Here is a 129,328-nt window from a genome sequence, read left to right on the forward strand (position 1 = left end):
GGAGTGCACGGGATCCGACCTGGGCCTCCGGGCAGGGACTTGGCAAACTCAGCCCGGCCTCAGGTCCCGTAGGGACTGGCAGGGAGGCTGAAACTGGGTCGGTGCCGCAGGGCTGTGGTTTGGCAGGACGCGGTGCGCCTCGCAAGCGGGACTCGGTGCCTGCGTGCTCAGAACGGGCGGCAGCTCTGCCAGCGCTCTCTGCGTTTATGATACGGGTAAGATCATTCTTTGCCGCCCCAAAGCCATGCGAGCAGGGAACGGCGTCGTAGCCACAAAGGCATTTCTGTGGGAGGACGGGAACCAACCTCCCCCCCCTCGCCGCCCGTCAGGACCCCCGTGCCAGCACATCGCCGTGTCCCGGCACCGCTCCCAGCTCCGCACCGTGACCTGGCGATGCGCAACGAGCCCCGGCTCGGCGCTGCCCCACGACGCGCAGCGGCAACAAAGGGGCGGCGGCGGTGCAGGTGCCGGGAAGGCGGGGCGGTACCGGGGGGGTGTCAGGGCGGTACCGGGAGGGTGTCAGGGCGGTACCGGGAGGGTGTGGCGGTACCGGGGGGGTGTGTCGGTACCGGGGGTTGCAGTATCACCGCCGGGAGCGCGGCCCCGCAGTGCCCGCCGCCCCGGGTGCGTGCTTGCAGCGCGGGGAGGAGCGGCCCCGCCTCCGTGAGCCCCCGCCGTACCGAGCCGAGAGCGGCACCGTAAGTGCTGCGGAGCGGGGTCGGTGCGATGGACGGAGGCGGGAGGGACCGCGGGGGAGGGAAGCGTGCGATGTGTTCTCGGTGATGCTGCTCGCTGCTGTGCTATGGGGGAGGCGGAGCGGGACAAAGAAGTGCCGCTTTCGGTGGTAGCTCCGTAAGTTTGCTGCGGCCGGCTCTGACCGTTGGAGCCCGGAACGGACGGGTCCCGGAGCGGTGGCGGTGCCCGGAGGTGTCCGGCCGTGGTAGCGGGCTGTGCCGGGTGTTTAGGGTGGAACGCGCGGCCATCTCCTCCACCTGGTTGTTCCCCGTGCTGGCGAGTGTGTCTGTGAGGCTCCGATAACTCGTTGCAGATTTGTGGGTTCGGAGGTGTGTCGTCGTTGGCCGAGGGCAAATATTTCTGCGGTCGGAATAGGAAAGTGTGTGAGTGTTGGTTTGTGGCGGCTGCTGGCAGTGCTGTACTGCAGGGGCTGGAAACGAATGGGAGGACGAGTCCCAGAATGTGGCTGCCGAGGGTGCAGTGATGAATGGCAGAGGGGATCCAGCTGGTGATGCTCCATAGCTTTGGCTGCGTCCTTAACGGTGAGGGCGCAGAGCAGTGTGAGCCGGAGCCCAACGGGAGCTGCCCGCCCTGCTCCGCGGTGCTCGAGGGGTTTCACTCTGCTCTCATGAGCTGCCGACCCGGCGCAGCGGCAGCTGTGTCAAGGAAGGATGGTGCAGCAGGGTCACGGTCCTCCTTCCTCCCTTACGGAAGGGCTGAGCAGCACGTGCAGCCCCGGGGGTAAATGTCATTTCTCTGTTCTCAGCCCGGCATTTGTAAAGATGACAGTGAAAGATCTGACAGTATCACTTTGATGATGTTCTGTGACATGTGTTGGCCTCTTCAGTAGCCCTTGGCTTTACTGAAAGTATGTAAATCGCAGTTCTGCAAAGGATTAGCAATCAAAATTATGTCTGTCCTAACACAGCCCTCACAGTTGCTCACCTCCATCCCGCTTCTCGAGCTCTGGAAGGATGAAGTTCCTCCCCCAGCAAGGGGAAGAACTGCACCAGAGATTGCTCTGTGTTCAGAGAACATTAGAGGTTAATTCCTCACTGCTTCAGGTGTGCCTGGAGTTGGTGCTGCTCGGTGATGCGCCTGGGGTGTGTGAGCTGCAGATGGTGCCTTTGAATGTTCCTTTAGTTATAATTGTGCTGATTAAAGATCTGGAACATGAAAGGAGGTGCTTTCAGGATGAAGTGCTCTTAGATACGTAGCCAACGGGAGTCACTGTTATCAGATGTGCTCATTGTGTAATTAAAAACCTTGGAAAAACTTACTTAGGGCGTTCGTTTATAGGTAAAATGCAGGTTCCTTGCCTTTCTTAGCTACACTCAACCTCCAGTGAGGTGTGAATCATAGAATTATGCCCTGGGTTGGATGGGTCCATCGAGTCCAAAATGGTTCTGCATCACTTCTTGCTTTAAGGCAACACTTGAGTTGTTATCTTTTATGGTGATGTCAGCTCTGTAGTTTAAAGAACTACCAGTAACAAGGAGAGGTGTTTCTGTGGGCTTCCCAGTAGGCTGCACGTGCTCCTCCAGTTGTGTTTATGGATGCTAGCTTTAGGAAAGCTCCTTTGGAGAGCACACATGAAATCACAGAATGTCCCAAGTTGGAAGCGACCCATAAGGCTCATAGAGTTCAACACATACTGATGTCTTCATCTGCAGACATCAGGGTATCATGTAGTCTGGCTCCTAGGAGCTCATGTGTAGGAATGCAGCAGGGCTGCATGGCTGAGCATCTCCAACCTGCGGAAGCTCTGCTCTCTGGGGCTTTGTCCCTGCAGGTCCTGGGCGGTGCACCCGCTGGGTTCAGGTCTGCCCATCCCTTGGCACTGCTTGGCAGGTTCCTGCTGTGTTTCTTCCTCGTGTTGGGCATCTGAAGGCACAGCCCTGCCAACATGCAGTCAGATGATGCTTAATAGTTGCTCATGATCTGCTGCTCACGAGTTATCAGAACCTCTTTTCTCAAAAAAGAGAAAAAGAAAGTTGCACAGATAGCTGCAGTGTGTTTTGTTCATTCCTGTGTCCTTGTGAAAAAGGGCTTTTTGTGAGATATTCATTTAAAATAGAAGCACTGCACAGACTAATCCCCCCCATGCCAGCAGGATGCTGAAGGGCAGGGAGCCTCTGCTTTGTCCCTTTTGCTCCTGTGCCCTGGGTGCCCTTGCCTGGAGCGGTGCCTCTGAGCGGGACCTGGCAGCTGCTGGGATGCTGAGCTGAGCAATGCTGCCTTGGTTTTGCTGGCTATGCAAATGCACAGCACAACTTCTGAGCGCATGTTCAGGCACTGAGCAGGGACAGCATCTTCAAGGTGATCTCTACCTGATGCCTGCTGGCTTGGTGGGATGGGGCAGACATTCTGTAACACTCGGTCTCTCTCCTGGGGTACAAAGTGTCTGGGTTATGTGGAGCTCTTTGGTAAGGCCTAGATTGTACCCAGCCTGCCACGTGCACCTTGCATGCAGATGTGCTCTTAGCAGCTCCCTGGTACTGGTGTACGTGCGTGTCCCACAGCCCTGGGTGTGGCTGAGGCTCCTGACCCTCGGAGAAGCTGGAAACAGCCTCCTGCCATAAACTGTACATCTGTTCCTGCTTATGGTGAGTGGAGCAGTTTGCGTCTTCAGCTGTAAAACTTTGCAGAACAAATGGATAGAGAGATACACGTTCTGTGTTCTGGCCTGTCTTCTGTACCATTGTAACGCTGCATCTGCTGGTTAGCAAATCAGAGGGGATCAGGTCAGTTCAGATTTTCTGCAGGTACCTTGTGTGCACTGACAGAGTTCATGGCCTATAGCAAGTGTGCTGACAATGCAAAGGGACATAAAGGACAATAGAAATTGTCCTGGTGATCTTGCAGCGATGACAGCTGGCACTGAGACGGCTCTCCTGGGGACTGGAATTGGTCCACGGTCATAGATTTCCCCCTGGAGATGACAGCTCTTGGGGGGCTGCATTAATCTTGAGACACCATTTAACTGGCAGTGCTGGAGCAAAAAAAGGTTTTGTGTTTTCTGGATTCGTTTGCAGGATAGAGCTGTCAGGAGGCACTGCTGGCTGAAGGGCGGTGCAGAACACCCTGTGCCTGCTGAACTGAGCGGCTTGGGCACAGAGCAGCCCACTAACAATTACTTTGTAAAAATAAACCACAGAATAAATAAATCACGAGGTTTCCAGGGGTCCTCCGGATCCTTCACAGACTTGAACCCTATTTGAAATGCACTTTGATTGATTAGAGAAGGTATCTTCATGCTGTGACTTGTGCTGACAATCAAGATTGAAACTTCAGGCACGTTCCTGTGATAACTAATCTGGGATGTCCTGCTTCTTGGTTGTTTCTTCTGTTTCTTCCCCCCTTATTTTTCTTCCTTTGCTACAGTTCTGTGTAACTCCAAGATTTTACTTTGGTCCCAGAGGGGACAATCAGTGCGTTATTTGTTGTCTGTCCTTATGACCCAAGCTGTAATCCTGTAACACGTTGTGCTAGCAGGAAGCCCTAAGGAAACCAGAGATCTGAATGCGCAGGATTATAGTTGCTAGACTCAAACTATGCTTGCCTTTTTATTAGGTTACATTTCAATATATGTGTACATTAGTACCCAGCCCAGCTTTCCTTCCCCCAGCAGGGACTCAGCATGAAGAACTGCTGGGTGCTGGGCCCTCTACCAGCACTAACAAAAGCCCTGGCTGAGGCTCCTATGGGTTGATGGTCTGGGTGAGCTTGGCTGAAATACTGCAAATGTTTTAGAAGGGTCTGGAAGGTTCTTACTGTCTTCCAGGACAGATATTGTGTCTGTGAATTTAAAGCTTGTTTCCTGTTAACTTCTTTTCTTGCAGCCTTTCAGCATCACTAAGGTAATGTTTACAGAGGTGTGAGCAGCATTTGGAAGAGGGAGCTGAGTTGTAGATCTGGTATTGACCAGTGCAGAGGTGGTAACTTAACTGACAGTGGGCAAATTTGCTATGGATTTAGTGTGTCAGTGGAAGAAAACAGAGCTTTTCCTCCTTCCTGATGGTGCTCTTGGCACCTGTTGTGCTGGGGGAGCAGCAGTCTTAGCAGAGAACCAGAAAAACACCAACTCAAGGAAATAAGAGAACAAAAAGGATCAGGTATGTCAGAGTCAGTGGTGGGTACTAGGGAGGCACAGGGTGGTGGGGAAGAAGAAGAGGAAGGGAAGGAATAAGGGCAACAAAGATGGGGCTCGGGTTGGAGGAACCAGGAGCAATAGTAACGGGGTTCTTTAAGACTGAGGAGGGATTGAAATTCATTACTTGTGCCTGTAATACAAAGGGATGATTTGAGATGTGTGTGCCGAGCTGGATAAGCCAAAATAACATTACTGGAAGAACACTTTAATTGAAGAATGACTCGCTTGATGTGTTAGTCAGACCGTCTGCTCGTGAGATAAATTGGGGACGAAGGGATCGTTGGAGTTTCCTGGCTCAGCCGTCTTGAAGTCTGGCCAAATGGGTAGTTCACCTATGGGCTGAGGAGTCTGGAAACATGACCAAAGCTTGGCTTTGAGCAATGGCCCCACGTGCTGTATGGACATCTGTGGTGTGGGCTGTGCTGAGCCCTCGTCCATGCATGGGCTTATGGGTCATGAGTCTTTGGGGGAAGAGGTGTGGGAGACGTGCACGGAAGGAATCTCATTTTCTGTGGGTTTATGTGCTACTTGTTATAGCTGTCACTATTTGCTCTGTTACAAGTGTGTGTTTTGGCTGGGAATGTTTTAGGTGCTGTGGCTCAGCAATTTCATATGTGGTTAGCAGTGGGTTCTGGAAAGTCAGTGGGAATTCCTTCAAGTCTGCACCTGAGGAAAAATCAAGTTCATTGCCACGTGTGGTGTTGCTGCCTTCCCTCCCTCTCTTACTGGAACCCCATCATTCTCCATTTGCCCTGGTTGGTAAGGGGGGTACAGCAGCTTTTGCTGTGGTTTTGATCCTGGGAGAAATCCTGCAGTAGTTCTCTCCAGGAATCTGTGGGCGAGTATATTGGTTCACATGCATAACCAGTGTGTTAGGAATTCAGCAGCCTCTGGTTTTTGGCTGAACTGCTGGTAAGGAGTTCATCTTGTGCTCCATCATCACCTCTGTGCGATGCAGTGGGCTCCTTCAGAGGGAAAGCACTGCTGCGATGCAGTGCAATGCATGCCTCAGGGTTGAGGAGCTTTCCCTGTTGTTATGGTTGTGCAGTCAGATGAATATTTTATTAGATATTTGTGGGTTGTTTAATTAGATGGATAAATAATCGTATCCTTTAGTCTAGGGAGAAAAATTCAAAGAATGTGAATTTTAGAGCTAATCCTTAATTAAAATTTGATGTCAGAAATGGTGTTAAGTTTCATGGTGAACACTCTTCAACTGAACTCTGTTTAGTTCACCCTGGAAGTGAATGAAAATGAATGAAACTAGAGCTTACCTGAGCTAAAAATGAGGGGCCGTACGAGGTCATTGCTGCATATTAACTCATACTTTTAAAATATATGGTTGCCATTCATTTGGTTTGGTTCTTCCCATCTGTCTCCATGCAGACAACACTCCAGAAGCATGACTTGTTTTGAGGTACTGGAGAGATGCCTTTTTCCTTTCCCTTTCCCCTGTTTTAAAGACTTGTGATGGCATTTGGGGATGTAACAGCATGAAGTAACAACAATAAACAAACAGGATTTCTTTTACCAGAATGCAGTGGAGTGTTTTCCTCTGTCAGAGCAGCCCTGGGGCACTCGTTGAAGCTGAGGAAGGGTGGAGGAGACATAATTTATGACCCGTGGAAAGAAGAGTAGAAGAACTAATGATAAATCATTAAGGTTGGAAAAAGCTTCTAAGATCATCTAGTCCAGCATCTAACTACCACCAGTATCACCCGCTGACCATATCCCTTGGCACAAAGGCAACTTCCCATCCAGCAACTGCAGGTAATCCTAGCAGTGCTGGAGCTGGTGCTGTAGGTAGTTATAGGCACATTTGGAGAATATAAGTTGTGAGCCCTGCGAGCACTTGGGATCTCAGCTGGAAGCTGGGCTGCTGGCTGTGTGGGTCAGACCATGCCAGGCCATGTGCGTGCACTGGGAACTTGCCTGGGGCAGCGTAATTATGGGAGGCTGTGTTTTTTTGGGTGGATTGTGTGCACTGACTTGCTAAATAGTCTTGTGATTAGTGTCTTATTTAAGAGGATTTTGGGACACGTGCTGTAGTGGCACCGTGTTTCTGCTAGATGTAGGGGAGAGGTTAGAAAAGCGAGCTCTGTAAAGGCTGTGCTTCTGGCCAGGCCTGTGGGGTATGTGCTGTACATCACTGCTCCACCACGCTTTGGCTATGGGTGGTGCAGGAGTCAGGGAGCCCTCATTTGCATGGGGCTTTATAGTGGCTGTTTCTGAGACTTGCTTAGGAGCCCATAATTCCACCCTATGGGTGGTTTCTTCTGCCCACACCATTGCAATAGGAGCTCTAACCTCCTGGCTGTTTTGCAGCCCACAGTTCATGACCAGCAGATTTGGTCCTCAGTAAAGTTTCACCAATTGCTGTTCGGACTCTGTGTGGTTTTACTTGAGCACAGCTCATGTTTAAAGTCACTGCTTTTACCACCCTGTTCCAGTAGTCCAACAGTTTCTGATTAGCCTGTCTGGCTGATGTGACTGTCTCATGTGGTCTCCTTAATTTCTTTCCCAGGCCAGGAAGCTCAATTAGAGGTGAGATGAGGGCATGAAGAGCTGCTTGCATGGCACAGATGTGGCAGTGGCTCATCTGGACGTCACCTGGCCACCCCCTTGTGAATGGAAGAGTTTGACAGGAGCTGCTGAGGACAGCGAAGGATCCTGGAGATGAAGGTGATGAAGTTTCTTCCCTTCCCTTCCCCTCTTCTTGCTTGCACAGGCTTGGCAGTGAGAGCATGGCTGCTGTCAGTGCAGTAAGGTCACATGTATTCAAAGCCCCTGTTTGCACTGGGATTGCCTCATGTTGCATGCAGAGTTGGGATGGGGGTGAGAACTGGGAGGGCTTTCTGCTCTTTCTGTTGCAGCCATCCTATACTTCTTGTAAAGCAAAAGAAAACACAAAAGAAAACACTGATTCTGCTTTTTTCCTGTGTGCTTTTGTGGATATTGATACATACTAGCTAAGCCTCAGAGGTAAATGTCTAAGTTCCAGCTGGTTATTCTGACTTGCACAAAACTCCTGTGTGTGCAGAGGTTCCTGCTGGTTGGGATTTCCCCAGCAATCCTTGGGGATGCTGCTTGTGTTGCTGGGTCAGAGAGTTTGAGCTGGCTGAGTTCATGGCTGACCTCAGCTGGCTGTGCCTGGACGTCTCTGTGCTTTCACTGCTGCTACCCCTACACTTTTCCCCTCTCCTTCTCTTTCCTATTGACAACCCACCCTTATCACACCCCTGCAAGCATTCATTAACTGTTTCCCTGAATAATTAGCTAGTCCAAAACGTCTGTACCACATAAGGAATATTTCTAGAGCTCTGTGCTTTAATGTGGGGCCTCATTAGTTCCATAATTGTGTGAATGGGCTACCCTTTGGTATACAATTAGTGTACACTGTTTAGCTTCCTGGTTGCACTCAGCAAGGCTTTGGGTATCCTGACCAGGAAGATTCTGGTGCCAGGAGCCCCCAGGGGGAGTGTTTGGTTGAGCTCTTTATTTGACACCACATTCTCCTGTACAAAGGGAAAACAAAGGAAAGCAAACTTGGTAAGGGGATTTTCAGAGGTGGCTGTAGCTATAGGTGTTGGATTTGTGCCTGTTCTCATGCACAGAGAGACTCTGAGAGGATTTCATTGTCCAGCTGCTTTTTTCAATCCTTAACTTCCTGGTGTAAGGAATGCCAGATGAGGGGGGCTCTGCCCCCTCCCTGCTTCCTCTGTCACTGGAAACATGCTAATCTTCCCTCCTCTGCATAAAACCTGCATTTTTAACATGGAAAATACACCCCCTCTTTCTTTCCTTCTGGCCAAGAACGCTTGTGCCTCTCAGTGTTGTGTTACCTTTAGCATTGCAAACCCAAGAGCTGCAGTGCTGGGAGCTGTGGGGTGGCTGTGTGTGGGACAGGCAGCACCTTGCTCCTACCAGGGTTATGGGGACCTGGAGCAGGATACCCAGCAGCTGAGGGAATGCAGTGCTGGAGATAGATGAGTGGGAAAGAGGAAGGGCACAGTGTGCTGCCTTGGGCATCTTTGGCAGCTGTTGTGTTTGTGGGGCAAGAAGGAAATGGAGCTGGAGATGGCTTTTGCTGTGGATAAAGGGAGCAAATAAAGCAGGTCAGCCGCAGAGCATTTCCTCTCTAAAACACTGGTTTTAGAAACGAGGGTTTTCGTTTGGGTTTGGTTTGTTTCCGTGTTCCTCTATGAGAACCCTCAGCTCATGGGACAAATAATTGTCTTGGGGCGTGGCCTTGGGCTTGCTGGGGAGCAAGTGAGATCTAAGGGCTGCAGTGTGTGGGAGTGGGACTGGGCCTCCATGGGGAGGTCTGGCAGCTCAAGGTGGCTCTGCCTGCTCCTGTGAAGCCTAAGTTTGCACCAGTGAGTGTTATTGTGGCCTTGGTTGGATGCCAGCCTTTAGGATAGCAGAAATCTAAGGCCAAGCTGACCTCTAAAGCTCAGCTTTTGCTTTGATTGCAGAGGTGTTCATTCTCTGAACCGGTTGAGTGCACTGGGGACTTTCCTTCCATTTGTGCCAGGACAAAACCTTCATTTCCTTTAGGAATGCTGAGAAGTCCTTCTGTTGGACAGCCAAACCTAGTCCCCTTTTACTAAATATGGCTTTGGATGAGGCAGCCTGGTTAGGGCTGGCTTATAATTTGCAAAGGCTGCTGGGGGAGTTAAGTATTTGAAAGTCAGGGGTACGTTTGGTCTGCAGTATCTTTACCTCTCAATCTGCACAAGCCCCTTGTCAGCAGTGACTCTGTGTTTAGCCTGTCAGTGTCTGAAATGGAAAAGGGCAGTTTCTCTTTCCTGCTCATTTGAAATGGGGAAGCATGAGCTAAAGCTCACCCCAACCCGTGGCTCCCTGCAGTGGCTGGGGAGAAGCAGAGCCCTACCCACTGCAATGGGAGCAATGCCCTGCACTACCTGCAGCCACGAGGAGCACAGCAACATGTGAGGACGATCCAAGGCTCAGTGTGCTGCATTCACTTCAGCATGGTTCTGTGGGGTGGATGTCTGGACCAGCTGAGCACAGCAAGTAATAGCTTGGACCCAGAGCTGCAGTACTGTTCCCTCTAAAGGGTGATGCATGCATAACAGTATTGTGTAAGATAACAGAGAGGCTCAGTATGTGTAAGGTAATGGAGTAATTAAGTTTTGCATAAGGTAACGGAGCAATTAATGTTGCGTGCTTGATTCTGCCAGCTCATCTGGGCTGTTTGGCTTCAGGATGGCTCCGCCAGTGCTATCAGTTTTGGGCAGCCTTCTGGATCTGGAGCTGGCTGTTTGTGTACGCAGCTTAAGGTCTCCTGGTATCAGCCTGCTTCTGCTTGATTGAGGTTTTTGCTGTCTCATATTCATGAGGTCTGTGCCAAAGTCCAGGGCTTATTCACTTCTGCATATGTTATTCTGAAGTTGTGGTGGTGTTAGTTAACACTATGCAATACCAGGGTTTAAAGTGTATGTGCTTATGTGTAAACATGTTTCAATGTGTTTATATTTGGTTTTACAAATATGCATGCATGTTTATTATATTTAGAGATATAATATGGCAGTGCTCTTGGTGTGGGTTAGAGCTGTGCTCTGCTCTGGTCACTGCATAGCAGGTGGCTTGCTTGACTTCTTTTCAGGTTTCCAGATGCAGTTGCTATAGCTACTTGCCAGCAGCTGGGGATAAAAGTGACCACCTCAGGCATTACTTCTGACTTGAAGCATCCTATGGGACTTGTATGTCAGCTCTGAAATGCACACCATCTCAGTGAGCCAGGAGCACAGAACAGGCACTGCATGCTGAGGGTCTGGGGGAGATGGGAGAAAAGCTGACCAAAAAAAAGCAGGTGAGAAAAGGACTTCCAAAAGTGGGATGTTCATTGAGGGAAGGAGGAGGTCTGGAGGTGGATGCAAGGATCTCACTGAGGCAGGAGGGTAACTGCCCACCACGTCAGCCTGAGTAAGAGCTCCAGAAGTTTAAGCATTCCCTTGTACAAAGCCAATGCTGGAAGGAGAGAGTGAAGGGGCTTGGAGGACCAGGAAGGAGAATGCTGGAGGTGCAGGCATGTTAAGAAGGTCGCACTTAAAGCTGGCAGAAGCAGCTGTATGGTGGGAGCTGTATGGCAGCACTGCACTGACTCAGGGAGGGCCCCCCAGCTGCTGGTGGGAGCAACTCTGGAGGGTGTTGTACATCCTCAGCCTCTTAAAAATAGCTCATTTAAGAACAGCTGCAGTCAGAAAAGTGGTTTCATTAAGCGCTAACCACTGGTGCCTCTGTGCTGGTTGCTGGAGCACGTTTGGTTAGATAGTGCTGAACGCTGTGCTTTCATCTCTGGGAGACAGCAGAGCCCTGACAGACTCAAAAGGGTGCAGGGGACCCAGTGCCTGAAGGTAAGCACATGGGAAACTTCCTTCCAGCTTCCTTCTCTCATACACCTCTGAGCTGCCAGATCTGCTGGCTGTGCCCTGCAGAGATCTCATGTCTTCTCTGTGGGCAAACTGGCCGGGAGTAGGTAAGAAAACCTGGAGGTGTCTGCAGTCTGAAAAAGGCCAATGATTTTGTTTAACTGGCTATTTCTATATTTAATGCTTCAGAAAGAGGAAAAAGAAGTTGGAGAAGATGACTTGTAGTAGTCATTTCCCTTGATGACATACCATTGTGGTCCCTATGCATGTTGGTCAGCTATTTAAAAAGTCTTTATCCCAGTTGCATCCATTTCTTTTTGTATCCTGAATGCACTCTTTTCTACTTCAGTAATCAGTGGGGATATAAGAAGATAAGTACGTAAGTGTATGTATTTGTAATATATCCTATACAGGGATATACACACATTTCAGTGTAAGCAGAAGAAACTTAGCTGAATTGATCTGAATCTTGGAGGTGGGGAAAAACAAAAGGTCACAGAAATGCAAATGAATGATCTTAGTATAGTTGTAGAGGACGCTGTTTGGCTTTTCAATAGCTTTTGTCAGCTCTTCGGTTGCAATGGTTCAGCTTCCTCTAAAAGAGAGGAGGCAGTGAGGGTCTTAGGGTGTGATTGGCCAAGGATGGGAAGAAAGGCTGTGGGATGGTAGAGATGAGGTCAGGTAAATGGCAGAAGAGTGCACCTGTATGCTCAACTCGCTTGTGCTCATACCCAAACTGCAGCAGTCTGTTTAGAGTTGACTTTTGGTTCTCTTGGAAGTCAGTCCTATGCCAGAGATTTGCCAGGAGGACCCCATGCTGACCACTGCTGTGTGCCTTCAGATCTCCTGGGTTCAGCTGACTATGGTGGCATTCCCAAATAATTCAGATTTTATTTCCCACACAGTCACTTGCTAGAAAGCAAGTGAGCACTTGGGCTGCTTCCTTCAGCCCACTCAGTGCCCCTTAGCCTGGGAGGCAGCACAGGTATGGGTGGTTGCGTTATGCTCTCTAGCTGCGGGCTTGAACTCCTGCTCTTTCCATACCTTCTGGCTTCCTGTCCTCTGCTGGGAAATGGGGATAGGGGCTGCCCCTTAAAACTGAGTAAAAGGAGGCAGGTTTGTTTAAATAAAATAAATGAGTAACTTTAACCTAAAGCTCAGTCTGAGCTAGATCAAAGTCAGCCTTGTTTGAAGTTGGGTGAACTTTAAGCCCAATGCTTTCCACTTTTGAGCTGAGCTCAAATGTTAAGCAACGGGGAGAATCTGCCTTGCTTCAGATCGGTTGGACGGAGGCTGGAGGTGTCATGAGATCTGCCTTGCAGGCTCAAGAACCGTGTGGGAAGTTGCTGGGTGTGAGATGACAGCTATGTGAAAACAGCAGCTCTTGCCTGAAAGCAGCCAGGCACTGTGTCAGACCCTGCAGACTTCCTGTGAGTCGTAGCAGCTGTGGTAGCCTGTCGTGCAAGAGTTCGATTGGATTTTGCTTGCAGGTGAAGATAATCCGTGCTTCTCATCTTCAGATAAGCGTAGATGTCTGCTTCTGAGATGGTTTTAGCATGTTTATTTATCTGTGCGACCTATTAAGGTGTTTTGTTGAAAGAGATAACTGTAGATAGTGTTTGCTGCCCAGTCTGAGAGGTGAGCTTTGCAGTGTTCTGCACCTTCTCTGTGATTTGTGAAAGTCTGGTTTGTCTGAATGTTGAGTGTTTGATGCTGAATTTCAGTTTCCTTTCTTAGGGATGGGGGTAGCCTCAGTGAAGTGCTTTGGCCTCTGTTTGGGTCATGGATATACTACTTTAGGTAACTGTGGATTCTGAGGCTTGGGTTCCTATACTTGCTGGGGAGCAGTTTCAAATCAGACAGGTTCAAGATGATTAGAAAGCAAGGAGAAGCTCTCCAGGATGGCCTCATGTCCTGCAGTGCTCCAACGACTTGGCTGACTGCAGTTCATGGCATGGGATGCCAACAGGAGTGTAAGGAAGAGCCGCTCCCTGTGCTGCATGTCTGTTTTTGTGTGCTTGCTTCCCTTTAGGATTCACTCAGTGAAGAAGATGCAGTCAGTCCTGGCAGTGCAGTGAGATGGCTGACCTAAGGACAAAAGCAGTGGTAGGGCAAGAGATTAACACTGTGTTTAAACAGAACTGATCTGTGATGTTAGTAGAAATTGCTATAGAGATCAACATGGGTTTCTTTCGGGGCACAAACTGCACATAAATGCTGCTGTGTGTGCACTCACCTCAGGGTAACAGCAGCTGTTCCCCCAGCTGTTACTAGCAGGGGAGGTGCTGTGTTGTTGCTCAGAAAGCAAGGTGGGGGTGAGGAGCGAAGTGAGTGTCGCAACTGGTAGCAATGAACATCCTGCTCACAAAAGATGCCTGACTTCTATCTTTGGGGGAGTTTCCACACAGAAAGAAGAAGTCTGGCTTCTTCATGGCCAGGTGGCACCAAGGGGAAGGAAGGGTGCTGTGTGTTTGTGCAGCCTGCTCTTGGGAGCTGCATTCTCATCTGGCTGTGAAGGAGTCAGGCTTTGGCTAATGCTCCCCTTGATGCCCCATCCATCCTCCTGGCTCTCCTGGGTGTGGGTGGCTGCCTTCCCTGTCTCTGGAAGCTCTGGGTCACATGAGAGCTGTCAGCCTGCAACAACACTCTGTGCTGAACCCAGTGCTGAGCCAGCGCTGCGCAGAGGGATGCAGGAATGTCTGGGCCTCCTTTGTTGCTTCAGGGAGCAACTCGTGTTTCTGTTGGATTGATCTGTCTAAAGCTCTTCCTCCACTCCTGGAAGTCGCTACCTGGCTTTGATAAAAACCACATTTGTGCTGAGGTTGGCTGTCGTGGTGCTCTCTGTGCTCAAATCCAGGAAAAAAGGAGGCTAAAACCTGCAGTGTTCTTTGTTGCCTTTTAACTTCAGCTTCACAAGCACAGTGTTTTCTTCTCTCCAGCAACTGCATCTTCCTTCCTTAACTACTTGGTTGCACTTCAGATCACTTTGTGTCGTGCCCCATAACCTCCACAATCCTTCACTGGGCTGCTGCCATGGTTTGTGAAGAGAGAAGCAGCAAAGGGAAATGTTTGCTAGGTGGGTTTCTGTGCAGTGCGTGGCACGGCAGCTGCTCTCAGCAGGGGTTCAGCCATCAGTTCTGGATGGGCAGCACTCTAATGTCTTTGCTTTCCCTCATGCTTGTGGGGATGCTGAGAAAACAGCAAGATGGTTTCAGGTGATGCCTTCTTCAGGAAACTTTCAGTAGTGTTTTCTGATTTTATAAATACATATGTGAAACTCTGGGTGCAGGGGGGGAGGAGTGTTTAAGCTCTTGAAGTGTCTTTAAGTAGATGCTTAGATTTGTGCTAAGTGTTTCTGTTCATTATAACGCTATCAGCCCACATTTCGTCTTATGTTGGTGTGGGGTTAAATTCAAGCTAGAGCTGTGCTTGCTGGTGTTCACATCCAAAGGCAGATACACCACGAGCTTGCTGCGTGAGGACGTGACTCGCCAACTTGCCTTGGCACAGCGCGTGTTTGACATCTGTTACTGTAAATATTTTGGCTTCCGAGAACCTGGCTGCTGCTTTGACAGTGGACAACATTTGGTATGTTTTGCTACATGGATTCCTGCCTGTCTGTTACAGCAGCTCCTCCCTGACACGTAACCTGGACGCAGGTTTCCCTAATAGCTTGTGTTCACTGTTAACAGCTTCCTGGGGAAATTTCTTTTCCTATGTTCAGATTCCTTGCACTGAAAGGAAACATTTTGACTTATTTATTTATTTTTGGCCTGAGAAGTAATAGAAATTCATGTACTATAACTTCTTTTTGCTTGTCCTTTGAAAATGACATGTTCTGGTAGGCTGTGCTGGGTGTCATCAGGGGGGAGCCGTGGTGAGGAGCACTGCCCTTGTGTGACGAGCTCTGCATGGGAAGCAAAGAACTAAATCTGAGCTGTGCCGCTGGGCCAGGCCCAGAAACACTAGATGTGCATTTCTACACGCTCCTTCCAATCCCTTTGTTTGAATTGAATTAGGTTCTGCTTTGAGCAAGTTGTAAAGAGTGACTGCATGGTCCTGGAAGAGATGGAGAGATATCACACCCACCTGCAAGAGGCTGGCGTCATGGAAGCTATACCCTGAGGGGCTGCTGAGCAGCTCCTGGCACAAAGCATGTTTATTGTCCTGGGGCTGTGGAATGCTGGGTTAGGTGTCTTGGTGCGTGGGGATATTTGCAGAGGCAGTAAGTGTTGGCCTGCCATATGCTGCTAATTTAAAATAAACAAGTGCTGCCCTCTCATTTTGAAAGATGAACGCCCTAGAGGTGGAGAAAACGAGCAAGTGTTGCTGTTTAATTTGAAGGCGTAATGTAAAGTAAATAGTCCTAAATGAGCGCTCAAACCCTTGTCTTTGTAGCTCAGAGGGATGTTCAGTGTGGGAAGGGTTATGGTAAAGCCGACTGATGATGGAAGCCTCGCTGAACCAGTGGTTACTGCACAGTGTTACCCACTTTCTTTCTCTTGAATTTGATCATGAAACATGCAGTTCTGGGAGTTGGAAAGGTTTGTTACCAGCAGTGTTTTCCACATCTCATACTGCGGTCAGGCCTTACTGTTGGGAAAGTCATCAGTGGCAGCACTGCTCACAGCACACTCCCATGGGTGCGTGCCTGCTGTGAGCTGACTTCTGCTCTACGCTGAGCTCTGAAAGCTTCTCCCAGCCCAGAGTGAGCAACAGGACGTACCTGGAAGCGATATCCCAGGAGAAGGCATCTTGAGTGGGGACATGCAGTCAGAGCCCTGCTTTACACACAGGCACCGAGGCCAGAACAGTTCCCTTCCTTGCAGCTTACTGTGAGTGAGGGATATCAGGCGGGCAGCCGTATCCAGTATAGGATGCAGTGCTGTGGTGCAGCAATGCTGGTCCCAACAGCCAAGGACTTGTCCCAGTGCCTGTGCTCATGGAGGCACTGTGTGTCCTGCTGCACCAAGCAAGGTGTGTGCCTAGCTGAGATACACACAGTATTCCCAGTCTATTCCCAGACTTGTGTTGGCTCCTTCATGTGTCATCTGAAATTTAACCACGTTCCTCACTTAAAACACTTCTTCTGCTCATTCTTCACTTTTCTTTTTCATCTTTTTGTTGTGTTTGTTGACTTTGGCAGCGCTGACTTCAGCGTATGGCTCAACAGCTGTTGTATTTTCACAGTGCAGCGATGCTTGGAGAAGAAGCAAGGAATTGCTGGAAGTGAGTCTACTCTGTTTATCTAATTACAAAAAGGAAATACATGCAGCTGAATTAACAGGCCGGGTTGGACTGAGTGTCAGAGAGAACTTCTGAAACAGCTCTGGAGGAACAGAGTGTTCACTTTAATTAATGTATTATCAGCTTTCGCCTGATGTGTTGAGTCTATGAAAAATACAGGTTCTTCCATTATAAGATGACTCCATCACAGCTTATTTACAGCTATACTCTTAATAATCTCTTTCCCCAGGACAGGAACAGGAGATGTTAAGAACAGATGAGAATTTGAGATAACTTAAATCCTTTATCCACCTTTTCAGTTTCCTTGGGAGTATCACTTTGTTTCTAGTGGAGGCATTCCTGCTCTGCACCTCCGTCTCATCCTCTGTTTGTAGAAGAGGATCACATTTCAGATCCTTTTGCCTTTTTTCTTGTTTTAAGATGTTAGCGAGCCCATTGAGAAGGAAGCAGCCTGCTTGAGTTTTCAAGTGCTTGGTGAAAGCCTTGGGAAAACCCTGAGCTGTCATGGGGTAAGAAAGTTCCTGTGCTGGAATAGAAACTGCCTGGCAGGTAGGAAGGAAGGCGGTCAGATTCCACATCACCGCAGTGCTCCCACAAGCTAATATCACTCCCACGTACCTGTTGTTCTACTGCAGTAACTGATCTGAGGAGGAGAGGAATGGCAAAGCATGTATTCTGAGGGCTGCTGGGATCAGAGGGAAAACTGGAAAACCACAGAGAGCCAGCAGTCCCGGGCAGCTGGGTAGCACAACAGCCAGGGATATCCGCATTAGCAGAGGTGGCATAAAGTTCTGTGGTTTTGGTTTATTACCACGGGACAGCTTTGAGTCAGCCCCATTTGCAACATGGCCTGAAGTCACTGCGGGCAGCACAAAGCTCGGGTCTTGGAGTGTGGCCCCAAAAGATGTAGGTGAATGGGTTTGGGAGGAGAACAAAGCAGGGTTGCATGGCCGGAACGTGCATGCTGGGGCATCCCCATGGGCCGTTCTCTAAACCTTTTACTGATCACCGTAGAAAGCAGATAAGAGCTTGCCAGGCTATTTAGTCTAACACAGTGGGGCTGCTGTGGTAAGCATTTCTAGGGTAAATCTGCTGTGGGTCATGGAAATGCAGATTGCCAGTTATCCTCCTCTACCCGGCTGGGGCAGCTGTTTTGTACTACTCAGCAGGCACCAGCACACTGAGCTGGGCTTCTGTGCCAGGCCAGGCTGCAGCTCCCTGCAGGGATGAAAGACTCCGGGATGCCAGAGCAGGCAGTTAAGCCTGGAGAACAAGCTGCCTTTCCCCTCAGCAAAAAAACATCCTGCCTTTTTGCTTACAAGTCAAAGCAAAATCACTGTTCCCGCTGCAGCGGTGTGCGCAGTTATCAGGGTGGGGATTGCATTCTGTGAAGCGTGGAATGTAAATTTTTAGGCTCCCCTGGGTGCTCCTCACTGTGGGGAACATGAGCTGGCAGTGCTGAGACGTGCTGCTATTGCCTACATCTGGAAGACTGAAGGTTCCTGGAAGTCAGCCCCTCACCTTGTGTCAAGAAGCATAGGGTGAATGAAGTCTGGCTAGGAATCTGCCCAGTGTGCAGGAAGGGAAGCAGGAGGAGTGTGGGAGCTTTGCTCTGAGCTGGTTGGTGCTGCGTGGCTCCATTTGGGGGGTTCTGTTTCTCTGTGTGTACAGATTCTGAAAGCACTGCTGTATGCAGGGGGGGGTAGAAGAGATGCTCTCTAACTGCGGGCTGCTCTGTGAGAAATCACAGTTTCTCACAGTTTCTTAACAGGGTTAAAATTTGAGTAGTCAGCATTAGGGTACATAGAATCTAATGCTACGTACTGTAGCATTTGTAATTTAGCTTACATGGCATTGTCCTGACTCAGTGTTCTGCAGAAGCAAGCTACTTCTTGAAGCATATCACCCTGTGAGATCTCGCCTTCTCTTGCTGCGTTTCCTTGGTTAGAATGAAACTGTGAGGTCAAAAAAAAAAAGCTTTGTCTAGACAGTATTTTGTGAGGGCCTGTGCATAAGGTAACATGTTGTAAAGGGATTTTTTTCATCCTACTTTCTCTTCCTTGCTCCAGGAAGGCCAGGAATTGTCTGCCGTTGTGTTTGAGGAGGAGCATCCCAATTGCTGGAGATCAATTAGCAAGATGTTTTCTTGGGAGGTTTTTCATCTCCTTTCCTCTTAGCAATGCTTGCTGTACACATTAACCATCAGCATTGGGGTTTTTACTTCATTGAGTGCATGGACACATAAGCTTTTACAAAGCTGATGTGTTATTAATGTTTCTGCTGCTGATATTTTGTGCTGGGATAACAGCTTTTACGGGGCACCTGCACTTACCTGAGGAAATACACATTCATCCCCAGACCACAAGGTTTTTCCATGATCGTTTTATTTCTCCTTATTTATCTGTTATTTATTTTTTGCAGGTGTTTCTTGAACTCTCATGCAGCTGTTGTGTTTTGGGATATCCTGCCTTAAATCCTGGACAAAAATCTGCCCACAGCCAAAAATGACTTGAGTGGAAGAGCCACTGCTTTGTCCAACAGGTAAGACGGTGGTAGTTGGTGGCTTCTGATATGTCCCAGCTCAGCACATGTTGCTGTCAGAGAGCTGTATGCAGAGGGAGTTGTTGATAGGGGTGATAATGATCTCCCGAGGTGCACTGGGAGGTGGTTCATATAAAACTGTTTAATTAGGGAATGCGGCTTTGTAGAAAAGACATGAAGACAAAGTCATCTGAAGGCCATCTGCCGTTGGAGCGCTCCCTTTTATAGCACAGCCGGTGGGAGCTGGAGGTGACTGCTCACACAAGGCGCTGCTTAAGGGGATGGGCAGTGCTGTACAACAGGATCTGGCTTTACTACCTGTAAGGATAGCATACCTTGAATAACATTTATCAAAGAGCATTTTTGAACACAGCCATGCTGTGGCTTAATTGGCTCCCAGCAGCTGGTTTCTCACCAGGAGCACACTCAGCCCACTGAGGGTTTGCAGTAGTTCCCTGTGTAGTTGCTAGTTGTCAATTGATGGAACTCCTGGTGCTCATAAATTCATGTTTTTTTTTTTCAGCACGGTTATGTGCCTCGTTATGTGCTTCGTTAGTGCTCAGGCTTGCAATGAAGTGACAGCTCAGTTCTGGAAATGCTGCTAGTGGTATCTGCATATTGGCTCACTGGGATGGGAGGCAAAAGAAAGCAAAATGGAGACCTACACTCCTGCTGGTGCGCTTCTAGCTGTGTTAGACTTGTTCATTTCTACACAGCACATGATGATTAATAGCCACTTCAAGTCTATTTGTTTGGCGTTTGAGGTGGTGGACTTTGAAGCCTTTAAATGAGCTGAGGTGTTAAAATTGTCCGTGTTCTCCCCCTCCCCACCCTTTGCCTCACACTGCAGCCTATGATGTTATATGTATGTGTTCATATGCACAGCCCTTGATTGAGATGTTCCTCTCCCCCAGGACCAGCTTCCTGCCCTGTGCTCACTGTGTTCCATGTGGATGCGACGTACACTATGGTTCACATCAACGTGCTGAAAAAATTGATGTGTGTTCTTGTGGTGATACTGATAGCTCTGACGGTTTGCCTGTGGAAAGAGACAAGAGGAAGCTACTATGTTCCTTTCAAGAACGATGATACACAGGTTCACAGGACTTTGGAGAAATGGAACCTGTTTAAATCACAGGGCCTCTTCCATGCAGCTGCTGCTGATGTGGGTCAGATGCTTAAAGCTTTGCCCAACAACCAAAACAAAGTAAAGGGCATCACCTCTGGAATAGTGGAGAAGTCCAGGAAAGCAGCAGACCATGTGAAGGTATGGGATAAGGACAGCTCATCCAGAAACCTCATACCCAGGCTGCAGAAGGTCAGGAAGAACTACCTGTCCATGAACAAGTACAACGTGACTTACAATGGGAAGATGAATGCTGCTAAACTCAGCCCAGAGAAGCTGCTGTGCCAGCTGCGGGACAGGGTGAACGTGACCATGATACGGGGATCAGACGGCCCATTTAATTCCTCGGAATGGCAGCACTACCTGCCAGAGAAAAGCCTCAACGAAACAGTGGGCCCCCTGGGTCGCTGTGCTGTTGTGTCCTCAGCAGGCTCTCTGAAATCATCTCACTTGGGACCAGAAATAGGTTGGTATTTTTCTACTAGGATAAAGTCAAGCAATACTGTTGTATAACTTGCACTGAACAGAAGAGACCTAGCGTCACGTTCTTGCTCTGCTGGAGCCACAGAGGTGTTGAAAATAAGCTGAAACCTTGCAGTGCTTTGCCCAGGAGGAGATGGGAATCATGATGAGATGCTCTTCTCCTCACTGAGTGTGTACACTGCACACTGTAGGCTTCCTTATGGTGCTGTAGATGACAGTTCCTATGAGTGTTAGGACTCGGGCATGCCTGCTCCCATGAGCAACCACTGATGGCAGCAGCAGTTTCTCAGAAATGAAAAGGATTGTGATAGAAAACAGCTGCAGTCTTAACTCCAGAATCTTGCAAAGATTTGATTATGGTATAAGACAGCTCTTCCTCAGCAGGAAAAACAGTAAGTAAAAAATACTCAGCCATGGGCAAGCCCCAAGGGGGAATGCAAAGGAGCAGAGAGGATGTGACTTCTCCTTTATAGCAAGTCCTTTAAACTTTCATGACTGTGTTGACCTCACCAGAGAGTAGAGCTAATACTGAATACCGGGAAGAGGTTTGGCACCTCAAGTGTTTGTTTCTGAAGAGGGTGTGGGGTGGGTTGAGTAATGCTTATGTGCTCACCGTGAGCTCAACAGTCAGAAACTTTGTTTTATTCGGAAAGACTCCTGCAGAGAGGGAAGTAACAGAAACAGCAAAACAAAACCCCCAACACAACCAAAGCACAAAAGGGAAAAAAACAAACCACTGACCACAGCCATGAGCAATCTGCTCTAGTTGACCCAGCCCTGAGCACTGGCTGGCACTGGGCGGCCTTCACAGGTCTCCTCTGAGTCTCGTTCTTGCTTGTGATCATCCAGCAGTGACACTGCCTCACTGAGCCCACGGGGCAGCTGACAGTGAGTGGCCCCCAAAAGAGGTCTGTGCTGTGCTACAGCCATGGGATGGGACAGACTTCAGAGGGCTCCATTTGTTGTATGGAGTTTGGTGATAGTTTTCAAAGCCTTATCTGCCCATATTGATCTGAAGTCAGTGCAAAGGGTAACAAACGCTGAAGCATCGGTCGTGCTCTGTGAGTCTGGATACTAAAGGATGTTGTATCTTTAAGGAAGCAGCATCTGGGGTCTATTCTGACTTTAGCTCTGGGTTTTGTGCTTGGTGGAAAATTCTCCTATAGCCGCAGTCCCACTTTGTTCACTGCTTATTGTTTGGGCCTCTGTGAAGATTCATACTGCACTCGCTGCAGGAGTAGTATATAAGATGGTTCTCTCCTGTAGAAATGGCTTGCAGGCTTCAGTACTTCAGTGTCTGTAAGTTATCAGCTCGATCAGGTCCCTTTGGCCTGTACTAAGCTGGAAGTAGCCTCCATCCTCTGAAACAAGTAGTCAGATAACCCTTTAATACATTATTCAGGAACAACGGAAGGAAACCTTTCAGCTGCAGTGGCAGGCTGCTGTAGGGAGGTGAGGGTTTGTGTTGCCATGTGCCCAGAGGCTGTCCCTAGTGTGTGCCCCTCAGGGCAGGTCCTGGGTGAGGATGAACAGCATGAGCTGTGTTGAAATGCCTTGAAGGATGTGATGAGAAGGATGACAGTAGCATTAACCAGCAAAGTACTGATACAAATTGCTGTTGGCAGTAGGTTGATGTAATTGTTTTAGCCTCCTGATGAGCGTTTGAGGTCAGGGAGGTCCAGAACTAGGAAGGCAGACCTGACTTTGAGCACCTTTCTGGGCTGGAGCTTTCTCAGAAGTGACCCGATCTCTTGTTTGATGCTCTGCTGTCACCCAGCTGGCTTGTTTCCATCAGTGTCTGTACTGACTCCTGTGATGGGACCGCTCATGAGCTGATGCTGCTGTCACAGCACATTATAATCCAAGCATGCAAAGGCTGCATCTGGGATGTGAGCAGCCAGGCGATGGATGGGCTGTGCCTCTGCTGCTGCAGAGTGGAGAGCGTGCCAGGTGTGCAGAGCAGTGTCTCTGTGCCTGCAGTCTCCTAGCCTGTCCCTTAGGCTGAAGCATCAGTCTGTTCCAGATCACACTGGATGAATTCTGGAAGGGACACCGTGTAATGTGACCTGGGCAAATACCATTAACCCAGCTGCCATCTCAGTTAGCAGGCCTTGTGTCTGAGTCACAAACTTGAACCTTTTAGCTCAAGCAGGCGTCTCTGCTAATGATTCTGCATGGTTTTGGCTGCTGAGGAAATGAGGAAAAGATCCTGTTTAATGGGCAGTGCTGGCCTTGATGAGTTCTGGGTGATAACAAAGTCTGTGAGTTACCAGTGAAAAACCAAATGGAGGAAATGCTGGGCGTGACACAACCACTGGGAGACAGACAGGATGCCACAATGAGTTCATCAAACACCATTTGTAAGTGTACATTTGGGGGTGTAATAACGCTTGGTGTCTGGCTCAAGTTGTGTGTGTAAACTGTAGAATCATAGAATTATCAAGGTTGGAGATGACCTTCAAGGTTATCAAGTCCAACCATGAGCCTATCCCCACCATACCTGCTGGGCTGCTACTTGTGGTTACATGGCAAGTCTCCATAGCTCCAAAGCCAGCTGTTAGCTCACTGCTTTCACTCTGTTCTGCTTTCAGACAGCCATGATGCCGTCTTGCGGTTTAACGGGGCTCCTGTCAAGGGATTTCAAGAAGACGTGGGGCAAAAAACAACAATTCGTCTTGTTAACTCCCAGGTGGGTGTGATGGAAGTTCAAACAACCAGGCATGGCACAGCTGCATGTTTCTCCTCTGCTTGGAAGCTGAATCATAAAATCATCATAGAATGGCCTGGGTTGAAAAGGATCATCTAGTTTCAACCCCCTGCTGTGTGCAGGTTTGCCAGCAATCAGATCAAGCTGCCCAGAGCCACATCCAGCCTGTGTGAATCCAGCTGAATGGTGGGGAATGGCCTTCCTCCTAACAGGGACATGGGCAAACCTTCTTCCCATTGCTAAGATACCTTCTGAGGCTCCTGCAATTAAATTAGCACGTGCTGGAGGCCGTGCTTCTTTTCTGCTCAGAGATGATGCGTATTAATATGGTCATTAAATGGCTGAAAATAAGTGCCCAAGAAATGCACTTAGGAACGTTTGCACCCTGCTGTGCTCTGCTCTGCAGCTTGCTCCTCTCAGTTCCCCTGTGTTCAATCAGCACTCAGATGTGGGATGGTTTGTCCTTGCTCAGCCAGTCTTTTTTTTTTTTTGGCAGCCACATCTGGCAGCTCACATCCTTCCTCTGCCCTGTTTGACCTTGTATTTTATCTTCCTTCTGTGTGCTTTATGATGACAGATAGGCGTTATCACTTGAGAAATCTTGCTCAGAAGAAAATGCCAATTGCCGCTCTTCCTGCGATACAAACTTGTTTGTCAGTGAAAATATGTACGTGACTTGGGTTATTTGCACAGGGAGGAGGGTAACACCATGACTGCATGTTGTGGGATAGCACCAACATTGCCGTGTGGCTGCTCTAGTTTTGGGCTAAATGTTAAGTGTGAGCACTGCTGCTGTTCCCCATGGCAGCTCTTGTTTTGGCTCTTGCCATTGGCTCATCCTCAGTCCAGTCCTCAAATGAAAGAAGTGGGATGCTCTGTATCTAATCTATCAGTCTGTATTCATTGCTGTCCCTTTGGTGTGGGTGACCAGTGGCTCTGAGTTGCTAAATAGCTCTTTATTAAAAGAGCTACGTTTTCTTTAACAAACATAAGCAATGAGATTTGGGAACAGTACCCAGTTGTGAAGTTTGTTCACAAGTTGCAGACTTTAACTTTACAATGGGGTATATTGTTCATGTTTAAGAAGAAATGGGGTGATGATAGTGTCCGGAGAGAAATTTGTGATCCTCAGATCTGAGGATGGGCTTGCAGGTCCACAAGCTTGGTGTTTGTTCTAAATAGAGAAACTCTTTAATGTTCACTTGCTTATTTTCTTAGACCTCGACTGTTCCCTCTGTCCTGCTTTTTTAATGGCATGTGTTCCTGTAGTCTCTACTGCAAAGCATCAATTTGCCCTGGGAAAGCTCTCACATCTTACAAAAGTAGGGGCTGAGGACACTGTGGGGGGAATACTAATGTCTTTATGTAGGACACGATTCCTTTCAGCTGAGCTGACCAGGGAGCAGATTACCAAGGGCTTTCTCCTAGCTCTTGTTTACAGCCCTCCTTGGCTGTGTTGGAAAGCACTCTGCCATCACTGCATTTGCTGATATTGGCATTAATGAGTCTGCAGGGAAAAGAAAGGAGAGAGAACACCCACAGAGTGAAGTAAGGTTGTGATGGCTGAAAGAGCATGTTTGGATTATGGGGAAGAAACTGCATTAGCTGGAGAGCAGCTTATTATGATCTGGTGGGTAACTGTACCAATAGAGTCAGTGCTACGCTAGCAAGATATTTGCTAAGCAATGAGTTAGCTGGATAACAACTCTAACTAGTAAATGAATGGACTAGTCAGCTAATTAGAATCAAAAGACTGAGCAAGACAAGTAAGTTGTGTGTCAGTTTAAATGGTGTTTAAGTACTTAGAATCAGTCCCTCTATTGACAGAACAGGTAGGCACTGAAGGTATCAGGGAGCCAGAGGCCCACTTGGCCTCTTACGGCTGGGCTTTTGTGTCTCTGGGCAGCCCTTTGGAGGCTGGCGTGCTTCTGCTGGCTCACATGGCTGTGCTTGGCCCACCTTTGCTTCCTCAGCTTCTCTTGAATCGTCCTTCCACATGTTTCACATCAGCTTTTATTTTATTTCTTCCCTGGAAAAAAAAAAAAAAGTCCTGGAAGATTTCCAGCCTTTCAATGGAAACAGCAAAATGAAAATGAAACGCCAGCGTTCCTCATCATTTCTGCCCCATGGCATCCCAGCCTTACCTGGCTGAGGGGCAGCCCATACCAGCTGCCTGCATCTATAGGAGCTGCATTGTGCTCCAGCTTTGGGGCACTGTCAGCAGGTGACCCAGATACTGTCACTGCTGCAAGGAAATGAGGCCACGCCGTGCTCATGGGGAAGGGAAAGCCTAATCCTCTGGAGCTGGAAACAGATGCGAGGAAACCCATTTTGCTTTTCGAGTAATAGACATCTGGGCCAGCCGCAATGTCCCTGTGCACTGGTTAGCAGGGACGATCAGTTTGCTGCTGAAGGTGGCCTAGATACTTCAGGGTAAATGGAGTAGCTCTTAATTAGGCCTTTGGAGAGCATGAGGAAGATGGGAGCTGATTTTTATGACAGTGCTTCTCTTAGGCACAGCTTGTAAAGAGCTGCTGATGTGAGTTAAGCCTGAGGGCAGGGAGGGCAAAAGACCAGCGCCTGTCTCAGTGGCCTGTGCTTGCTTTTCAATGCAAACCCTTGTTAGTGCAGGTTGTTGGAGGCTGTGCCAGCGGTGTATGGGTGGCTGCAGGAGTCACGTCTTTACCTGCGTGCTTTGGGAGCAGCACAGGGGTGGCTATAGCTGTGCTCAGTGGGCTTTGCTGCTCCGCTGCTGCTGACTGTGTGTATCAATGTGTTGTGTTTGTTGTGTCATTCCAGCTGGTCACTGTCGAGGTGCAGCACTTCCTGAAGGATGCACTGTATAACACTGGAATCTTGATTGTCTGGGATCCAGCACCGTATCATGCAGAAATACATGAGGTGAGGCTGAGGCAATAGATAAGTAAATAAGATCAGGTGCATGCTTTGAAGTGCAGCTGTTAGCTTCCGTCCTAATATGAACACTCACTCATTTTGAGGCTGTTCTTGTTTACTTCTTCCTCATGCATTATGGTGGTGTTGGGTAACTCTAAAGTTGTAAGTTAATGTCACCTCTCTGTGTCAGATTTTCCCTTGTGGGCATTGCAGTCCCTCTGGCAGTATGGAAGTAGAAATGTTTTGCTCAGCCCTACATCTCCAAGTGGTGTCAGGGTATATGCACAGCCTGTATAAAGTCAGAGAAACCAGGATGGGGTATTTTTGGCATAGAAAAAGGTACCAAAATGGCTTTCAGTGTTTTTGTTGAAAGTAGAATGTTGTGATGCTAATGAGCTCAGCCTGCTCGAGGAGGTGGAGGTGCTGGGGGCACTCCTGCAGCATGGGATGCTTTGTGCTCAGCGTGGAGAGGCACAGGGATCTGCAGCACTGAGACTTCTCAACATCACTGGCTGTTGGGGTTGCAGAGTGAAATGATACGAGAGAGCTGATCTTATATAATAGTCCTTCTTTGCCAGAGGGAAGAGATACAGGTTTTCCCCTTCTGTTCATTAAGGCAAGTCCCCTCAAAGACTTGAAGGGCAGGTTTGGTGATGTTGGGCAGCAAACAGCATGTAGAGATCCAGCAGGAGCTTTTCCCCTTGGCAGCAGCAGGTTAACCCACTGATAGCCTTCCTGTTTGCCGTTGGTTGTAGGATAGAGCATGCTGCAAATAAAACCATCTGCCTTCTTGTTTCTGTTTTCCAGTGGTACCGAAAACCAGACTACAAGTTTTTTGAAGCCTACAAGTTATATCGTGTCAGACATCCGGAGCAGCCCTTCTATATCCTGAATCCAAAGATGCAGTGGCAACTCTGGGATATTCTGCAGGAGAATTCCCTGGAGCATATTCAGCCCAACCCACCGTCTTCAGGAATGCTGGGTGAGATAATGGCCCTCTAAACTTCACATTCAGCTTACAAGAGTTCTTCACAATGTCATTTTCCAAGACAGCCATGTAGTTATTGGGAGTGGATAAGCAGCTGAGAGACTGACTTTGTGCATGGTCTGATAGTGACAGGACAAGGGCTTTAAACTAAAACATGGGACATTTAGATTTGATATTAGGGAGAAATTCTTTACTCAGAGGGTGGTGAGGCCCTGGCACTGCTGCCCAGAGGAGTGTGCCCATCCCATAAGGTGCTCAGGGCTGGGCTGGATGGGGTCCTGGGCAGCCAGAGCTGATGGGGAGCAGCCAGCCCAAGGCAGAACTTGATGGACTTTAAGGGACCTTTCAGCCTAAGCTGTTCTGTGATTTCTGCCAGTTAAATACCTCATGTTCTTTGCCAGCCTTGCTCTTGCCTGTACCAATTCCATCATCACATGAGCAAGACAATTGCATAAGAATACAGTCATGTTATTCCAGCATGGCTGTTACTGTAAACAGCTCGCTCTGGTCGAGTCCATCAGCTGTTTTGCAGCTGCACCAAGCAGCTCCATCCAGCCCGGTGTGTTTTCTCCCACTTTCAACTGAACTTTGGAAGGAGGAAGCCCTTCCCCTTGGAGTGGGGTGCTTCTTGCCTGGCCGCTCACCTCACTGCAGTGGTTTATGTGCTCTATGGGCTGCAATGATGTTTGTCTCTTTCCCTGCGCAGGCATTGTGATCATGATGACGCTCTGCAATGAGGTGGATGTGTATGAATTCCTCCCTTCTAAGCGGCTGACGGACATTTGCCACTACTACCAGAAGTTTCACGACCGTGCCTGCACCATGGGAGCTTACCACCCCCTCTTGTTTGAGAAAAACTTGGTGAAGCATTTAAACCAAGGCACCGATGAGGACATCTATACTCATGGGAAGGTTACTTTGCCCGGCTTCCGAAACATACACTGCTAACAAATCAGTTTTCCTTGTATTTAGACTCTTGCCTTGACTGTCGAAGCACTTTGAAAATCAGGGTTGTCATATTTGTGATGTCTAAGCACTGGTGTGTTTTGACAGCTCTTCCACGTCGCAACACTTAGGACTCCTTGGCATGGCTTCTCCAAACTGGAAGGCAGTGCAATACGTTGTGGTACATCCACGCAGTGTCTGCGTGAGCCTCTGCAATAAATGCCCTCCTCGTGGGGCTGGGCTCATGCAGCTGGTGGGATATCTGTCTTCAGCTCAACTGATGATGCTATATGGGAATCACGGGAGATGCTTTCTAAGCAGAGACTGCACGAGTCTGAATCACGTGCTGATAAAGTTCAGCTTGCTTCAAAGAGGTTCTGACAGCTGAAAGCCTGATCTACTAAGAAAGAAGAAACATTCTTTAATGTTTGTTCCTATCACCGTGGAGCTCTTTGGAGCAGTGATTTAAGGAGTCGCTGTTAGAGCTGGGTACCGATAAGCTCAGCTCCTAGTCCAAAGTATTTGATTTTACCATTAAAATAAGCAAGGCAACTTCCTATCAAAATAGAAGGCTTTTAAATCATCCGGGTGGCGTTTTTGACATATGAGAAGGGAGGCAATTCACAAATCAGAAACTTCTGCAAAATATTTTTAGACGTTTTAGTGGAGTGGGTTTTTTTTTTTTTGTTTTTAATATTTTTAAGCAAGTTTTATTGACCATTTACTTCTCCAGTACAGTGTCGTGTTTGGTACAGAAATGTTTTGGTGGTGGTGTTGAAAGGCGCAGGTGGGAGGACTCACTGGAAGCTGGTACTTCTTTCCAACTCTCTGCTAATCTACCTCTGTAATTGTTGGCAAATTGTTTTCTGTCTTGTCTCCAGTCACAAAAAAAGCCACGTAGCAGCTGGATGGATGAGATGCAGCTCTCTATAAGCTAAGCAGGGCCATCTTGTTGCTGCTTTGTGCTTTCTGAACGTGTGGCCAACAGATGCGTTGCCTCCATCCTTCATCAGCAGTGAGGAAGGAGATGTGCTCTGCTCCCTATGCTGGAACTCAGGCAGATGGGAGCAGGGCACCTTTTCCCTCATGTAGCCTCATGGTGGAAGCAGCAGCTCTGCAATCTCTGCGCATCAATGACAACACCTTCTGAGTCCTTTTCCATACTACTGTATTCCGTGGTTACCTGTAAAGAAAACCTTTTCTTCTCTTGTTTTGAATAAATCCTGTGAAGTCATTGGCCCATTCTTACCTCGGTGAAACCAGTGTATGAATATTGTTCCTGGGATGTAGGGCCTTGCACCAGAGCAGGTGGGAACTGCAACGTGCTCCTTTAAGTGGGCACGGGGCCCTTGTCTGCCTCTTGGTGAGTGTTCTTTGTTGGGTCTGTCACTGATGTATGTCACTGATATGGACATGCTGGGGGATTTTTTGTTTAATTTTAAATTCTGACCCTTCTGCCTCATTAGGCATTTGGTTTCTTCCCTCACACTGAGCTGGTTGGGCAATATCTTGGAGCTTCTCCTGCATGTAGCGCTTTACTGCTAACTTCATTCAGTGTGTGGTCAGCAGAACTGGTTTGGGCTGAGGTCGGACATGAACAGAGAAAAGCTGACTTTGGGGTTCACAAAACCTATTTCTGATGCAGTTTCTTACTCTGACAGCAAGAGGAGATGCAGCCTGTAAGGGCATAATGCTGAATTTACCTCCTGACTTATTTTCTTCACAAAGCTGAGTATGTCAGTTAGCATAAGGGGATGCACGTGGATGAGTACCTTCCTGCTGCAGCTGCTCTTAAATTCAGAAGCCCAGCAGCAGAAAGGAGACCCTGCCATGCTGTCAGTGTTAATGCTGAATATGATTTTCAACGTGATACAGAATTGGATGGGGAGAGGGAATGGGAGGAGCGGAGGGAGTTGAGTGAAAGCACTGTAGTTTCCTGCATGTAACTTCTGGCAGGAACAAAATCTTTTTAAACAGAAACAGATACTTTCCAAAGTGCAGTGAACTTGTTTTGCTGTCTGTGTGCCAGTGCTGAGCGTGCAGCCTGTTTTGATGGCCAGCGTGCTTTGAAAGTAGCCTTTCTGGGAACAAACCCAACCTGAAGTGCCTTTATTTCCATTCATGCTGAAATCTTGCAGTGCTTTTTCTGCCTGGTCCTGGAGTCCTTTACAAAAACAATAGCACAGCACTTCCAGGAGCCCACACGATTATAAACTCTTTTTAAAAAGAAGCTTTTCAGTAGATGCTGATGGATGTCTTTCATGTTAGAAAAAGTTTTAGCCCTGGCATTTGTAATTTGCACTTCCAAAGAATACTGACATCTCATGTGGGTTGGTGAAGACTCTGGAGTGGAAAGCAGCTTGCACTGACTAACTTGGGGGGGGGGGGTGGGGCCTTCAAGGCTGTGTTGGGTTAAGTGCTGGGCACCTCATCTGATGGGTGGCAGGAGGAGCTGGAACTGGATGGCCTATGTCATTCTATGGTTCTATGATAGGGTTAGTGGAGTCGTGGGTACCTGCTCATGAAAGAATACAGGACTCTTCTTCTTTGTGTGGTGAGATGGGTGACTTGCTGGCCCTGCTGGTGGCTGTGCCTGGGCCGTGGCAATGGGGTAAAGGGAGCCAGCAGCAGGGGGTGTTTGATGGGGACGTTCCTCTTTATTTGTGCCCCTTTTTGTACAATAAAGCAGCATCATCTGTGGTAGAAATTGAACACCTACTGCAGCAGGGAAAAATAACAAATGCGTAGCTTTGGTGGTATGTGTGAAGGAGGAAGTGGTTTGCCAAGGCTATTTTCAGCACTGTTTGCCATAAAAGGGACAATACAGGAAATGGCTTTAAATTCAGTTTATTGGTTCTTTGACCGAGCTGCTATATTTTAACCCAAGCATGTGCTGTCCAACAGCGGGCCATCACATCACTGTGACAGCCTGCAGGACTTCCTGGGGCTTGGAGGGTTCCAGATTCAGACCTGAAGCTCAGGCTATAGGATCTGGGAGGTTGAGAGGAATCATAGAATCACCGAGGTTGGAAAAGACCTCAAGGTCATCCAGTCCAAGTGGAATCACTCACCTGACTCAGTTAGAAGAGGGCATCCTGGGAGAAAGAGATAAAGACAATGTGAGCCATAACTGGTAGAAAACAGCATCTTATACTGACACTGAACTGCTCTAATGTTGGGCTGTTATTAGGTCTAATCTTTTTATAGGACTGATGTTTGTTTTCAGGAGCCCAGAGCTGATCAGCATTGCAGGCTGTGGAGCAAAGGCCCTTGGCACTCTGGATGCAGACAGTCCTTCTGTGTGGTTAGCAGAAGAAATAATACAGAAATGCAAAGGTTTTGCTGTGTTATTTTTTTTTTTTCCAGCTGACTGCCTTGAAGCCCTGACAGTTTGTAGCAGTTTGGAACTGTGTTAAGAACAAAGGAGCCTTTTGAGACTGAAAGCTGAGATGGTTTTGTCCTTTATTCTTTTGCTCTGCTTTATTCTTTTACCTTGAGGAATCCGAGCCTATCAAAATACGTGCCTTTCATCCGGTTTCTAAAGTTAACAGTGAACGCACGCCATGCTGGGACCCTGCTGGAACAGGTCAGGAGGAGATCTCTGGAGATGGGCCATGTCCTACTTGTACGCTGCAAATAAGGCACCGATGTAAGTGTGTGCTGCTCAGGATTTGATTTTCATTTTGGCAAATGTCACAGCAGCACCCGTGCTCCTATTAGTCAATGCAAACAGCATTGAGCTTAAACGTATTTGATAGATGGATATGATGAGCAGCCAGGTTAGGCATCCCACCCTACTCTGTCTCATTCCATGTTCTGTCTGGGAGAGACAGCAATGGTTCTCGACACTGAATTCTGGAGCAGTTGGCAATGCCTGACTATCTCCTGGCTTAAAGGTTTTGATTGTGATGAGGTCATGTTTCAGAGATCAGAGCTGAGGCTGCAGGGCCTTTGCTGCAAGGCTGTGTGTTGCAGTGCTGCTGTGAGTGCTGAGTTGGTGACATCGCTCTGACCTTGCACCTAAGGCACCTCTCAGGAGTCACTGCTTGCTCAAAGCACGGGCTGGAGACTCCCATGCCACCTCTTGCTTAACTGCAGGTTAAAACTTTGCTCTTTATTTATCTGCTGATGTACCTCATGCTTGAAGTACAAGGGCCCTGGGTGGGCTGAAGCTGGGACAGGGTCCCCAGGACGCAGCTGGACAGCCCTTGCTGCAGCTCATCCCAGGATGGGGGAAGGTGCTTGCTCTGACAGCATGGTTTTCACTTGCCAAGCACTAAAAATGAAAAACTTTGACAAATATATGGTAGAAGTCAGCAGGAAATTGCATCTTCTGTGAGAAGGGGAGTGCTGTGAGCTGGGTTTCAGGAAATGATATTTAACCAGTGCCACTCCAGGTCCTGGCAGGCAGCCATTGGTGTCCAAAGTCAGTGCAGTTTTGCTGCAGGGTTAATATCGAAAAGCCGTTCTACTGAACTGAATACACAGCAGAAATCCTGCAGTGCTTCAGAACTGGTTTCCATTCACAAACCTGAGGAGCTCTGTGCCTGCTGTGTTAACCTGAGCGAGATGCTCCGTGCTGATGTGTCACCGTGCTCTTCATGTAACCTGGTTTACAGTGTTTGGTGTCACTTAAGGAGTCTGCTCCTGCTCTGATGAGCCTCTGCTGGCCTTTGCTGCCACATGAGGTGTACATACACCTGTATGAGGGGAAGAGACAAGAAGATGGCTGCCCTCTTCCTCACCAGGGGTGTGCAGGAGATGTGCTGGGATATGGGGTCAGGAGCCCAGGCCCTGTCTGTCTGCCATCACATGGGAAAGTACAGCCATTTTAATACTCAGCCATTGCAGGAGGGGAGGGCCATGTTCACATCACTTTTTTTTCCCCCTAATCCTAATTTTCTGGCATGCTTTCTCCCTGGAAGCCAGAGCTATTAGCGTTTATTCTCTCAGGACTCGATGCCTCTCTTCATCTATGAGTCACTTTTCCAATTACAAATCTATCCAGCATTGCTCCTTGCTGTGATGAGCAGTAATGAGAAACACTCTGATCTCAAACCGAAATAGGCCAAAGGGATGTGTCTCTGGGCTATGGCTTCTTTACAGAGCAGCTGGATGTGTATATTTATTGCTGGAAGCTTGGGGAGGCAATGGGGGGCTCTTCTGTCCCAATGGGGGACTCTTCCCTCAAGCAGGTTTTGGGATGGCCTGCTGGTGTCTGAACCATTCACGCCATCAGTGTTATCAGGGCAGATAACACTGGCATTGTCTGCCCTAACAGACAAGTTCCCACAGGCCCAGCTGGGTTTTTGTGCTTCATGTCTTAATTGCTTCATCCTTATCTGGAAATGAATTTGGAGAAGTACAGCTAAAACAAACATCCAGTCTGGTTCTTGGAAACACCAAGGTCTGTTTGCCAGACATGTCTGTGACCTTCCAGGTTAATGAGCAACGTTCTGAGGCTGCGTGGGGCTGCACCTCTCCCCTAGTTGGAAAATGGAAAGTCAGGTAGGTGGAGAATGTGGTGGGGAATGGGTTCAGCTCAGAATGAGCGGGTTCTCTGCATGATGGGCAGGTATAGGGCCATCTCTATAGGCGTTCTTTCACGTTCCAAGCCTCAGGCCAACAGTAAGCTTTAAAATAAACAATAAATCCTATTTTCTGCTTCAGGAAGCGTCAGTCAAGGGAAGCTACATTTGCAGTGTAATGCAGTATAAAACCTTATGGGTTTATTTTATTTTAAAGCTGAGTGTGTGTCCGTATCTGGATTAAACGGTCCCAGCAAATGGGTTTTATCTCAGTACGCCACAGTGGATTCTGGTGAGTAGAATGGAATTGGCTCATAAATGCTTAACCACTGCAGTTCCACTTGTGGATGCTTTGTTTCGTTTTGTTCTTGCAAATGGCAGAGGCTCTGTACTCAGCGATGATACGAGGAGAAACAAGGCTTTCTTTCCTTCCTGCCTTTGAGCCTGTGATGGGTTTTTGTGGGTCTGAAGCCCTGCTCTGAGAGCTCCCAGCAGCTGGAACTGTAATGCACTGCAGCTCAGTGCCCCCTGAAGCACTTGGGCACAGCCTAGAGGAGTGTGATGGCACTGGGGATGGTTTTACCAACTCATCAACAAACATGGGCTTATAGAGCAAGTCACAATACCCTCCTGCAACAGGGGAAGTCCAGATATTTACCATTGCTCCCTGTAAGGTGCACAAGGGACGGTTGGGACCCTCACATGCTGTGTGTCCCTGAGCTGGGCCCCCATGTGTGGCTCTGCCTGTGGCACTGCCCTCAGCTCGTGGACAGGGCCATGTCAGAGCATGGAAAAAGATTGTGAAACCTTCTGCTGAGATATTTGAGCCCTCAGTGTTTTTCTTGCTAATTTTGAACCCGTGAGATGTTTCTCATGGGCTATTTATAGAGCAGCTTGCTCTATAAAGGCCCAGTGGGGCCTCAACCAGGGACACCGGCCAGCACAGCCATCATGATGTGCTTTGGCTCAGATATGCGGGGTCCAGCCCCAAAGCACTCAGATGGGCGTTGAAGGTGATGCTGGTGGGATGGCAGTAGAGATCCAGCCTTCCCACCACCATCCCATTACATTTTGCTGCTGTGTGACAGGTGGCTGCAAGGAGGCAGTCTGACAGAATGGTGTCTGAAGCAAAGCTGTGCCACTGAATTCTCCCATGCTGGTGAAAATGCACAGCTAAAGGTGGTGACCATCGGGGTTGGGTTCTCACTAATTGATTTGCTGTGTGCTCCTTCAGGGGTGTTGCTGGCTGCCCCCCCACCCCGTTCCCTCCTGTGCTTGTGTGCTCCTCAGGTGTTCTCTCCCTGAAGCAGTGGTTGCATGGGATTTGGGGCTGCCTTTCTAACCCCTCCTGCTAAAGGAGAGCACAGGAAAAGCTCTTATTAGCTCTCTCTCTGCAGTTATGGACTAGGAGTGTCTCCTTATCTCTTTAACCTTCATGTAGCCCTTGCTTTGGAGGGAAAGATGAATAAAACAAGCAGCTGTGGAGATGGGAACTGCTTCATGGGGTCTGTGCTGTTTCATGCAGTGATCCTTCAAATCTATCAATGCATTAGCAACAGACTGTGATTTCTGAGCTGCCTCCATTGATTTAGCTGGTGTCTCACGTGTTGGAAGTGATGCAGGGCTGTCTTTGCAGGGTGAAGACTGTGGCCACAAATCCAGAAGAAGCCAGTAAGCAGAGGTTTAATCTTGCTGCCAGACTTAAAGTTAGAAGTTTACACTGGCCTTTATTTGCTTTTAATTCTGTTTAGCCACCAGGTGGTGTGAGGCTTCACTCAGGCTGTGTGATGGAGCAGCTGGGTTGTGACATGTGGGTGGGGATGCTCCAGATGCTCCAAGGGAAGAAGAGGTGTTTGCATATACTTGACCTCAGGGCTTTGGGGAAGAGGTGCTGTATTGAATTCATTCGGTTGTTTTAGGAAAGGAAACCCTTAGGACCTTTTGCCCCTGCTTCAGGTAAGGTCAGAAAGGCAGACAAACCCATACCATGCTATACTCCCTTTTTACTTCTTAAGGATTTTCTCCCTTCCTAAAAAATACCTTGCAGTTTTCAATCTGATACTGTCAGGGAATGGCTTTGCAGGTAAGCAAGGCAGGTTTGGGTTTCCTTGCCAGCAGTCAGAAAGGATTACTTTCATCCTGCAAGGCCAGAAGGTTTTTGCTGTCCTCACACTTCTGCAGTTCCTCCTGAAGCATTTCTGCTTTCAGATACGCAACTCCTATGGTCAGCAAAGGAAACCTGAGACCTGCTGGGCAGCAGTAAGAACAGGTTTAAATAGAGGTCACTGTGGACATAGTAAATTCCTGATTGATATTGTTACTACATACTGTGCAGAAACAACAGAGTCATCACATGGCTGTGAAAATACACACGATGTGTTCTCAGCAACAGCTGCAATGATTGCTGGTTGGTGTCCAAAACCAGAGGTAAGGAAAGTTCTTCAGACCAAGGTGAGCACTGCTGGTGTTACAGGTCAGCCTCGGAGGGCTGTGATGAGGCAAAAAGCCACAGCTCTGCTGCTCTGACTCTGGGGAACTTCTGCCTCTCAGCCCCTGCAGTGTGCCAAGAGGAACTAAATGCATTGCAGGGATCAGCCAGGTAGCCAAGTTACTGCTGCTATGGCTGCTGGGGTCTGGGTTTTTTCTACATGTAGGAGGGCAGTTGCTGAGCCCCTCTGAGTTTTATAAATCCATATCCACATGACTCTTAAATACCCTCAGGGATGGGACCTCCACCACCTCCCTGGGCAGCCCAGGACCTGTTTCCTTGTACCCTATCACTTGTCACCTGAGAAATGAGACCACAAGAGGTGAACACTGTTGTGAGCATTTGTGATGTGCAGGAAGGAGGGCTGGTGCTTCAAAAGCTGCTGCATCCATTTAATAAAAGGACTGAAAAATAGCTCTGCTGCACGAAGAGCAGGCACACCCCTGTTCTGAACCCTTTGCAGCTGAAAACAGCCGGGGTTCCTTGGAAGAGCTGAGTTTTGAGGGCAAGACTAAGGCTTTGCTGAAGACTTTGAAAGAAGGTGATGGCTGTGGCACCTGCTTAGAGAACTGACGTTGTCTTCATTTTCCTTCTCCCCACTCCCCTTATTTGGTTGAGTTGATCTATATTTTAGCCACAAGGTGGCACACGGCCCCTCCCGGGGAGATCTGAGCGACATCGCAGGACAAGCGGCTTTTGAAGAAGCAGCCAGAATTCAGGCTGAGCCACTGCTGCCTCCAGAATAAAGCCCAGACAGGCAACACCTGGGATGGCTCGAGTCTTCCCAATGACACAGCTGAAGGAACACCTGGACCTTACTTTGTGTGGGGCTCACAGATGTTGTTCCTGTGCTGGAAGAATAGGGGTGATTTCCAAATAAACACATTGGTGCTGATTTTCTCTTTGATTGATTGATTTTTGTTTTCAAAACCAACACATGGGTGGCAGGTTGATGTCACAACCACCACGTCTGGCTTTGGCCAGAGGGGCAGGAGAGAGCCTGGTCACCCCAGTAATTCCCAGCAGCCTCCAACTGCAGCGACAGCCCTTGGATGAATGAAGGCAGCAGCACTGTGCAAATTACTTTTTCTTTCTTATCCATAATAAGACAGGTAATAATCCTCCTACTGGGCTAATTACAGCCAGTGAAAATAACTCCCACTGATTGTATTAGAAGAATAACCACTTACATGAAACAGAGTGAATAGGGATTATTATTTTGTACACGGCTCTCCCTTGCCCCATCTATTCTGTCCTCAGTAAATCTCAGTGTAATTAATCACTGAGGATTAAACACTGCAGGGGAAGGAGCAGGAAATTATGTAAAAGCAAAATGCTACTTGGGCTTACCATAAATTTGGGTTATCTGTCTCAAAGAATACATTTCCTAGTCTGACTCCATTGGAATAAACCTATTCTCAGGTGTGTATGGAGCTAATGTAGAAAGGCAGTGACTGTGGAAGAGCTGGGTTGGCTCTTTGGGTATTCCAGAAGCAAAGTAATACACAGAGGGGCCTCAGCAAGCAGCAGACAGGGTAGGGCCCAGCTCCCTCAGCCTGTCCTCATAGGGGAGGTGCTCCAGTACCCTGATCATCTTTGTGGCCCTCCTATGGATCCTTACAACAGCTCACCGTCTTTCTTCTACTAAGGGCTCCATACGTGGACACAGCACTCCAGATGGGGCCTCACAAGAGCAGAGAAGAGAGGGATAATCACCTCCCTATCCCTGATGGCCAACCTCTCTCCTGATGGAGCCCAAGATACAATTTGCTTTCTGAGCTGCAAGAGCACACTGCTGGCTCATGTTAAGTTTCTCATCCATCAGGACCCCCAGGTTCTTCTCTGCTGAGCTGCTCAACACACACACACACACACACACACACACACACATATATTTGAGTAGCAGACGGGTCAAGATGCTTTAAAAAATTCTGGGGTCTCCAAGGAGAGATCCCACTCTATTCTCTCCTTCCAAGTCCAAGGGCTTCACTTAGTAAACATTTTCCTGCCATTAACCTTTGCATTAGTTGCCCTATGACAGGTCACAGCAAAGATCATCAGAGAGGGTAGATAATAGGCTGTGAAAACAAAGGAAAATGTTAATGGATTCTTTCTTCTCTCTTTCAAAACCTTAATGGCTTCTCTAAGTGTGCTAAAAGCCAAAGTGCCCCATGCACTAAGGGGGGCCGCAGACCATTACAGAAAGGACTTCAGAACAGGGAAAGGACACTCACTGCAGAGCCTCCACCAGGCTGCTCCCATCTGTTAGGTTACCAGATCAATTGCTCACTTCTTTGCACTCCAAGCCACCAACCAGGCACCCACACTGAGCTGGCACCAGCTGCCCCTGGCTCTCCTAGTGCTGTCCGGGCAGGATTGCTTTATACCTGCAAGGCATAACAACATCCCCTGATGTGGCTTGCAACCTTCCTGCAGCAGTATGGCCAATTCCTTGCTCTGAAGGATGTGGTATTGCTCTAAGCAGGGGACTGAGGCCAGAGAGCAGCAAGCATCCAAATGTCATGGGAAACATTGCTGCCCACACACTGCAGGGCTGTCCAAGTCCCAGAGAGGCTGCAGGTCTGCTAACAGCTGCTATTTTCCACTGAGCACAGCCAGTTGTTCCAGTGTCCAACAGAATGATTAGAAAAACAGTAATTAACTACTCCTAAACAGACTGAAAGCAAGATGAAGACCAGTAGTGGTTTAGAGGAAAAGCAATTCAGTGACTGGGAATCAGGAGAGCAAGGTGAGGGGTTTCCTGTGAGAAAAGGTTTGTGATGAAACATAATTGAGTGGAAGGGAAAGGAGGAACCACAACCCATTGAATTAAGCATGTAACCAAGCAGAGCTGATTGCTTCCCTGCCTTAAGCACACAGTGTGGTTTCTTGGGTCAGATTTACTGGCACCAACCATTTCTTTATGAGAAGAAAACTGCCCAGCAGTGAAAGTACCACTGGGGATTTGTATCAGTGCAAGGGATCTGGGGTGCAGCCTGCACTTGGTGTGGGTATGTGAATTTTGGTAATGTCAAAGGAAATAGGGCACCTAGGGCAAACCTGGAGAGGGTGGAGGTGGTTTCCGCTGGGGAAAGCAGACCTTTGCAGCTCCTCTTATCAGTGTGTTAGCCAGGCTGCACTTTATACAAGCATCACAAGAGTTTTCTATATAGGCATCACAGCTGCCTACAAGTTTCCCTGTCCCCAGATCACCCGTACTGCAATGAAAGGCTATTCTAAACAATGGACAGCGAGAAGAGGTAAAGGGTCAGAAGCCCAAATAAGAAGCTGTTGTGACTATTACAGAAGCAAAGCTCAGGCAGGTTTAGCATTCACTTTACTTGCACCAAGTAAAGCCCTGCCTCCGACAAGCACTGAATGGCATTGAGGTCATGAGATGTTAATCTTCAGTCTCACCACCCGTATCACTAGCATCTGGAAAATGTATTGCGGCCAGACTTTTGCAGAGGAGACCTGATGGGAAACTTGCTGCTTTCCTGAGTAAGAAGTTGTGGTCAAACGCTCTAACACAGGTGAAATGTCAGAGCAAGGCAGATGAAGCCCCAGGCACCAGTTCCTTGTTACGTGGGATCCAGCACATGGCAGTTTGCTTGCTCTACCCAGCACTGTGCACTCCTGTAGCTGCCACCCATGGAGAGCAGCACTATGAGCTGTACTGCATCATCCTCACCAGTTTTCCTGCCCAGGTGTTGACCCCTCATTCTAGGAAGTACAGAGTCCTTCATGTGAGACTCCATGAGAGGCACATCTGTGCTGACAAAGCTGGCTTGATTTTAGGAAGGGAACAGGAACAGCAGCCAACAGCAGTGTTAGGTCAGTGGCTTTGTGTCACACTGCCTCCAGTTCTCAATGGTGACACACATGGGTATCAGTGATGATACTGAGGAAACGCAGGGAGGAAAAAGAAATAAAGGTAGAGGGTGTTTGCTTTGCTGCCCTATTGAAGGTGGTGCAACTAAAGGTCGCTCGGTATCGCATGAAGTTTGGCATCATCCCACGTAGGCGTTCCTCCTGTTTCACACCACAACCTCAACCACACAGTCTAGCCTTGCGTAGCGCAATAGATTTTATCAACACAGAAACAGATGCAATCTGTGCTAGCATCCTTCCATCCTGGGATGTGGTGGGAGGCTGAAGAAAACACAAAGAGAAGCGGAGGAGGCCGGATTTTTCTGGGTTTGTTTCTTGTAACAGAGTTGTCCATATCTTGGAACAGGCAGATGGTTCCCAGTAAAGCTGACCTGGGATTCACTAGGCAAAACCTTTGTCACACATGGCTGTCTGCTGGGCAGATGATGGCTGTAATCCAAGCTGTAATCTACAGCGATAGGAATAGGCAGTCTGTAGGGCCTTTTTGGAGGGGAAAAGGAGGGGAAAATCAGCTTACCTTCAGAAGACTCTCTCCAGGGAGATACCCTCACCTCCTCTACCAGCCCTTAAATGAGGTCTGGGAAGGGCTGGATCCTGGCTCCACCCTTGCAGTCACTCAGGTACATTGCATGCACCTGAGCTCCCCTGGGCTGGCCCTGCCTTCCACCAGGTGCTCAATCACTGCTTCAAGCTGTGGCTTAGTTTTTCTGCTACACCCACCCTCCACGGATGGCAGCACAGGGCAGAGCAGTTCTGTGGCTGCAAAGTACATCACGGTGACCACATTATTGACCGACTGCCAGCACTACTTTTTCTACTGGTTTAAGTAAAGTCAGTGATGCTTTCAATAAAAAACTCAGAGGCTTTCTATGCTCAGTGACCTCAGCATGTTGATCTGCATGTCTGAACGCTTGCTCCTTTTCTGGCTCCTAGGGGAGCAGCTCTCCCCAACACCAGGGCTGCCATGTCATTGACCCCAAATGGGGGCTGTCCCTTGGCCCTGCACTGCACTGTGCCTCATGATGGATGGGGCTTCTCCCCAAAATGGCCTTCAGGACCCCACAGGGAGACCTGTGGGCAAGACATGCCCACACCATGATAACTCCTCATCCTGCAGGAGCTCCCCACCACGCAGTGAGACAGCCACAGCCATGTCTAGAGGTGGGTGACAGCTGTGCAACTCATGAGTCACTGCCCATCCTGTCCCACTTCACATGGCAGAGTTCATGCCTCAGCTCACTCACTGTGGTGAGCGTGGGCACCACCAGCACAGAGACAGCCAAGGCTGAAGGCTTTGCTTTCCCCACAAACACAGGAGAAAGCAGAGCACTTGTGCCCACCTGGCTAGATAGGAGACCTCTTTGGGTCTGGTGGATGGTGAGCACAGCTGCAGCAAAGTGCTCCTTTCAGCCTGGTGTCATCATTCTACTGCTAACTGAAACAGTAGGGTCTGTGTGTAAAAGTGCATATATGGCAATGTGGCTATGTCCTGCGCCTCATAAGACGCTATAACAGCTTACCTTGCTGCACTGCCAATGCAAACATGGGATCATGGGCACAACACCCCCAGCCCCAAAGGAGCAGTCTGGCTCCAGGCTGCAGAACCAACCCTCGCTTGGATGACTCATTCCCATACTGGTTTCTCACCCTCTGTGGACACAAAGATGCTAATCAGCAAGTCTCCCATAGAAGGAAATCACCCTCCTGTGATAGTTTCCACTGCATCACTTCCACCAGACACTGAAGCCCACTGCCACCCTGAGCCCCCAGGGAACTCTTTGCATCCATCCCCTGTGCCTTTTTCCATTCAGCACAACTCTGTGCTTCTTTTGGGGTGAATGAAAGGTATGTAAGCCTTCATGTAAGTGGAGCAGTGTGGGTGGCTTTCATCTCTGTGACCTTCTGTTAGGTGCCCTGATCTGCACCTCCAGGGCACCCACTTTTGCAGCGTGTGGAGTGCCCTGTGTGCTCCCTTATGAACAGCCAACAGCAGCCCTGCACCAAAGGAGTGCTGTTACAGCTGGTTGGGTACTGAGGGTCAGTGGGCAGCAAGGCCATTCCCCACCAGCCCTAAGGCACACTCATTGCTAACATCAGTTAGACAACCCACCTCTGGGCCCTTTGGTGCTTACAGCTGCCTCTCCCTCATCAGCCTCTACCAGAGCAGGATCTGACAAGTGAAGCTCTGCACCAAGACCGTGGCAGAACCCCCAGGCTCCTGAAGGCAGGGGAGCAGCTGGAGCCCTGCCATCACAGCCACCCCTTGCTACACCACTGCCCCATGCAACAAACCCATCCTAAGGGGCTCTTGGAGCAGCCACGTCCATCTGAGGAGGCTGTGAGATGTTCTCCACCCTAGGGATTGCCTGTGTCATGCACTGAACTGTCAAGAACTGCACAAGGATGGCTCTGCACCTTCAGCTGCTCGAGTGAACCAGTAACAGATGCTGCACTTTCCTGGCTGTGCCCAGCCTGGCTGTCAGCACAGCAGCCCAGCTCTGCATTTACTGGGCACACCCTCTAGCCAATGACCACACTTCTAGGCAGTGCCAAGTGATGAGGCGCTGAGTCCTCATGGAAAGCATTACAGCCAGCAGATGATCAGAACAAGCAAACGTGAGAACCTTTATCACGCAGGAGGAGGAGGTGCTATAGAAGCCTTCAAGTACTTGTGAGCTGTCAGTTCAGGTGCATCATGTGTGTCTGATCACAGCCCATCTGGCCTTACTCTTGCTACGCTGCTGCCGCTACCTGCTGGGACTTTGTGGCTTCACACCTACAGGTAACTTCACCCTGTCTTGTTCTCATGCTTTCAATGCTCAGGGGCCTGCCGTGCTGGGGAGGAGATGGAGGAAGCCTGGCTTCTCTGATCCAGCACAGATGCTGCCGCACATGGTCCTGCTCAGCAGCTGTACTTCTGAGATGTTCTTCTCCTGTGCTTACTGCAGGAAGAGCGGAGCAGGCTGCTTTCTAACAGCAGCTGGCAGCTAGAAACTAAGCTATTCTCTTTGTCACCCCACCACGTGTTGGCCACCATGGTGCTGCTGTGACACCCACTGTGTCTCCATCTTCTGTCTCACACTGCTTTCTCTGAGCTCTCTGCTCAAGGTCAGGTAAGAGCTGGAGAAAAATGTGCCCAGCCCTGGTCTTGCTCCCACATCCCAGCTTCCCAGCCTGCTTCAGTCTGTGCTGTGCTGTGCTGTGCTGTGCTGTGCTGTCATCCCTCTGGCCCCAGCCTGCTCCCACTCCTGCAGGAGCAGTGAGATGCTCCGGTACTGCAGCCATCACCTCATCACCTCTGGCCCACCTTAAGCATTTATAGCAGCTGGAGATTGTGCTAGTTTATCATGTAGCATCTCTTAGAGGAAGCTTACTGTTCACCCATACTTTATCTGTACTGCCTTGTCTGCTTTCACACCCTCTGCCAGTTTCCTCCCTCCTCCCGCAGCCTGTGAGCTCCTGGCCAGCAACACCTGCAAGCCCTGAGCTGCAGGGCAGGTCACTGGTGGTTTGCCTGTGCTGTACTTCAGCACAGCCAACCTAAAGCAACCTGGACCTGCAAAGATGTGGTGAGCTTAACATGGCAGCTGCACCATGGAGGAAGGTGTTTCCCTGCTGCTACTTACTGAGGTTCAGAGAGGTTTTTCTTGGGCGACAGCAAGCAGGCAGCAAGAGGCAGTCTCTGTTGGGAAACCCAGACTTGAGCATGCAATAACCATGTGAAAGCTCTGGGCAAGAGTCACATTAACATCTGCTGGTGTCCAGGATGCTTGTCTAACCACTTAGCACTTGAGGTATTTGTGCATTTATCAGTTAGCAGGCCTGCAGCCCAATGCTACAGGCAGCACCCTCACCATCTGAGCACAAACTCTGTGTTGTTCTCAGGGACAAATAACTGCTTAACCAGGGCTCTGCTGTCGCAGTGTCTCCCTGCATTTCTGAGGATTTCACCACATCTCCCACCATTAGTGAAATGGAGACTGACTCCCAGTCGAGTGGTAAAATCTTGCTTTAAAAATAAAAGGTTATATTATTTCCAGTGCGCACTGAGATGCAAGCAGAAATTCCACAACATCACTGATTCAGAGAAAGCCCTGTGTGCAGGACACACAGAGCTGCTCTACGTATGATGGAGCCTGATAAAAGCTGATTTTATCAGCTCTTCACACAACCAGCACTGCCATGAAGCATCTGACAGACAGTGTGACCGAAGCTCAAGACCTACTCTTACGTCTCAGGGTGTTTTCCCCGAGAAGGCAACACTTACGTCATTATTTGCAGCTCCTTGTCACGCACCAGCATTTCCTCTTTTGGCCAAGTCTTTCTGTTTTCTATTTGCAGTCTTGTACTCTCTTCTAGAATGAACAGGTTTAATGTTCGTTCAATCTGTCCTTCCCTGCAGGGAGGAGGAGAGCAGCATGTCTCACTCACTCCCTTTGGGTTTGGTCATGCCTTGGGATGCAGGACTTGGATTCTGCTCTGTTTTCTTCATCTCAGAGCAGGAGCAGCAGATCCTGGGCCAGGAGACCCATTAGAAGAGTTTCTGCCCATGGGTTATGCATGCTTAGTGCTGGCTGCTGCAGTCCCTGCCTATGTCAAAACCAAGTCTGAATCATTTTGCCTCATCCGCACAGGTTGGCTTAGAGAATTAATAGTGACATTATCACAGGTTGTCCTGGTATCCATGTGTTATCTTCTGTGTGTCATTCCCCCCCTCATTCAACGGCTCCTATTTAATTGAGCCTGCCTGCTGTGTCTTATTGGAAGCACTCCCAGATATATTTACTCATAAACTGAGTAAACATAAACAGAGCTTGGGACGGAGATGCATCCCAGTTACAGTCTGCCTGGCAAAGCCAATCTTGTGGACTTAAATTCACATTTATAACAGAGTAAATATTTCCTTAAACGCCGTTTTTATAGGAACCATGCATCTATTGAGAGGTAGGAACGTCTTACCATTTTTCCCCCATTTCAGGTCTCAGACCATCACGTGCCATTCACATATAAGGACAATGAACGAGTCCAGGAGCTGCAGTCTCACACACATAGAGGTGAATTCCCATGTTCGTGTTGCTGAATTTGCTCTATATATCCTCACTTTCTTTTTTGGAGCCATTTTTAATGTTCTTGCCCTATGGGTGTTCTTCTGCAAAATAAAGAAGTGGACAGAAACCAGGGTTTACGCCATCAACTTGGTCTTCGCTGATTTCTTTGTCATCTGCATCTTGCCTTTCATGGCATATTTGATCTGGAAGAACTCAGCCCGAGATGAACTCTGCCAGTTTGTAGAGGCAATGTACTCCATCAACATGGTAGTGAGCATCTACATCATTTCATTTATCTCCATTGACCGGTACCTCGGTATAAAGCACCCCCTGAAAGCGAGGGCCTTCAGGTCTCCATCCAAAGCTGCTGTTCTATGTGGGCTCCTGTGGCTTGCTGTCACCATTGGAAGCATCTCAAAACATCAGCAGAGATATGCTGACTTCTGCTTTCAGTACGACACCGGCGTGCCCACCACTGTGAGGCTGCTTTCCTTTTTCTTCATTTTCACTCTTCCATTAGCAGTCTTGACCTTTTGTTCCATAGAAATCATCAGGAGCCTTAAGAGACAGCTGAAGACAAACTCACTGGAGGAGAAGTCAATCCAAAAAGCTCTTTACATCATTTATGCCAATCTGTTTGTGTTTCTGCTCTGTTTTCTGCCTCCCTACGTCATATTCATTGCCAAGATTGTAATGGAGCACACTGAAACTAGCTGTTCCTTGATCCACTTTGTGAAGAACTTCTCCTCCATGACACGGTGCATTGCCACGTCCAACTGCTGCCTGGACTGCGTCTGCTACTACTTTGTGACCAAGGAGTTCCAGGAAGCCATCCTACTGCCCAAGTCCAGCACTGCCAGAACAACACAAACCCGTTCTGTGCAGACACATGTTTGCTAAAGAAAGGAAAAAACTAAACAATAAGAAACCACAACCAAATTCTACAATGGCAAGAGATGATATGGCTGCGCTATTATGGGGATAACCTCCCAACTTTCACTCCAAGGAGAGCTTTGTCATGTGTATCATTGCTATGCTGTAATTTCTACCCTGTGTTTCTGTTAAGCTGATAAACTGTTTTATTCAGAGATGCCAAAGTGAATCTGCAGTGGTGGTGCGTTAACATGTTCCCTTCCCCTCCATGTGTTACTCTTATGGGAAGAAGGGTGGCCCTTGCATGTCACCCTGTTTTATTTCAGGCTGCGACTAAAGTCAACTCAACCTAAAACACAAAAGCCAACAAAAACCAAGTCTGTACTGTGCTTTATCTCATGGTGTATCTCAGATTGCTTGCATTGAAACAATCTGATGGTGCCAGGCTGGACACCAGGTTTGCCCTGCTGGCAGCAGAGCAGGCTCAGGGTAGCATCACACAGCTGGACACAGATGGGCACATCTGGGTTTCCATAGTCAGCCCACACCTCTCACATTTCCATGGGTATGTGCTATGAGAAAGCAGCCCAGAAAAGCCAGTGGGGAGAACAAGGTGGGGAGAAGAGGATGATCCCCTGTGTGTTCTTCTTTGCTGCCAAGGAGAGGCAGCAGTTTTCTTTCTAAATACTGACAAATCTCAGTATCTGCTGCCAAGTGCTGCCCAGGCACTGCCTGAAGAGAGCAGAGCACCAGAAACTGACTTAATGGATTACTGCTGTGTCCTGAGCCATCCCCTGCCTGTTTGCATGATTTCCTTCCTCCTGACACCCACAGAACTCTCCCCTGAGTGCCAGTGTCTTCTACCTGTGCCTGGTTGGCCATAACTGCCAATTCTGATGTGGCCTTTCCCATCACTTCCATCTCTTCCATGGAAAACAAGCACCATGCAGAGGACAAGTGGGCCCACCACATCTGCCCCCATCTTCCAAAAAGCCAAAGAGCAACATGCCAGGACCTTTGCTCTGGGCCCACCTTTGCACAAGCACTGATGTGCCCCCCAGGAAAAGCCACTACCACTCCCTCTGCTTGCTCTGCAACCCCACCCAAGTCAGCACGGGATGCTGGGCTCCCAGAGGGTCCTTCTGCTGCCAAATGGGCAATTTGCAACTATTGTGGTTTTTACTTAAGAAAGGATTTGTTTTCAAACCACTGCAAATATTAAATTTTAATTGCTTGTTTGTGCGCGTGGAAGCAGAGGGAGAGTAGCTTGGGTGCAAAAACAGATGGTGGTGAAGGACTGAGCTGATGAGAGAGGAACAACAGAGGGCACCAGAGACTCGGCCGTCCTGAAGAGGAGGTGATAAATGAAGCACTTTTGAGGAACTAGAGTTCATTGCTGTACTTCAGAGCTCCGAGCTGTCAGCAGCAGACTCCTGGGCAGCTCTGCCCCACTCAGCATCACCCTGCACAGCATCACCCCGCTGCACCCACAGCCCTGGCATCTCCTGAGCAACTGCGACCTGCCCGAGGACCTGGCCCGAGGACAGCACCATAAGAAGCAGGTAGCTTTTAATTCTTCTTGCATGGATATGTGGCAGTGAGCTCTGCTTCCTGAGCTCCTTCACAAAGCACTGCCCAGGGCTGCCCACTTGGTAGCAGTGGTATGGAGGTGCCTCAGTTCCTCCTGCCTTCACAGATGTGCTCTGCTATTTGGCAGCCACATGTGCTATCCAGGGAGGTCTTCATCCCATGCTGTGGCCATGTGCCACTCCTCTCCTTGCTCATTCTGTGAGGGGACACCCATCTCTGGGCACACTGAGGCATGGGACCAGGGGGTTGCTGTGGGCTCAGCACTCACATGGAGGATTCACAGGGCTCGGTTGCTAGGTGGGATAGTGATTTGCAAGCAGAAAGCAGCACTTCCACTGCAGGATGGTGACAGTAGGCTTGCAGGGAACAGCTGTAGGGTGGATGGTAGCACTGTGCAAGCCAAGGACCTGGGATGCTGGAAGCTCACAGGAGCCAGGACACAGGCTGCATTTCAGCCCTTCCATAAATTGCATTCTGAACGCTGTATCTCTGTAATACCACCCCAACTCTGGCACTGGGGCAGGTGCTGAGCTTTCTTCTGACACTGCCAGATCCAGCTTCCAGTCTTGGACACTAAAAACAGTCCACGTAGTTCATGCAGTCAGACTGTTTCTCCACAGTTTATTTATTAGGGCTTAAAAGCCACTGACTTATAAGGCAATGTATCTATAACAGATGATGGGAATCTGACTGTTTTCTTTTTGTGCTTCTGTGTAACTGCAGACTGAGTCTGATTCACCCTCCATGGTCTTTGCTGGTAGCTGATAGTAGGAGATGCCCTGAACTATTTACAGAAGCACCAGGAGGTAGGCTAGAATCTTGGATTTGTGTTTTCTGCTCTGGCAACATTTTGGCTTTCTATGCTGAAGGCTGAGATCAGACAGGTGTGCTCATTTTCCCCTCCTGGTGCCAAGCCATATATCTCCAGCAGCCTGCAGGAGGAGTGGTGGTGCCCATGGCACACACTGTGCTCCAGACTGTAGCTGTGGTCCAGGAGTGAATCCACCAGAGCTGTCCCACAACTGGGAGGACCTGAATCATGTGTGGGTGCATGGCCATAGCAAGACCCAACAAACCCATCGGGTGGCTTTGGCAGTAAAGCAAAGAATGAATGCTGCCCAGCTCTGCTTTGAGCTATCCTAAAGCAAGAGAGCCAGTGGGTCTCCAGCAACCACAGAAGTGTCAGAGGTAAGGGACTACAACATCAACATCCTGCTTTGGAGACCCTCTGCTGTTACCAAAACTGTGGGAAGGTGGATGCAGGGTGCACAAGCCAGGCCTACAGTGGGGTTGCTGCCCCACAGTAGCTGCAGGAGGGCTTTGCTTCTCTTTTTTTTTTTAGTTGCTGTGCAGAGCCACTGAGCTCCTGCAGGTCTGCATCCTAGAAAACACAACTGCTGTGCACGTGCAGGGCCTCAGGAGAGCTGTGTGCCACCCTGTCCCACCCACAGCTCTGATTCATGCGGTGCAGAGGAGCCAGGAGCCGTGGAGCCGTGGCTGAAGGCACTGCCATGGGACCCTGCCCAGGGGACTTGTCCTAGCTTGGTCTATCACCTGCACCCTTTCCTTGCAGAGAATGTCCACCATGAAGAACTGCACAGAAATCAGCAGCGTGTTGCAGGATGGTATTATGCTATTTCAGCTGATCGTCTACATCCCAGTCCTCACTTTGGGGCTCCTGCTGAACACCATCGCCTTCTGGGTCTTCTGCTGCAAACTCAAGAGATGGACTGAGACCCGTGTGTACATGATCAACCTCATGGTTGCAGACTGCTCCCTGCTCTTCGCCCTGCCTTTCCTGATATATTTTACCAAGAACAAGCATCCCATAGACAAGCTGTGTTTTGCCGTAGAGATGATATATTTTACAAACAGTCCTATGAGCATCTTCATCATCATGCTGATCGCCATCGATCGATACATTGCCATCAAGTTCCCTCTGAAAGCAAAAACTCTTCGATCCCCACTGAAATCAGCCTGTATCTGTGGGTTCCTTTGGATAATGCAAATAGGTTATTCCTACTGTGGCACAATATTTAAAAAAGAGAGGGAACAATATTGCTTTCAGAAGCATTCTACTGAGCCTGCATATTTAACAATGTTCTCCATTTGCTTTCAGTATTTGATTCCCCTAGGGATTATAGTTTTTTGTTCCATACAAGTCATTAGATGTCTCAGACAGAAGATGGCCAGCAGCCACCATGAGACAAAGCTAATCCGGAAAGCAATCCACATTATTTCTGTGAATCTCTGTGTGTTCATCATATGTTTTTCACCAATCTACATTGCACTACTCCTGCGGCTCGTGGCAGAGTTTGCTGGAGCTTGTCACCTGCTCTCAAAAGCTAGGGCTTCTATTCAGATCCTTTCAAGTTTAGCCAATTCCAACTGCTGCGTCGATGCATTCTGCTATTATTTTGCAGCCAAGGAAAGTCAGGAATTTCCCTCTCTGCTCCCCTCTTGTTTATCAATGGGGTCTAAGATGAACCAAAGCCAAGAGTCGCAGCAACCCACAGATCAAGTCATTACATAGGAAAAGGATAGTGCACTACAGATGTTAAGACCAAACTGCTGCACAGGTTCTGAGGCAGAGGGAATGGGACCATTTGCAGTTGCTCTAAGTATGGGCATCTCTATAGAGAGGGATTTGTTAATAACTTGAATTTCGTCCTGCTCCTGTCATACTTAAATGTGGCTCAGATTATTGCCTTCAGTAGTTGTATCACAGGTTCAGGTGTCTCCTCATCAACAGAGAGATCCCCATGGTACAGAGAATAGCTGATAAAGCCATTGTTTAGACCACAGACTTTGTTGTACATATCATGCAACTTAACATAAGAAACTTAGCACTGCTACAGCAATGTATAAAGCCATTTCTACTACTGTAATTTCTGGTCATTAAAATAAGGGAAAAGCCGCTCCAGAACAACACCAAACCTAAAACATCTGTGTCAAAGGATTTGCCAGTACAGTGGTAGTTTCCTGCCACACTGTACAACCTCAGTGCCTGCAGCTATCACCAGGATGCTGGCTCACATTCAGTCTGACTGGCCTGTAGCTCCCCTGATCCTTCCGCCTGCTGTTGTGGATGGGCACTGCATTAACTAGCCTCCAAACAACTGCATTCTCTCCGGTTGGCCAAGACTGCTGGTAAATTATGGACAGTGGCTTGGTGAGCACATCTGGCAGCTCATTCTGTACCTTGGTTCACAAATGTCCAATCTTTTGGCTTGCCTGGGCTGCACTGAGTGATGAAGAACTGTCTCGAGTTGTGTATACACAGGTTGCACCAAAAGTAACATCTCTTATTTATTTCCATGGCAACTACAACAGCTACAAAGAGCACAGTAACACTATTGGATAGAGCAAATTCTCAGATACAAAACACTATTTTTCATCATAGTCATCACCATCAGCCATCCCTTTTCATCAGCAGTGAACAGGAGCCTGCGTGCCACACTCCTCAACACACCTTTGTGGAGAGATCTTCAAGTCTGAAGACACGATCAGACTTTTCTTTGAGCTGAATGTTTGATTGCAACTCTATACATTCCATTTGAAAAAACACAGGTAACGTGTTTATGTCAATTGAAAAACATATTATGAATATACCAAAAAATCTGAAGATTTCGGCAATCTTAAGACCTCAAACTCCTGCATCAGAATGAAAAGCATGGTTGCAAATTTTAATCTGTTCTCAGGACTGTGCTTAACCAGTGTATCACAATGCAAATGATTATTTGCTGTCACTTGGGTTAGCACTGCACTGCGCCCTCCCCATGCCCTGGTTTCAGCCCAGACAGTGTTGGTAGGACACTGATGTTGTTGCTGAGCTATGGGTGCATGCTTGGGGCCAGGTAGTGCCACTCAGAGGGGCAGAGCTGCTGCCAAGATGGTGTAGGGTGGGGGACAGCCAAAGGATGGGCTGTGCTGGGCCTTACATGGACTGTGGGCCATGGGCTACACGTGCCTGCCCTAAGGTGATCCCATCTGGCCCTACAGATCTGTGTGTGCTCACGTGGTGTAGTAGGTCACAAGTAACCTCCCCTTGGATTGTAAGCACTTCATTCTGTTCCATGTCTCTGTGCTCAACCCACTCTTGCCTTCTCACTCATCTTTGGCACATAGGGACAGACTGCTCCTGTGCATTCAAGATTAATTCCAGAAGAATATCTATCCTTCCTGGACTCCTCTGTCCTTTAGAACTATCTCCTGAGGGACTCTGTCAACCAGGTCCCTGAAATAAACCAAAATATACCCTTTGAAAATCCAAAGATCGTGTCTGGCAAAGTCATCCCAGTCTCATGCTGGGACTTCCCAAAACCAAAACAACATTTCATTATGCAGGGCAGTTCTGAGAAGCCTTCAGCTACAACTCTACCACAACTTCCACAGAAAAGCTGCACAAACCCACACCAGGCTTCCTCTGAAAACTCTTTGTGGAGTGACCAGGGCTGCATCTACATTTCATGGCACACTGCTGTCTCCTGGGTCCTGACCGTCCTACTACATGACACAAAACTCTCTATGGTGTCCACTGGAGGAGCAATTCATGAAGATGATAACGTGGTGATACACAAACCTTTGCCATCTCCCAGCACAGGTATCAGCATAACGACAGCAGGAGGCAGCAGTCACAGCCTTTCAGTAGCTCTGACAAGCAGGAAATCTAAAGAGGTTTGTAACTGGCACTGTACCTGCTGGTACAAAAAGTAAATGCTCTTTTGCTAGAGTGAAAAGAAGATGTGGGCTCTCTACAGTTGGTCCCTGCTAGACCACAAACAGCCTTTAAATACATTTTAAAATTCCTTTGAAAATTGCAATGGTCCACTGCACTTCTACACTGCTGTCTCTTTCCTAAAAGGTTACCAAAGGGGTCAAAGTAGGAGATGAGGAGCCAAGGCAGGGCTGGGGGAACAACAGGCAGATGCAATCAGGAAATCTGAGCTGGCTCTGATCCCACCATCTGCAGGTCCAGCCAGGGCTGGCTTCACAGCCTCTGTGTGTAACTGATGGCTCTCAGTTCATCCAGACCCTCCTATTTGTGGAGTTCTCTGTACAGGAGAGACGTGGACCTATTGGAGCACATCCAGAGAATGGCCACAAAAATGATCCAAGGGATGGAACGCTTCTCCTATGAGGACAGACTGAGAGAGCTGGGGCTGTGCAGCCTGGAGAGAGGGTTGTGAGGTGACCTGACAGTGGTCTGCCAGTACCTAAAGGGGAGATACAGGAAAGAAGGGAGGAGGCTCTTCAGCAGGGTCTGTGGTGATAAAACAAGGGGAAATGGTTTCAAGATTAAAGAGGGGAAATTTAGGTTGCATAGAAGGAGAAAGTCTTTTACAGTAAGTGTGGTGAGGCACAGGAACAGGCTGCCCAGAGATGTGGTGGATGCCCTGAATCTGGAGACTCTCAAGGCAAGGCTGGATCAGGTCCTGAGTAACCTTATGGATGCTCCTATTAGAGCAGGGGAGTTGGATTAGATGATCTTTAAAGGTCCCTTTCAACACTAAGGACTCCATGATTCTATCATTCATAGCCACTAATTCTGACATCTGCATTCACTGAGACATCCACCTCACTCGTAGTTTTGCAGGGCACTGTACCTGTGTCTTTCCCACAAGTTGTTTGGAACCAAACCTACCTAAAGACCTGTGTGCCCTGCAGGTGCACAAACTGAGGTGCATAAACACTGATATTTCAAACAAAAGGGTCATCACACTAATGTTTAGACATCCAAACACAAGCATTGTCCAGCAGCTTCCAAGGGATGGAGAGAGACAAGCTGAGCCCTTCAGTGTTGGTGCTCAGTGTTAGTGTGGCTGGAGGGTCGAAGCTGGGTTACAGCACAAAGCAGCCTGTGAATGTGTTATCTGCTGCCGTTGGTTCCTATGTGGCTCTGAGTACAGAGAAAGGGGAAGCAGACCCAGCAGCCAGGGTCACTCATGACATGGGGCTGATGCAATTAACAATGCTGTTTCACAGGCTTCCCATGGTAAGAATAGCACCGATGTGTTCTACTCCCAAACCCATAGTTTCATTTTGGTCATCATCTATTGTTGCAATATCACTTCTTCCCATTAGAAAAATAAGAGAAGGAAAAACACCGGGCAAGAAGTTTGTGGAACCTGAATGCAGCAGGGCAAGGCAGTGTCCTGCTGCATGTGGGGAAGGGATGCTGGTATCTCCCTCACCTTCCTCCAGGCCCTGTCCTGCTGCCATGTGCCAGGCCTTGCACACCTGAGCTAGCAGAGCTGCACCAGGAGCATGGGTGAGCACCCCTGGGAGGGCTCTGTTTGCCTGGGGATCAGACTCAAGGCAGACCTTACAAAGGAAGGAAAAAGTGATTGTTCAGTACAGAAATAAGTCTTAGAGCTCAGGAAGTGTAAAGATCAAATAGCTCTCAGAACTATTAAACAGTTAGGAGACATTCTTTCCTTAAACAAAAAAGCTGCTTACACACATGAATCACAAGCAGAGGGGAGCAAGTCACCCAGTGCTGCTACTGAAACAAACAACAAAAATTGTCATGGCATGACCTAAAAGTCTCAGCTTTCTGTAAAGATGAGGAACCCAAAAAGTCCAGAATTTTGAGGAATTTGTCACAAGAGATCCCAGAGCAGAAACAAGGCTTTTTGGCAAGTCTGGGGCAAATACTGTCTGTAGGTGGAGGCAGGATGGGAAGGGTCTGGCCAATAGCAACACTACTATGCTATGAATTGGAAGAGTGGTGCTGGAGAGATGCCATGAGCTGAGCTCCAGGGTTGACATTGACTTCTCATGGTTAATACTGGTAGCAATGCCTTGCCATGCACAGTAGGAGTGTGCACATTCCCCAAGTGTTGTACACGAAGTGGCTTTGGTGCAGTGTTGATGCTATCAAAATTTAGGAGCTGGATGACATAAAAAATGAAACTACTAACAAGGACAGTGACATGGAAATTATATCATTTAGGGATCAAAGAGCCAGGTGTACTACTAGGTCAGCCACTGCTTAATTGATCTGTGAAGAGGCAGAATGGGAAGCCCTGGGAGAAGTATTTAAGCCAAGCTCTATAACAATAATACAGTAGCAAGGAGTAAATCTCAGCAGCTGATTTGCAACGCACAGACAGACAATGCACAAATACTCCAGAAGCCACTCTCTGACCTGGAAGCAGGTCTTAAGATCTTAGAAGCAGAAAGCCAGAAGGGTTTGCCAAAGCCAGCAACACAAGGTACCAATAGCAGGACCTCTGAGCTTGCTGAGCCACTCACCTGAGCTCTTCCTGCAGATGGGCTTGCAGTGGATTGCTATCACAGAGCCCCTGGCCAAGGGGTGCCTGCATCACAGTGCAGATGTGAATTCTGGGGGTCAAAGGGTCACGGTGCCAGGTTTTCTCAGTATTACCGGTTGATGAGAACTGTGGAAGAGAAGAGCGCTACTGTGATTCAGACTGAAACACACTTATGAAACAGCACAAAACTGTCTGCAGACCTTACTTAGCCTTCAGCACTCCCACGGCTGGGTGAATGGGACCAGGAGTCCACCAAGGCTGCTCCATCCTGGGGCTCAGCACAGTGAGCAGCAGGCAACAAAGGATCTCAGGGTCCCTCCAGGACAACATGTTCTCTTCGGGCAGCACACACAACCTGTTGGGCGAGAAAGGTTGATGGATGCTAGTGAGGCATTGGGCACTGGAAAGTGAACTGAAGAAAAATCTTGAAGTCATTCCATCGCCAGAGGAACACCTGCAGGACCACATGGCAGATGAATGTTCCACCTTACCACAGGGCTACTACATGGGCTCCTCAGTCAATAGGGGGTGGTGTGAGCCATGGCAGCGGCAGCAGCAGAGGAAGCTCTGCCCCGGGGAAATGCACTGAGGAGGGGTGGGGATGCTTCCTCCACCAGCATTGTTGCTGCCACAGCCATCTGCAAGTGGTCATCGCAGAACACCTCAATGGTCACATGCTGAGAACACTGCTGGGAGGGCTCAGCACACTGCATGCTGCACCACAACCAGACTGGAGGAACATTCGACCTCTCCAAGGACGGTGAGTGAGCAGGTAATCCATCCCGGTTAATTGTTGGCACGGTTACCGAAGCTCTGAAAGGCATTGCCTTTCTCCATCCATGGTGGGACACCTAAATGGTGTTGGATAAACTGGGAGAGGGCTGGAGCCTGTGCATTTTCAAATCTCGTTTTGATACTAGCCACAGTAGACACGCTGTGGATGCTAAAGGGCAGCCTCCACCTTTGCTGAATCTCTCCATCGTCTATTACAATTTACCCATTTCCCTTATTTCTTCTTGTCTCAAAATATTCCTCGTGTCCAAAACACAGAGCTGCTGCAGGTACCCACAGTGCGTATTCCCTCACAGTAGGATTGCTTGGCAGCACCATTTTCAAAGCTGGTTGAGAGCTGCAGCTCCTGCTGAGGCTGCAGCACTGCCCTAGAGATGGCTTAGCCAGGATGCTTTGGAGCCCAGAGAATCTGCACACACAGAGCCATGCTTCCCTCACAGGGAAACTCCACAGACCTCTCAGACCTCCCATGAATTTTGTGGCCATGTCTCACAGGGCAGCACAGAATATAATCCTACATTAGCTCTTCCAAAGCAGGAAGGCAAGGAGCAGCATGGCCCTGTGGGTGAAAGAACACCCACCAGATCGTGTTAAGCTCACCGCTGTATTTCACAAGGCTGCTGATCGCATCTCTTGCCATGCCTTTTTTTCTTGCACTTTGGCAGATTGCTCTGTTACTTCAGAGATTAAGACCAGCTTTCACAATCCTTGAAAGACAAGCACGCAGCCCACAGATCTATCTCTGATTCTTGCCGCAGTCTACAAAATGTTCTAACTAAATACAGGACTCAATGGCAGCTAAAATAATGAGAGATAGATGAATAATTGCTCTTTTCACTAATAAGAACTAAGTGATGACAGCACAGAAGGACAGCTGTCTCTTTGCAGCATGTCTCCCAGAGCATTCTGAGCACAAAAGATGCCGGCTGGCTTCTTGTGAGCACTACTAGGATGGGAGAGATGAGACCCAAGTTTAGGCATCCCCTTCCCATTGCCAAATGAGCTATAACAGTTCACATAACTCCCAACTGCAAGATTCCTGGTCTGAGTCTGGCCCAAAACAGGAGCACAATCATTTTCCAGCTTTGCCCTCTGCAAGCCATTCACGCTGTGTGGGATGCAGTTAGAGCTGCTTTTCGCCCCTCCGCAACTGACCAGGTTCGTGTCCCATCCTGTCTCTTCCCACCAGGTGCCCTGTAGACAGTTCTGCTCTGCAGCATCATCTGCTCAGTCTCATTTTCACTGCTGGTAAATCCCCGAGGCCCATGAAGTACTATCTGAATTAATCAACGATTCAGTCACAGTCTAGCTTCTAAAAAATATCATCTGCTTTTCCAGGAACTGTGACTCTTTAACATCACCAAAATGAACCAGAGCAGCTGCAATATCACAGCTGACGAAAACTTTCCGCTTGTCCAGCTGTGCGTTTACATCCCAGTATTGCTGCTGGGCCTTTTGCTGAACGTGTTGGCGCTATGGGTGTTCTGCTGCAAGCTCAGCAAGTGGACAGAAACCAGAGTATACATGGTCAACCTGGCTGCGGCTGACTGCTTGCTGCTCTTTACTTTACCTTTTAAAACACTATCCCAGTTCCAACAGATGAAGGCGGACAGATGGTGCCTGATTCTGGAAGGTGGCTATTTCATAAACCGCTTAATGAGCATTGGTATCATCACTGTTGTAGCAGCTGACCGGTACGTGGCTATCAAGTATCCCATGAAAGCCAAAGCACTGCGGTCACCGCTGCAGGCAGCTTTTGTATCTGGATTTCTTTGGATAGTCATCGTCTGTGCGATTTCCCTCATTAAAATGGTAGAAAACAGAGATCATGATACATTTTGCTTTGAGAAATCTTCTGTCAAGCCCTCTGTCATCACGCTGTGTGCTATTATCGGAGGGTTCTTCATACCGCTGGTCGTCGTGATTTACTGCTCCATACAAGTCATTGCAGAGCTCATGAGAAAGAAAAATGAAAACTGCCACAAGGAAAAGTTAATCAGGAAAGCTGTCTACATCGTGACTGCAAACATGGCTGTGTTCATCGTATGCTTTTTGCCTCTTTACGTTGGGCATCTCCTTCGCTTTCTAATGGACTCCTTCAGTTCCAGCTGTCCTGTGATACAGAAGATTAACGACTTTGTTCATCTTGCCTCAGTCCTTGCCAACACAAACTGCTGCTTGGATGCTATTTGTTACTACTTTGTAAGCAAGGAATTTCAAGAAGCATCTCCCAAGCTAGCAAGGTCCAAATCTGACTCAGGCGAAACAGCTGATGTTCAGCTCTCAGGAATAACACATCAATGCCAAATGTAGAGGGCTCTCTGTGTGTGAGAATGATGGAGGGGACTTTCTGCTGACGGAAAAGATTCAGACATGAAAATCAACCCTCATTCAGACAACCACTGCAGTCTAGATGCTGGCACAACAATCTCCATCATCACTGACAATTCCCTGCCTTCTCCAAATTTGAGTAAGATGGAATCATAGAATCATTTCCCCATAAACCTCAGCGAGTACAACCAGAGGGAAAAGTTCTTGCTGTCCATCCCCCTACCTTGGGCCAGTTTTGATGTAGCTGTAGCTGTGACAAGGAAACAGAAATTATTTGAAATATCAAATAAGGGAAAAAAAATCTCAAAGCGAAACTGTTGCAGAAAAAATAAAGGTGGATGGCTTTATGTCACAAATGTCTTTTCTTAATAATAAACACCCAATCACAGAAGCAGATGCTTTGGGCACATTTACAGCATCATTTGGACAACATGATGGTGACAAAACAGTGACCAATAGAAATATGGAGTCAGAAGGATCTGCAACTGTTTGTATAGAGGAGAAAGCTTCACGTTGAATGCATCTGAGTCAAACTGCATTAAAAATACTATCCAAAGAGCTGGGGTGGGTGGGAGTCTGTAAATGGAGTCAGTTCAACACTGTAGTGTAAATAATTATCTAAAGAAAGCAGCAACAAATTCTTCCTAAGTATTCAATATAAATAAATTTGTATTACTGGCACAGAGCACTGCCTCGTAATGAGCTAAATGGAAACACTGAAAGATCCAGTGGTGATGGGACCCGTTTTGCTCTCTGTCCCTGATGGGGACAGCTCATTGCCTCTGCTGCTGCCTAAACAACAAGCAGGGAGCATGGGCTGCAACAGAGACTGGGATCTTCAAAGGCAGAGCACTGCAGGAACCCCATAACACACTTACAAAGAACAAGGGAGGCAAAACAACTAACCAGCCCGCCCGCAATGATGCTCAAACAGCAGCATGTGCTCTGGGATGGGATGTGCAAACCAGCTGCACACCTCCACCCATACCCCCTGAGCCTGGGCTGGGCTGTAGGCTGAGGCCTGCTGCTGCCTTCCAGCCCCACACCCAGCTCAGCCTTGTCTCCTCCTGCTCCAGAAAAGGAAGAAACCCCTCAGGAAGAGACCCTGATGCAGGCAGCCACTGGGCAGAGCCCTCCGTTCACCTGGGCAGGATGGGAGCAAAGGCTGGGCAGCCTCTGGGGGCTGCAGGCTTCTCACTGCACTTGCCAGAGATTCAGACAGCAATAGGGAAAGCTGCTCGGTCATCATGAAAATCTGTAAGAAACGTCCAGCCTTTTGTTCACAGCACATCGAAGAGCGGCATGACAAGAGGTTCTGATGACAAAGTGCACCTTTCAAAGAGGCTGGTTTCTCCCTGCTTCTACTCCTTCCTTTTCTCAGCAAACATCAAGGCTCTGTGTGCACAGATGGGTATCTCCTCCCGCCCCAGCCCAGCGTGCAGTGAGGCCCCAGCACTGTGTGCTGACGGGTCTCCTGCACCGCTGCAGTGACATACACACAGAATACCTTTGTGAGTTTAGTTTGATGGGCTGCTCCCAAATAAAACCTAACAGATCTTCAGGATTCATTCCTCTGTGTGGGATTCATGTGCTGAGGGAGCAGGTTTGGAAGTATAGCAGATTGACAGTGTTTTCTCTGCACATGCAGTCTCACCGACATGGGTGCGAGCTGTTCAAAGGTGAAAGCACTGCACAAACCAAACAGTTATTTTAGATGCAGCAGGAAAAGAAATGCTGCTCATCTGCTAACCGCTATTTAAATGGGTGGGGGAGACACAAAGCTGACTACAAGGTATTTTCAGCAGATTCTGCTCAGCCGTCTCGCTCCAAGTAACACCCCTTCCTCTAGCAGCTGCTTGCACAAAATACGCACCATAAACACTGGGCCAGATGGCCAAACTTTCTAACAACATGAACCTCACATCAAGGCGTGAGGTGCACATAGTGGGAAGGCCTCAGGTGTTCACTGGGGCTGCAGATGGGACAGCCAGGCTGTGCTGAACAAGCCCTGTTCTGCCCTGATTGAGAGGGGCTGTCCTGGGGGAGTTGTGGGCAGTCAGGGATTTGGTTGTGCTGGGGCTGAATATATGGCACATGCACCAAGTGCACGATGGAGAAACACACTCCATCTCCCCAGCCAGAATACTGGATTGTGCTGTTCAGCTCACTCACCTTTTCCACCTAGAGCTTTCTAAACCTGTAACCGCCTGGCCAAGCTTTCACACACACAAGGGCTAAGGGATATATCAAGCAATATGGAAGCAGTAGCAATTTACTATTTTCCAGCACCTCCAATGAGCTCAGTAACAACCAGAAGACAAGGGGGATGTGACCGCTTGCTGACAAGACACCAATTCGTCCACCATGGCCTGAAGGAAAGAAATTCTGCACTCAGAAAGTGGTGAGATACCAGCACAGGCTGCCCAAAGAAGTTGTGCCCCATCCCTGGAGGCTTTGGTCAGATGGGGCCCCAGGCAGCCTGATCTGGTGGAAGGCAACCTGCCCAGGGCAGGGGGTTGGAAATGAGTTGGCTGTAAGGTCCCTTCCAACCCAAATCATTCTGTGATTGTTATGAAGGCAGCCAGCTCACACTCTACACAAGCACTGAACAGACAGGTTACCAAAACCAAATCACCTGACAGCATATGCAGAGCTGCTGTAGCACACCTGAAGCAGCTGCACGAGCTGGGACACAGGCACACCATGGAATAACATCCAAAATGACCTCCAGCTTTCATGCTGTCACTCACTGAGTTCTGGTGATGTCTCACGTCAATTTTCCTGTCTGGGGCTTTCCATTGCTGTCAGACTTTAACCGAACCCTGCTGCCAAGCACAGTCGGGGCAGCTGACTGAAAAATGAGAGTTCAACTGAATGTCAGGTGTGGGGGGAAAGTGCGAAAGCTCTCACCAAGAAACTATGACACAGTTCAGAGACGCTTTCATCGAAGATAGAAAGAGGGCACTGCTGAGGAAGTGAAAATCAGGGTGGTTCACAGTTGTTAACCCAAGTCAGAAGCATTCCCATGTGCCTCAGTTTCTGAATAAGGGCTCAGAACCATCACCAAGTCACTGCAATGGGAGCAGCTGTCCCACATGGGCAGCTCACACATTGGCATCAGACACCATGTGTTCCTTGCCCTCTGTCAAGGCACTAACAGGCTGCAGCATCTGCAGCCCCATCTGCCTGAAATACAGTGCTCTATCAGCAGCTTTATCAGCTTCAAAGCTCTCACGTCACTTCTCTCTGGCAATTTTTTTCCTGCCAGTGTAGCCCTTCTGGCCCTCTGTTTTCAAGCCAGATAAAAGTCTGTCTTAGGTTGGGTTGAAATTTGGCACAGATATTTCAAGCAAAACTTTTACTGGGCTGAAAACCACAGGTACAACTTTGTAGGCCATTTGGCCTTGTGGGTATCACAGCTTAAAGCCACTTGTTAACACATAAAAATGGGATCTAGCAACATCACATCTCCACGTTGCACCAGGCAGGAACTGAAGGACTGGTGGGCCCCATCAGAGAGGCCCTACTTCATGTCTACAGCACAGAGACATTGTGTTTCATACTGGCAGGACATCAGTATGCACACCCACATGGTTTGCACTGCTCCTCCACATTGACAGAGCTATTTAATGCCCTGCTTAAGCACATCTGTAATTTCTCTGTTGGTTGGATGGGGGATGTTCTCCCTTTAGGAAGAGCAGATGACACTTGCGGTTGGCAGAGCAGCCACAGGGTGACCCAGGGTCAGTAAACGCAAGGCTGTCTTTTCTCCAGTGGTGCATTTCAACACTTTCCTTTTCCTCATAGACACACAACCCCCTGGTATCTCACTGTATCTGTATCTCCCTTTGAAACATTTCCCTCTTCAACTGTTACTTTGTTGGGGTTTTTGCTGTTTGTTTTCACAAAACTGATGGAAAGAGGAATTGCTGCTCTGCTCTCAGACAGGGCTGCGTGAAACTAAAGATGCTAAATAACATTTGTCACTCTTGTGCTTGGCCAAGTTCCTTCCATTTTCAGCTCCCACATAGTACATCACCCAGCAACACAGAAGGAGAAACCACAAGAGCTTCTTCTCACGCACCTAAAATTGAGCTGGGGAGCTGATAGAAAGCAAAATAAACAAACAAAAAAGCAGACACAATAAATGCAAGAAAAAGAAATCTACAAGCAGAACTCAACTCCTATCTGTCTTTAGCACTGTCTCTCACATTCTTTTTCTTTCCTTTTCAGAGAACTATCCTTAATCTAAAACCAAGATGTGGTGATCACCTCGTGTTTACTAAGAAAAGAACACTAAAGTCAGATCTTCCTATAAGACTGGCTGCCTGTGAACCTTTACACCCACTGTTGGGAGGTGTGAGCACACTGACAAACCGAATCATCACAGTGGATTTGTGTCAGGACAGACGTTAAAACCACAGCACGTGGCCATTTTCTTCTAAGCCTTGAGCTTGTGAGGGGTTGAGCAGTGCAAGCCTGCTCCTTTCCACAGCACCTCTCACTGTCAGCCACCAGTGGCCCTGCAGTTACTGCAGATCATGGAGAGCAAGCAGCAGGGCTGACATGCAGATGTAATTTGAGGGGAATGCACGTAAGTGAAAACCACACACTTTCTCTTATCAGAAAGGTGAATTCACAGGTAAGGGCAGCAGCTGCTAGAGCTTGTCCTCAGGCCTGTATTTGCCCTCTTGCTGTTGAACATGTTTATAACCTGCACTGACATAGGCAGCAGGAAGCCTTGGTGTCAGGAAAATCCAGCACTTTCCTCTAAAAGCAGCATTGGTGATCTTTCTGGTGCAACTTCACCCACCTTTCCAACATCAGCAAAGGCCAGCAATCTCCATGAGACACTAACACAGGGCCAGCATGGTTTCACAGGGCTGCTAATCAACCTTTGCTTAAGCAGGCACCAGGACAGTGCAACAGTTATTTCAGGTCTGCTCCTCCAACCTGCCCTTACTCAACAACAAGCACAGCAGGAGAAATCCCAAGCCCAGTGACCAGGTCATCCTCTCTGCCCTGGTTAAATGCTGAGTTCCACAGTCAACATAGCACCAATGTACAATTCTGGGAGTGGAGCAAATCTTCCAGCTTCCTCATTCAACCCTCTGCTTCTCCACCTTGTGCCAGAGCAGCCTGTGTCTGACCAGCAAAGCTCAGGCTATCTAATTATTTCACACAATAAACAACCACTTCAAGACCAACAAATATAAGATGTTAGTTACTTCAGCAATGTCAGCTGACCACAAAGCTGTCACACAACAAGAAAAAGAAAAAAAAGGAAAACAAAAACATTTCAAGGTTCATTTTAAAATGTTAGCCAAAGAAAAGCTCATCCTCTATTATTTGTAATAATACTGATTTGAGAGAACATGTTGTCAATGCAACTCTCAGACTCCAGTGAAAACTAAACAGCACATTGTTAGTGTAGAGAGAAAACTGCCTTCTTCTGCTTTCTTCCCTTAGATGGTGACAAAACGTAGCAGCAGCACATGAAAGATGTAAGGGGAACAGAAAGTAAGCAAACATCTGGGAGGAATGGTAGAGGCTGTGGTCTAGATGAGGGGAAGGACACAAACTTTAATGTAAGTTCAGTTCCTGATGAGTAAGGGTTGCAAAACTAGAGAAATCAGGAGACCCCTGTGACTAATATTTCTGAACAGAAGGCACTGGTACATTAGCAGATGCCTTATTTCATATAAACTGCTTTATTTTCTTGAACTCCTGATTCAGAGATGTTCTGCATGGGCCAGAAGGTCCAGTCAATGTCCTCCAGTTGGGATTTCCAGACTGCTTTGTTTTTGTTGGGTTTGGTGGGGCTCTTTTTTGGTAGGCTGGTTGAATGATTTGGTTTGCTATGCAGTGTCTGAAGGAGCTGTGTTCCTACACTTCTCACTGATTGGGTCTTTTAAGAACATCTGCTTCAGACACTGGAAGCCAGAGGTTTTTCCTTTGGCTCAGACATAAGTCTGTCATACTCTATTAGTGATTTCAGGCTGGTGGAAAGTGTGACTCCAGCACGTCCTCTGCTGGCCCAGTCCCAGCTGCAATGCCATCTACACAAACATGGGTGTAATGAACAGCATCTGAGCTCAGGAAAGGACTGATGGAGAACCTTGGCACCAAATTGCAAAGCTGAAGAGAAAGCCACCCTTACTGTGATGGACTGCAAGCTGACAGAAACCTTCCCAGGTTACTGGGGTCTGTGCTTTAGGTCTCTCTTTGCATGTAACAGCCCATCAGGGGCTGTGTAGAAGGTAACAAACCACTAGAGGGAAGCCCAACCTTTGTGAGCAAGCAAGGTCTGGCATGCCTCTTGAAATCCACCCTGACAAAGCTCTCAAAACTATTGTTGTATATAGCAGAAGAGCACGTATGCATGTGAATGTTGTGAATCTTTGTTAGCAGATAACAGGCCATAATACATCTTCACATAGTTGTCCTGTGCTTATCAGCTGTAATTTTAATTTCCCTCTTTCCTGCTCCATCGTGATTTTACCAGCTCTGGTTGTATCATGTTTGTTGTAACTATTGCTTTATACACCAAGGTTTGGAGCAAAACAGGGCTATACAAGCTCTGCTGAAACAACTCCCTCATGTGTACAACGCTGTCTACATTTTCATCTTACATAATCGGGCATATTAAAATGAAGGAAAAAAGCATCATTAGTTTATAGATGCAGAGGTAAGAGGTGACCACACCATCTTCCTTATGGCTATTTACTAGGCTATAATCCACAAAAGAGTGACCTGGCCAACAATTAGCAACGAGCCTCAGATCTGCATCTGTCTGCTGCAGCTGCATGGTATTTCTATCCTCATCTTTCACAGCACCAGTACTTTTGGCAATAGAATAATATACATTCAGATATTTAGGCATTAATCAAATGATCTCAAACGATCCATCCTTCTGGGAGAAAAAACTCCATGCAGATATTACCTTTTGTTTACAACCAGGCAGAATTAGCAACGTGAGTCAGAGCTAATACCCTTCAAACAACTCTTTAAGGTATCTAACACAAAAATAAGATCCATGCTCCTTTACCTCAGTTTCCTGTGAGTAGTCCAGAAAGGTCTTCTTCGGTAGCGCATTCTCTTGACTACAAATGACACGTGGCAAAGAAGCATCTGAAAAAAAAATGGCATTAATTCCTCATCACATCCTTTTTTCTTTCCTTCTCCCTCCCCTTTTCTGTATCTGTCTGCTGTTTGGTTGCTTTTTATAGGGTGTGTATGGGGAGGATGACTGCTGACTTCAGGCAGCTGTAGCCAAGGCTGAGATGAGGAAGCAAATCCATTCAATTAGGCACAGCATAATGAAATCCAATGATATGTCACTGGTTAAAAGGTTACTGCCAACTTGCAGAAAATAAGAAGGACTCATACTAAGGTAAGAGTTTATGTCACTGGGATTACACTGATAGGTACTCAAGGAGCCTAATCAGTTAGGGTCTTTTCACCCTCAGTACTAACACGCATGCAGCTGTCACATTATCCAGGACAATACCTTCAACTCAACCCAGTCTTTTGCATGTGAAAACACAGACTTTCAGAAAAGGCAAGAAGAGGACATCTAAAGAAGGGCCAGCTGAAGCATTTCCATATTACAACAAGCAGCAATGTGTCTAACTTTCTTTTAATAACACCTCACAGCAAGGGGTATTTCTGGTGCTCAGTTACCATCAGTTACAGGAGTTTATTTTAGCTTCTGAGCAGAGCATTTCCAGATGCAGTGTAAAGCCATTATTTCTTTTCCCATCTGCAGTGGGGATATAGCAAACTATCTACTCCCTTCATCTTGATAGCTACCACGAATGTGTCTGAAGACCTATTTACGCCCTCCACGCTTCAACCTTAGTGCTCTTTGCTCAGCCACTTCTGCATTTCAGAAGTAATACAGCTGCTTTTTCCTGTTTTATTCTCTTGAGTTGGGCTGCCCTGTATTTTTCTCTCCATGTATTCTTTTAGGAGAGGCACCCAAGACTGAACACTGCTCCCCAAAACCTTAAATAATTGCTTATTCTATACCTATATTGACTTATTTTCTACATAACCTTCCATTTCATCTCTAGTCATTCTCCATCTCCAAGCTGCAGTAAGACCTAGATCCTACATATAAAACTGTGCATACAACTTTATGACCCATTGCATTCTTTCTTTCCCAAACAGTTCACCCAACTTGTCAGTACCATTTGAAATCCCTAGGAGGCTGCAAACAGAGAAAGTGGTTTTCATAACATGTAACAACATAAAGCAATATCATTACAAAGCAATATGTTCATTCATTTGTAAACTCTGTCCATTTGTTCTGCAGCATTATGAATTATTCTGGCTCCTAAGAGTACAAAGATTACACAAAAATCTGAAAATTCAAATGCTTCTTTCACACAATTGCTACATTTGCTCTTTTATGCACCATTTTTCTGACTGTAAGTCATCAGAGATGACTGAGAAGCAGAAGGGTAAAGCCCTTTCCCCTCAGGCTGCAGAAGGTTGGCATTCTCACCCACTGCTGTGGGAGATCAGAGAGAGGTGACAGATGCTTCACAGTGAGCTGTGCAAACACAGCAATACAACTGCTGCCTTCAGAATGTCAAAGCTGTGAGGCAGTGTGTCATAGTGTTAAATTAACTTCAGTTTAAGGCCATTTTTTGCTGTTGTTGTTGTTAAACAATGCAGAATGGTAAGATTTACAGAGGTACAGGGTAATGTTAGTACCATGCACCACAGGACAACCCAGATGGCTCTTATTTCACCAAGAGAACTCTGCCAAGGCTGCAGTGATGAGCAAGCTGAGCTTTTATGTTTCACTAGTGATTGATTAACAAATCCACCACACCAAAACTAAGGCAGAATTGGAGGGGTATCTATCTGCACAGCTGCCACTGTGTACCTTGATGCTTAAGAACAGTCCCAATTGTAGCTGTGGACTCAGTGAAATGCATCTGTGATAGAAGGAACAGACCTGTTCAACATTACAAATAAACCTGTAATCAAAGCACTTGGTTTGCAGCAGAAAGCTGGATGGTTATCAACGTAAGCAGCATCGTTACATGCCCGTGAAGTGCAGTTTTACATCCAAAGCCATTCGTTCACTCTAACTTGAGTGTAAAGACACTTGCCAGTGGCAGACAGCCAGAACAAAATGTGATATATGTATATATCTATACCGAGAGAGAAGGAGAGCCACAAAAACAAAAGACCCACCTTGATGCCTCTTGTCCACTTCCTCAAGATGGCACTGTCGGGTTGTATTTCCCCTACCTACAGAGGCAACCACTCCAAGCTATCTCAAGTGAAGGCAGGAATCACTCCTTGTAAGCATTTCCTTAAACGTTCTTTTTTAACTTTTTTTTGGTCATGTCTGACTAGCTCCTCTTGGGCCCTTTCTATTTCTCAGCAGCACGCATGGCATCTTCATATTAAACATCTCAGTGATTAAATCTGGGACTTTGGTGCTCTTGGATTTCTCAGGATACGTTATGGCAGTAGCAAGATTAACATTCTCATTCTCCTACCCGGTGCCAAGATGAAGGGATGCAAACTGGGTGGTGTGCACTGAAATGTGCACCCTGACAGTGCACTTTGGCTGTGACAAGAGCAATTTGTGCAGAAGCTTCAAGGAAAACACCAAGCTAAGCCAATGCGTGAGCTACAGCCATAGTAATTGCCATCATCCAGCTGAGACAACACCAGTATGAAAAATGAGCCTCATCTCGTGCCTCACACACCCTTGTCCCTTGGGCAGCACCACTCATTTTAATTGTACCGTGTGGTGTCAGAGCTGGTCTTGTTCCTCTGCAGTCCTTTGAGACATGCTCAGCCAAACATTAAAGCACAGTTAAAAACACATTGGTTTGAAAACAGTAAAGATGTAGTGGTAACTTGGCATTATACCAGCTAAAATGGGAAAATCCCAGAGCGCAAAGACAACACACATTAATGAAACACACTGAATAACTGATTTTACTCTTCTTTTCCCTACAGAATGCCAGAATAACTGTTAGCTGGGATTCACTTAGTTTTAACAGAAAATGATTCACCTCTTATTTCATGTCTGCCTCTTTCACAGGCAGTTTTGCTCATCAACCAAGCAGCAAACGAGCACAGGAGATGTTCTTTGTGGAAAACCACATGCTCTTCCTCTTGGAGCTGAGGAATTTCATGTGCCCACAGAGCACTGCCAATGCAGGATGGGAACAAATGGGCACAAGGGCAATGGGCTTTGATGCTTCCATCCTGCTACATGCATGGCATTGCCTTGAAAACTTGGCTTTGGGTTTTGAGACGATAGAGATGGCAAGCTGTGGCTTCCCCGTCAGGTTTGCTCTATGTCAGCAGTTTCAGACCTTCATAGACCTACTGTAACAGTGACCAAATTGCCTTCAACAGGGTACAACAATGAAGAGATGATTATTGCATGGAAAAGTGTTTTAAACTGCAGCGGAAGCAGCATATTCTGCAAAGACCCAAAACCAACTCAGTGCAGACAGTCTGAGTGATGCTTTTCACAGTATACTAATTTCTATTCAGCCCCGTGCTGCTTAGCTGGAATCAGCAACTAGTTCCTTTCAGTGGCATTGGCTAAGAAGGAAAGAGATAAACACCCATTTTCTGGCTACAATGTGTTTTAGACTTCCATAGCATACAGGTGGGAGGCAGATGAAAGTTCTCGTATTAAATAGCCTCTCATTAAATTAGTAACAGCTTTCCTGGCACGCCATCGGAAGAACTTCAATCAGGAGACCACAAAGAGTAAGGCTATTTTTAATTTTCATGTTCTTAACCTCCCGAGACAGATCTGTCTGCTGTATGAACTAAGGGATCCCTATCAGATCTATTAGTTACAAACTAGGTCTGATTTCTCATGCTCTCATACATCCTTCTCACTCTCAACAAGTGAGCTGGCAAGAAGTGTGAAAGGCACACACATACATACAGCAGTGCTGAGATAATGTTAATTAGTCGTTCCCTCAGGCCATGGCTTTTATGAGATCCCACTCCACAACAACACTGAGCAATTCTGGTGATCAGTGCTTTTGAAAACACAAGAATACTATATTGCCAGGCCCTAAACAGGAGCACTTGTCCATCTAGCCCCTCCAGACCTGAGGTGCACCCAGTGATAGAAGAGAGAAATCCCAGCCACCTTCAAGCAGCAATGCACCTGCCCCTTCCCATCAACACTGCAAGCTTGGTATCACAGGTTAAACCCTGTTAACCACAAGATAAACCATGCACTGCAGCTTGCTTGCAATAAACATTTACACATTCCTAAAGTGGTAAAGAGCAAAAAGGTCCAAACAGACCCCTGAAAAGGAAGTTCAGAGATGTAAAACGGCACACTTCACTCTACCTGCAATAATCCAGGACACATCACAGATGTGGGAAATGATGCTTTTAGGCAAACCTGAGATTTTCATTCAACTCCAGCCCATTTCAGTTATAGGCTTGGGAGTGGAAGGCTTTCTGTCCAGAAATACCGGTCCATACACTGAGGAGAGATGGATAAGGAAGCATTACAGAAAACTGGGGCGGGGGGGAAATGCAGTTTCTCTACAAGTCAGCACTTTTTCAATTCAAGCCATTCAACAGAAATACATCTTTCAGGAAGTCATAGCACCGGGTGTGCATAAACCCTGCAGACAAGGCAGCTCCACATGAAGTACAGGAATGACTGTGCAAGGCAGGCGTGGGTAGCAAGGCTACTGCCACTTTTCTTCACTGCCAGCCCTCTGTGCGAGACTGTAGTGATGGTAGTTGAGTATTAGACTATGATGATCCGTGGTGCAGGCTATGATCGTAATATCACTCTCTGATCTGATCTCTCCTGCTGTGAGGAAAAAGAATGACGTCTAAGAACCACATATCGTGTGGCAGAAGAAATGTCTTGCAGTATGACATTATAACTCACAGGAGCCTGAGAGCTCAGAGACCTGCCAAGCAGCTGTGTGGTCCACCTGCTCTGGTCCCAGCGTGCCTCATATCCACTTTGCTTCAAACCACTATTTCTATTTACCAGATGGATATGAATTTTGCCATCACTTCCTTGGAAACCTCAGGTTTTTGTACACCACTTCCTCCAGCAGTGCCACTGTTCAGTAAGCACAGTGTCTTCACAAAACAAAGTTATTCTCTACTTTAGAAGAGCAACACAGTAACCTCACATTTTTCCCTTTCCAGGGGGCTTCTCTAAAGATAACCTCTGTACAGATCCCATGGAAACACCTGTAAGAATTATGTGGATTTTGGTAGGTTGCATCTGCCCTGGACTTCACCAAAGCCAATAGAGTAACCACAAACCTTCTCAGCTGGCACAGGTGGGCTGTGCTGGAAAATTTCACTGGAACAGGCTACAAAGCACATTTGTGCAGCTAGTTCTGTGAATGTTCTTCACTCGGGAAGCCCCGTGTCTATTCTTACACAGTTTCACTAGGGCTGAGCTCACATCTTGCCCGGCTATGAACAGCCAAAAGAAGTTGTAGCCTTCTGGTCCATCCAAAACGTGCTTTGGCAAGGTGCAAGCTGCTCCATCTCTCAGATGTGGATTGTGGCCCTCTGAAGCTATGAGGACGATGCCTCACTGTATGCTTGGTGTCCTGCTGGTGAACTTCTGGATCACATACAGCTTGAGGATTTGTGCCTCAGAAATATTACTGCCATAGTTCTGTACTCAAAGGCAGCCAGCTCCAAGAGCTACTGTGTTTGTCATTATTAAAGGTCTCTGTGTTCCAGAGGCTGAATTTGGCTGTTCCCCTTCACTGGCTCTTTGGATAATAGTTCTTTCCATGAGTGCACTGATGAGCTGGAGTTGGAAGATGGCCTCCTAAAAGAGGCCAATTTTGTGGTAGCAAGCCATGGTAACCTGCTCAGAACAAGACAGCTTAATATCTGAACCCAGATTGTCCATCTAGCACTTGAAACCCTTGTGACACACAAAAATACCAGATGTTAGTGACAGCATACAACTGAAGATTACTATGAGGTAGGCTTAGAAGCAGGTCTGGGCTGATGAACATTCCATTTCATCATATGCAGAATTTCTTCCCAAGGATGAACACAGTTTTTCACTCACCTTCCAGCTCTTCACACGGCAATGTCTTTTCCTGACTCTTTTTGCTCTGGATGACTAAATCTATGTTTTATAGTTATCTGGGAGAACAAGTCACACATGCCTCCAGAGAGGCACAGAAATCTGTCAGACCTCATATTAGAAATCTGATTCATTTGCATTTGAGCATCCTAATTCTAGATCTGAAACCAAGCTCATTCCATTCTGGCCATTAAATACAAACAAGCACATATTTTAGACATCTGTGAAAGCTAAACTGCAAATTTGCTTTGATATATGTTCCACTTAAAAAAGAACAGCAGCATTCATGCTGTAATGCAAATGAATGCGATTTTGCAATGCATGGATGTATTTCCTCTGAAACAGTCTTTGAGTCCTTGAAAATGACAAGTGCTGCCTGGCTTAGCAACAGCAGCACTTGCCCATAAAAGATAAAACATAATCACCAGTCTCTAAAGAAACCCCCACAATCACAGAGTTGCAGGGGCTGGAAAGGACATCTGGAGACCATTGAGTGCAGCCCCACTTCTAGTGGGGTTCCCTACAAGTTCCCTACAGCAGGTTGCACAGGAAAGCATCCTGAGTATCTTAATAAAAGCAGACCCCACCAACATTCTGGGCAGCCTATTTCAAGGCTCTGTTACCCTCAGAGAAGTTTTCTTCCTTGCATTTGTATGGAGCTTCCTGTGTGCCAGTTTATGCCCACTGCCCCTTGCTGGGCACCACTACAAAGATTCTGGCCCCATCCACTTGACTCCCACCCACTATAGCACTGATAAAATCCCTCTCTGTTTTCTCCAGCCTGAACAGTCTCTCAGCCTTACCTTTGCCATAAGCTTTTAAGTTGTTTGCTTGTGCACTTCTTTCTAGTTATTCAGACTTTTCTTTAGGTCATTACTTTCCCACTGACCGCTATATTGCTGCAGTGCCATAATAGCAAGAGGATATGGCTGTTGAAACTGTTGTCTCTAGGCAGGGCTAGTAACAGGCATTTACCACATTTCTGTGGTTAATTAAAAACAACAACAACAAAAAAGAGATGCAAAAAACTGAAGCAAACAATAACATCCTTTCTCCTTCCCATCAAAAATCTGAGGTAAACATACCTGCCTGCATCTCTGGAACTGAGCATTGCAGGGTGATAAAGGCACTGGGGACACCAGACTCTCAGAGATATTCCCTGCTGAGCACTATCACGTATAGCACTCCTTGGGAAAAACTGAATAAGCAGCCACCAAGGTCTAATTTCTCAGCTGATAATCTATCTACAGGTACAGCACTGAGTCATTCGCAGCTTGCTCAAGTTAAACATGCTCTAGATTTAAGCTGTAATAGTTGAAAATGAGCTAGCCTGCAAAAGCACAACTTATCTGTGTACAAACAAATTATGTACACCCACACATATCACAAGCAAACTGTCAACTTAGCAACTATGCGGTTGGTGTGCAGAAATGCTGATTTTTTTTAAGCTCTGCTTCACCAAGTGATACCAAGGGGGAAATCTGCAGAGCCATGAGCAATGAATCCATTCCTGGGAATGAAGGCAGCACTGGGCATTAAAATGTATTTTTAATTATAGAATCACAGAATGGCCTGGGTTGAAAAGGACCACAGTGATCAGCCAGTTTCAACTCCCTGCTGTATGCAGGGTCACCAACCACCAGAGCAGGCTGCCCAGAGCCACATCCAAGCTGGCCTTGAATGCCCCCAGGGATGGAGCATCCACAACCTCCTTGAGCAAAATCTTTAGTTGCACTCTTAGATTTCTTTTTATGACTTCAGATTCAGGATGGTCTGTTGCTGAGAGCCATCCTAGTGCACAGCTCAGAGAAGACAGAAGTTGGAAAGCCCTTGGAAACTCCCATTTCTATAACCTGCTTCCCAAATGGTATGAATCACCACTAGCTTTATCTCCTCAGCTACACGATCCTGCTGCAAGCTCTACTCAAGCTTTGTTTGGATTCTTGATTTTCCTTTATTTTTTCTTCCAATCTCATTTGCAGATGAGACAGGTAGAAAAAGAGGTGTTCAGAAATGTATTTTTCTTCTCCAAGTCCTGCGGCCGCAGTACTGGCGCTACTTCTTCTGTGGTAAGAACAGAACTTCTCTATAAAGATGAAATTACCTCCAAGAGCAGGTGGCGATGTGAAAAATGTCACTTTGAGCTATTTTGAGCTACTTTTTTTCTTCTTCCTAAGTTTGCTGCCTCAGTGGAGTATCGCAGAGTGGAAGGTAAACGAGCAGCCAGCAGTTACCACAACATAGAGCAGTGGTTACTGGCACCAGCAGGCGAGTTTCATACTCCAACCAGAGAAGGTTTGCTTCTATTCATACATACAAAGTGCCAAATGTCACATATGTATATATACATTTATATATATGACACCGTACTTAGGGTTTTTTCTTCTTAACAGTTCTGTTGTATGAAGGCACAGTTATTATTTAAGAAACATCACTATGTCATCAATCAGCACTTACATTTTCTCTCCAGTGTATTATGGCACTATTATGGTGCAACCATGACTACCTGACAGCACAGCCAGGCAGGGACTGAGACCAGCAGCTTTGAGTCCTCCTCAGCATTCCACCTTTGTCTGTTAACTCCTGAAAGTGGCAATGGATTGACACTCCCATTTTCCTGCTGTTTCACTCATTGTAAGCACAATTACCTTTCCAAATGCTGTACATACAGCTCCCAAAGCAGAGGAAGACCTTCACACTCGGTTAGGAAAGTGCTAATGATGAAAAATCACATTCATGTGTCTTGGGAGTTCAAGAGGCAGCACGTTTTGAGAGCGTGTCCTGGCTGTTGTGTGACTCACACATGGGTACTAGGTTAGAGCTCTGGACACCTTACTCCTCTTGACAATAAGCATTTGTTTGCTGCCACAAACCAAACACCTGAATTGGCTTTAAATAGTTTCACAGCTGCACACATGTAAGTAGCTGAATCTTTCAGAAGCAGCTGAATGCAGAACCGCTGATTTCCAGCATGCAAATTGTACAGAAGTGGGGGGAAAAGCCCTCTTTCTATGACTGTCTCTCCTACAACTTTCTACTTATCCATCTCCCCTCCAGCACAATGAACAATCTGCTGTTTGGGGACAGCCACCACATACCTGTAACAGTTCACAGCTGCTTCACACCGAGTGAAGGCCAGCACAAAGCCAGGCCAGGCTCCAGGGACAAACTGCTCTCTCCATGCCAACTACTTGCTGGAAACAGCTGAGGATTCAAGCCTTTACACTCTCTCACCTTCACTCGTCTATATAAAGAAACACAAAACACAGAGCTGTACCCTTTGAAATAGAGGAAAAAAAAAAAAAAGAGAGAGAGAGAAAAAAGAGTGAGAAGAAAAGAAGGATGTGGTTATTTAGTAAGAGTACGGGCAGAGCATGGTCTCTAAGCAAATGCTCTCGTGTGCTGTAGAACAACCTGGACTGAAGCAATCCTGCCGACCTTCTTGCTGAGATTCAGGTAAAAGAATTTGTCTTTTAATTGATTGATTTATTTTTCTTTTCCAGCAGTTAAACACTAGCGTTGAGTGCAGAGTATTGTTATTTTTAGGCTTGTCTGATCATTATTTCTTGTAAGGATAAAAAATTAATGAACTACGTAGTGTGGTCTGTCTTAGAGAATAAAAAGATTTTTAGTTTCAGAGATAAGGATAGACATATTCTATTACAATCAAAATGTTTAGTATGAAGTGGTAAGAGATTATCCAGCTACAGATAAAACATATAGCAGGTGTGGACTTACGGCTTTTTATTGCACTAAGCCATCTTTCTGTTATCCAGTATCCAGGAGAGAATAACATATATCTAACATGAGTAATGGTCTAGAAAACAGATGCAATCAAAGTCTGCTTCATAGCAGTAATATTGCATGGTTTGTAATTATCAAAGGGTAATTATAAGTGCTGTAAAAGTCCCTGCTGATGCAGTAACCTGAATTTCCCTCATTCCTCTTTTGTATTATAGCTAGATCAAGAATGATTGGTTTGCTGCGTTCTGTCATCTGATAAACATTTCCTTATTAAAGCTACACCTACACTTAGAGTAAGTCATAGGCTTAATGATGAAGAGCGTCCTATGAATGAAGCTTTCACACATTACTATGCCCTTACTTCATCATCCCCAAACTTTGTTAACATACAGACTTGTCTGTTACAGACAGATGAACTCAAATCTGAGCTACAAAAGGAAAGCTATTCATGCACCCTACTGTATTGCAAAAAAAAGGTCAGCAAAGCTAGTACGATAAAACCTTGGTGTTCCTAGGTCATTACATTTGCTGCTAGCTTAACCACCAGCTTCTGCTCATTGGTAAACCATTAATACTTGAATAGTGCATAGGAAGTGGAAAATCCTCACCCAGTAAGGAGAACCAAGAACAAGCGGAGCAGTGACAGCACTGGGGCTGCTCCAGCTCATGCAGTCTGCCTTGACAGGTGCTAAGTCCAGGCTCTGAATTTACCCTTTGACTTCCAGAAGCTGAAACAATCCTGGGGCTGCAGGCAGTTTCTTCAGGAAGCTCTTAGAGGGCAGAGAAAATCCTCTTCAGGAGAGAAAACACCCTACCTGACTCTTAAGAAGGTGGAAGAGGAGTTGGGGAAATGGTAAATCCCTAAACCTGGCCTTGGTATTTGGAGTGGAGTCACCCGCCAGAGAATCTGTAGTGAGCGCCCCAACAACATCTCAGCAGTAAGTATCAACCCACACAGGTTTGTCTGAGGATAACTGAAATGGAAGTAATTTGACTTATTTTTTGTCACAGACAGCCAACGCTGAGTGGATGTAGGGGGGACAGGCTTTGGGTACTGTCTCTAAAGTAATTCTCATAACCAAAAGAAGGAAACATTATCTGTATGAAACTTGTACATAATGAGTGATCAGCTCAGTGAGGTGCTCCTCCATCTGTCAGACGGGAAAGCTGTATTCAGTTCCATATCTTTCAGCTTCAGTATTTTTGTTAATCATTTGGACACTGTGATAAAGATGAAGCTTATCAGACGACTGAGCTTGTTTATCAATGGAAATGATTCTTTGGATAACTTTGGGCAAACGCTGCTCCAAGCAATTCCCATGGGTTGTTCAAGACATGAAGTTTAAATCTGAGGTGGGCTACGGGATCAAAAAAAAGGATCAAAATTTCATCACCTGAAATCATCGCCTTAAAGGCTGCCAACACCTTCCTGAAAGTATTTTCGGGAGTTGCTCTGTCTGTAATTCTGTGATGATGAATTTGAAGACAGAGCATTTAGGGATACAGAAATGCAGTAATGGTTAGAATCAAAGCTCATACGCCGCAAGCAATTTTCTGATATTTATATAGTGCTGGATTATCAGCTGTTGTTGCTCCCACAAAATGTTTCATGCCATCTGATTGCTCCCCAGCTAAATGGGTGCTCCTGGTCTCAGGACACACATACTCACACAAGAACACAACACCCCCATCTCCTCTTACCTGTCCTTGCCCAGGTAATCAGCAGCTTCTGCCCATGACTCCCTGGCACATCTGGCCCAGGTGCATCCCCAGCTCTAGTGGCATTCTCTCACTTACCATGCACCACAATCACATGACTTTCTAAGCAGCTGCCTCACCTTGCTAGCTCAAAGAGACTGACTCAACCTCAGTCTGACTAACAAACCAAGGTTTTCTTTTTGTTCTCATTTCCGACAGATAAATCCACTGATAACAGCCAGACTTCCTTTTGCATTTCCTAAATTTGGAGGAAAGCTGCTATTTCCTCAGTCCTCTGGAGATGCCAGCCAGATCTTGCCCTACTATCAAGATGCGATGCCTTCCATTTGCTGATCTTTGCCAGATTGTCCGAGGCCACCAATTGCAATTTAAAGCACTTGCAAATCCAAAATTCAACCAGTGCTGAAGGTTAAACACCAGCTAGAAAATGCAATTATTCAGTTCACACCTATATAAAAGATGTATCAAGATATACAGAGGAGATCACTGTGAGCCTTACACATCTCTAACTTGTTCTCTCTGTGGTTTTCAGGGGAGAAATGACCAACAGCAGTGGGGAATGCAACTTTACAAGCATCGACAGATTAGCAGAGACCCTCCGGTTTGGGATCTCCATCCCCACCTTCATTCTTGGCTTGGTTCTCAACACCCTGGCTCTCTCAGTATTCTGCTGCTTTTGGAAGAAACAAACCAAAACCTCAGTCTACATGATCAATCTGGCACTTGCAGATGTTCTGCTGCTTCTCTCCCTCCCACTTAAGCTACACTACTCTGTTGCAGAAGCACCCGGACTCCTTTGTGCCTTTATACAGTCACTGTACTTTGTCAATACCTATGGCAGTATCTTCATCATTGTTTGCATTACTGTTGACAGATACATCTGCTTAAAGCATCCATTTGAAGGTCGAGCTAACCAATCCCCCAGGTGGGCAATCTTGATTTGCTGTTTTATCTGGGCAGTAGCTTGGCTTTGCAGCAGCCCAATATACGTGTTTCAAAAGAATGATTCTTTAAAATGCTTTCACAACATGTCAGATGAGGCCTGGAGCGTCCCTCTCATCGTTTCTGTGGAGATCTTCGGCTTTCTGATTCCACTCTCAGTGATGGTTTTCTGCTCTGCACAAAACATCTGGATTCTTCTGAACCACAAAAACAGAGCCAAAGAGAAAGTAGAAGATTCCTTACGAGTCATTATCATCAACCTCGTTGTCTTTTTGGTATGTTTCACACCTGTCCATCTTGCCATCTGCCTGCAGTGCCTGGTAAGGCAGCACGTGATAGTGGACTGCCGCCTGAAACAAACCATCAGCCTCTTCATCCAGGTGTCAATGATACTCGCTAACCTCAACTGCTGCCTGGATGCCATCTTCTATTACTTTGCTGCCAGAGAATTCAGAGAAAAAACACACCTGAAAAAAATTATTGAACGATGCCCTGTCTTTAAGCCTTGTGCCACATGACAGGACCTTTTGCAGTATAAGAATGCCTCTTCCTCGGCTACCACTTGCCCTGCAGGTGGGACACTGACAGCATTATTACTGACGTGGTAGTAAGGGCAGCTTGGCCATTGAAGGAAGGGCACAGGAGGGAGAAGGACATTTTTCTCATCAATGTGAATATTTGTCTTCATTTTTAGAGATCAGAGAGGAAGAATATGGGGAAAAAAGAACCAGCATTATGAAAATATCAGTGATGCCGAAAGAAGCATTAACCTTGATGCAATCTATTAAATCTGAAAGTATTGTCAGAGGAAAGCTATCATGGTCACTGGACTGCCAATTAAAATCAGCCTTTGCCATTGCCACAACAGCTTTCCTCTCATCAGTGTGATCAGAAACTTGTTGCTCTGGGCCAGTCAAACCCAGAAATAACTTCAACACTTTCTTGCTAACTTAGAAGGTAACTTAGAGATACAAGAAAATATCTGGCCAAAAGTCTGTCTCTGCTCTTTCCTTCTGGAAACCCTGCAGAAGGTCTCTGTTGGAGCTCATTTGCTCCATCAACTTGGCTGGTCCTCTCGTAAGCATTATAAACCATCATACACCAGCCAGGGCTGTTCCACAGAGGACCAGGCTGCCCAGTATGTGACAGCATCTCTTTACACAACACCCTATCTCAGGTAACAGCAATAAACTACAAAGCTCTCTGATAATCGTCGCTAAGGAACCAGCACAGTTTTATCCTTCAACTTTAAAACAGCTTTTGCACATTAGAAACAAAGTAACCCCTTCAAATACTGCATTTAATGAAATACTGTACATACTGAAGGGTAGATAATCATTCTAAGATATAACAAGATAGACATATGAACGTTTTCTGCCTGTATTCTCATTCTTTCGTGGGGAAGAAGACATAGGTAAGCAAGTACAACATCACAAACATGAAATACAGTTTGGGAGCACTTGTCTGATGTACTCCAGGCTCCCAGATGAAACACTGGATCAGCTCTGTCAAACTCATTCCTCAGAGAAGCCCTCCTACCCTGAGCTTTCCATTTCACATAATGTCCCTGGAAATGCCTGAATCACTCGGGGCCAGCTCTTCTGGTAAATCATTGCCCTTGGGCCATCTGTACATCTGGCCCCAAGTTGAAACTAGAGGCTTCCTTATTGCAATGTAAGCCTTCTATTTCTTGTACCATTATATTGTTATGGTTTATGCCCTTGCTCAGAAGCACCTTCACATCAAGAAATACACTTCTGTGCCTTTAAAAAACAGCCATAAAATTGCTTAAAATTGGTGGGAACCAGGTCTGTGTGCTGGGATAGATACTCCTTTTATTTAAAATGGGAAAAGAAAATGATTTATGTTTGAAGGAAATAAAAAAAAGACACAGGGCTAGTTTTGAAAATACAATTTTCGGTCAATTGATTTCTAAATAAATGACTGATTGCACAAGGGGGCAGCTGTACACATCTCATACTGGACCTAATGTGAGAGTGCTTTAAAGCTCGTTAATGCTAGATATTGCCACAGCTGAGTCATGAGAGGAGCTCAGTGACAGAGGTTTTTATCATCACCTTTGCCATTATCTGCTGTTATGCTGAAGGAGAAGCTTTACAAAACAGGAGGTCTGCAAAACATTACTTGCTACTGTCTCGGTCATTCAGAAACCTGCATCCTTTTCAGTATGAAATAACCTTTCTTTCTCATACTTTTTGCATTATTTTGCATATCAAACGTGTGTTTTGGAAAGAACATGTTCTAGAAAATAAACTGTACATGTGAAATGCATGACTTGAAAATACGTTTTGATTCCCCAGTATGACAGCAGCATACGATCCTTATCTCCTTATTTCAACCCTTTTCTGATCCAGAAAAAAAAAATCTCTCCATAAATCATTGACAGTCCCCTTCCAGAGGGAGCAGTTCCTTTCCTCTGCAAGAGAGCTACGCAACACTGGAAGGGATTGCACAGGGAAGCTGTGTGATAACCACTCACAGATGTTTCCAACACATAGTCAGATCTGTAATAGAACTGATCTGGTGTTGAATGAATACCTGATGTGAGAAGGCAGCTGGTGCCAGAGGGCCCTTCCCAACATGCTGTGATTTCATCAAACGTAAAGCTGTTTGTATTTTTCCTGTCCAAGACAAGGAAAGACTTCATTTACAGAAAGAAACTTAATTTGCTCAATGAAAGAAACAGAGATCTGTTTATCAGAATTATCTGTAAGAATGGAAGCAATGGGACCCACCATCGAAATTCAGCAAGTTCAGAGAATAGAATCTAGAAGTCAGACTGGGCTACTGTCCTCTTTCTTATCACCACCAGTGCCACTTCTCTATTGGCCCAAAGTGATATTGTATATAACTCAATTTGTCTACATTTTACTTGTAAATAAGAGCAGCCTGAGTATACTCAACGTTTCTGAAGGAAAAGAAAGAAGGAAGAGAGCCCAGCTGTGCTGGCTTTACAGGGCTACTACAGTAGTCAAATCTTCTAGCACAAAAAGAGCACATCCTTTCAGTAAGATGTCACTTTCAATTCACTGCTTTTCAAGATGAACTTAAATTTAAATAATACCTCTGAATTTTGTCCTTGACCTCCAACTAAAATTATATTACTTTTTCTATCATCATTTTACATACAGCCTCCTCTGCCCAATTCACTGTTAGCTCTGCAGAATCTCCAGTTCATTGTATCTTTAAACCAGTGAGAACAGCAATCAAAAACCCCAAGCACAGAACCCTTTTGATGATGAATAAAACTGAAAAGCACTTGACATTTCAAAAACAACAACAAAAGCTTTCCTGACTAAGTGCACAAGTTCATCATTTCAATTTTCAGACTTCACAATAGTGGAGATTTCTTTCTTTCTTGCTGTTATTTCTAATTCAGAGACAAATGACAAGAACCTGAATGTGAATCCCTCAAATGCCCAGCTCTTCTCCCAGGGACTCATATGTACCGCATGCTCAAAGAAGTGTTGTCCTAATAGAAAAGAGAAGTGCTAATCAAAAACAGCCATTAGAAGTCCATATTTCACGTGGATTAGCTTACTTTTTTGCAAGGACTTACTCAGAAACAGTATCAAAAAAGAATAAATCAGCTACTGCAAAGAAGCCCAGGCATCCAGCTAATGTACATAGTTCATTCCATTGGTGAAACACACGATGCTTTCTTCTCTTCAGAAACAATTACTATTCCCCTCATGTCTCACAGCAGCAGCAGCCTGCCCAGAACTGCTATTTCAAATGCTGTCTTTCCAACAAGCTTTTTAATACCCTGCAATAAAGGAGCCCGCTATTCTAATGCTGTGTTTTCTCCCCCTTTCACATGAGACTCCCAGACCGACCGTCAGTTCCTACCTGTAGTTCAGGGCTACAGGAAATATAGTTGTGTCTCCATCCTGCAGAACCCATCCAAGATGCCTCCTTCAGCAGCATAGAGCAGCCTGCAGCACTGCTGCTTTCGGACCTGGGGCCCTTCCATCATCCTGTCTGGCTGGGCCAGGCCTACAAGAAACAAGAGAAAGCTGACTGCCCCTTGGGACAGTTCTATCAGTGGTACGTTACTCCACCAATGCTCTACAACTAGCTAACATTTGTTCAGCAATGAATGTGATTCCCAGGCTGCAGTGGGTAGAGTCATACAGCAATTGAAAGACCATCAAGCATGAGAGTGGTTCAGCCAAAAGAAAAAGAAAACAGAAAAAAAGATCAAACTCATGCACAAGGTTTCCCCCACACTTTCTAGATCTTGTTCTTCCCTGATGGATTATCTTATCTGAAATTTCCCAGCCCTATGTGAGAGCAAAACTTTATATCAGTGCCACTCCACTCACTTCAAATGCTATAGAACTATATATATATTATGCTGAACTTGTAAAAAGCTACTATTGCCCCAAAAATCCCTTTGAAATAACCGGTTTAATAGAAAGTGTATGAGCTAGTTGGAAACTGCTTCATACAGCCTTCAAAATGTACAGCTTTCAGTATGGCACTGCATGATTTGCAGGTGGGAAGGCAGCTAAGGCAGGATCCAAGCCCAAAGCAAAGCACGGGCAGTGCCTGACTCGCCATGGGCAAAGAGAGCACATGATCTGCAGGGACGGGCCAACATCACTTCATTCTGATGAAAAATACTAGCTGAAAAAAAGCATAAAACAGACAGAGCTTAAATAAAACCTCATATTCATAAATAAATGTCACGCTAGCAGCTTATCGCATCAATTTCAAGTGTTCAGAAATCTGAGAAGTGAGAAGAGCAGCCATCCCCACGCCTGAAGCAGCCTGCAGATTGCAAAGCAAAGTCGAAAGCAGTTTGAAGACCAAAGCTGATCTTCTGAGATATCCTTCCCCAGCCTCACATTTCAGTGTGTTGCTCTAAGCGATACTTCACTTGGGCACCAGCACCACAATTCAGCCTGCCCAAAACACACACACCACCACAACTAAACCTGTCCCACACGCATTCAAGTGAACGAAAGAGGAATCAATGCTATGGTGTTCTCAAATGTATGCAGACTTTTGCCTCTCTCATCAAAGTGGTTTTGAAGGTTTCCTCCCCCCTCGCTTTCAGAACATCTTCCATTCCACTAACTCCTTCCCCCACAAGGCTCAGGTCTAAATCCTTTCAGCCAAAGGTGAGGAATGGGCTGCAGAGGAGCAGTGTCCTTTAGGATGTGTGTGACAACGCAGGGAGACCAGCAGCCCTGTGCCCCATGTTCTCTCCTCCCCAGCTGACAGGCAGTGCCTGGAATTTGGCAGCAGAGCCACAGTTAGCAGCACCTTGGTCACGATGGGACCTTGGCTACCACACACCAAAGTGGAATTTGGTTTTCCTAGGAGGAACTGGTACTACGAAGAGGGGCAGAAACATGCCTTCCCTGATCAAACTGATGAGAAATGTGCTTGCCTTTGGTTACATAACACTAAGGGTGGGAAATCTGGCTTGGTAGAAATTGAAATCAGAATGCTTGCTAGACTTCAAGAGAAACACAGAGACAAGCCCCCATCCCATGCACATTTTGCGCTGTCTACACTGCCAAAATGCAGGGCACGAAGACATTGCTCAGCCACCCCAAGGGGAAACTGCTGCTTCCCTCAACCACCAGCCTGCTGTCTGCAAGAGGAAGGAAGGCTCAGAGGAAGAGGAACAGGGGATGCAGCAGCATGCAGCGCACGGTGGCAGTCATAGTGGCAAGCCTTGCCTGCTGCAGCCTGGCAGGGGAAGGAGCTGCCTGCAGCACTGCCATGGGGATGGGCCTGAGCCCGCTGTGCACAGGCTGTGCTTCTGCAGCTGCAGTGACTGCTTCCAGAAGCAGAACTGTAGGCTGTGGGGCCAGGATATTTGACATTAGGAATAAATTCTTCTCAGACAGAGCAGCAAGGCACTGCACAGCTGCCCAGGGAGGTGGGGGTCACCATCCCTGGAGGTGTTTCAGAGCCGTGGAGATGTGGCACTGAGGGATGTGGTCAATGGGCATGGTGCGCTGGGGTTGGACTTGGGGATCTTAGAGGTCTTTCTCAACCTTCCAGTTACCTTTTTAACATCCGGCCAACATGTAGACTAAAGCAAGTGTCTGCAGCAAAGCACGCATCATCAGACAAGGAACAGTTGAAGTTCTACAGTGTCTTTCATCTGAGGAAATCAGAACGTCACCCCACAGCACACAGTGCTCACAGCAGTGCCGGCTGCACGGGAAGCAGTGCGGTGAGGCAGCGGGCAGGGGCTGAGAAGCAAGCATGGCCCAAGACCGTGTCAAACCATGCCCAGAGCAGCACGACTCATTACCTTGGGCCCTGCCTGAAAATCTGCTCCTCTGCATTTCACTTTTAAATATCTGTTAAATAAAATGAAATGCCAGCAGCTATCACTGCACTATACGGCATGACTCAGGGATCACTAGAGCAAAATGGATGCAAGAGCCATGGATTTTTTTATTTAGCATCCTTAAATCACTGCCATTGCTAACAGGCCATAAGTGTCACTTCTCTCCCCAGCACCCAGTCCTGGAATGAAGGCTCACCACTGAGGACTGTCATCCATGCTAAGCTATGCCACCTGCCAAACTTCACTGCAAAAAGCCTCCCCCAGCATCTGGCACTTCCTCTGCATCATGATCTGTTGCTTTATACACCGCCTACACGGAAAGCTGTGTGCTTTATGACTTTGGTGGCAGCACCATGGGCAGACTTGGCACATCTGCAGACTTTGCGGCAGCTCTCAAAGCTCACTCAACAAGCAGGTGTTTGGGAGGAACCATATCCTGCCATCTGCTTCCTCTCACTCCAGCTCACCACTTCTTCAAGCCCTCCTGAGGAACCGCTTTGGGCCCCAGCCCTAGAGCTGCCTATAGGGTGGGAGATACCTGCCAACAAGCGCTGCCTCATGGCACCCTGCTGGTCCTGTACCCACAGAGGTACAGGATGCTGCTTGCAAGCCAGAAGCTTTGGGAAAGGTTAGAAAAATGACCTGTTTTTTTCCTTTACTTGGTAAAGTGCAACAGCCTCCCAAACAAGCAAATTTCAGTGCTAAAAAACCAGGATGGGAGAACTGCTCCTTTGTGTTCTGTTTTGGAGCCCCAATCTACTGCTGCTTTTGTCAAAGTTCCCAACCCCTGGCAAAGCATATTTGTTTCACAATTAATCTTTATTCTGAACAAGGCTGCATTTACCTTTAGTGCATGGGTAAAATCACATTGCTGTTATAGAAACCACAAACAACCGCATTCACACTTATGATTGCCATGTTAAGATCACACGAGATCAAAGAGAAAAAGTGCAGCTTTGAAGAAAACATATGAGAATGTCCAGTCGAAGGCAGGAGGGAGAAGAGAGAAAGGCTGTATGTTGTCCAGTCATATGAGACATACATAAAAATATATACAGCTATTTTATCTTTTGTACAATGTGCTGAAATGAAACTTAGGTTAATTTTGGCCTTCTGCAGCACTGCCAAGGCTCAGCATCACCGTTTGATTCCCCAGTGGTCCTCCCAGTAGCTGTATTTCCTGACTGACTGAAATGCCAAGGAACAGCTCAAGCTCTTTCCACCATCCATGTAATGTTTCTTGCATCTCAAGTGAGCAGTTCACATGGTTAACATCTGGATTGCCCTCAACAACCACCAGTCCCTCCTGCCCGAGGACAGAGGGCTGCTAGGACACCTGGGCTCCTGAATCACATCTCTGAGGTTCGCTGCTTCTGTGAGAGACCTGCATATCCGTATCCTGCAGATGAAACCACACCACTACTTATTAAGCATCTCTGCTGTCCCTTAATTACGGCAGATGCTCCTGGAATGGAGGCTGTGCACAACCCCCCTTGTAGGCTGAGCTCAAACAGGCAGTCATTGGGATCTATATTCAGTCTACAACATCCCTGTTCGCTGCAGGGGAGCTGGACTAGATGGCCTTTAAAGATCCCTTCCAAGTCAATGCTAGGATTCTATCACGCTTGAGCACACCCAGCACATTGCAGCTCCGGCTGCAGAGAGAACTGCAGAGATCTCCAGCTCTCCACTTCTAACCTACAGAGCTGGACCACGCTGCAAAGATGAGAGTGTGTGGCATGACTTCTTTGAAACAGCAGGAGGTAAAATATGGGCTAAAACACCAAAACCAAAGTACAGCAAGTTTGTTGTGTGTTGTCGTTTTATGTAACACTAAGATCAATAAAGTAATAACATCTTCAGACCTATTTCCCCTTATGTTTCTGTAGCAGGTAACAGAAATGCACAGACATCCCGAGAACTGAATCCTTTTCTGAAGGCAGCATGACTCATTTGGAGTTACAGACTTTTCTAAATGAAGCTAAATCACATCTGCCTGATTCGCACAGCAAACCCTCTGTTCTTTCTCCTTTTTATTGATTTATTTTTACTTCTTTGACTTTCAGTGCTGGTAATTCAGCTTGGGAAGTTCTCCTGGACCATTACTTATTTATCACAGCACACTCAAACTCAGTGCTGGATGGGGCTGTGTAAAAGCCAGTTTGACTACAGTTTTGTGGGCACAAACAAACACACAGGGACCAAAGCAGACATCACTGATACAGATGCTGACAGCACGTGGGAACCAGCATGTGCTCTCTCTCCATGCTCATGCTGGGAAGCGAGTGGCTGTTCTGTCTTACACCATTATTCAATTACAACACAGACAAATGCTTTGAGAGCCATCACCTGCAGATTTCAGTCTAGCTCAGTGATGTATATATATACTTTTAAAGAACGTACACTGCATTCTGTCTGTCAGCGCCCATCAGATAGGAAATAGCAAGGAACCATCTCCTTTCTTTCAGCCCTTATGGAGCTCTTCCCTCAGCTTTCTGTCCTTGAAATACCCCTGGTTACACAGCTCTGGTTAATTTTGTCTCCTGCTTTCAAACTGCTGCCTGTTGGCCTTCTGCTGTGTGCTGCCTTTTGTTTGACCCCTGCATAAATCGAGAGCTGTGACCAGTTAACCCATCTACCCTGTTTGCATCCATTCCAACCACAGGTGGGTGGAACACTTTTCAGTTCCAACAACAGAAATATTTTAAGAGGAATGAGAGCTCAGTGTGGCTGATACTATCCCAACCTCAACCTCTTTCAGTGTTTGCACCCACCCCAGGGGCTCAGCAGCAGCAGCAGCCTGTACTTTGGATCCTCATTTGTTTAATGGCACAATTGGCTCTTCAGGCAGTTTGTTTGCCCACGAGCCTCAGTGAGCTCTGCAACTACCCAACCACCAGCAGTACACTGGCAGGAGGTGCCAGGGCTTCCACCTACTGTCATTTAAGTCTCAAGTCTTTTAACAGATAACTGTGGGGGTTTGTTCCTATCGGTTTTGTGGAACAAAGTCACAGCTCAGTCTCAGGCAGCAGCAGCAGACAGTAAGGATGCTTCCCTCCCTGCAGGCTGTTGGGAGCAGTGGGTGCAAGTTGCTGTGCCTGCACCAGCAGAGCAGGGCGCACAGCCACAGGGAGCTGGTCTTTTTCCACCAGCTCTGCTCATTCACAGACTGGCCTGTCTACAGGGCTTTCTGGGTCTGACACTTGCTAGAAAGCCACAGCTCAGGCTATTCATAGAACTTGCCCCAGATTTCCCTCAGCAGTGAGAAAAAGCTGCTTTTTCCTGTATATTGGAAGGTATGGGACTGAGTCACCTTCCTTCTCATTTCTGCGAGCTGGGAGTGTTAATGTCTGTTTACGTCTGGGGGTGGAGAATATGGTGAGAACGGGGGGTAATGAAATGACTAGTGGATGACATGAAGACAACATGAAAAGTCAGTCTGGGTTTCCAGGAGGCTCAGAATGCAGTGCCCAGACCCCTCCCAGCCCCAGCAGGAGCTCCTCCAGCAGCACAGCACAGTCCAGGTGTGCAGGAGAGCAGGCAGAGCACCCAGCTCACATCATATTGCAGTTACAGCATTTACAAAATGAAGAGTGATGGTATAACTAGCGCCGAGTTAACTAATCAGTTTACAACAGCATCACGTACCTCTGCCAGTGGTCCTTCCGATGTTGGTGTGGAAGCTGCTGGCCAGAACAGCGGTTATCCACAGTCATATAGCGTATCCATTTGTTTCTAAGGCAGTTACATTTAAGGGATCTCCTCCAGACGTGCATCTTCCAATCCAGAACCGTAAGCAGGAATTCTCCTACACAGAACAGTCAATAGTTTTTAGTTTAATAAATGGGTTAAAGAAGAGGGAAGCAATAATACAAATGTTCAGTTCAGGATCATTAATCTTCTCCTACCAGTGGGGAACATATTTATGATGGGCTGAAATGTTGCAGGCCCTATATATATGTATATACTACTAAGGTTCAGTTTGAGAAGCTCGGACTCATCATCCTCTCAGATCTGATCTAATGTACTTTTCTTAAGTTAGTGAGAGTGGATTGGAAGAAATGGTGTTCTGGATCCTGGAACAACTCATGCAGAAGAGCCAGGAGCCAACACTGCAAAAGCTGAGCCAGAATAAGAAGATTAAATTGGTTTTTAATACGATCTGGAGTAAAGAAAATTAATAACAATTTTTAAAATCAAATACTTTTTTCCTCCTCCCCCTTCACTCAGATCAAAAACCGGACTGCTAACTAAGCATCAGAGCTGTAGTCCCAGATGCTCTTGCATTGGTGGTTGCGGTTATTTACAAAGAAATGTTCAATACCAGAGGATTTTTACGCTAAAATGTTTAAATACTTGTCTTTAAAACTGCTTACCAGGAAAACAACAGGAAAAGGATGTGGCCTGATAAATGTTTGTACCAACTTCATCAGGGCTGTATTTATACAATCGAATTTGATTTCACTAAAAATTAATAAGTACGGGAAGTCTTAAGAGTACGATATTAGCAGTTAAGCAAAATCCCCCACGATTTCAGCTGACTCGCTGGGAAGTTTTAATAATCATGAAAATTCATAAACTCAGCCTTTCTTTTTTCCCTTTCTTCTTTTTTATATATACAAGGGCTGCTCCAAAAATAATGCCTCCTATTTTATCATGCTGGCCCACGACACGGAGGCGTATGTTGGTGGTATAGCAGCAGAAGTTGAGCCTTCCCACCAACATCCCATTATGTTCAGTTGCTGTGTGACAGTCTGACAAAATGGCATCTGACATGGAAGTGTATATGAAGCAAAGAGGTGGAACTGAATTCCTCCACGTGGAAAAAATGGCCCTCACTGACATTCAGTGATGCTTGTTGAATGTCTCTAGAGACCAAGCAATGGATGTGAGCACAGTGAGGGGCGGGTGGTGTGTTTCAGCAGTTATTCTGTCATAGCAGCTGTGAAACAGTGGGTCACCTCTGCTGGTACAGATGTTTACGAGCATGGCATGCAGGCTTTTGTTAAGCCATTTGCTGCATGCTTTTCTAAGCATATTCTTCAGTCATGTCAGTTACATCCTGAATATGGTTCAAGAAATGCTTTCCTACAGACGATATGACAGTCAAACCCTTCTGGATATATCACCTCACAAGCATTAAACCTTGCAAGTTCTTCATTTTATTGGCAACCAGCATCAAAGGCATTATTCACACTGCAAAACCACATTGCCTGCTGCTTTTTCAGGCAGCCCAAAAGCTGCTCCCCAGCTTTGGTTTACCACACAGCTCCACTCACCCTTGTGCCAGACAGCAACATGGGGACAAGCCAGCCTTCACCACTCAAAGTGCCTTACCATGTCCTGGCCAGCACACACCATCGGGCTCCCAGCTCCTGTCCCTGGTGCCCTACTGATAAGCCCCATTCCCAGAGGAGCTCTCTTCCCATCAGTGTCTGCAGGCTGTAGGATGCTGCACATCAGATCATCAACCGATGGCTTTTAAAGGGTTTGGTGTAAAAAATAGAGCTGGAAATTCAAGATTCTCTTTCTGAATCTGCATGTTGTTACTACGTAGTAACTGGTTTGAGAAGAGAGAGTGTCTCAAAAGCTAACTCATGCCAAGATTCCTGCACCCTAATACAAAACAGGGCCAATGACACGAAGGGACACCAAGCTATAAGGAGACCTCTTCTGCTTTTTATCTGAATATGACTGAAATGAGGGAATGGGCTTTTCCCCACACAACCTTCTCTCTGTTAGCAACAAAAGCTATGAAAAAAAGCAATTACTGTGCAGCAGAACATAAAAAAAAAGATCTACCCCAAACCCACCACTGCACATTTCTTCACAAACACCATCAATGCACTTACGACAGCACAAGATCTGCTTGAAGGCCACCACATCCTGAGCTCAGCTGCGGAAAAAAGGGAGAGAAAGATATTCTTGTCTTCATCCTTTCTGCAACCAGCACGCACTGTAACTGCAGAGACAACATGCTTTTATCATAAAGGCACAGTCTCACCCTAAAGAAAATGTTATGGGAATCAGAAAAATCAAGATGACAGATCCCCCCTGTGTGCATCACCGGGATGACACCAGAACAGTTACATTCAGGAGAGGGTGGAAACTCCCTGACTTGAGTGCCTGACCCTGCAGGGCAGCCATGGTGCCTTGTGATGTCCTATGCAGACAAACAAATCACCCTAAAAAAGGCTTGGCTGGGTGCAGCAAACACCTCATCAGCACTTGGCAGAGGTAACAGTGGATCAACGGGATACAAAGTGAAGCACAAAAATGACATGTCCACACCAAGCTATATAGCCAGAAGAGAGAGAATGGCATTCACACACTGTCTGGGTACCAATACAGCAAGACTCTGAGCAAGCAAAATGAATTTAAACAAGGGAAGTGACAAAAAGCCCTTTTTTAGAACAAGTTGTCGGAAATACTATTATTTATTATATAAATACTTATCCCGGGGAGTATTGCTTTCATGTATATTCAGGGGAAGGTACTGCTATCGCATTCTGACGGTTGTGAATGCATTTCTCATTCATTTCTTTGTGGTGATTATCCATCACCACCCACCTGGAGTTTTGCTGCCCTCCGATCTCTGCCACCTTCAGAAGACCAGAAATCACAATTCAACAATTTATATCTAACTGGTCTGCTAAAATACGAACAAAATGGTTATATCTGAGTTTTCAAGAATAAAACACTAGACTTGCCTGCTGGATAGACACAAGTCTATCACACACTGCGCAGATATATGTCAGCAGAACTCTGTGGGAAATGGGAAGAAAGAAGTGACCTGGGGAACTCAGTGAGAGCAGCTCTATGACCACCCTTTCCTTATTCACTGAGCAACTTGCTGCTGGAAGTGCTGTCAGCAGCAGGATCCCACTTTCTGACATTCTTCCCCTAAACATTCACTGCTGGCTTCAGTCAAAGACAGGACGTCCTATTAGAAGCACTTTTTCTCTTTCCTAAAATGACTCTTATGTTCCTGCTTAGTTAATCATTTTCTCACAATGATTTTCGAGGCCCTCCAGGCTGCAGTAACTTGTCACACACTGTACACACATGCTGTGCTAGTTCACACGCCTCCAGAAATGAGATGTGGAAAACGCTGAGAACAAATGCTACGTGGTGGCTGATTGATGCTGGTCACCACAAGCAGTACGCTGGTGGGACACAGTTCATCAGCCACACAAGCAGCCTGGATGGCTCAAAATGTGTATGGCTGCCTTTTGGACAGGAGGTGCAGTCATACAGCCTAGAGTTCTATGTGCACATTGGCTCTATGAATAACAAAGCAAAAGCTCCTCAATCATCTTCAATTATTGACTTTTTTTTTTTCCTCCACCTTGCACAAGGACAACTGAAGTGTCTGCTTTGTCAGGCCAGGGATTAGGGTTATATCACAGAATCATAAAATCATTAAGGTTGGAAAAACCTCTAAGATCCCCAAGTCCAACCTCACCCCACCATGCCCACTGACCCTCAGTGCCACATCTCCATGGCTCTGAAACACCTCCAGGGATGGTGACCCCATCAATCCCTGGGCAGCTGTGCAGTGTCTCAGTGCTCTGAGATGAAATTCTTTTAAATATCCAATCTGAGTATGAAGACAAATGTAGGTAAGGGTCTGAGTGACCCACATGTCTCCTGCAGGCTGGCAGCAGGTGTCGTGCAGCTGAGAGCAGAACAAGCAGGTAGGGAAATGCCTGAACTGCCTGGGTTTTAGACCATGTAGTAAAATAATGAGGAAAAATATTCACTGGTTTCAAATTTTACCAGTCTCAGAGCACTGACACACAAAATACCCCACCTGCTGGCATGTCCTCAAGAGCCCCATGCAGCATCCCCAGCTGATATCTCTGTTGAAATGAGTCATCCATTTCGACAAACTCAAAACCACCTCAAAGAGAGACATCAGCTCACCTGCTCACTCAGGCAGCGGATTCAGCTCCTCCACCACTGAAAGAACCTTTCTCCATTGAGACAGTCATGGTCCTGCTGCACAGCCAGGGTTTGCAGGTTCCTCCTTCAGGCTTTGGGTCCTTCCAAGGGACACTAAAAGCTGGTGAGCCAGCTTCCCCCTGGAGTCAGAACCCTGCAATGGCACAGCAGTTTCCTGGCCTCACCAGCAATGCTTATGGTCACTTTCTCTATGGAGAAGTTCTGTTTCAGCTGTTTCTATGCTTTTGTCCCCTCTGCCCATCACAAAAGGCAGAGATTTTTGGTTTCCCTTTGCTCATTACTCCTGGGTCACCCACGGTGTAGACAACGGAGCAAAGGCAGTGAGTGCAGGGAGCCAAGTGCTTTGCTGGTGGAGGTAGTTATAGGATAAGCCGTCTGAGCTACAGGATACACTGTTCCTCCTGGTGATCAGCCACAGATAGAGGCCAAGACAGTGCAGTGCTGAAACTGAGCTTCTTACAGTGCTCACCTCCAACCACGAGATGGAGCAACTCAATAACAAATGGCTGCGCAGAGGCAACGAGTTTAGGTAGAGGGACATGGCGTCCAAGTTCTGGCTCACCTGGAGGTCTCAGGCATCCTGTGGGGATGTCGTGGTAGCCCAAAGCCAGGATGTGATCCTGGTGAAGTGAAGGTTGAAGTGAAAGAAACTGAAATTTGGAGAGGCTGAAGGGCATTTGGTGGAAATGAAGTAGGAAAGCAAGAGGACCATAGCAGTGAATTTTCTCCTTGAGTAGAACAATTATTTTTCTCCCTAATTAGGCTCTGATTTAGGTTACTGGCACCCTGAGCTGCCTGGTGCAGCTTGGCACTGCTAGGGGAAGGTTGTCTCTAAAGGTGAGCGCAAGGAACCAGCAGAGCTTCATCTGCTGCCCTCCAGGGCCACCTGCATGGCCTAGAGAGCAAATCTGTGTGGTGGTCATAGAGAAATGGTAAAGTTCTCAACCCAAGTCAAAACGTGTGTGGAACAGCTCCTTCTTAAGGAAAAAGCTACGAGGTGACGCACGTAGCATCAAATGATACATTGCTCACTGGTGGCATCAGTGACGTGCAAAGAGGTGCAAGAACTGAGCAGACCAACCAGCCAGTCTGCAAGACAAGGGAAAGCCCACCCAGACTCATGGTTCTGCTGAAGAATCACAACCTACCAGCACAGATAAAGGCCTATAGTGTGAAAAGAAAGGTATCTCGCCTGCCTGCAGCTTCCTCACCCCTGCATCACAAGTTGCACTATTAATCAACAGTCTGGGAGGCTGTTGTGGACTATCCCCAGCCCTTCTATATGTTACTCACACTGTTTCATTTCCCCTTAGCTGTCATCCCTCAGCATCACTTTTTCCCACCCTTTCAGTTTCACACCTTCTCCAAGTGAATTTGCACCATTTGCACACCATCCTGGCCACTTGGCTACAGATTCCTCCCTAAAAAGCTTGCCAGGATGTTTGCTGACAAAAAGCAGCCCAGCCCTTGGCAGTGGTTAAACCTTGGTGTGCTGAGAACAACTCCAGCATTTCAGCTTCCCCATCCTCTCCTATTCAGAGCATCCTTCTTCAGACATGCAGCCACACAAGGCTTTCTGCCCAACGCTTCTGTGCAGGCTCTGGTGGGACAGGCAGTGCTTATGTGCCATGAAAATAGATGCATCCAAGGGAAAATGAGAAACAGCTCCATGAATACAGAGATCTGTGGTGGCTGGGCTCTGTCCCACACTCCCAGCAGCCCCAAATTTACCCTCATCATCCTTCTTTCCTCCTTTATTAAAGGGGATTGCAAAAACACATACAATGAGTAAAACAACAGATAGTTTTGCTGTTTCTCCCTTAATGCAGTCAGCACCTGACACTGTTCCAAGGTAAATCCCCTGCTTCTCAGCAGAATAAGCAGATGTAAGAGCAACCATTTTCCTTTTTTCTTTTTCTTTTAAATACCAACTCAAAATGAACATTTAAGGTCACCCTTGAAAACTGATGATCTCTTTTTCATTTCTGGTAGCACGAAAAGGAAAAGGCACTAACAGCGAAAGCTCAGGTTATAGTTTAAAGCACATCTCGGCAGCTAACACACCTGTAGAAAGAAGTCATACAAAGCTCTGCAGGGCCAGAATTCACTCCTCTGGTAACAGATCACCTACATAGCACACGTTTGTAGACAGAGTGGGGATCGGTTGCTGTATGTGATGAAAAAAAAGCAGTAGCACGTGGTGCTTTCTAACACCCAGCCCGCCTGTTTCTTTGCATGCAGCTCACTCCACAGCCTTCAAAGATCACACAAGATTCAAGAATTCTACAAGCCAAGGGGAGCAAGTCAATGAGCAGCACCAGAGATAACCCAAAGGTGAGTTGGCAGGAGACAGCATTACATTATAGGGAAATCTTACCTTAAAAACCTTCTTCTTGCTACATGATCTGAAAACTAAATGTGCTCTCTGTCATCTGTTTTGCTTATAACATATTTACTTGTTGAGATTTTTTGGTTTGTTTCTGAAGAAAGAATGAACCATCTTCTCGTGTTTAGAAACCTATACATCAAGTTAGACCGAAATACCTTTTAATCATCACTAGACCTGTACCAAGTAAATCAGGTAAGAAGCTGAAATTTTACTTTCTTATTTTATTTCCCTAGATATAGAACCTCCTTTGACACACCATTATTTAAAAAACAAAACAAAAGAACACTGAAGGAAAAAGAAAGGTCGAATGAAATCTTCTAGAAAGGCAATGCAGCAAAGGACTTTCTCAATACTAATAACTTTTCAGGAATTCCTTAACCAGCTTGTCATCCCTTTGGCTCTCAGCAGCGGGTTCCCTCCCAGCATTAAAAGGACTGGCAATGCTTCATGCCAGGACGGGGACCCTGCAGGAGAGCAGCACACTGTGGGCTCAGGACACCATTTTGTAGAGAGCAGTGCCTCTGTGCAGCTCCGGCTTATCAGTGTAACCCCTCATCTGTTGTAACCCCACTTGAATCTGGGGGCTTGAGAGCCCAGTGCTACCCCCAGCAAAACCCCGAGCCCTGCTGCTGCTGCAGGGGCTGAGCTCCCAGGCACTGAACTGGGAGCAGCGTCACTGGGGATGCTTCTCCCTGCAATGTAACCAAGCAGTTTACTGGACTGTTTACCTGGCATCAGCATGTCCTTACAGAGCAAACTGCCATCCTGCTCTTCCTTTCTAAGAATTGCTAGTTTTTATGCAAGAATTATTTTTCCACTCTGCTGATCTATGTCTCAAACTACAGGGCAAGAGAGCTTACCTCTGAAATGCCAGGGAAGCGGCTTGGTCTGTAGAACAGGAACTTACACTGTCCACCTGATGACAGGCTGCCAGATCCAAAATGAAACAGCATCAGTGTCAGTAACTCATGTAAGAGAGACACCAGGTAAAAGTAACGACAGCTACCGGGAGGCAGATGAAGGTGGTTTCTGGGCTCTAACAGAGACATTTACAGGGTTTATTTACAGACAACATCTGCCGTGACAGATTTGGCTGCAAGAAAGAACCAGGTATCCCTGCGCATTTGGATTTGTAAGTGATTCTGGCTGCAGAAACCAATGAGAGCCTTCCTGATCCTTATCAGGAGAGCCTGGGGGCAGGGTCCAGCTTTCTTCTAACAGGATTATTTCAGGTCCCCTGCTCAGACCTATCTACCTTGATATTTTTCATCCCCGCTCAGGGAGAAGAAACCACTGTACATTTGCTGCGCCTCTGCAGCAGACAGCAGTTTACCAGCTGCGGTAAGTCTGGCTGATTTAAGCAAACGTTTGGGTTCCTAAGTTTCATTTTCTTCTGAAGATTGAGTCTCTACCAGCACACCACAGCCCAAGGAGAAAAATTATCTCTAGGTCTGCAGACACTTACAGACCTCGTTGGCCTTTGTACCAGGTCTTAGATGTGGTCTTCAGTCTTCTTGTGGTGAAGGTGATTTGCTTCTCTTTCAGTATACCCGGAGACATGAACGACACCTGTACCAACAGCAGCATCAACCCCAGAGTAGAGCTGTTCCAGCTGATCATGTACACTCCCACGTTTATCCTGGGACTGCTGTTCAATGTGCTGGCCCTCTCGTTCCTGTTTTTTCCAGCTAAAAAGCTGTCAGAACCGACAGTCTACCTGATAGCCCTTATTTTCCTGGATACTTTGCTGCTCTTCACTCTTCCTTTTAAAATTATTTCCTATCACCTTCAGGACAAGTGGAAACTGGGGGCTGTGTTTTGTTCCATCTTGGAGAGTCTTTACTTTATAAATATGTATGGCAGCATCCTCATCTCCCTCTGCATCTGCGTAGATCGCTACATCGCCATCCAGCACCCTTTCATGGCTCCCACCCTGCGCTCCACCAAGAAAGCTGCTCTGGTTTGTGTTGTCATCTGTCTGGGCATCTCAGCTGGGGCTGTGTCTACATCCCGGTTTCACGAGGAGAGCTACAATATCTCATCCTGCTTCCACAACTTCTCCAACAGCACATGGGAAAACAAAGGCCTGATAATCACCCTGGAGATGATGTTCTTTGGCAGCATGGTGGCCATGGCCTTCTGCACCATTCAGATCATCAGGTGTCTGAGAAACCACAGAAAATCAGAGAACTCCCAGACACACATGACCAGAGCAGAGAAGGTTGTAGTGACAAACTTTGTCACATTTTTGGTCTGTTTCACACCTTACCATGTGATGTTCTTCCTGTACTTCTTGGTGAGGAATAGCATCGTGCACATCCCTTGCCACACTGTGCTACGGGATGTCCTTCAAGTCACCCTTTGCTGGGCTAATCTGAACTGCTGTCTGGATGCAGTCTGTTATTATTTTGTTTTAAAGGAGTCTGCGGACGGTTTGTTGCAAAACAAAGAGAGAAATCACCCAGAAGAAAGCTTTGATCCAAACACTGAACGTTAGTTACTCCACCTGATGAGTGGAGATGATACCATGAAAGGTGCAGGACCCTGAACTTCTTTTCTAAATCATTTACTTTAAACACTCAGATGTGAAAATGTTTCATAAAAGGAACAGAACTCAGCCCATTCCCAGGACTCGTAGCTTATTTGCTTCCCTTCCACAATGCTTTGTGTTGTCATTTATGGATAAAAAGAATTGAAATTATATATCTTGTAAGTGGTGATGAGTATCTCTTTGGATGTGATTCCTTTTTACCTTGGGGAAAAAAAAGTATTTACTTCTAGATGGCAGCAGATCTAGCACACCACACCTGCAGTCCTCTAGGCCTTCAGTCACTATAACCTTGGGCTGCAAAGAAGCAGAGACATGGAGCTTATAGCAGAAAGCTTCAGATGAAATCCTGTTGTCCCTCCTGCCCTGATCATACATGCTTATGTTATAGACTGAGTTCCAGGTTTCTCTGCCAGCTTTTCTTACAGGCTTTTCACATATTCATTCCTTCCTGCTTGGCTACAAAAGCAGTTTTATGCACAGAACCAAATCAAACAAGACATGCAATAAAAAGCCTGAGCCCAATGCAGCAGCAAACAAATGAATCTGAGGAAACAGTCCCCAAATTCAATGGGAAGTAAGGTAAAAGCCCCAAAGCAGCAGCCAGCTCCATAGGACCTCAAACAACATTTTGTACCTTGGAAGAAGGTGAACGCCGTCACTTCTCAAACAAAGGAGGCAATAAAAAAAATCCACTGACAAAAGCCTCACATACAGTTACTTCTTATCAGTGCTCTCAGGTATCCAGATAGCCTGAATGACAAGCTGGTCCCAGCCTGGGAGAGGTAACTCAGTGCCCTGGGGTGCACTGCTACCTCCAGCACCGCTCTGTAGCAGCCAGTCCCTTTCCCAGGGGTGAGGATGATGATAACTGAGGCAATTAGTGTTCGTATTCACGGAGAGCTGGATCCTTGCAATATTATCTCTTATGCAGAGATACTAATTCCAGCCTCTGAAGTGACTTTTCTCTGTACATTTATGAGAAGGATCATGCACAAACCATGAACTAACTTCCTCCTGAGCTCTACTTTGCATGGAGAAAGTGAAAGTTTATGAAGTTGCCACATCTTCGTGAGAGACTGCACTGAAGACGTGCATTTGCTGAGGAAGGAAACACAAACCTTACATGGACACAAGTATCTTCCATTTCCTCCCTCAGTAAATTCAGAAAATCCAGCCAGCAGACAGCAAATCCCCATCACCTCCTTGGTCTCAGCTTACCCTTAATGCACTGCAATAGACACAAAGGTTTTATCACTGGGATTTCAGACTCCTTTTGGAAGCACGGTTTATGTATGACAGAAGAAGGCAGTGCTGATGCAGAGGACTTAGCAGTGGTTAAAGTGGGCACCCAAGGAGGTGTCGACTTTAACCAGTAATGCTTGAATATAGGAACAAAGATGGTATCAGTTCCTCACGAGGCATAAAAGTATAAGGGGAAACTGATTTCAATTGTATTTCTGTAGCCCGAGGCAGCTCCCTTAATTTTGCTGACATTACACTTGGTTTACACTGATGTAACTGAGACTGGAAGCTCACCTGTAGTTCTGTGCTTCCTATGTTGCTCAGCTTTCCCTTCCATTTTTAGGTATGCCCACTTGTATTCCGTTGCTATCCAGCAGCCCTTGGTCTCCCAGATCATGAAGTGATTTTAACAGTAATTTCATTTAAATTCCTGCTGGGCAGTACAGATTAATACTGAATTTAGAACTGTTGGGCAGATGCAGAAACTTACCCAGGGACAGTTTCCACACATTTTTTCTTATTTCAATATTTATCCCAATAGAAATAGTTGCTTTCCTTTCTGAATATTGCTACCCAGAGGTATCTGCAAAGACCAGCTCAATTCCTTCTCACACCTAATTTTGCAGGCCAACCACTGCACTTGAGAGGCCTTTCCCAAAGCACTCCTCAAGGGGAGAAACTTCTAGCAACAGACTCCAATGACTGTTTGTTAGATGCTGTGAAAGGCAAAGCACACCCACAACATCTCTTTTATATCCGCCATTTCATCTCACTTCTTCTTACTGCAGTTTTGGTGCTTCACAAGAGTGACATTTACCACGTTTCCTAACATGACAAAACAGTTGCTGTTAAGAATGCTGACAGCTGCTCTATGAAGAGTCACAAACATTTCCCAGGAAGAAAAACACCAAAGAACGTAACATTTTATGTCTGCTCTATACCACAGATTCCTATTAATCCTCGTCTCTTTTCCAAGAGATTAAGCTGGTTTTATACCTGCGAGCAAATACTGGCAGTTTGGAGTTCTAAACATGGCCAGTCAGTTATTCATCTGAAACTAGGCATCACAAACCCAGGAAATCCAGTTTAGACTGCACTTCAGAGCACATCAATTCAATCCTGACCATTCCCTGTTAAATATTAACTTTGTGATAACAAAACCATCACCCAGAGTGACATCCAACCCAGGCCCACTCATACAGCCAGTGTCCGAGACAATGAAAAATAGTATTTGAAACAGGTTTATGCATGAGAAGTTGCAGACAGCAGAGAACAGTCCAACTTTAGCTGTGCTAACAGGCTTGAAAACATCCCAGCTGGAAGGGGGCAGAAATAAATGAATGGGACTTTCTGCAAACCAGAGTTAAAAAGCCCTGCAGACAGGTTTCTTTTTCCCTCACGCAGAGTGAAATAAATTAGTATTAATACTGAATGTGTTTATGTGGGCCATTTTATATGAGCAGTGAGAAAGCAAAGGAGGCTGAGCTCTAAAATACACATCCTTGCTTTGACCTCAGGCTCTTGCAGCCACTCCTGCCTGCATCTACCCAGCAAGGATCTTGAGGCAGGTCCCTGCTGCACAGTGAGACGTGTTCACTGCCACTTGAGATGCTCTGGGGTACCCTATGCACTCACCCACGCCAGGTACAATGGGGATGGGCTCTACTGGGCCCTCTCTATTAGCCTGCCACAAAACTCCAACCCGAGGGCATCACACACAGCTCAAGGACTCCTAAACCCTACCCAGTCACATCAGGTCTACGTTCTAGCTCCTACCAAGTGCTCACATGTCACTTAAACACAGATGTGAACAGAACCACGTAGGCCATCCTCTCCTCCCAAGGTTTTTCAGGAGAATCTTTAAACCCTAAACAAAATATCAGAGCAGTTTGGGATTTGCTTTTGCAGCCCTGGGTGGGAGTTGGTGGGCACTACCCAAAGCAGGTGTCAGGTTTGCTTTAGCTTTCATTTTGTCACTTCACTCCTATTCATACCCTTAGAGACAACATCCAGCATCTGTTACCAAACAGTTGAAAGAGAAAGAATAAGAGTAAAAATAAACCAAAGAAGGAAAGCAAACCAAAACAAGGAGCAGAGGGGTGGTAAATTAATGGCAGCTCTCCTCTGCAGGTGCCCACTATGGAAGCTGCTATGGGAGACCTCAGCAGCAACACCAGTGCTGGGAGAGGGATCCATGGGGACAGCGAGGTGAGGATGGAGGCATGTGGACACAGATGTGTGCCGCCTGCTCCCACCATTTGGGACACCAGTGGCAGCCCCACACCATCTGATGCAGGAGCTGAGCAGCCCTCAGCCCTGCTCTCCAGCTTGAGGTTAATGCAAAACTGTGGGGAAAAATGAACTGAAGGATTAAAGACCTGCTAATTTCCCATGGGCGAGCACAAAGTCCTGCTCTGGTAAGAGGCAGCACTGCAAGAACATCTACGCTGAGCACTGACTGAGCTCAGATTGCCAAGGAGATTCATGCCAAATATTTACCCTTTGGTGCGATTAAACAACTCCATCCAAAGTGCTGAACGAAAGCAAAGCGCATTTCCTCTGCAAACCTCATTACGGAATCGATGTGCTCCACTCAGCAACTCATCCAGCATGTTTGTTCCTTGCTACCTGCTGTTGTAAGTGAGGTTTGCTTTTGTTTGCTGTTTGCTCATGCATTTCATGGGCTAACACCGTTGGGGGTGGGGTGGGGGTGGGGGGGGAAGAGAGACCATTTATTTCCTTGACATCTTAATTGAATCTTTTTTTTAAAGCTGTTATAATGCTCAGGGAGAGATGGTCTGAAACACGTACTGCCAGCCTGCCTTGTGTCTCAAAGGGTCCCAGGCTGTGCTGGGGCCACCTGCGCTTTGTTAGCACTCACAGGTCAGCTTGTGGTTGCTTCTCTGTGTTCTACACACATCCATTTCCATTTCAGCTAATGGAAAAGGGAGAACAGCCCATGCGGAGCTACCATGATCTGAAAACAGCGAGAAGCAGCTGGGGCCTGATCCAAAGCCTTAACCTTACCTCCTGAAAGGAAAAGAGCACAGAAAGCACAGAACAGCAAGATTAAAAGCCAGTTGCTCCATTAACGGGGCATAGAGAGACATCCGAGGGAAATCGCCTTAAAAGATGATGAATTTTGAGAGGTTTTCTTCAACATGCTTCCATCAGTTGTCCTCTGAAGCTTCTTTCCCTAGTCTGACCATGGGACTATCTCAACTACTGCATGGTATGATTTCAGTTGAACTCAAATACAGATCCAGAAGCTCAGTGATGAAGTTATATACTTGGCCTTTTAGATTAATTAATCCAAACGAATAGAACAACATCCTGGCTTCCACTGAAGAATACCTTTGCACAATCAAGAATGGTTAATCAGAGCTGGTACAAACACATTCCCTATGAATAATAATATTATCAGAGCAAATATTCTCTGCAAACTTAAGGAAACAGCTGCTTCTTAATTCTTCAAGCCACCCACTGAAGGTATCAGCAAGACGGCCTAAAACAAGATTGTTGGTGAATACAATAGAGATGCTGAAAGCAGCAGCCCCAAACCAGCAGGCAGGGATGCACAGTTGCTATTCCTGCTCAGCACTTACCTTCTTACCTCCAAACATAGCACGTCAGATCCTGCTGCATTTCAGAGCAATCAGGTCTGGCCCTTGTGCAGAGAAGCACTACACTCCTGTGTACATAAGGCTGTTCTGCAGCCACCAGGAAAAGCAACAGCCAATATCACCCCATCCTGAAGTCAGCTTTGTTTTGTAAAATACCAGCCAGTATAAATATGTGATACACCCATGGCCATGGATGTCCAACTCTTTAGCTCACCTGGGCTGCACTGAATGAAGAGCAATTATCTGGATTGCTCCAGAAGTAACAGGGGATTTTCTAGACATGACTCCAGGAAACACCTTTGCAAGCCGCACCATTTCCATCCTTAATTCAGCCCAGATAAATAGCTTGAGCTGCAGAACAGGCTTTTGGCAAATGGTTATTGTAGAATGCAAATCCCTTCTACAGAACCCCAACAACAACAGAAAAAGCACCCAGATATGGAGGGGGGAAATGCAAAAATGTGCTTTCATTGCAAACAAACAGACACTTTATGTATCAGAGGTAAAAGATTTTATTATCCCATGGATGTTTCCTACGAGGTAAGAGTTCTACCAGACAAAATATACAAAGCATTTTGTGTTTTCTTTCTAGACAACTGCATTCTCACCCTATGAAACAGCGACCACGTTAGTTCACCTTAAGGAATCAGGGCTTGTCCTTACGGCTGCGGGGTTGCACGGAGTTAGCATTTTCAATGTTAATTCATGCAGAATCAGAGGGAAGGGGAAAGGTCTGAGAGCTCACCTGAGAGCAGGCTTAGGATCCTGGAAACAGAGATAAATGCAGGGCTTAAATTTACCAGTTTGTGGTACTTCCACCAGGCAAACCGATTCTCTGACCCTCATCATTTGCTTCGCAATGGAAGGTTAGGGCTTGTAGCAAGTTGTAGTTGGAAAAACACAGCTGTACTATAAAAGCAAATGCTGTTCTGGCAGTGGGGAACTTTCCTCACCAGACTGCATGAAACACGTGCAATCTGACATTTCACATCCACCTTCAAGCAGGAGATCAGCATCTCCTCCTCTACCTATTAAAATCTAATGTTTGTGGTCGACTCTGTTTTTATATAAAAAGATAATTATCTCAGCTTCTAAGGGCACACTAATTGCTATTGTGTTATGTGATCATTTTAAGGTACTGTTTTGTTTTCATATAATTAGCTCACAGTATTACTAATAGAAGTTTGACTCTCAAATACATTCATATTTTTGGTCCTGCTGAGTTAATGATTGTTCTTGCATTTACTTTATCCTTTCTCTTCCTGAAACAACAAGCTCATTTCAACAGATGAACAAGTCCAGATTTGCTGAAAACCAATTAACAAGAATGTGCCAAGCTGTTCTTTCAAGCCAAAAAACTGCCTGCATTTTAAGAACCTCATTAGTTTTAACTATATTTATGGAACAGAGGGAAGAATATTTAATTACCCTGCAATTTTTCTTCCTGATGATCAATAGAAACGCAGTTTTGTTCACACCATTTCTCTGTGGTATATTGATGCACTGAATCTTGCCTTGTATTGACACCTGCTCTCCAGTGGTGCCTACAGATGACACAACACACAGCTGGGCTCCAGGAATTGTGATCAAAGCAGCTTTCTTCAGAGGAGTCCTATGGGAATGTGCTCTCAAAAAAAAACCCCAAACCAACCAAACAACAAAAAACCCAAACCGCCCTGTTTCTGCAGTTGCCAGTAACTACTGATTCTGCTGCTGCTACCACTTTGCATGCAGGCATGGCACCCATCCACGCACAGATGGGATCCTGACAACTCAGAAAGACAGATCTATGTGAATATAACTCATCTTCCAGGCAGAAAGAGCTGGCTTGGAGAGGTGAGCTGAAATAAAGCACCCAGCTCCATCAGCAGCCCATAGATGGGATGTCAGCTGAGCTTTGGCAGCATGTATTGAAGGCTCACCTCTATTTACTCAGGCAAAGCGGCAGCAGGTAAGCTCTGGAGCCACAAGCAGACACCACTTGCTTGTTATATTGAAGGCTGAGGGAGGGTAGCCTGGCTGGTTCCAGGTATGCCACTCCAAATCAGCCAGGAGCTAGATACAGAAACAACACATACGGGCTGCTTTCACTGTTTGAAAGCTTGGTCTTCATTGGGACAACAAACTGCGAGCACCATGGTTTGGTGTGGGCAGAAACCTTCCTTCTGCTGAGCTTTCCAAACCACCCTGTTTGTAACCTCACGTCTAAGTCCATCCGATGACATATTCTGGTCATTACATCAGCATCAGAACAGTAATTAGGACACCTTCTGTCCCAGCCTCACAACAGTGCCAGCATGAAAGTGCTCAGACAGGAGAAGAGCACCCATTTCCAGCATCCTATTTCTTGGCCATCCCTTCTACCCAAAACCTGCTCCCAAAACAGATTCCCACCCTGTGGGATGGAAGAGGCTGCATCCACTCCAAGGCCATCTGTGACTGCTGCATAAATTTAAGCCCAGCAAAACATCTCAGTAAGGAGAAAAGAGAAGAGAATCAACTGCAAGGTCATGACAGACCCAAGGCTTTAGAGCTGCACAAGCAGAAGAGGCAGTAAAAAAAGTAAGACAGATTACCAGGTCTAAAAAGAGGGCTGAGAGCATGTGTGTGCAAGCAAAGCCACGGGAGGTTACAGCTGGACAGGGGCTTCATGACTTTTTGCAGATAACAGTTTCAACCACAAAAGTGTTTTCAAAGTGACGGATACGGTGGCAGTCCCCGGCCTCCCGTCGACTGATACCTGCAAGGGATTAAAAGAGAATAAGACAAAGAGAAAACTCAACTGATGTTCATTTACAAGAGCTGCATTGAGTCGGGGAAGGAAAGCAGGTGGGATGCAATTGCTGAATGCTACAGGGGCTGCTGTGGGAAAGCAGCACATACAGCCCCATACAGCTCCCAGACACCCTCAGCACCTCACAGCTCACCCACAGAGCCAAACCAAGAATAGGTTCATGTTTCAGATGAGGCTTAGAAATAAACAGATAACTACAAGCACTGAAACAGATTATTATTATTATTATATTATTACTGCAGGAACACCAGCATTTGTATACAAAATACATACCGTTGATTATCATGAGATCAGTTGAAGGTAGTCTAATCTCCTCAAAACTTTTTTTCATATTATTAGGAACTTAATTAAAGGCAATTTGCAGATTTAATCTGCTCTGAATAGCTGTCGCTATTAGGAATTAAGGAAATTTTCTGAACAGTTCCCAGTAGCGCTGCTATTAGTTCAGCCCCAGCAGCTCACGTGCCAATGATCTGCAGGCTCCTGCAAGTATCAATTTTTCTATTAGCCCAATAGGTGCAACAATGGAAACTCTGACAGCAGCCAGCACCCATTTGCAGGACATTTGGGGTTCAGCTGAATGAGGTGGGAAACACCTCAAAAGCTCTGTGTGCTTCCACAGGCAGGGATCCCCCCATCCCCACCCCTAAGGCTGTTACAGCAGGAATAAGGGATGGGATGCAGGGGCACTATGAGGCTCTTACGTCTCCTGGTGCTCCTCCTCTTCAGCCTGTAGGTCTCCTTGCCGCTGCACAGGCGGTAGATGAAGGAGCCGAGCTGCTCCATGTCGCTGACGTGCTCGGTCGCAATCATCTCCTCCTGGATGATGTATGTCTGAGGCAGGTAAGTCCCTTTCTGAAATGACACAGTAAAGCGTGACCAGAGCTGTGATCTCTTATTAAGGTGAGGTGCTGCCAGGAGAGAGACACCAGGGACTGGAAGAAGTGGGAGAGAGAAAACGGAGGAACTGGGATAATCCCAGGGATGGAAACCACTGCTTCCATCACAGGGAGCTGCTCAGCAGTGAGGACTCTGCAAGCTGTGCCCAGCCTGGAGGTGCCTGGGAGCTACCTGGGCAATGAGCAGCCATGCTACAAGCACAGCTTGGACTGGGGGCACTTCTGAGTAGACTGGATGCTTACCAGGCTATGAAACAGAGCTTCATTTATGGTCCCTTTTACTTAAGGTATCTCAAAGAAATAAAAGAATTGGCAGATTCTGCAAGAGGGAGCAATATGAGAAAACAAGGCAAAGCAACAGCAGCACAGTTTCAAACTTCATCTTTTCAATTTCCACCACAGGACTGGTTATCTCCACAGAGATGTACCTGGAAACATAGCGCATTAAATCAGTGCTGTGCTGCTGGGCTGGCGGAGCCTCCCGGATCAATACAGCTCTCTTTTAATGGTGCAGCACAAGACTGTTAGTGGGAGTTCTGTATTACACTAACACAACAGTTCTGCAAGAAATTCAATTACTGATTCTCAGTGGGATGGCGCAGGAGAAGGCACACGATACGTGCAGTTATGGGCATGAGCCCTCATGTTAACACAGGGGACTGGGGCTCAGGATCTGCCACAGCCTTGGCACAGCTTGTGAGCACACACACAGACAATCCAGTCCTTTCATTGTTTTACATTTAAATAGATGTGGGAGCTGAGAATTCTTGCTCCTCCATCACAGGACTGTGCAACAAACACGACACCATCAATTCTCTGCCAACAGTTTTAAGAAAACTAGAGCTTCCAGCATCTCCACTGGGAAATTAATCAGGTTCTATAAAAGACGTGGATCGTCCATCATTTAACTGGGTCATCTCCAGCTTCCTGCGACTGTAAGGTGGGAGAATCCTTCTGTCCTTTACTCTCAGTTACTCGTGCAGCTCTGTTCACCGAACCACCACAAAAAGTCAGACAGACATCTGCAAGAAGTGGCATAGCTGCCATTTGCAGGCAAAGCACCCAGATAGGAGAGGTCTAGAAGGACACACGGCAGGCTGAGATCTGGGCTGGGCACAGCTGTGCCTGCAAGCTGCAGGGACCGTGAGCAGGCAGCAGGCTGAAGAAAGGGCAAAGACTTCACTGAGTGACTGTGCTGCCAGAGAAAGCAGTTACAATTACTTGCTGCACTGAGGTTTGGTGCTAGAAGTAGAGCTGAAGCCACTGAACACCTTCAAAACTGAACCTGCAGCTGGAAATCAGTCCCACTCATGGGTGACTTGACTGGAGCAAGAGGAGAAAAGCAAGGACCAGCAGGAGCCCTTTGGAGAAGGGCACATCTCTGGGCATCCTGCCTCATGGTGAGAGACTTCTGTGAGCATAAGGCCAAGCTAAGCACTCGAAAACGATGTCTCCAAGGTGCACATTAAAACCTGCGTAGACAGACTGGACACGTATTCACCCCAATAATCACGAAGTTATTTAAACTCACATCTGCTTTGTACGCTCTATAAAGAATTAAGGTCATAATAGTCATAAAAGCATTTTAACTGCATTTTTATGCCCCTTTAAATTCTATTTCTGATAAAGTATCATTTTCACTCCCTGAGATTTTATACCTGTTATTTGAGGACGTGACCAGCATTTCCAGTCTGACAGTGTTTTTATGAGGCTCTACCGTCAGCCTGTGCAATCCTCCCTTTTCCATTTCCCCTGCTGTGGGGACTGGTCACCTGCCACATCGCCTGGTTTGGAGTGAGTTGTAAGTAAATGTGTGCTGTAACCCAGCAGGGCTGCCAGCACAGCTAACAGATGGTCACAGTGGATGAGACTGCAAGGAGGGCTGGGAAACAAGCTGGGGAATTGACAAGGACCAGAGATCGGGCATCTCTCAAGGCACAACCTTTCACCTCTCAGCTTAACCCCACAAAGTTCATCACACTGCAGGGAATTACACTGGGTGGGGTTTTTTTTTGCTTTTAAACAGGCCCTCGTGGAGGAGAGAAAAAAAGCCAGGCTAAAAACTTTGCTTCACCTTCTGCAGCCTTAAAAATCCTGGTCTTTTTCCTGCTGTTAAGATTTAATAGCGCTCTATTTTAAGGCTGTTTTCAGTCACTGCAATACATCAGCATGAGCCTCTGAACTGAACAAAAATATCAGTACTAAACTCAATTAATGCCTGTTGTGAGCAAAACTGCATTAGACCAAGAGCTGCGTTTCAGCCCCCATCATAGCAGGGGAAGCAGCCCGGATCACACCTCAAAGGGGTAAAAGCAGAAGGCCCAGTGCTCCCCATGGGGCACTGAGAGCTCTGCAAAAGGAAAATGCAGCAACGAGAGTAAAAGGAAGGCAGTTTTTTTTCCCCGTTGATTCCCACTCTCAGTAAAGACCTGGGGAAACTGATCTGCTGCTTTTCTGCACTGCCCCAGTCAGATTCATCAGTCATGTCTGCATTAGTGTGCTGCCTGCAAAGCCATTGTTTCAGCTGCAACACAAAAAGGCTTTGAAAACTCAGTTCTGCCAGGTCCAGGGCTCACTTTCACAGACACCATTTTTTGTTTCTCCTTCCTGAGAGCCCAGAAAAGCACATAGAATAAAGCAGGACCACAGTCATACCTTCACATTAACCAGAAGCTCCCAGAGGTTGCGTGGAGGCATCACGATAGTGGTGTTCAGCTCAATGACGTAGCATTTATCCAGCGTTATGTCATGATAAGCTGTCAGACCCTGTGTTCCAAGCAGAGAAATTAACAAATTGAGCCCTTCTCAATGAAATGTGGCTGTAAATATGGGTGAAAGGAGGCTGAGCAGCAGGAAGGTGGTACTGTTCAGCAAACCAGATGCACTGCAGACTGAAGCAACCTCAGTCCAGCCTAAGGAACACACAAGACAAGCAGGTTGGAGAAAAGCTCAGACACGGCCCTTTCAATACAGCTCAAAAAGGAGATCATTGTGCAGATATGGGACAACAGTGCTATGTCCAGAAGGAACCCAAGAGCCCCTTACTCGCTGGAAATCATGGATGATATCCGCAGGGTCGCTCCCTCCAAACTGGGGCACTGGGACATTGATTTGCTCGTAGTTCTCCTCGATGTAAATCTTGACATCTTCGTGCAGTTCCAGCTGCCCTTTGAATGGCGAATACAGCGAGTCTTCATAAAGGACGCCGCAGTGAAACACGCTCTCGCGGGGAAGCTGTGGGAATGAGATCCAGCTGGAGGCACAACACACATACACCCCATACCCCATTAACAACCACCGCCAACACAGCAAAAACTGGGTATAAATACCCTTTTTGAACAGGCGTTTGGCACATATTTCAAGGTCAGCCTGTTGGCCAGAGGATGCTCTTGATGAAGGCAGTGAAACAACCCCTGTGAAACAACTCTGCCTCCCTTCCTGCTGGTCAGGTCCAAAGGGAACAAAAGATTCCCTGTGGGAGGGTCGCAGAGAAGTAGACTGTCTGTAGGCTCTTACATTTTAGGGCTGGGCTGTTCCACAGACAGAGCTTCCAGTAATTGCATTTTTCTGCATAAGGCATATAGGCTTGGAGCAAGCAAAGCATCACTTCTAAAGGTACTCATAGCTTGTACATGGCAAATGCAGCAGGACAAAACCAGAAGCTGCCACTCTCCTGCAGTTTAGAGGCACAAACTTGCTTGCAACAGAACCCATGCACCTGAGCCCACCAGATTACCACTGCAGTGTGGGAAAGCTGAGCAGCCCTACCGTTGTCATGGGATTTCCAGATCAGATGTATGTGAGCACAAGTAATAAATAATTGATGCACCCGAAAACAAGGACTGAAAATTAATTTGACAGCATAAGCATGTACAGAGCAAGGAGAGTATAAAAAGAAGACTCTGCTGAGTGGATAACTGCTGGCTGAGCAGCAGAACGAGGTATTCAGTGCAAATTGATACTTGAGGTTTCTTGGCTAAGCGCTCAGCAAGCCACAGAGCACAGCGGTTTCCTCCTTAAAATGGGGCTCTGCTGTGTCCCCTCCTCATGCTTTGACCCACTGCTGCTTAAATCTACATCAGTGCCAGCCCAGTGCCTCCACCAGGCAGAGCTCTGGAAAGCCTACGTGGAAGAAAAGGTGCTGAATTTAACAGAGGATGTAGGCTCATCTGCCATTTCATCTCCAGCTTGCTTTGCTTTGCATGCTTTATTAATAGCAGCATCTATTTTTGTTATGCTCACAGATTTTCTCTGTGCTACAGCCTAAAAAACCCATTGCAAAACACTGCTTTGCTTTGCCTGTACCCCCTGCTCCCTCCAGGGTTTGCTCAACCCCTACAACCAGCCAAGCTTTGAAAACCGGTTGACCACTGGCAGAAGTAACATCAGGTTTACAAGGCTGAACTTGCAGGTCATATTTTCAGAGAGTTAAAAAAAAAACACAAAAAAAACCAAACACAAAACAAAACAAAACATGAGAGGGGAAAAGGAGGATGTCTGAAAAGCCAGGACTGAGGTGAGCCTGAGCCCAGCACTTCAGACATGTCCCACCTGCAGGGCCCACAGTTACCAGCTCCTAAATCCCCACTGTGCAAAGCAACAAGCAGCAGCACAAATCAAAGGCTCGATACAGTTTGCTTTGCTGCTATGGACCGAGGAGCCAACAGTCCTTCCCAGCTCACCCATACCTGCGTGATGAAGAAGTATCTGTAGACATACATGGATGCAAAGACCAAGCCAAGGAGCAGCACGAGGAGACCCATGGTCAGGTAGCACACCCCACTGAGCGATGACCTGCGGCCCTGCACCACAGGCGCCTGCTCCTCCTGCAAGGCAAGAGTGAGAGCATCAGCCAGCTGCTGCCAAAGGGACCAGAATCAACAGTACATTATTTAAGGGCTACACACAAACTTGGGCCATGAGATTGAAGAATGCAGACAGGGTCTTGCAACTTGACTTTGCATCAAGAAACATTTTGGCCAGGGTGCTACAAGGGCTGAAGCCCCAAGGCTCCCAACCAGCTTTGTGGAGCTGCAGTTGCAGCATGCCTCCAGCAGAAATTAATCTAATGCATTTCCCTTTCGTCCTGGCTTTGGAGGACCTGCAGCTCACTGCCAGCTCCCTGTGCTGAGGGATTGGTGTTTAATCAGCTTGTTGCCACTCCTCCAGCAAACAAAGCAAGCTGAAAAATAAAGCATTTGAAGTTCATCTCCTCTCTCCCCTTCCCTTCCTCCTACAGATGAGGGGTGGCAATGGTGACAAGCCACAAAGAAAAGAAAATCACAATTCTGCAAAGTTTAAAGGTTCTCTGACGTGAATGGCTCCGATGGGAGAGTCCTGCTGTATATGTCAAGTGTTCCACAAAACACATTTCCCCTGGTACCTGTCAGTGGGGAAGCAGCACAGCTAGAGGGGGTGGAAAGGAACACAAAGATCTGCTGCTGCTGACACCGAGGCACAGCTGGGAAAATGGTTAATGCTCTGTGGGCAAATCTCATCCTGAGGGTGCTGGGTTCTCATGCTGGTAATGCACCACCCAAGCTGTGAATTTAGGAGGAGGTAGGGGAAGATTCTTAGTGCTTTGCCTGGGGGGAAGCTGTGATGCACCAGGAAAAGATGGAAAAATAACCCTGCAAAACTTAATGGAGGAAGGAAAAGCTCAACAGTCACTTTTGTGATGGAGTGGTAATGAGTGCGGTGACGTTAACAACAGTGTCGGGCAGGAACAATTAACTCCAGCCCTGTGGGTATATTGTGTACAAACCAGCAGCTCAAACCTCCACTGAGATGCAGATCTCCTCCTCCTTCCACATCTGAAGGCCACCAACCTTTGTCACTAGGAACAAACTGCAATTTACAAGCAACCACGCACCCACTGGCAGCAAGCTTCGGGTGGCAATCAGAATATTAACACTCAACAACACTAACATCACCCAGCAGATGCTTAGCAGTATCTTACAAGAATCCATCAGCCAGATGCTCTTCTAGCAACAAGCCACCCTACCAGCCTTCCACCTCAAAAACAAACATCTTTTTTTGTCAATAGGTGGCCATGGCCAGCACACTGCAGGCTTCCCCTTATGTGACCTGTGGGAGAAGCACAGCTTGCTCTTTCTCCCTATGGCAGGAAGGAGCCTGCTCACCTGGCATTGCGCTGCAGGCACTTCATCCCACTGGGTGAAGCAGAGGCAGCTCCAGCACAACATGGATCCCCAGCTGAGCTGAATCAGCTCCAGCTTGTAGGCAAGATCCCTTTGTGGATGCTCTACCCAGAGTCTGGCAGCAGGCAAGGGCATGGAATATACAAAGGAACTCCTCTTGCATAGCACAGGATGTTCCATATGCTTCAGCACCCTGCCTGCTCACAGGGAGGGCACAGGAACAGAGCGTGGGTGGAGGCACCCAGCTGGGAGGAGAAGAGGTTATGCTACAGACTGTCTGGTAGAGGAGTCTTCAAATCAGCCTGGGGAAAGGGGGGAGGGGGGGTGGCAAACCCCAATTCAGTCTGGGGATTTCCTTCAGAATGTCCAGGCTTTCTGAGGACACAAAGAATGGAAACTGCTCTGCTGCAGAGATGGGTTTGGGAAAGGTCTGAGCCACCAGGCCAGCAGCGGCTCCAGCACACTGTGCTCAGGAAAGGAGAGATCCTGTAAGCACAGGCTGCAAGCTGGCAGCACAAAACAGCACAGCAGCTCCTCCAGGAGCACAGCTCAGTGCAGGCAGCTCCTCAGAGCTTATCACTTTTCTCTACTCTATTTCCTCCAGAACGACATCTAATTACACAGGTAGAGAAACATCACCAGCCATCGCTTCGCTCAAAGCCTTCTCTCCTCTGGCTGCTCTGAGATTTGAGATATCCTCCCTCCATGTTTATGTAACTTGCTATGGGTGCATAAGCACATATATCCTTAACAATAATGTAATATCCAGCCTACAGCCAGATCTGCTCATGCACATCTCGCTGATTAAAGGATACATTTGTTGAGCTCTCCATCAACCATTTTTCCGGCATTTATGAAAGACACGGGGTTCAAATCTTTCATTTTTGGACATCACAAGGCCTGATGAGCAGGGGGCACAGCTCGGCGAGTGCCTACATGCACAGCTCCAACAGCACAGGAGCTTGGGGCCACTAAAAATAGTAGATGTGATTTTGATGACTGACAAGTGAGGAGATAAATGATATGGAATAAATACTCGTAGGGATGCAGTTTTGAGAGCAGCTGTAGCTGAAAGGCAGTAAAACACGTCAGCCATCTCCAGGAGGTGCTTGTTGCCTGCGCTCTTGACGTGAAGGATGCACCGATGCAATTACAGCCACTGCCACAGGCAGCCCTGCCTTCCTTTCCTAAGGAAGCAGGATCAAAACGTAAGAAACTCACATCAGAAAACCTAATTGATCCGGCTGTGTATGTAGTTTTAGCAAGCAACCAAAGGCCAAGATGGGAAAGGGAAAATAATTTCAAGGCCCATACCTTCAGCGTATGAAATCCCATCGTGATGGTAAAAATCAAATACTGCTTTACAGAACGTAAAGACCTGCAGCAACAATACCTCCATTGACTTCACCTGCAAAAAAGCACAGCTGGCAGCTGGTCACTGTGGTGCTGAGACAAGGCTGTGAGCTGGTACTGAGTGAGCCCTGCTGGACTTGGCTTTGAGCATCTCCAAGTGAATCCCACACCAAAGCCACCATCCTGGGACAGGACAGAATGGCCCTTCCAGACTGATGAGCATCTCTATGAGTTTAGGACAGGAAAGAAAATCATGTGTGTATGCATGCATAAAGATAAACACACACACACATATATATATATGGCACACAGTTTCCAAGGCAACAGAAGTTCTGTGCTGTACTTGAGCAGCATTGTGCAGGGCCACGGAGCAGTACTTCCATGGGGAGCACAGCTGATGGCTGTTGGACTCAGAGATGCCTGGGAGCCAAAAAGGAGGGCTGTAATTAAGAGACTATCACAGCTGAAGAAAAAGGTTGCCATAAATGAATCTAATCGCATCTGTAAGCCACGCAGCCGCACGTACCTAGGAACAAAGCCACCTGCCTCAGGAGTCGCTTTGCAGCGCTGCCAATTAGAATATCAAAAACAACTGCTGGCTAATTAAAAACCACAGCTTTGTTGCTATCTGACAAAGCCAGCACCATGTTAGAAATGTAGCCTAAAGTGTGAGAGCTCCTGAGTGCTCAGCCATCCTCCCTTCCTTCTCCCAAACCAGCAAGAGGGACACAAACCTCCTCTTTCCTCCTTATCCCATCTCATGTTTGAAGCAAGGGGCCGTTTCTTCTCCCTCTTTGCACAGGGACGAGGAATTCATTTCTATATATTTTATTTCTCTTGGCCAAGGTGCAACAGCTTCCAGCTGGAGTCTTTCCAGCCTCCCCCTACTATTTCCTGGGAGTAAAAGCACTCAGAGCATTAGCAGAGCCAGCCAAGCCTGTTGTAAAAATAAGGCTGTTCTTACAGAGCACACAGCTGGAGGGCTGCGTGTCCCATGGAACAGACAGGAGCACCAATACGTTAAGCTGCACAGTTGCTCCAATACAAAACACACTGCCCAGTGATTACCTCCTCTTCCTGCAGCAGCGCAGGAAAACCCTGTCAGAGTCAGCCCTGCTTGAAAATTCACCACAGGGAGACAGTATGTAGTTTAACAAACAGCAAAAGAGAGGAGAACATTGAGTCTGCCCAGCTTTACTGTTCTGTCTGAGGACAGTGTGTGGCCACAGCAGAGGGAGAGCTCTGCAAAGCAGATCCAGAGGATGGGTTAAGCAAACAGGCAGAAGCCCAGACCATACCACACTGTCCTCCCTTGTAAGCATGTAAATGCCACACGTGACCTGGGAAGAAAACACCAGCTCAGAAGTGAAAATGCCTTTTCCATCCCCCACAGTGTTTTTTGGGTTTCTGTGTTTTTCATACAACAGCCTGGCTTGAAAAGAACCACAGTGATCATCTGGTTTCAACCCCCACATCCAACCAGTACATGTCCAGTTATTTCCATGCCCAAAGCAGGTAAGCACAACAGCATCTTCCACACGCAGAGCTACAGAGGCCTGGGCTCTCCTGCACCTGAGGGAATACCCTTCTCCAGCAGATTTCATGTTTCCACATCTGCAGCTCTGCAGTCCACATCTCTGCAGTGAAGCTGAGCCATGTGGTTCCAAATCCAGTCCCATTTGTACTGTATCTGCTAGAATTGGCCACTCCCTCTCAATCTCCCCTTCCAGTTTTAGTCAGATCCCTCGTCATGCTCAGCTGGGATATGAAATATTAATGCCTGGAGTCCAGTATATGACCCAGGTCCTGCATTTGACTGGAGAGGACCCCAGAGGAGTCCAGGGCTGTTTTGCCAGTTCAGTTTCCTCCCCTTCCAATCACCCCCAAGGCAGCAGCAGTGCTCCCCGCAGCCTGCACAGGCACCATAAGGCACAATGGGGCAGTGAGGAGACTGAGAAACCTCACGGATGGTGGAACTGTGAGGCTCTTCCTCCCATTCCTTATCATTTACCCCTCATGAAGCAGAAGACTTTAATGAAACCCAATGAATCACAAATGCACAGTGTATATCCCACAGCCATTAAAGGCACGGCAGATGGATGCATTTCCATTCCAAACTCTGATTCTGGAGTTCAATTAAAACTCACTGACTGCTATTATGCATCTGAGAAGATATTTTCCAATGAACACAACAAATGATGTACTGCACAGCTTCAGACTACCTTCGGCCTGAGGATGCTGCATCCCCTGGCTTCTGCTAACCACAAGAAGATTCTTTTATAAGCCCTTGACAAGATGCTGTTGCCTCAAAATCACATTCATTTTCCAACTGAAGTTAACCTGTATGTTCAATTCACCCGAGCTGCACAGCAGATGAACACAAGGCTCATCACGTGCCAGCTTGCTGTCAGGAGCCCTTGCCTACCAGTCTATGGGACATGGCACTATTGCAGCCATCTTCCACTTGCACATCTCTGCACGTAACCGAGCACCTGCCAAAATTCACAGCCTGCAGAAGCCACTGCTGAATCATTTCCCAGCTCTGGCTCCTATCGCTGGGATTGAAGTTGAGAGATCAAAGAGAAAAGGAATGCAGAGCATCTCGTTTGCATGTCACCAACGTGATTTTGCTGCAAGGCAGTTAGTGCAAGAGACACCAGCAGGGATTGTTGGCAGCAGGACAGGGCATGGCAAGAGAGCCAGGCTCCACATGATCAGCCTCACAGGCTGGAGGGTTTTTGGGCAGCACATCCCTTGGTCCAGGTGTGCCCCAAGTACACCCCAAAAGCCATTACTGAAAAACCCAGCATCATAAATAACCCAGAAAACAGCTTCAGGAATAGCCCCCCCCCTCCATCAGCGGGTGTGTACCCTGACACCCTCCTGTCACCAGCTCACCACCACCCGCTGCTGCTCTCCTGTCACTTAATGCTGCCTCCCTCGCCCGCCCTTCTGCTGGAATAAAGGAATCAATCGAGTCTTCATTTTAAATTCACATTTTGAAGTTCCTTTGCAGATCTTGCGGGCTTAACAACACAGTGCTCCCCAGGAGGCAGAAGGCAAAGAACAGAACCCACAGTATTGGGTCGTGGGTGGATGGTTGGACTAGGTGATCTTAGTGCTCTTTTCCAACCTTAGCCATTCTGTAATTCAGTATTTGCTGCTTAAGCCAATTTCCTCCATCTGTCACAACCTGAATCAGGGCAACTTTGGTTGCAGGGATCTGGCAGCACTCACGATGGAAGCATGTTTTTTTGCTACCTTTACTCCCCATGTTAGTACTTTTAACCCTGTTCTCACTCTGCTCATCGGAACCAGCCGTGTCCTCAGCTGGCACAGCATTGGTAGAAGATGGCTCCCACCATGGGGAGAGGGCCGGGGGCAACACCCAGGGCTGATGTGAGCTCTGCTCCCAGGCTGCCAGCAGGGCTGCCCCCGAGGGCAGGAAGAAGCCTATTACTGTGTCTCTCTTAATGAGATGAGACCAAGCCTGGAAATCACTAAGAAAACGCAGTCGGCCACATTCCCCACTACATGTTCTGGGATGGCTTCTATGAGCTGGATTAACATCAGACTGAGCGTTCAGACACTGACAATGCAGTTAGGAGAGCTGTGAGCACACCAGCTCGTGACGTGGGAGATCATGGGGGTGTCAGTGACCTCATGAACTCCTCTGAAGCTGAGTGACCCTCTGGGGAGCTCCTTGCAGCAGGGAACGCCCTGCAGTGCTGAAGGAATGGAGCAGACCCACTGCTCCCCATAGGGTTTGGGTCAAGGAAATTTTGGGGTTCAATAAGCAGTCAGACTGAGCGCACAGCTCCATGCATTTCACAGTGCAGATGCACATCTGTCCTCCTGCATCAGCCAGGGCTGCCCCAGGCCCCAGCCACAGAGACCACCACCCGCTGCCCTCCACCAGCCCTTGCCCAGCCCAGCAAATTTGGCTTGTCTGTGTCAACTGGGACTGCAGAACAGCTGAAACAAGCAATGCGTGCTCTCATCCTTAGCTTTTTATCTTGCCCCGGCCGCTGTGCTGCTCTCCACGCCAGCCCTGAGCCTTCAGAGATGTCACAATCTGAAATCCAGCCGCCACTGCCAAACCTCAAACCACATTCCCCACAATAACGACCCCGACCAAAGGATGCGCTCGGATGCCTCGGGGCCACGCTGCCCACGGACCGCAGACCCTCATAGGGCTGCACGTACCTCGGCCCTCCCCCAGCTCCCCAAAACTTCCAGCCCTTTGGCACACATCCCTATACCGGCACATCCCGCCGCTTTCAGGGCAGCCCTTCCAGCAGCCGCGAGCTCCGAGCACAGACCGGACCCCACGCTCACACCCCGAAGTTCGCTTCGCAAACCGCGCACGAAGCGCCGCAGAGACGAACGACCACCCGGGGGTCCCCGCACTCACGGCGCCCGCGGGCAGCAGCACGGCACCCGCCGCCCCATCGCCCCCCGCCGCCTTTTCCTTCTCCTTCTCCCGCTCCGGCTTGAGCGCCGCGGCCGGCTGCTGGACGCCGATCTTCACCATGGCCCCGAGCCGCCGCCGCCGCCGCCGGTACCGCCCCGGGGAGGCGCCGCTCCGCCCGCAGCCCCGCCGTGCCCCCGCCCCGCCGAGCCCCCGCCCCGAGCTCCGTTATGGACCCGGGGGGCACCGAGTCCGTGCCCGGCCCTGGGAGCGCACAGAGCGGAGAACGACCACTGAGCTTTGTAAAGACAACAAAACGAGGGGGGAAATAACCCAACACAGTAAGAAAAGCCGTAGCACGCTGCACGCTACCGGTGGTAAAACACAGCTATACCCTTACATTGATTTCATCCACTTCAACACGGTATTTATTGACAATAAAGTCATTACGAGCGTTTTATTCCGATCCAGAAGGATTCATTACGCGACTGAGTGCTTTACATCATGATACGAACACGAGCCCTTGATAAATTAGTGCCAATTTCTGTTTGCAAAAGGCACCTTTGGCAACGATTCAGAGTTGACTCACGCACGCAGTGCTGACTTGCCGTTGTTTGGTGTGGGGCTGCACAGCCCTCCCAGCATCCAACTGCGTGGTAACGCATCAGGACTGCGAGCTTCACCCTGCACCGAGAGGATTCCCAAAGCAGCACCCGACAGCTGCAGCTCAGACAGTACAGCAATGAACTGCTGCTGCTGGGAGCTTCACAGCCACATCCAAACACCTCGCACTGAGAGACTCCTAACTGTGCCCAGAACAGGAGCAGAGGGTCAGAAATCCCTGTGCCCCACTCCACACCACCTGCTGCTGCTCCTGCCTTCTGCCATAGCCCCTTCTTAAGGCTGCCCTGGCTCTGCTCTTCCTGGCACGGGGCTTTCAGTACAAGAAATGCACAGAGTACCCCACTCTCACCACTGAGAACATATATAAATGCAATGAAAAAGCAGTTTGAAAGCTCCCAGTACCCTCTGGATAAGCAGCATAAAGAGATTGATGCGCAAATCTTTAGCTTAAGATCAATAGACGGTGAAAACCGGGCTTCCCCCTTCCCATTTGTGGCCAATGTTGTCTTCCAAATGGAAAGCAGCATTGATCAAACATGCCAGGCTGACATCAGAGTGTGTGCTGGGGGGTCACCTGCTCACAGCTTACACCAGAAGCATTACCCTCCATAGGGAAGCCCCAGCTGACAGCCTGCTGTCCTGCGTTACTGGAAGCACTCACAAGCGCCCCAAACAACACAGCATCCGCTTTCCCAGCAACTAATTTAAAGCCTTCCTGATTCAATTGGAAATCCAAAATATGCGTTTTAAAAATGGATCGGAATGACATTCAAATGCTTATTGAGTCAAATCAAAGCCTAAACACTTTAAGCATCTTTATTTAATGTGTTAGTATTTAGTGACGATAACAGCCGTGTCATCCCGAGGCATCTCCTGATGTCAATTACATAGCTGGATAAACGGCTTCCTTTGCAAGCATTACAATAAACCACCCTATTTGTCATACACCAAGTTTCAGGCTAAAAGAATCCTTCAATAGGAAATCTCCTCCAGCTGTTGGCCCCTTTGGTCTGAGCCTTAGAGGATGAGCACTGACAATGAACCCAAAAATAAAGCTTAACCACGGTGACTCTCACCTCACAGTGGAGAACTGACATGGAATTTATAACACTCCTCACTCCCATCTGCTGTCATTTCCATTATTAATCAGGCACATTTCACTTTAAAGCTGCCACCTTACTGACTTCATTAAAGCCATCTGATATTATATTAGGCCTTGATAACAGAGTCTCCATCTCTTGCATGTAATTAAGTTGAATCCCAGGCACAGTTTACGTGACTGATCTTTCATTAAGCACAGCAGCACGACAGCACTTCTGAAGTAATGGATCAGTGGCAATTTTATAAACCTTCATTACTGCTACCTGGGCTCTGTTCACATTTGCCACTTCATGTAGGACAAAAGTCCACTGGTTAAAGAGAGAGCATAAGAGAACTGCCTTAATCCACACTGGGCCAGCCAGGCTCTGTTTGTCTGTTTCTGGGCTGCACCTATTTCAGAATCCAACCCACTGTGTTAAGGGTCCATAACTGTGGATTTTGAAGTCATTCTGCTTTCCCACTGCAGTTCCACTAAGGTATCATACTGCAGAAATGAACACAGCTTTCATTTTCCCCTCCTCTGCCACACTGCTAAGATACCAGATGAGCAGAAATGACACACAGAGGTTGGGCTAAAAAAAATGAAATGATCACTTTTAAAGGAAGAAACCGCAAAAGGGGAGGATGCACTGATGGATTTGACTACTCTTTGTACTATCTACTTCTAGTTACCCCAAATAATTGCAAGAGGCAAAGCAATTACCTGCAGCCTAAGGCAGAGAATCAATGCAGCAGTTTCCATGGAAAGTCACAGTGCTCATCTGTAGCTGGGGATGCACGTCTGGCCCTACCACAGCTCTCACACATTGAGTCTTTTGTTCCTTCTCTCCTCTTCTTGGAGACAAAAGTGATGATTAGGCAGCAGCAGGACACCCTGGGCCCTCAAGGAGGGTGAAAAGAAACGTATTACCATGATGTACTTCATAATAACAGGAAGGTAATTTTCTCCTAATAGTAAGTATTATCTTAGATTAGTCTCACTCCTGGAAATGGGCAGGCTCCGCTCCCCTGACATCCCTCTTTTATAGATTGTAGTCTACAAGAAGCTAACATCAGTCATTATCTAAAAAAACCAAAAAGTATGTCTAGTTTTAAAAGGATGCACAATTGATTTGACATGAACCACTACAATAAATCAACCACTGTGGCGGCCAGAGACAGGATCCTTGTTAATATTTGGTTGCTTACTATCCATCAACGAAAAAACCTTAGCAGATCTATGTGAAAAAGTGGGGAGGGATGGTGAGAAAGGAAGAGAAGAAGTGGCATGGCAGCAGCACCCCAGCCTGAAGTCTGAGAGAACACAGAAAGGGGTCCTGGGAGGCTGATCCCCGTTCCATATGGACTAATAGCACAAAGCCAGCAGACCTATCGGGTCTGACAGGTGTGTGTGGGCAAATGCTTCTTTGTGAAGAGCTCAGCCAAACAGGAGCCACCAGACTGATCACACAGAGTTACTTGGTACAGGTGCAGTGTAACACCAGTCTTGGATGCACCACTGACTCTAGTTCCTATGGTGTCAAGTGCCTGGCTCTGAGCAAGGGCTGGGTACTTTCATGAGGTGTGTACTGGCCTATGCCAGCAGCACCCAGCTTTCACCAACTCCTGCCCATGAATCAAGCAAGTACAATACTGTGAACAAAGGCCACTCCACCTGCCAGCCCCAGAGCAAGTCTCTGCCACGCTGCTTGCCCACAAACTGCAGCCTCAGAGCCAGCTAGGACAACAGCAGGCAGCTCTCCACTTGTGACATGAGCTGAGCACTTACCACGAGCCAAAGCAATGCTCCCAGCCCTCCGCTGAGCTGATCAGATGCATAGAGCTCAGGTGGAGCAGTTGGTCAGATTGGTTTCACTGAGCACTAGACACAAGGCTGAACACAAAACGGTCTGATCCAATCGATTCCTGTTTTCTTCTTATCTCTCACTTTTCTTCTTTCAAGCCAGCAGCCAAACGAGCCAGAGCAGTATCACTATCCACTGTTTCCACTGCAGGGCTTGCAAGTGAGTGTGCTCAGCCTGGGTAAAACAACACACTGAAGAGAATGGAGCATGATGCTGAATATCACCACCAGTTCTCCAGAAGAGATCAGGCAGGGAAGAAGGCAATAAAAAGTGATCTCTCTCTGGGATCTTGGCTGCTGAAGGCTCAGACAGAAATGCTGTGGTGTTCTGTGACAGCCACGTCCTCCAAAATGACTCTGCTCTGTCTCTTCAAGTAGCAGATCATGATGAACATCTCGGGGCTTTATGTTACACGCTTGGAAAATTACCATTATCTTGAACCCAAGAGGGATGGAGTATCACAGAACACCGCAGTGCTATCAATAATCCTGAGGAGATGGAAATTTCAATATTAACAGGCCTCAGAACTAAGCAAAAAAGAGCCTGAATCACCTTTCATACCTGTTTGCCTCTTCTGTATTTACTGAAATCTGTGCCCAGTGCAAAGTCATCACCCAAAGCACAGCACACACCCTCCTATTTTCTTTGCCTCAGTTCCTTAGTCTCTCTAGGTACTTATTTTTTGTTTCTTGCCCTTGAACCCAGTACTGAAAATACACAACAGAAAGAAGCAGGAAAAGAACAGCATCAAACCCATGGCCAGCATGTCAGACAAACACAGTCAGAAATGTCACACTGAGAATCCCTGCCAAACAACCACGTGGCCATCCTCAGTTTGGCCTTTTTTATGTGCAAAACTGCCAGTACCTTCTTTGTCACACCCAGAGCCACTGCGAATTGGATCACACAGGAAGGATCTGCCATCCCTCCTAGCAACACACTGACATACCCCCAACATAATTAGTACTTAAAAAATCTCTGTATCGCATGGCTGACAGAGAGTTTTCATTGCAAGAGACAGGGATGCTTCTATTTATGGCATCAGCACCTATTATAAAATTCAAGCTCAGAATCAGCAATAGGCAGAAATGGATCTAGCCTGTGCTATAGGAAGTATCCTCCGTTCTGCAGCACCAACAAAAAGCCAAAGCAGAACCAACCACAAATAACCGCGATGCTCCAACTCAGGAGGTCCCAGGGATGAAAGAACAAAGTGAGATTCAAGAGGACCTGAACCAAGAACAGTGTTCCTTCAAACCCTGAACTGCCTGGTAGGCATCTGCCCGTGAGTTACTACACCTCTACTGTGAGATGAAAATTACCAATAGGAAAAAGGGTACCAAACTTTACTTTTGGTTTTAAGTAATGGGAGTAATTTGCGCATTCCCCCCCTCATACTCACCAGCTGAAACACACTCAAGTGTTAAAGAAGCTGAACACCCAGTCCAGGAACCTTCAGTTCTACAGAAGCCCAGCGCAGGGCCAGAAGCATTACCCATTCCCACCTACTATAGTTGCTCCTTCTTCCTTTATTTCTGTTATTTGCTACTGTAGACAACTTTAAGATAAAGGCAGATTCAGCTGACAACGTGGAGCTTCTGTTTATCTCCCAAAGGATCGAGGAAAAGCAGCTGGCTTTCCTTAGGGGAAAAAAAGGGTTTGTAGCAACTCACTCCTATTTACAGTGCCTGCTACACTCCTGCGACAGGGCTGTAGTTTCATGAACACAGCTGCAGCACCTGGGCCTATTGATCTTACTGACCAGGAACTGAGTCCTAGACCCCTTGCAGAAGTCAGCCATAAAGGATGTTTCCTCAGCCAACTTGCCAGAGCAGCCATTGACCTCCTAAGGGACTGACAAAGGAACACTCAGCGGCGAAACATTCTGCTATGAAACCTCTCTCAAGGACACACACAAGTCACAACGTTTTTTCTTGTTCCTATACACGCCTTCACACTTCCCAGACACCATCCTGGCACAGCACGTGGCTGCAGGCACATGTACACAGAGGACAAAGCCATGTGGATGCCTAAAGTCCTATACTGAGTTGGCTCAAACAGCCCTAAATAGAAACCAAAACATCAGCTTCCCTACCGGGGGAAAAGCAAAGAGGCAAGAGATGAAAAGGCCAACAAATAAGCGACAGCAGTGTCTTTTGAAGAAACATCTCTAACCTAAGTCCAATGACTCAGCACAAGTTCGGGATCTTTTCCAGGATGCAGCTCCAAGAGAAAAAAGGAGAGGAGGGATGCAACAAAGCATTTACTTCAGAGCCTCATTTTACAATTCCTGTAAGTATTTTAAAAGAGCAGCAGGCAGTTACAGATGGATAGAAGATACAAACACCTCAAGTCACTCCTGTTTGTTAAAATTCATATTTGATGAGTAATGTAGCCTTTAGGTTGCTACGGCAGCAAGATCCATCACCTAGGTGACCAAGCACTAATGATGCCAACATTAACTTAACCCTACACACACAAAGAGTGCACATTTCTGGACTATCATTTCTTGCATGATGTTTTCCTCCATACCAACATATGGACAACCTCCATGAGAAGACAACACTCTGGGCAGCATCAGCCCACCCTGCTATGCACAGCTCCTAAGGCACCACCTGCGTGAGCACTGGGCACCCCATGTATCCAAAGTGAACTTGCAGGGAAACAAATGCTTGAATAAAAGCAAAGTTTCTGACGAACAAAGAGGCCATTTCACTTACAAGAGGATCTATCAGACCTGTGCCATCCTCATACAACACCATCCCAGTGACCAGTACTGCATGCTTCCATTCCTGCTGTGTATCCAACACACTCGTGAGGACAGATGTGTTTATTTCAGACCAAACACCCCATCCCTTCAATGGTGAAGGAAGATTAAAACTGAGTCTCCTGAAAAATATTGATTTTTTGGTAACATGGCACTATTAGCAGCTTCCACAGAATAAAGGGATTCTGGTTGATTGGGTTAAAGGGAATGAAATGGAATGAGGATTTCTTTTTCCTTTTGTTAAAGGCTGCTTTTAGATCGCATTCCGAAATTATCTGAGGTAGAAACTTCTTTCCCTCCATTTTAATGAAAGGGCATGACTCACTTATTTCTGTATTTTGCTTTAAACATCCTGCCTTTGTTCTATTTTGCTTTGTTCAGCTATTCTACCCACTTCATACAGCACCTGCTGTAATGACACAGGAGCTGAAATTGGCTTTCTGTGGTCCTTTTGCCCTTTCAATACCTTTATCTTATCAAAAAGGAGCTCTGACCTTTACACATCGCTTATTTCACTTGCCCAGAACACTGCTTGCCACCCCCAGACAGCATCTCTTTTTGACCACGCTTTCCTAGGCAGTAAGAGATTACACCATCCTGACAAAGCTGCTTTTTCAAGCCTTTACCCCTCCCAAAGCACACTTGGATTCTGACTGCAGCTCACACTGTCACAAATAAGCTGTTACAGCTGCACTGATGCTTCGCTCACTGGGGAAAACTCTTCAGCCCGATACCTGTCTGAAATCTTTGCTCCCTTTCCTTCAGACCATCCCGCACTGCCTACTGCCCAATGTTCCTTATGTTAAGCAAAGACCATGGCACCTTCTGCCTGCTTATTTGCACACAGGTTGAGCAAAGACCATTAGAAGCCAGACCCATCACAGTCTGGGAGGAAGAAAAGTCCTCTTCCTTATTACCCTAATTTTCTTGTCTCTCTTATTGGCTGAGGACTGTTTTCCTCCACCAATGCAGGAAAACAAGGTCAAACCAGTCCTACATCTGAGAGTATAAAAGATGAAATTTGAAATGAAATTTGGTAGATGAGAGAAAGAAGAAGCTTATTTCTACAGCAGAGGATATTTTATGCTGAAGCCAGATGATGAAAGATGTTAGGAGGAAACAGGGACTCTGATACAGCAGACATCTGCTGGCAGAGAGCTGCTGGGCCCTGAAAGCTTCAGCCTCAACACAGAGATCACTTGAGCAGTGGAAAACAAAAACCAGCAGCACAGAAACACATAAACATGTTATTGTTTGATGAGAACTGTACTTGCTTTGTTGTGGATAAAAGCAGCTTGAAGTTTACAAAGCTCTTCTATCTGCTTGCGTCCGTCACAAAAAGGACCTTTGGAAGTAAACTGCAAACCCAGAACACCCAACGACTGCCACCCCGGCCCAAGGAGAGTGTGGAGCTACCAGGGGTTGGGTTCAGGCTCAGCCCCAGCTGTGAGAGCCAACTGAGAGCAGCAAAGCCCAGGCTCCATGGCAGAGGAACCAACACATGCCAATTTGGTAACAACACAAAGCAGTGTCAGCTTGAAACGTTCACATTAACAGAGGTGAACAGAATACATGGATGTAGCTAACTGGCCGGGGAATCTGGCACTTCAATTCATTGTGAAATAATGTCTAATTCATACCCCTGTAGTTCTCTTCAGCCATACATTGGGTACCTTTAATGAATAACTGAATTTTAAACAGTGAATTTAATTAAAGCACGTCACTTTACTTGAGAAAATACACAGCACTTATGACACGATCTTCCATAGGGAAAAGAGTGGGAAATAAAGAGGGAATAATGCCTAGCTTGGACAATGAACTCAAGTAAAACCAACCCTTCCATCCCCTGCAGGGTGAGAAGGGAGTGACCTGAATCACATCTAACCGATGTCTTTTTTCATAGGACAACTAACACTTTGAGCTCGGAAAAGGCTGAAATCCTCCCATTTTCATCTGCATCAAAGCACCCCAAATTGTGGCCCTGATCAGGAGAGATAAAGAACAGCTTCAGACCTGCTTGTCTTGCCACCACGATGCGATAGATGTTCATTTCTCATCAGACAGTGCTGACCTACATAACATGCTGCGGCCGCAAGAGACTTCCTGCCCAGGTCTGAGATGCTTCAAAACCTGAAACTGATGTAACCACCATCTGTCCCAAATCTGACTCTGTGCCCTGTGCAACAGTGGAGGCAAAAGAAAAAAAATACAAAAAAAAGACAGAAAAGAGTCTGAAGTGGCACAGGAATTTTCTTCAAAGGATGAAGAACATCAGGTCAGAGATGCCAGGAGATTGCAATTGGAGAACTCAGAATTGGATCCCATGATACTCCACAGAGCCCCTAGGAAGAGGGCTGTGAAAGGAAGGCACAGAAACTGGAAGGGATGGGCCAGGGTGGAAAGAAGTGATTTGTCACAAAGATGGGATTTTTGAAGTGAAGAATCAGATGCTGTAGGAGAGGGATTAAGTAATGGAAAAGAGCGCTGCAGAAAATAATCCTTTATAGGAATCCATATAAATGCAGGAGTAAGGAGTGGGAGCACCAGAAGAGATTATGATTCACAGGCCATTGCACCCCGCAGCAGAACAGTTCAGCTACCAAGGGTGGATCAGTGGAGCTACCTGAGTCACAGACAGGGGACAAAGCAGCACAGTGTTACAGCAATGCTGAGAGCTCTGCTGGGCCCACGAACACAGCCACAGTTCTCCCTGGGGGGCACCTGCACAGCAGTGTTTTTTCCCCCAGTCTAGACTGTGCTTTAGTGTTCTTTCTGAAGAGCAAGCAGCCAATTCACATATCAGGACACTTACTGACAGCACCCAAGGTTTGCAGACCTTTATTAGTAAAAGGACTTGAGATTTTTTGGACTGGGGCTTCTGGAGCTGCCAGTAACTCCCTGATGTCAGGAATTTGGCCTGCTTTGCTTTCTCAAATACAAACCTTATACCAAAGCACAACACCAACTACAAAAACACCTGTGCACAGCTGCCATGTGTTACTAATGACCAGAGTGCAATGGGTGGCCGAGGAAATTTAATTCATACCACATGAGACTAAAAGAAAAATGCTGGTCAGAAGAAACTGGGCCAGGAGAAGGGAACTCACCCAGAACCTACTCAGAGATCGAAATGACCCCAGACTCACTTTCTGTTCTTTCCAATGTTCCAAAGATGCAAAAGGAGAAACATTTTCAGACTGCAGAGTAGCAGTGAAGTTTTGGAGTGTAGGTTGCTCCAAAAGTAACGCCTCGTGTTTATCTCCATGGAAACTACAACCAACACAAAGAGCACAACACCACCATTTAATAGAGAACATTCTCAGCTATGACACACTATTTTTCAACAGTCTTCACTATTAGCTATGCATTTTTGCCAGCAAGGAACAAGAGCCCACATGCCATACTCATATAGAACTGCACCAGCAGAGACGACCCACTGTCACCTTCACCATGACTGAAACATGCTTGTTTTCCTTTCTTGAACAGTGCTCTGATATAATTTACAACCAGACTGAACCCAAGTCGGTATTGCTGTGAACCATGTTGCTCCAACACTGAGCAACCACAGCAATGCATAATGAAGCCCATTGGGTTTCCCCGCCGCTCTGTAGCTTGGAGAAACATTATAAGCGCCCAGTTCAGCCAACGAATTCTTTTTCCTCTGTGAGATTTTACTCCCACTTAAGGCACAATTTTTGAGCAAAATATGTGTATATGTTCTTTGTAATAACATACTATTGCTAAACCTTAAATGCTGTTTTCATGTGATACCTGGATATTAGCTGATGTAACTCAGCAATCTGTAATTCCAGCGATGTAAAAAGAGCAACAAATTCAGCTGCTGCAAGCTAAGCTTTTATATCCAGCTGAACCTTTAGCCATGATCAGTATTTCTCAACCTCTCCGGCTGGCCCTAAGCCTGCCACTTATTCTCATGCTTTCTCTTAAATCCATACATTTATTTATTTTTAGATACTGCTCCCCAAACTCTGAAGTTTATCTTCACATGACAGCATGCTCTTTTTCTTCCTTCCTTCTGCAAACACTCTCTAGCTCAGTCCCTTTGTTTTAACATCATTAGGAAAGCATAAGGCAGCCCAGTGTCACATCTGATGTGAGACACGTTCTCATCTCGGTTGAAATGCTGAGTGCTGGGGTCACACAACCTCACCACCATCTAACTGGAAAACACCCCTGCAATAGATGGTGAGGAAATCCTCAGTGCAAGTGCTCCACTTACGAGAAGTGTCAGAAGGGCAGTTCTGATCAGCAACGAAAAAAACCACCCTTACTTTTGCTGCGTAAATCAGAATCTGCAGTACAAGCCTTCTAAAAGAGAGCTTGCATCCTTCAGACAATATTTCATTGTGAATACAACACACGTGCCCAAAATCTTTTTCAATGTGGGCTGTATAACTCAGGGCCTTGTGTTGTTTTGTTGTATTGTTTTCCCAGTAGATAAGCCAGCAGATGCCTGTAAACAGGAAGCAGAACAGATCTCTTTTTTTCCAAGAAACAAACAATTTCCTTCAAAGAACACAATATGTGCTGAAAAAAGAAGAGAAACAGAGCAACCTGGTCTAGTGGGAGGTGTCCCTGCCTATAGCAGGGAGTTGAAACTCTATGTTCTTAAAGATCCCTTCCACCCTAAAGCTTTCTATGATGGTGATTCTATGAATGCTTAAAACAGCTGTGCCATGGACAAAACCTTTGGAAAAAGGAGAGCCAAAGTATCATGAGTAGCAACCAAAATGCCATCAGAAAATGAGGCCATGCACTCAGCAAGATGGCACCAGCTCTTGTAACCAGACATGTATGGGAAAATGGAGACAGGGAAATCATTCAACCAATCAGCCTGCAAAGGTCTGGAATAAGGAAGAAAAGAAGCAACAAAAGGAAAAGTGGATGAAGTTGTCTGCTAAAACAACTCGTCAGGTTCTCAGAGAGAGGCAAACTTACTGCAGACAGCTTTGTCCATGACCTGTCCCCATGTGCTTCAGGGCAGCTTTGGCTCCAGTTCTCAGAGGCGTCAGCTCTCGTGCCAGGTCCCTCTGCTCAGCTCTGCAGGGAAAAGACATTGTGCAAAGTCAACACATCTCTTTGCTTCCCCATGCCTTTCTCTGTCAGCTGCGTCAGCCAAACACCCATGCAGCATAAGGCAGTCCCTTCCCCTCATAACCTAGTGGCAGCCATTGGGAAAACATACCGCAGTTTTATACAAAGGCTCCAAAGTTGAAGCCACTGCTGTAGGCTGTAACTGACCCAGTATTTTTGTCTGTAACATGGGTACGTTCCCAGCAGGAAACAAGCTTCTGTAACACATCAGCAGCGGAGGCAGACAGCTTCCATGGCAAAGACACCAGAGTTATTTCCTAAGGAAAGAGTGACAGTCAGTCCCACACACTTTTGCCCCTGAAATCTGGAAGGAAGGGCTACAATGACCAGGACTTCACCTCCGCTGATCCTGTCAGGCCCTGTCTCTGGAGATGACACAGGACACAGCATCTCCTCTCTGCCCTGGGTCATACAGAAGGCCAGGGAACAGAAACAGCAAATCACAGTATCACAGTCTTGTGCGGGTTGGAAGGGACCTTAGAGATCATCGAGTCCAGCCCCCAGGATTCGAGTCTCCTGTGTAGCAGAGCGGCACTTCTACCACTTGCGCCACAGGGGGGATTCGAACCCGTGCAAATATCAGCAAATAACACAATGCACAGGCAAAAAAGACTTCTC

At 47.0% G+C, this 129,328-nt stretch overlaps 7 protein-coding genes and 1 long non-coding RNA gene across 14 annotated transcripts; 6 read left to right on the forward strand and 2 right to left on the reverse strand.

Annotated features, from left to right (window-relative positions):
* Positions 1 to 588: 588 nt before the first annotated feature.
* Positions 589 to 29,463, forward strand: ST6GAL1 (ST6 beta-galactoside alpha-2,6-sialyltransferase 1). The gene is made up of 8 exons (XM_015871201.2): positions 589 to 698; positions 7,413 to 7,570; positions 18,952 to 19,071; positions 19,986 to 20,663; positions 23,272 to 23,369; positions 26,187 to 26,288; positions 27,090 to 27,264; positions 27,977 to 29,463. The coding sequence occupies exons 4-8, from the start codon at positions 20,039 to 20,041 to the stop codon at positions 28,216 to 28,218; spliced, it is 1,242 nt and encodes a 413-aa protein (XP_015726687.1). The 5' UTR covers positions 589 to 698; positions 7,413 to 7,570; positions 18,952 to 19,071; positions 19,986 to 20,038; the 3' UTR covers positions 28,219 to 29,463.
* Positions 29,464 to 31,046: 1,583 nt separating this feature from the next.
* LOC107317951 lies at positions 31,047 to 74,337 on the reverse strand. Of its 2 annotated transcripts, none has more exons than XR_001557088.2 (5): positions 74,228 to 74,337; positions 65,082 to 65,164; positions 55,116 to 55,265; positions 54,891 to 55,036; positions 31,047 to 31,310 (listed from the first exon to the last, which is right to left on the reverse strand). It is a non-coding gene; the product is annotated as an uncharacterized LOC107317951 (long non-coding RNA). The 2 variants fall into 2 exon arrangements; XR_001557086.2 differs by having other exon boundaries at positions 55,111 to 55,265.
* Positions 43,309 to 46,097, forward strand: LOC107317948 (G-protein coupled receptor 35-like). Its single transcript, XM_032446734.1, has one exon. The coding sequence runs from the start codon at positions 45,051 to 45,053 to the stop codon at positions 46,068 to 46,070; it is 1,020 nt and encodes a 339-aa protein (XP_032302625.1). The 5' UTR covers positions 43,309 to 45,050; the 3' UTR covers positions 46,071 to 46,097.
* Positions 47,501 to 51,907, forward strand: LOC107317949 (G-protein coupled receptor 35-like). Its single transcript, XM_015871204.2, has 2 exons — positions 47,501 to 47,605; positions 49,207 to 51,907. The coding sequence occupies exon 2, from the start codon at positions 49,210 to 49,212 to the stop codon at positions 50,164 to 50,166; it is 957 nt and encodes a 318-aa protein (XP_015726690.1). The 5' UTR covers positions 47,501 to 47,605; positions 49,207 to 49,209; the 3' UTR covers positions 50,167 to 51,907.
* Positions 55,263 to 58,421, forward strand: GPR35 (G protein-coupled receptor 35). Of its 3 annotated transcripts, none has more exons than XM_015871205.2 (2): positions 55,263 to 55,682; positions 56,892 to 58,421. In XM_015871205.2, the coding sequence occupies exon 2, from the start codon at positions 57,068 to 57,070 to the stop codon at positions 58,013 to 58,015; it is 948 nt and encodes a 315-aa protein (XP_015726691.1). In that variant the 5' UTR covers positions 55,263 to 55,682; positions 56,892 to 57,067; the 3' UTR covers positions 58,016 to 58,421. The 3 variants fall into 3 exon arrangements, with proteins under 3 accessions (XP_015726691.1, XP_015726692.1, XP_015726693.1); XM_015871206.2 differs by having other exon boundaries at positions 57,041 to 58,421; XM_015871207.2 differs by having other exon boundaries at positions 55,263 to 55,670; positions 57,041 to 58,421.
* Positions 74,338 to 74,476: 139 nt separating the features above from the next.
* On the forward strand, positions 74,477 to 79,826 carry GPR55 (G protein-coupled receptor 55). The gene is made up of 3 exons (XM_015870962.2): positions 74,477 to 74,585; positions 75,599 to 75,811; positions 77,125 to 79,826. Exon 3 carries the CDS (start codon positions 77,132 to 77,134, stop codon positions 78,050 to 78,052), a length of 921 nt encoding a protein of 306 aa, XP_015726448.1. The 5' UTR covers positions 74,477 to 74,585; positions 75,599 to 75,811; positions 77,125 to 77,131; the 3' UTR covers positions 78,053 to 79,826.
* Positions 79,827 to 94,049: 14,223 nt separating this feature from the next.
* LOC107318006 (lysophosphatidic acid receptor 6-like) lies at positions 94,050 to 96,926 on the forward strand. Of its 4 annotated transcripts, XM_032446693.1 has the most exons (5): positions 94,051 to 94,170; positions 94,323 to 95,211; positions 95,294 to 95,335; positions 95,506 to 95,566; positions 95,771 to 96,926. In XM_032446693.1, exons 2-5 carry the CDS (start codon positions 95,055 to 95,057, stop codon positions 96,720 to 96,722), a joined length of 1,212 nt encoding a protein of 403 aa, XP_032302584.1. In that variant the 5' UTR covers positions 94,051 to 94,170; positions 94,323 to 95,054; the 3' UTR covers positions 96,723 to 96,926. The 4 variants fall into 4 exon arrangements, with proteins under 4 accessions (XP_032302583.1, XP_032302586.1, XP_032302585.1 ...); XM_032446692.1 differs by having other exon boundaries at positions 94,050 to 95,211; XM_032446695.1 differs by having other exon boundaries at positions 94,050 to 95,195; positions 95,281 to 95,357.
* Positions 96,927 to 102,135: 5,209 nt separating this feature from the next.
* On the reverse strand, positions 102,136 to 117,416 carry ITM2C (integral membrane protein 2C). Its single transcript, XM_015871234.1, has 6 exons — positions 117,263 to 117,416; positions 110,023 to 110,160; positions 108,380 to 108,568; positions 107,990 to 108,100; positions 105,140 to 105,290; positions 102,136 to 104,381 (listed from the first exon to the last, which is right to left on the reverse strand). The coding sequence occupies exons 1-6, from the start codon at positions 117,380 to 117,382 to the stop codon at positions 104,290 to 104,292; spliced, it is 801 nt and encodes a 266-aa protein (XP_015726720.1). The 5' UTR covers positions 117,383 to 117,416; the 3' UTR covers positions 102,136 to 104,289.
* Between the last annotated feature and the right edge of the window lie 11,912 nt (positions 117,417 to 129,328).

This window comes from Coturnix japonica, chromosome 9 (assembly GCF_001577835.2).
Source record: "Coturnix japonica isolate 7356 chromosome 9, Coturnix japonica 2.1, whole genome shotgun sequence".
In the NCBI taxonomy this organism is placed as follows: Eukaryota; Metazoa; Chordata; class Aves; order Galliformes; family Phasianidae; genus Coturnix; species Coturnix japonica.

What these genes read in the sequence shown, in the direction of transcription:
- LOC107317949 (XM_015871204.2), top strand. Translation starts at nt 49,210, where the DNA reads ATGTCCACCATGAAGAACTGCACAGAAATCAGCAGCGTGTTGCAGGAT.
- LOC107318006 (XM_032446692.1), top strand. Translation starts at nt 95,055, where the DNA reads ATGTCTCAAACTACAGGGCAAGAGAGCTTACCTCTGAAATGCCAGGGA. An exon ending in TGGCTGCAAGAAAGAACCAG is followed by an intron (nt 95,336 to 95,505) that starts GTATCCCTGCGC and finishes ATCCCCGCTCAG; the next exon opens with GGAGAAGAAACCACTGTACA. An exon ending in ACAGCAGTTTACCAGCTGCG is followed by an intron (nt 95,567 to 95,770) that starts GTAAGTCTGGCT and finishes CTTCTCTTTCAG; the next exon opens with TATACCCGGAGACATGAACG.
- GPR55 (XM_015870962.2), top strand. Translation starts at nt 77,132, where the DNA reads ATGACCAACAGCAGTGGGGAATGCAACTTTACAAGCATCGACAGATTA.
- LOC107317948 (XM_032446734.1), top strand. Translation starts at nt 45,051, where the DNA reads ATGCATCTATTGAGAGGTAGGAACGTCTTACCATTTTTCCCCCATTTC.
- ST6GAL1 (XM_015871201.2), top strand. Translation starts at nt 20,039, where the DNA reads ATGGTTCACATCAACGTGCTGAAAAAATTGATGTGTGTTCTTGTGGTG. An exon ending in TCACTTGGGACCAGAAATAG is followed by an intron (nt 20,664 to 23,271) that starts GTTGGTATTTTT and finishes TTCTGCTTTCAG; the next exon opens with ACAGCCATGATGCCGTCTTG. An exon ending in ATCATGCAGAAATACATGAG is followed by an intron (nt 26,289 to 27,089) that starts GTGAGGCTGAGG and finishes TCTGTTTTCCAG; the next exon opens with TGGTACCGAAAACCAGACTA.
- ITM2C (XM_015871234.1), bottom strand. Translation starts at nt 117,382, where the DNA reads ATGGTGAAGATCGGCGTCCAGCAGCCGGCCGCGGCGCTCAAGCCGGAG. An exon ending in GATACTTCTTCATCACGCAG is followed by an intron (nt 108,569 to 110,022) that starts GTATGGGTGAGC and finishes TCATTCCCACAG; the next exon opens with CTTCCCCGCGAGAGCGTGTT. An exon ending in TCATCCATGATTTCCAGCGA is followed by an intron (nt 108,101 to 108,379) that starts GTAAGGGGCTCT and finishes CTTGGAACACAG; the next exon opens with GGTCTGACAGCTTATCATGA.
- GPR35 (XM_015871205.2), top strand. Translation starts at nt 57,068, where the DNA reads ATGAACCAGAGCAGCTGCAATATCACAGCTGACGAAAACTTTCCGCTT.